Source organism: Meriones unguiculatus, chromosome 2, assembly GCF_030254825.1.
Source record: "Meriones unguiculatus strain TT.TT164.6M chromosome 2, Bangor_MerUng_6.1, whole genome shotgun sequence".
Classification (NCBI taxonomy): domain Eukaryota; kingdom Metazoa; phylum Chordata; class Mammalia; order Rodentia; family Muridae; genus Meriones; species Meriones unguiculatus.
The window spans coordinates 76,388,040-76,522,831 of NC_083350.1; the positions used below are offsets into that span (position 1 = coordinate 76,388,040).

Below are 134,792 nucleotides of genomic sequence, written 5' to 3' on the forward strand. Positions count from 1 at the left end.
TTTAAGAATTTCAGGATAATTAAAGGCTTATGGATACAACAGGAGATCAGCAGAATGGCCGGGTGGAAGTACTAAGCACATCACATTCAACAGTAAATTTTCATATAATCATGGAATAGTCTAAACAAAACTACCAGTTAGGGTGGCAGCAAAATTATGACAAAAATGGTGACTAGCCAGAAATAACTGCAGTAAGGAATATGCATGGCCAAACTGATAAAATCTAAGAAATACGTCATAAATTTTGTATAAAAGTTACCAATTGCTCACTGAGAAGATGGTATGTGCCGGGCATGGTGGCACATACTTTAAATCTCAGCACTCAGGGAGGCAGAGGTAGGCAGATCTCTGCGAGTTCAAAGCCAGCCTGGTCTAGGACAGCCAAGACTACACAGAGAAACTCTGTTTCAAAAAACCAAAAACCAAAAAGAAAATGAGAAGATGATGTATCACAAAGCTCTGTCTAAATTATGTTATGCACTTAAGTTATACATGTAAAATGTTTTGCCACTCAGGGCAGTCCATGTCCAAAGTCCCAGACATTCTTGTGGCTGAGTCAGAAGAGTCATTTTGGTCCATGACTTCCAGACCAGCATGAGCAACATAGTAAGATCCCAGCTCAAAAATAAATAGAGAAAAACAATTGCAGCTAAAATTGCAACAGAAGAGGGGTGGGGGAAGGAGGTGCTCGAAGTTGTTTTATCAATCATATTTAAGAACAAATGGTTAAAATAATCTAGAAACTTAATAAAAGGAAAAACGGGAGAGGAATAATGTTGATTAATGACTGATCAAATATATGATAAAGGCCTCAGAAGATTATCTTCACAGGGCTGATGGAGTGTACACTTAGCAGGTGTGAGCTCCTGAGTCCAATTTCTAGATAAATAGTGCTGGTCTGGCAACATTCATAGACATTTATAGCCTTTAAGCACTCTCCACAGTGTTTGTGCAATAATTGCCTAAGGACACGTTTCTCAGAACATACCCGTTTGGTTTGGGTGTGTACACCCTCAGGTCATCAGGCTTTTGTGTCAAGCACTTTTACCTTCTTATTCCACTAAACCCATTTTCTGTTCTTAAGAGGTGCACAACCATACAAGTACAGTGGGATAGTTCAAGAATATACAATTATGTGGAACAATTCATGCTCGTGTATATTAACGATAGTGTCAGAGTGGTTAAGAAAAGTATTGCTTCATGCTCTTATCTGAACTGTTGAACAATTTAAAGGGCTGGAGAGATGGATCAATGGGTAAAGGGGCTTCCTGGTGATTTGCCTGATGAGAGTCGAATCCCCAGACCTCAGGAGAGAACCAACTCCTGCAGGTTGTCCTCTGACCTCCAGACACACGCTGTAGTGCAGTGTGCCCACACTCAGCCTCCACCCCACATAAATAAATGAATATTTTGAAATTGTTTAGCAATTTGAGACCATACAATTTTTACCTTTATATCAATATATATTCTAATTAGACTTAAGATGAAAATACATACAACCAGGACATGGCAGAAGAGCAGAGGAACAAAAGAAAATAGAACTAGAAGACGGAGCGATGGCTTAGTGGTTAAGAACACGGGCTGCTGTTCCAGAGGACCTGGAAGTGACTCCCAGCACTGACATGGTAGCTAAAAACCTTCTGTAATTCCAGTAATGCCCTCTTCTGGTCTCCACAGGTACTATGTGTATGTGACACACACAAATACATGCAGGAAAAACATCCCCACACAGGAAAATTATTTTTTAAATGGAGTTAAAGCTGGCAGTGTGGCACATGACTTTAATCCTAGTCATATGGATTATATGGGGAGGCAGAGGTAGGTGAATCTCTGAATTTGAGGCCAGTCTAGTCTAGTCTACAGAATGAGTTCCAGGACAGCCAGGGCTACACAGAGAAATCTCATCTCCAAAAACCTTTAAATCAATAAATAGGAACTAAGCTGGGTGTGATGGCTCACGCCTGTAATCCCAGCACTCAGAGAGGCAGAGACAGGTGGATCGCTGGGAATTCAAGTCCAGGGCAGCCAAGGCTACACAAAGAAACCCTGAGTCAAAAAAAAAAAAAAAATCCAGACAAACAAAAAACAATAAAAAGGAACTCAATATATATCAAACCTTCAGAACATGCAAGAGCATTCTAAAAATAGAGAAATTCTAAAGAAAAATGACAAATCTGAAAGAATTTTTTAACAAAATATGTGTTAAAATTTTTCAAAAATGTAAAAACTGTAAAAATCTGCAATTAGTAAAAGAAAGATGACGATCACAAATGTATATATAAAGATACAAATGGATTTAGGAAAAATGTAAAACCAATAGATGAATAGGTACAAAGCATAAATTAATGCTGGGAAAAATAAAAATCATGGCTGGAGAGATAGCTCTGTGGCCAAGAGCACTTGCTGCTCTTGCAAAAAACCTGGCTTCAGTTCTTAGCGCCTACATGGCGGCTCACAATCATCCATTACTGCAGTTCTAAGGGATTCACCGCCCTCTTCTGACGTCACTGGACACCAGGCATGCATGTGATGTACACAGATGTCGGTCTAATACATGTAGGATAAATAAAGCTAAACATTAAAAAGCAGTCAATAGATATGGGAAAATTCAACTTCAACTGTAAATTAAAGGTCTGTAAATTAATACAAATGAACTCAAGTATAACAACAGAGCCATGCTGAGAATAAAATGTTAGTAGTGGCACTGTATACTTGTACCAACATTTTGATAAACAACTTGGCAAAATAATGCTCCCTAAAAGTGTTAAAACTATTCTGACCTGGTTATGAGAACCACTTCTAAGGAAAAAACTCTAAAGAAAAACAAAACAAAACAAAGAAACCTTCATACAGAGAGAAGTACATAATAGCACTATTTATACGCCAATAGGATGATAGTTAAATAAATGACCATAATTTTCTGTAATGGAATATTATGCAGATATTAAAAGTAGGGTAAATAGGCTTTCAAGATTATATAAGCTGAGTAAAAAACAGTATACAAGAATTATATATACTGCATGTAAAATAAACAAATGTTTGCAGAGGAGAAAGAAATCAAAAGAGATAGCCCAAGGACATCAGTGATGATTGTAACTGGGTGGTAAAGATATAGGTGATTTTTGCTCTATGATTACTTTCTGTATTTTCCCAAATATTTTTTAAAACATGTACAATTTTTAATAATGAAAAGAAAAACATGATTATTGCTTTTTAAAATTCCAGCTATGCTCTAAGGAAGGCATGAAGCAACAAAGATAAGGCCACATAGATCAAATGTATAAATTCAACAGCATATTTAGGCTGTATGCAAATAAGAAGAATCATGGTTATTAATAAAGTGTACAGAAAATAATTCTACATTTCTACATGGGCATGGTAGAATTAACGGACTCAGGACTCAGGAGGATCAGGAATTCAAGGTATCTTTAGCTACATAAAGACTTTGAGTCTAACCTGGACTACATAAGACCTGTTTCACAAAAAAAAAAAAAAAAGGTGGGTGGAGTTGTAAATAATTAATGGTTCTTTTCCAGTTGCAGAGATTTTCAGGAGATAATTGAATGATGAGAATAAAATGTCAAAAACATTTTTTCTTTTTCTAGGTACTTAGAAGGGCTTCAAGTTGAGAGTGATATGCAGTGAACGAAATGATAAAAGCAAAGTGATTACTGGGTGAGAGCTGGCCATTGCCAAAAAAGGCAACTCACCAAATAAAGGGCCTTGAAGAGAAAGATGTAAAAACCTGAAAAGCAGTGGTTCAGAAAGCAAGCTTAGCCTTAAAATTCAGTGGAGTGGTGGTTTTAGGCAAAAGGAACATATCTCGATTGGAAACTTGGAAAAATGAAAGGGCGTGGACCCAACTATGTGTGTTGCTGTCACTGCTGACCCAGGCTTCCCTTTCACTGTGCTCACAAATAGACCATCTCAAAAGGTTCACAAATAGAAAATCCCCTACTTTTGGTATACATTGGAATATTAGCCATTTGCATGCTTGGGCTTGGGGGTGTGATAACATTATGGTCCAAGACAGTAATGACATAAAGCCGGGGTAACTAGTTTACAGAAATCCCTTTGCTTCTAGTTCTCCACTCTATTTCTCGGGTCAGCGCAAGTATGTTTGCAGTTGAATGGAATAGCAGCTTCTAAGAAATACAAAACAGATGTCAGAAGAAAACATTCCAGGCTGAGTCAGGAGGAGCGTGAGGGCACTGTGTGCTCACAGCTTGCCACACACTTTTCTTGTTGTAATCTTGGTAAATTCATGCATTTCCAACTCTGCCTAGGCAGGACCAAGGCTGCGGTAGACCTGAAAATGCCAAACTACATTTATTCCCAAGCCTGAATGTTCAGTGGAAATAAAACAACACACACACATGCAAGCACACTCACACACTCACTCACTCACTCTTGGCTGATCTCGAAAGAAATAGTCTTAAGAAAAGGAACATATTCTTCCTGATTCTCTTGTCAGACCAAGAAAAACATGTAAAAATAAATTACTTTGGGTTAAATATTAATTATATAAAACCAACCTCTTGGAACAAAACTGAATCTAAATTCTTGTAACTTTCTATTTATTAAAGTTGTTCAGAATCTAGTGAAGTCGTTGTTCATTTTTTAAAAAATATGATTTCCTTTGGAAAGCTACATCAACCAGAATAGCTGTCATACTTTCCTGAAGTGTTGGCTAAGGTTTCTATAGGAACTTAGCTATGTCACATTCTTTTTGTTTTTGTTTTGTTTTTTGAGACAGAGTTTCTCTGTGTATCCTTGCTGTTCTGGACTCATTTTGTAAACCAGGGTAGCCTTGAACTCACAGAGATCTGCCTGCCTCTGCCTCCCAGAGTGCTAGGATTACAGGCATGCACCATTGTGCCTGGCTGTATATCACATTCTTAACACATTTGTGGCATGTATTTTGGAATAATATGTAATTATGAAACTGACTAACAATTTATGTTCAATTCATACTATGTACCTGGAGCTTTATGTGTTCTGGAGTTAGCATAAAATGATTGAAATTGAAGAAATATAAAAATATAGCTAAGGGGCTGGAGATGACTTGGTGGTTAAGAGCCCTTGCTGTAATTTTTTTCTTCCTTCCTTTCTTCCTTCCTTCCTTTCTGGATTTCTCTGTTTGTGTAGGCCTAGCTGTCCTGGAACTCACTCTATAGACCAGGCTGGCCTTGAACTCACCAAGATCCGCCTGCTTCTGCCTCCCAAGTGCTGGGATTAAAAGCATGCACCACCACAGCTCAGCATGCTTTCTGCCTTTATGAAGGACCGAGGCTCAATTCCTAGCACCCACATGATAGCTTACAACTGTGTATAACTCCAGTTCCAGGAAATCTGATGCCCTCTTCTAGCCTCCATGGGCAACAAGGAATATATGTGGAACACATGTATATGTAGGTACATATTCATACATATAAAATAAAAACAAGCCCTTTGAAAATATAAGTAAGATGTATTTCTATAGGAATGAAGTAAGTTAATAGTCATTTTCAAAATCTGGATGTGTTTTGTAATTTGTGTGTACATGCTCATGTGTGTGGGGATGCTTGCATGTGCAGGTGCTTGGGAAGGTCAAATTCAAGCATAATTCCTCAGGAGCCATCCATCTTCCTTCTTGAGGCATGGCCTCTCACTAGTCTGGATTTGCCACTTAGGCTAGGCTGCTGCAGCAAGCCCCACAGACCAGACAATTTCCATTTCCCCGGCACAAGGACTACAAAACACATGTCACCATGTCCAGCTTTTATGGCTTTTTTTTTTTTTTTCACGTGGGTTCTAGGGATTTAATTCAGGTCCACAGCAAGGGCTTTGCCAATTGAGTTCTCTCTCCAGACCTGCATTCCTTAATTTGTTTTAAAACATTTACAGTTCTTTTGTACAGAAGTTCTATTGGGAATAAAAGACATTATCATCCATCAGTTTGTTATTTCTTTAAATGCTCCATTGTAGATACTTTAAAAAAAAAAGGGTAATATAAAAAAATAAGTATACACTGCTTCTAGTTTTTCATCTCCATATTTACTTGTAAATAAAACTTTTTTTTTTTCTGGGACACAAGTGTTTTGTTTTCTATTTCTGCAAAATTTCTTCAAAACAGTAGACCAAAGCAAGAATTATTTCATTATTTTATGATTCTTGTGTGTGAGCAGTGCTTGAAGGATCAGCTAGTATTTTCTTTTTTTCAAGATAGGGTTTCCTTGGCTGTCCTAGACTTGCTTTGTAGAGCAGGCTGGCCTCAAATTCACAGAGATCTGCTTGCCTCTGCCTCCCCAAGTGCTGGGATCACAGGCGTGCACCACTGTGCCTAGCTATCAGCCAGTCTCTTAATCCCTGTCTCATCAAAAACTGGGGCTGGCAGGTACCTAAGTATTTGAGAGGTTACAGAAAGAAGGTTGCAAGTTCAAGCACAGTTTGAGCTGTATAAAGGCCTGAGTTGGAGGAGGGGAGCTGGGCTTCTGGAACAGGCCACGACTGAGTTATCTATTCTCAAAGTCTGATGGATTTTCAGTTACCCTCTACGTGATCTCTTCTGGTGCTTGAGCTTGGGTTTCCTTGTGCCATCGTGATTTCAGTTTAGTACACCTTCCCAAAGCACAAATCTGCCAGACACTCTCAAAACTTAGGCCTGGTGTAGTGCTTATGTTGCATCCTGCTGGTAAAAACCCCACCCTAGTTTCAGCGTTGATAGGAACTCCATCAGAGTATATCAGGAGAGAAAGGGCACTGGAACCCATGTTTGGAGGCTACCTCTTCCAACATTTTTTCCCCAATGCTTATGAGAGAAATTCTATGAACATTCAACCGGGTGTATTTTCTACCAAATAACCAAATAAGAGGAATGTGCAATTTAACTGTTTTACTATATCGAAGTCGACACCACATTCTGATTTCCCCATGATCTGTCCCAGCAATGCCTCATTCAAATCTTCAAGGACTGTACTTTCTTTACTCCAGGTTCTAGCATAGGTCTCATCTAAATTAAATGTTTTCAGATGTCTGAATCCCTAAGTCCAGAAAAATTAAAAAATATGACCAACTTAGTTTATATGTTTGCATAGAGTTACTAAGTTTATAATCTTTAATTGTTGACTAAAAACATTAAAAATATTCCAGGAGCTGGGGCTATATCAGTGGCAAGACACATGCTTAGCATATGTGAGACCTCAGCCTCAGTCTTGAGGGACAACAAACCCAAACACCAAACACAAATAGGCAAGCAAACCACAGACCGTCTATTATTATTCTTCATCTTTAAGAAAAGTTGTGTTTAATTTTTTAAAGCATAGTAAAGATTTCAGATGAAAAGATACCCTTTTTAACTAGTTCTGTTTTGTTTATGAAAACATTACATCCTTTAAAAGATTTTGTTGGCTAACCTTTATGATCTTACAAAATGCATAATACTTCATGGATTTGCATGCTCAACTTGCATGCAAGTAATGTTGTTAGCCTTTTATTACTTCACTTTTAGTTGTATAAGCACTAGATGTGATGATCATTACATTTTTATTTTTCTCACTTTGCTACAAATCATGGACACTTGAAAGGATGCCAGTGTGTCTTGGACCCAGTGTTTAGGAATGGCTAGCCAATCCAGTGTTACTAAGCACTGTTGTGATCTTCTTTACTCTGAACCTACAAAATCATTTAACAGTTCACCCTAGGAACCATAATCATACGATCCTTCTCTGACAAAAATCATTTAAATCTGTGCTGAAGCAAACAGTACATTGCACTGATGGTTCTCCATCAGATTGAACAGCGTTAGCCTAGTCAGTAGCTGCAAGTCTTCTCAACATTACTGTTGTTGGGAAATCATTTCTGCTCCATTCTGGTTCCTTTATGATTAGTGAGCAAATAAACTTGTTATGATCTGGAGCACCTGATTCCCCATCTATGGCACAGAGTTTGTTTGAAATTATTATATACATCCTTCTCTCTTTTTTGTTTATGTTTTGTTTCATTTTGAGAATGTGTAGCCTTGGCTGTCCTGGACTGGCTTTGTAGACCAGGCTGGCCTCAAACTCGCAGAGCTCCACCTGCCTCTGCCTCCAAGTGCTGGCATTACAGGTGTGCTTTCTGTGCGTATGTGTGTATACCATGTGGGGTAGTGTCAGGGGCCAGAAGAAGATATCAGATTCCCTGGAGCTGGAGTTATAGGTGGTTGTGAGTTGCCTGACATGGCAGTGGGAACAAAACTCACAACTTCCAGAAGAGCAGCAAGTGCGCTTAACTCTGAACCATCTCTTCAGTTCTTTAGTTAGTTAGTTTCCTTCTCCTCCCCCCCCCATTCTCCACACAGTTTCTCTGTGTAGCTCCGGCTGTCCCTGAACTCACTCTGTAGACCAGGCAGGCCTTGAACTCAGAGGCCTGAGGTCGGCCTTCCAAGTGCTGGGGTTAAAGGCATGTGCCACCATTGCCTGGATCCCTTTAAGGTTTTTGCTTTGCTTTTTCGAGACAGGGTTTCTTTGTGTGTGACCCTGACTGTCTTGGATCTCAGTCTGGAGGCCAGGCTAGCATCACACTCACAGAGATCCACCTGCCTCCCAAGTGCTGGGGTTAAAGGCCTGCCACCATGCCTGGCTCCCATGTTTAAGTTTTAATGCAATATATAGTTTGGAGAGTAGTGCCTCACCCCTGGTAAGCTATTTGTATGCATCTTAATATATTAAGTTGAAATAATAGAACATCATTCTCTATTGCTTTTGCTTCTTAAAGAAATGTTAATATATTCTATAACATTTATACATTGAAAAAACAATGAAGAATATTCATACATGGTATTAGCATTTTATAATTGCATTTGAGGATCTTAACATTCTTCAGAGTAATTTTTTTTTTTTTTTTTTTTCTGAGACAGCATTTCTCTGTGTAGCCCTGGCTGTCCTGGACTCAATTTGTAGACCAGGCTGGCTGTGAACTGACAGAGATCCACCTGCCTCAGCCTCTAGAGTGCTGAAATTAAAGTTGTGTGCTACCAGGCCCAGCTCTTCCCAGTGATTTAAATTATAATTCTTTTGAAAACTCCAGTCACATTTATACAATATAATTTTATTTTTTAAGATTTCTTCTTATATTTTATGTGTGTGTATGCATGTTTGTGTTAGTGTATGCCATCTATATGTGGTGACCTAGAGGACAACAGAGGGAGTTGCGAGCCTGACATGGGTGCTGGGAACCCAACTCTCATACTCTACCATAACAGCAAGCGCTTTTAAACCATTAAGTTGTTTTTCTAGTCTTCTTGTCCCTAATAGAATTTTAAAGATGGAGACTTTAATGTCATGGGTCTACTCTATTACACTTGGGTACTTTTTAATGTAAAAACAAATTTAGCTTGGTGCCATGGCATGCACCTGTAGTTTGGGCTACTTTATCAAACATCTGATGTTAAACCTGGCTTGGTACAATTATCAGAATAGTCTTGTAGGTAAAAAAAAAGTACATACACTTCACCATATACTTTTAGTAGCATTGTCAACAATTTACCTCTGTTGGTGTCTCATTGTCTTACTACCTGTACTTTTTAAATTTGTTTCCAAATGGAAAACAGCATAATGTTCAGTTCTCTGAAGAAAAAAAAAATCTCAAGAATACCTAAAAATGGTAATAAAATAAAGGACAAGCAGGGTTTAGGAAATTTATTTCAGGAAAACTGCCAGATTATTTTAAGCCCTATGCTTAAAAATAAATCTAATTCACATGACTGACTTAAAATACTGGGGCCACGAAAAGTCACTGCAAAAGAATTTAATGAAATACCTGGAATTTGTCCCTAGTTTTCATCTTGGTTATGATTTTCTGTGAAGGCTTACTTCCTATTTTGATTTTCACAGTGGGCTTTATAGTTAAACATTTCTGTACCTGATAAAAATGAAAACAAGAAATAAACATTTTCAAAGAGTGTCGTGTTTCCTAACCTGTGACTTCAGCGCTGATGCCGTGCATTGCTTTTTTAATGTGGGGTCATTGGGTTCATCTGTAGCATTTTCCAGTGTGGGGTAAAACATACCCGCAGGTTCAAGCAATTTTTCATTAGACATATGATCAAACCTAAGGGTTGATTAGAAATAAATTCAGGTCAGACTCCTGTTAAAGGCAGTGAAAAACATAATCAGAAGTCTTCCATTCTGTCACCCCACAGTCAGTGAAGAAACTGAATTAGGAAATGCCATTGTGTTCATATCCCACAGTAGTTGTGATAAAAACGACATTTTAAAGTTTTACTGAATGCCCCGAAGTTGAAGCATCTAGCAAGCGGGACAGAACTGCAAGTGGATGTGAGGAAACGAGTAGAAATAGCTTAAAACATTGATTTTTCTAGGACATTTTCCTCTTTAATTAAACTGCTTTTGACTGTTGATCCCGTCTTCCAAAGTCAACATTTTAAGGCTCCCGTGACACGCAGGGCTTGGGAAGGCTGAGTGCGTGCTGATTTTCCCACTGAATCGTAAACAGGTCCAGCGATGGGGCTCCAGCATAGCCTCCCAGAGTGCTCCGCCGGGGCTGGTGCCTTCGGAAGAAATGCACTCTCCTACCACGCACAAAGTATCTATCTCAGTGATAACAAGACCCTTTTTCTTGTCAGAATTCTCCCGACCAGAAGCTCAGAGGAAACGAATCTGGGGCGCCTGCCAGCACCGCGACCAGACGCTGGGAAAACTCGCCCAGGCGCGGACTTGCAGCGCGCCTCCGACTCCAGCCCGCCGCCCGCCCGCCAGGCCCCGCCCCCGCCTGCCAGACCCCGCCCCCGCGCGCCAGGCCCCGCCCCCACCCCCGAGGCGGTCGCGACCCGGCCAGCCCCGCCCTGACAGGCGCCAGCGTGCGCGCGCGCGAGGCCAGGCCCGTTCCCCTCCCGAAGGCCCGCGCCGCGCATGCGCACTGCCCGCCGGCGGTCTCGGTTTGTTTGAACAGGAAGGCGGACATATTAGTCCCTCTCAGCCCTCCTCGCCCCACCCCCCAGGCATTCGCCTCCGCGACTCGCCCTTTTCCCAGCCCGGACCGCGGCCCCTCCCAGAAGCTCCCGCATCAGCAGCCGTCGGACCCCGCGGCCGTCTCCCCCGGCCTCCCGCCCTCCAGCCGGTCCTCCTCCGAGGCTCCGTCGGGCCGCCGACCTCGCCCTGCCCCGCCGGACACCGCGGCAGCAGCAACGCCGGCAGCGACCGGACAAAATGGGAGAGTGAGCCCGTCCGTGGGACCAGTTCTCGGCCGAGGCTGATCGGCGCGTCGGGCCGGGCCGGGGGGACCCGGGGATGCGGGGCTAGACGGCCTCCAGCGCCTCAGCGGAGCGGGGCCGGCCCGGGGCCCAGGCGGCGGCTGGCGCAGCTCCTCGCCCGCCCTTCGCTTTCGCCTTTCCTCCTCGCCCTCCCTGGCTGCCCCGAGGGAGTCTCCACCCTGCTGCGCTCCCTCTCCCCGCCGCTGCCCTTCTCCGGACTGGGCCCCGCCATGGCGAAGGCTGCCGGGGCCCGCTAGGCTGAGGCGCCTTGCCGGAGCGAGCGGGCTGCTGGCGACGGCGCCGTCGGCTGTGGCGAGGGGCTGCCGGGTGGGATGCGACCTTGGGCGTCCGAGCGGCTGCGGGTCGCTGTCAGCCCCAGCCTGGGGTCCGGAGAGCAGGGGTCCCCTCAGTGAGGGGGAGGAGGGGGAACCGGGTGCACCTGGTGACCCCGAGGTTCCGGCTCCTCTGCCCCGCGGCTGCAAACCCACCGCGGAGGAAGTTGGTTGAACTTGCTTTCCGCTGCGGGGACGAAGGTATTGTCACAAGGAGCAGCATCATGTCGACTGGGGACAGTTTTGAGACTCGGTTTGAAAAAATCGACAACCTGCTGCGGGATCCCAAATCGGAAGTGAATTCAGATTGTTTGCTGGTGAGTGCCGCTGTGTTTTTTCTGGGTTGCCTTGGGCTCCTCTTGGTTGCAGTCTCGTTAACTGCAACGAGTCTCAGGTGTGCATAGTCATCTTGGGAAGATGCCAGATTGCTCTTTTGCAAGAATTTTGAAGCACCAGTAAACTATGAGGTTCAAGCCCTTTTTTAGCAATTTCACTGGTTCTCTGCTAGCTGCTCAGAACTTCTGGTTTTGATTCAGCTCCGTCAGTCCAGCGAACACACTTAGAAACTGCGATTGCAGGCATCGTACCAGTACGTTAAACACGTTTATATTGTATAGTTTGTTGAAAGACGATCCTAGTATTAACCTTCCCATAGTTTGACAGTGGAATTGAAAATCTACTTTCTATTTACGGAATTCCCAGGGGTTTGGAGTTTAGCCTTGGAAATGATAATGGAGAATTGATACCGAGGAAATGATTTTTAAGATAAAATTTTAGGTGACCTGAGGCTAAAGAAACTTTGTTGAACGTTCAGTGCAAACGCGTAAGATAACTAAGCCAGCACAAGGTTGATGACTTTAAAAACATTGTTAGTAAATATATTTCATTCGTGTATATCAATAACCATTTTTGCTACTTTAAAAATATTCTAAAGTACTTAGGTCCTACCTTAAAAATTGTGTAGTCGTTGATAGTAAGTACAAATATTTGTAAATAATAGGTATTCGAGTGCCGCCGGTACAGTTACTATTACTACTTTTAGTTCAAACAAAACCACATGATCTCTAAAATCATGTTTCAGTGCCTGTATGGACATGGGGCCTCAGAGAATTAACTTTGTGTATCATAGTTTGGAGATTTAAGATTTAATAGTGGCATTCACAGAGATAACATTTTAAAATCCCTTATTGGATCAGGAAATTTTGTAGATTAAAATTAGTGTACATTTCAGTTATTCTAAACATCTCTGTACAGTTACAGTGTGCAAGGTTCCTCGCCAAGGCTTTCACTTCACGATTGCTCCAAACATACTTGACTATGAAATGGGAACTCTGGGTAGTGTAAAGTGTCTTACCCACATTACAGATGCTCTTAATACTGAGAAACAAGGTTGATGCATAAGAAAGTATTTTATTGAATGATAGAAGTGAAAGGAATTATAATACTTACTTAATGTGTTCCACGGCTGCTATGTCTTTCAATATTTACATAAGTAGTTCTTAGATTTTCTTGTTGCTTTTGTTAGTGGTCCTGCCAGTTGGACCCAGCACATGCTAACTCCACCATTAAGCTGTTAATCCTATTCTGCTTTTTTTGCTCCCCCTGTTATGAAGTAGATTTTAAGGAGGGTTTAGGAGCTTTTAGTTTATTTTATTTTTATTGCTAGTTTTCATATTTGCTACAGCGTCATTTAGGAGGAATCTGATAGAGTTGAGAGTACAAGAAAATAAGTGTATGTTGCATGGACTCTTTTGAGAGCTGGATCTACTTACGAAGATATTTTAATATACATACACAGAAACAACGTGAGACATTTTATAGATTGAGAAAACAACTGATCCATTCCAAATGATTACTTATCATTTTTCAATTAATCATTTTCAATAATCGTATTACGGAAACTGAATGGGGAGAAGTGCTGTGAGTGGAGAGTGCCCAAGTGTGCTCTCTGCTGAACTGGCTGCCGGTGGAGATGACCTAAACGGAGGGTGGCGGGTGTACCCTCCGGGGCTGAGAAACAACACACAGGCTGGAAGGATGGGGTTAGAGGCGCAGGGTTTGCACGCACTTGGGGCTGTCACAGAATGAATGAGTATGAGTAACCTAGACGTGGGGACAAAGCGAGATTGGAGAATTTCCAGATTACCGTAATAGTCCACACATAGTCGGAACCGGAGCTAGGACTTGAAAATGAGGAAGGAAGAATTGATGGGACTTGATTGACAAGAGTTCAGAACCAGAGAGGCATTAGTTACATGATTCTGAAAATGTTGAGCCTGGCTTACAGTGAGAACGATGAACATAATCAGGTTTGGAAATTGCTTGAGAAGAATAGATCTACAGATGTATTTAAATTTGTTGTATTTGACAAGATAGTGAGATGAGGGTGAAGAAATGGCCTGTAGGCTACTTGAGATGTTGAATTAAACTTAAAGAATAACGGTTTGGAAATCATTTACATAGAGCACAAGTTGAAGCCGATATAACGAAAAGGAATAACCTAGAGAGAGATCTAAGGGTCAAAGATAAAGGTTGAATAAAGAGGAAGAGTTGAAGAAGCAAGCACTCAACGTCCTCAGTGTCAAGGTAGGCCGCGTATTAGGAGCGCAAGACTTTACAGGAACATTTTGAGAATGGATAGTGAATGGACAGACTTGATTACTTCCTCTCTGTTGTAATCGTATAATCTCGATCTGTTAAAATTTTCATTATTGGGGCTAGAGAGATGGATCAGCGGTTAAGAGCACTGGCTAATCTTCCAAAGGACCTGGGTTCCATTCCCAGCACTCACATGCAGCACACAACTGTCTGTAACTCCAGATCTGACACACTCACACTGACATACATGCAGACAAAAACACTAATGCATATAAAATAAAATAATTAAAAATTCCATTATTGAAAGTGACTATTGAAATCTTATCAGATCACTCTGAACTTTATTTTTTATTTTTTTAATTTTATTTATTTTATGTATATGAGTGTTGTAGCTGCATTTGCACCTGCCAGAAGAGGGAATCAGTTTACATTATAGATGGTTGTGAGCAGCCATGTGGTTGCCGGGAATTGAACTCATGACCTTATGACCTTGGGAAGAGCAGACAGTACTCTTAACCACTGAGCCATCTCTCCAGCCCCACTCTGAACTTTAAAGATAAGAATTTTCCTTGGAAACAGAAATCTACTTTTCAGTTTTATAGTGTCTAGCATGAATTTTCTTTGTACAGTATTGTATGTTTATCATTGAGCGTTCATTCATTTACTCAGTTCACTTTACTTTTCACAGTGACTTATCAGGTCACTATACTTTTTAATGAATTTGTTCTTGTTTTGTGTGGAGTTTGAAATTCTTTTAGATTGGAGGTATAATACCTCTTTCACTTTGGTTGCCTCTCCAGCTTTGTAAGTATGTGTGCCATGTGCATGTAAGTGTTGTTAGAGGCCAGAAAAATGGTGTCAGATCCCTTGGAGCTGGAGTTATGGGTGGCTGAGTCACCCATTTGAGTACTGGGAACTGAACCCATGTTCTCTGCAAGACATGGACAAGACAAGCAGCAAGAGCCCTTAGTTCCCTCCAGCCTCTGTTTCGATTGCTTTCACCCTTGCTGACTGATTGAGCCAATACTATGTTCATATTGTTTGTCACATGTAGTCCTTGTCATTCTAGTCTTTTAAAATCTCATTATTTATAGGTTGTGAGATTGTTGGTTCTAGATCCACTCTTCTTCAGTCAGGAAAGCTTTCAAACTTTTTGGTTTCACAGCAGTTTGCTAGCAAATGTCTAACTTTACCCAGAAAACACTTTTTTTTTTTTTTGTCTGAAGCAGTAATAATATTACTAGTTTACCTGGAAGAAACACTGATTAAGTGGCTGTCCCATCATTTCTTCAAGAGCATGACTTTCTTTTCAGTTTTCTTCTGTCTGGTGAAGTATAAGCTGTGGTGGAGGAAGGGAAAGGAGCCATGTTACTAGAGCATTCTAGCACTGTTGTGTCCCTTAGTACATATTTGTTACTGGTTGGTTTGTTTGTTTGTTTCAGTTACTTTTTTTCAGAATGTGAAAGGCAAATGTAAGAAGATTTAGATGCTGGTTTTCATTTTCCTTCCATGAAATTCTCTTTTCTGTATTTTTAACTAGTGCTTTCCCCATCTTTTCATTGCAGATTTATTTTTTCCCTTTGTCTTGAGTTTAGTGGATAATTTATTCCAAACTTGAAGCATCTGTTCCTTATCACTTTCCATTTTCTACAAATCATTTACATATTTATTAATTGTATGTATGTATATGTTTCTGTGTGTCTGTACTTGCCATATGGATGTCAGAAGACAATTTTTTTTTAAGATTTATTTTATTTTTTATGTAGGTGAGTGCTCTATCTGCTTATACACCTACATGCCAGAAGAAGGCATCAGATTGTTGTGTAGATGGTTGTGAGCTACCATGTGGTTGCTGGGATTTGAACTCAGAACCTTTGGAAAAGGCAGACAATGCTCTTAACCTCTGAGCCATCTCTCCAGCCCCCAGAAGACAAATTTTGTGGAGAGTTTGTTCTTTTAGTTCACCTTAATGTTATTACTGAGGAAGTAACTCAGTTGACAGGCTTGTTTTGCAAGCGTCTTTATTGACTGAGCCATCTCATTTGCCATTTATTCTTTTATTTATTTCAAATACTAAACATTTAACTGATTTTTAGGCATCTCTACTTGGACATTATATTATCACCCAAATTTCTTATATTCTGAAATAAGTTATTTGCGTTGTTAGGATCATTGCTGTCTTTGCCACTAAACTGAACATTTTGTTGTGAAGTTTTTGGCAATACTAGGCTTTGAGTAGGTTGTTACATAAGCTCCATCCCTTTACCAGTTGGATTAATCATTTTTGAAAATATGCTACTGTTGGTTGGATGAAAAAAAAACTAAGATAACTAAGTCTTTGGACCTCAGTGCCTACAGGTTCATAGCTATATGCCTACTGGTATTCAAAGCTATGTTCAAAACTGTGTGCCTGTTAGTACTCATTTCAAGTTTATGGGTGTTACTAGTATTAGTAGGACATATGACTGCTTTGGACCAAACCTTTTTCCTTAGCGTTTTTTGTTTGTTTGTTTTGTTTTTAAGAGATGGGACTTTGTCTTAGTCACTGTTCTGTAACTGTTAAGAGACAGCATGATCAAGGCAATTTTTATTTTAAAAATGCATTTAATTGGGGCTTGCTTATGATTTTAGAGGTTTAGTCCATAGGCAGCTGAGAGCTGTGTCCTGATCTGCAAGCACAGACACACACACATATACATATACATATACATATACATATACATATACATATACATATACATATACATATACACTGGGCCTGACTTGGCTTTTGAAAACTCAAAGCTCACCCCCTGTGATGCACCTCCTCCAGCAAGGCCACACTTCCTAGTAATTCTGAAATAATGTCACTTCCTTATGATTAAGCATTCAAATATATGAGCATTCTTACTCTAATCACAGGTTCTCACTATGATGATGAAGGTAGCCCCCCAAAACTCCTTGCTTTAAGCAGTGAAATTCTTGCGTCAGCTTTGCAGACATGCATAATTTAAACTGTTCTGTTCTGATTGTTTATTACTATGACGTTTAAAAAACTAGTCTCCTATTTCATTTACATATTTGTAAATGTTTCTGTAGATCTAAATGTGACTTCAAATCTAGGCCTTGTCATGTGTGAGCTGGAGTAATAATAAATAATAATACATACTTATTGTATGTAATCTTTTGAAAGCTCATTTTAGCTTCAAGAAAATGAGAAAGAAGTTATTGTACTAGTTTGTTATGAGAACTAAATAATGTAATTATCATAGTGTATGGTGGTTAGTAACCTGAAAATTGGTAACCATTATTGTCGTATTGTGTTTTGTTTTGGTTTGGTTTTGGTTTTTGAGACCGAGTTTCTTTGTGTAGCCTTGGCTATCCTTGTTTTGTAGATCAGGCTGGCTGTAAAACTCGCAGAGAGCTGCCTCCCTAAGTGCTGGAATCATAGCTATACTGGCTTGTCATATGGTAGTATTGCTGATACATTGTCTTCTTTAAGCACAGAGTAATTTACCTGACACCTAAGGCTATAATCCAGATATGTATCATTAAAACATCCAAACAAAATATATTCAAAAATGTAGACATTACGATGGATTCAATTAGAGGAGGGGGTTTTTGGAGACTGTTCACTTAGTCATGTTTTATTTTGTAGTTGTGGGCATTAACCCATTATCTTGGATGTTCATTGCAAATGCTTTCCCTCTGAGTTATATCTCCAGGCCTTTAGTCAGGATTTACAATATACTTGTTTGAATAGGAATGGCCCTGTAGGCTCATCTGTTTGAATGCTTGGCTGTTAGGGAGTAGTGCTGTTTGACAGGGATTAGGAGGTGTGGCCTTGTTGGAGTAGGTGTAGCCTTGTTGGAGTAGGTGTAGCCTTGTTGGAGGAGTGTGTGACTAGGGGTAGGCTTTGCGGTTTCAAAAACCCATTCTAAACCCAGACTTTATCTTCCTGCTGCTTTTCTATCCGTTTCCGCCTTCATTCTGTCTTGTTCCTCACCCTGAAGCTGTAAGCAAGCCCCAATTAAATGCTGTCTTTGTAAGAGTTGCTGTTGGTCATGGTGTCTCTTCACAGCAACACAATACCGACTAAGACAGTCCCTAATTTCACTAAGGTTTTGGGTTGGTGTGAAAGGCAGTTGGGAGCTAAGTAGTTAAGATTTAGTTGTTGTCGTGCTCTCTTTTTATGTCTACCCTGTACTTTCAGTAGGTCTTCTGTAAGGGGCCCTCTGGCACCACAAGAACACTATGGGCTTAAAAAGAAGTGGCTCACGGTGACAGGCAACAAATCAGGTCATTCATTAAATCTGAATCAGACGTTTTTAACTCAGAAGAAGGAATCGTATATAAATTTTGAATTATATCAGCCTTTATAATCTTACAGTTTACTTTTATGTCATGGTTATAAATTTTGGTATATGGGCAGTGAAAACTACAGATTCTGTAATGGAAATTACAGAAAAGCTTATGTATCAGGAAATACTCAAATGGGGTTCTGTTACTGAAGATCCATTAGCACCGCTTTCCTGTTCCGGTACTCACACAAAGAGAACTCTTCAGTTAGTTGAAGTCCATACCATAGCTGTTTATAGCATATATGTCTATATGTAAGAAGATGGACAGATGTCAGCGAGTTTGCTCATCACTTAAAGATACTGGCTGCTTAGCCTGACAACAAAAGTTACATCCTTGGAGCCCACACGGTGGAAGGGGAGAATTGATTTCTGTTAGTGTCTTCTGACCATGTGATATGTGTGCCTACCCACACATCCTGTCTTAGTCACTACTCTAGTGCACTGAGGAGACACCATGACCATGGCAACTCTTACAAGAGAAAGCAGTTTAGTTAGGGGCTTGCTTACAGTTTCAGAAGCGTAGTCCATCTTCATGTCAGGGAATATGATGGCAGGTGTGACGCTGGAGCTGTAGTTTGAGAGCCACATCCTGATCTGCAGGCAGGGAGAGGCAGACTGGGCCTAGCGTGGGGTTTTGAGACCTCGAAGCTTACCCACCCCAAGCTGCGCTTCTTCCAGGTGGGCCTTACCTCGTAGTGCCGCTCCCTGGAGACCGAGCGTCCAATACATGAATCCATGGGGCTGTTCTCGATCAAATGACAACATACAGATGTACAAAATAAATAAGTGTACTTTTTTAAAAGATGAACATCTAGGTAGTACTGTAATTTGCAACATGAAATGGTAATTTTTTTAAAAAAACATGCTATTGGCATGATGGTAGTAACAGAACACTCCACCTCACGTTCAAAACATTCTCATAGTCTTGTTATTTATTAACTCTTTGTAACCAATTAAATTTTTTTCTTGTCAGTTTCTTTTTTGTAGAGTGATAAAGAGTTGGATCAGATAGTTATTGATGTGCTTTGTATCTGTAAAGTCTGTAAGTCATAATTTTTAAATTATCTTTGGGGCTGGAGAGATGCGTTAGCAGTTTCAAGAGCACCTGTTGCTCTTGCAGAAGACCCAGGTTTAGTTCCTAGCATTCAAATGGTGGTTCATAAACACATGTAACTCCAGTTCCAAGTGATCTGATACCTTTCTCTGAACTCCAAAGGTACCAGACACATACGTGGCACATATACATTACATGCAGGCAAAGAAGCATACACATAAAATAAGTATAACAATTTTTTGAAAATTTATCATTGGTTTATTATTTAAGAAATAAAATTTGTAGATTTAAATGATACTGAGGTAGAAATACAACTATAGGAACTTATCTTTGGGTCATGCTATTTTTGGAAGTAGTTCCTAAACTGATGTTACTTGTTCTATTTGGCACTTGTTTTTGTATTTTGTAGCTTATTTTTATAAGGGCAGTGGTCTCAACCCTCCTAAAGTTGTGACCTGATGTTCCTCATGTTGTGGTGGCCCCCAACCATAAAATTATTTTTGTTGCTTTTTCATAACTGTAATTTTGCTACTGCTATGAACCATAATATAAAAATCTGTGTTTTCCAGTTGTTTTAGGTGATCCCTGTGAGAATGTTGTTAACCCTCCCCAAAGGGGTTGTGACCTCCATGTTGAGAACTCTAGGGTTTGTGCTTTTTGAACAAAGATGATAATCACGATGCTTGACCCATTATACTATATGTATGCGCCCTGAGTGGTGGTATAAACTTGTAATCTCAGCATTTAGGAGGTACAGGCAGGAGGATCAGGAATTCAAAGTCATCCTCAGCTACATTGTGAGTTTAAGGTTAGCCTGGGCTGCAACAGAGCTTGTCTCAAACCAAAACATACGCACACAAGCACACATATACACACATTGCACAAATAAGTAAATTATGTGTTGTTTTTCTAAAATGTAGATATTTTCTGTTTGGGATTATGAAATATAAAGTGTACTTTTCTTATAATTGCTAAACGATTAGTAGGAGGCTAGGTACTCAGATTAAAGTGTGATACTGTACAGAGGCAAGAGCTTTATGTCTACTCTTGACATCATTTAAAAGGCTGGCAAACTGGATGGGCGCGGTGGCACATACCTATAGTCCCAACACTCTGGAAGAAGAGGCGGGCAGATCTCTGTGAGTTTGAGGCCAGCCAGGTCTACAAAGGGAGTCCAGGACAGCCAGAGCTACCTACATAGAAAGACCCTGTCTCGAAAAACAAAACAAAGAAAACACAAACCCCCAAAAGGCTGGCTAAACTCCAATACTTCCTGTACTAACTTTTGGCAAGAGATTGATATTTTACTCAGATTGTTGTCTGATTTACTTTTGCAACAGTGGATCATGTTAATTCCTTTTTTTTTTTTTTGCTATCACTCATCCACTCAACAATATTTACTTGGTGTGTATTCTGTACTTGGAACTCTAAAAGGCAGTGGGGACACCATTTAGTGAGTTAAAAGCAAACATGGTTCCTGCTGTCATGGAATTCATAATTGTAGGGAAAAGATACTAAATGTGTGTCACACTAAGATAGTGTTGGGGTAAGGCTTGAAGGGGAGATAGAGTATGTATGTATGACCCATGCCCCATGCTATTATTCTAAGGTTTGGGATATAGTTAAAGACTTGTGGTAAAGCTGTCTGAGTTATATAATTTTCATATAAGAGTTGTGGAGTTTCTGAATCAGATCTCTTGAGGAGCTTTGATAATTTTATAATGAAAAGTTTTGAACATACAGAAGATAGTGTACCCACCCTTGTTGCCCAGAGTTTGCATTTCTCAGAATTTTGTGATGGTTCACTTGTTCACCATTCACCCTCACCACAGTATGTTAAATTCTGTGTATTATTATTTCATCCTTATGCTTTAATATCTCTTAAAAAAAAAACAAAACAAAGGACATTTTCTTATTACCACAATGACTTATCATATCTAACACAAACACACTCCTTGTTTCACTAATTTCCAGTTTATGTTTATTTTTCTCTGAGTATCTAAAGTAGATTTTTAATTTTTTAATCCAGTTACTATATTAAAATATGGGTCTGTGCAAACTAAACAGTCTACATTACATGCTACTGGTTTTATTTGCTTTGATTTGGTTTTTTAAAAGGTCTTTTAAATAGGGAGTCTCCTTATCTCAAATTCTCATCTGTCATCTGATGTCTTTTTGAAGAGACCAAGGCAGTGATACTGTTATCTATTTTACCATCTAGATTTTTCCACTCCTGTACTGACTGTATTTCTTGGATAAGTTGATAAATCTGAAACCTTGGTTTAACTATGTTGGACTTTTTTTCATTAAATTTTTAATTTTTATATTAATTACATTTTATTCACTTTGTATATGTTGGACTTTTCAGTAAACACTTCCATAGATGTTTTTATTTTCTTTTGTTTCACAGCAAGAAGCATGTATAATTTTTAGTATTCCTTTCACATTTAACTATTTAATTCTATTCAGAGGACTTTTTGTCATTACCTCTGACTGTACCTTGAAATACACTTTATGATACAAAGGATGAATGCTTCAACTTTTAATTGCTACTTTGCAGAGGAAGGTATTTTTGGAGCCTTAATGTGTGATAGGCTTGGCACAGACAAACTGTTACAAAGGTAAGATAATATTCAAGGAAACCCTTCAGTTTGGCGATGATGCGGTCCCCCTGGGACTACCTCCACTGTTTAGAGACTAATGGTATGAAAGAAGAGAGAAAAGCAGACAGTGCTCTGAACCACAGAGCCATCTTTCCAGTCCCAACTGTGATTGTTGCTTCATGCTGCTTTGCTGATTGTTGGTTTTGGATGGCCTGGTGAAGGAATTCCAAATGCTGTTCATTGATCAACTACCTGAGAACCATTTACCATGTGAGAAACAGCGCTGACAGAGATAGGGTAGTGGAGTTTGTACTCTTAGTAGGGGTTAGATGTGTGTATGGTTTTGCTAGACATTACACCTCCTGCGTCTCTTCTGGGAAACTGCTGGTAGGAATCAAAGTAGGAATAAATAGGAAAAGCTTTGACTCCATTTAAGATATTCTTTTAAGAAGAGAAAAATAATCACTAGGCTATGTTGGAGAGGATTAGCATAGTAAGTTGGCAGAAATGACTAGTTTCATTTTGCTTGGTAGAGCTATTTTTGTTTGTTTACAATTTGAGAATCAAATTTGATATAGAATCTAAGGAAAGTAGGTAGATTTGATTTTTAAGTTTTACTTTGTGTGGGTGTGTGTGCTCATGCATGTGATTATGTATATGGGTGCATGTTGGGAGGTTGGGGTTCAGAGAGCAATCTGGCAAGAGTCAGTTGTCTCCTACCATGTGGATTCAGGGATCAAAATCAGATAGCAATCTTGGTGGCGAGCACCTTTATCTGCTGATTCCTCTTGCTGGCCCCTGGATCTGATTTTTTGGGGGTGGGGTGGGGAGGGGAAATGAAGAATCAAATTTTATATCAAATATGAATAAAATGGTCTTTTAATTATTACATTTCTGTTCCCTTCCTGCCATAAGAAAAGGACTTGTTTTCTTTATAACATTTGCTTATTCATTGATTCATCAATTTTGTGTCTAGAATTGTTTAATGTGGAAAAGCTGTACAAGACTAGTTTACTATTTGTAAGAACAAATATTTTCACAAAGTCAACAGATTGGAAGTTCTACAATTGTTTTTTTCTTAAATGAAAACATATTTAGACTATTTAAGGCTTCTGAGCTACTACGTTTGTGATACTAATGCTCTTCAGGCAAGCTCACTCAAGCAGGTATCTGATTTTCTTGTTCACAGATGTGTCACTTGTTTTTGGAGTGATGCCTGACCCATTATAAGTTATATTACTGCCCCCTCCATGTTTCTGGATTTTGGATGAGAGAACACAGGATAGTAATTGTAACTGGCATTTGCTACTTTATGGGTTCTTCTTTCTTCCATACTTCTCCATCCCTTTTATTCTTTCCTTCCAACTCCCTGCCACTAGATAAGAGAGAGGAAAGGAAAGAGATCCCTTAATAGTCAGAAGTTGCAAAGGGGGGTGACATTATTGTTAGACTACTTCCTGCTGATTTAAGGGCATTTGAGTTTCTTGGAGCAAGTTTGTTCTTTGCTTTCAAGAGAGCTAATTTCTTGTTTGTTCTTCTGCGAGGATGACTACTTAACAAACCATAGCTACCCACCAACAAACCAACAACCACCCATGCTTCTGGGGCCCTTGCATTTATGTAGCCTCTGTAAAGTCCCCAGAATTTGTCACACAGACGCAGAAACTATATGCAGCTGGCAAAATCACACCTCTGCTAGAGCATGAGGGAAATCATAGTCAGCTGCTGCGAAGCAGCCTCATATCCCCACACCTGGGATTAAAACAAAAACATATTCTTAAAATACTTATGTGGGTTTTGTTTGTTTGTTTGTTTTGGGGGGTTATTTGTTTGGTTTGGGGTTTTTTCAAGACCGGGTTTCTCTGTGTAGCCCTGGTTGTCATGGACTCTTTGTTGAACAGACAGTAAGATTGGGCACATTTATTTAATTTTTATAATAGTCTGTAGACTAAGTGAAACATATTATTGCCACATTTGAATAAAATAACACCTCAGAAAAGGTTGAGCTATCTAACAGCATATAGCTAGTAAGTGGCGGACTTACTGATATTTAGTATGTAGTGTATCAGGAAGAATATAACAATTTAATGTGCCTCAAAGGTAAGTATTCTTGTAGGGAGTAGAAGAGAATACTTGGTACACAGAATGCAATAAATAAAGCAATTTTGAATGAAATGAAAATAAAATGTAGGTATGTATAAAAACTTCAGTGGCAAGGAGATATACAAAGATGTAGGGAAAAGATCTTAACAAATGTTTATTGAAAGGGTTGTGAAACTAAGTCCTGTGATATTTTATCTTAGAAACTGTAATCACAAATTTGACTAGACAAGGGACTGGTGAGATGGGTCATTGGGTAAAAGAAAAGTCTGATGACTGGAGTTTGATCCCCAGAATCCATGGTGGAGAGAACTGACTCCCGTATATTGTCCTCTGACCTCCAAGTATATGCCACACTACATATACATGAACACACACGCTAATGGAAAATTAAAACCATTTTTAAAAGATATGATGAGATGATGAATAAACGTGAGATCTTTGTCTGAACTTGAAGTATGTTATGAGGTTAAGATAATTGTCTACTGAGAACTGTGAGCTGCCTGTGGAAGCAGCAGGAGAGAATCTAATGGAAGAGTCTAGTAGCCGTGCCTGCACATTTTAGACAGGTAGCTGTCTTGTCTGCACAATTACCTTGAAAGCCTCATGTACCTGGAATGTGAATATGAGTGTTGTCTCCAGTGCATTAACTCAGTGCAAAGTGCACCCATTGGAAGAGTTTTGAACTCCTGTGAGGACATCATGGAACTAGAGTTCCAGTAAAGCTATTTTATAGATAGAAATGTTTCAGGGAGACACAACGTTGGGTGTGGACATAGCCAATAACCATCTTGATTTAGGTAACTTGAGGAGTCTATTATGGGTATTGGCAAACAGAATTGGAGGAGTTTGCTGAGGATCAGCTACTCAGTTTGTGTTCTGGGTTTCCACATGGTTGACATTAGGCTGCCACTGCTGTGAACTGGAAGAACAAACAAGCAAAGATTGAAAGGTGGATGTTTGCAGATAATCCATTAGGGGTAATTTTGCTGTCTTACAGAACTTGTCTTCTGTATTGTAGACATGGGAAATCTGCCATCACTAGCCTTTGACCACTCTGTGGATGAGTTTTCTGTTATATTGAGTGATGATTTTCCTTGCTGTGGTTTGTTGACATCATTTGTTTCTCTGATACAAATGATGTGTGGATCATGAATGTTATTGTTGAAGAGATATTGTGTACATTATTCATTGTGCAGATTCAAATTCAGGATGATCATGACTTCCTAGGAAGATGCCTTGTGATTAATACTAGCGTGGTCAGTCCTCCAGTTTATCTTGGGCAAGACAAATAGACCTTTAAACACTTACATATCTCTCTCTCACTCACACACAAACTGCCTACTAAAATATGAATTTGTAGTGTCTGGGAAGTTAAGTGTTGATAGACAATACGAGTAAGCTATGAAGTGTGAAGCATGGTGTTCTGAAGAGTAATGGTGAATAGTTATGGGGTAGCGATTAATGACACCATCATGCATACCATTCAATTTTAAATAATAGTAACATGTTACCAAGTTTAGGTAAAATAAGATTGGGAGTACCTTAGTTTGCTTTCTTTTGCTGTGATAAAACACTATGACCAAAAGTAGCTTGAAAAGGAAAGGGTTTATTTCAGCTAGCGTTTATAGTCTGTCATTGAGGGAAGTCAAAACAGAAAGGAACTCAAGGCAGGAACTTGCAGACAGAACTAAAGCAGAGATCATGGAGGGACTCTGCTTACTGGCTTGCTCTCTAGACTCCTTTTGGTTTTTCAAGACAGAGTTTCTCTGTGTAGCCTTAGCTTGTCCTGCATTCACTTTGTAGACCAGGCTGGCCTTGAACTCACAGAGATCTGCCTGCTTCTGCCTCCCCATGTGCTAGGATTACAGGTGTGTGCCACTGTGCCTGGCTAGACTCATTTTTAGATTCCTTCCTTCCTCCCTCCCTCTCTCTCTCCCTGTCTCTTTCTCTCCCTCCCTCCCTCTCCACTCCCTCTTTCTTTGTTTCTTTTTTTTTTTTTTTTTTTTTTCCGGTTTTGGTTTTTTTGAGACAAGAGTTTCTGAGTTTAGTCTCAGCAGTCCTGGACTCACTTTGTGGACGAGGCTTGTCTCAAACTCACAGAGATCTGCCTGCCTCTGCCTCCCAGAATGCTGGGATTACTAGATATATTTCTTATAGCTGCTCCCAGGACTACCTGCTCCAGGGTGGCACTGCCCACAGTGGACTGGGCCTTCTGACATCAATCATTAATCAAGAAGATGCCTTACAGACAGGACAGGGGAGGGGAAATGGGGGCAGTGAGAGCAATACTTATCTGTGGGTATAACGATAAATACTTAAAATAGTTAGGAATTATGGTTATTTAGTGAAGCAGAGGTTGTAGGTTCTCCTCCCAAGATCCATGACTTCACTAGCCCCAAGTAGTTGACCAGGTTTCCAGTGCCAGGCAAGGTTTTCTTGTTGCACATGCCTCAAGTCCAATTAGAGAACTGTTGATTCAAGTAGGTTTCCTAGTAAGGGGAACAGGAACTATTTCTGACATGAACTCAACGACTGGCCCACAGAGGAGGACATGGCAGCCAGTCCTGAAGATACCTGATAAGCTAGGGTCAAATGGAAGGGGAGGAGGACCTCCCCTAGCAGTGGACTTGGAAAGGGTCAGGGAGGAGATGAGGGAGGGAGGGTGGGATGGGAGGGAATGAGGAAGGGGGCTACGGCTGGGATACAAAGTAAATAACCTGTGATTAACATAAAAAAAATAAAAATTAATAAAAAGAAAACTTGATTATCACCAGCTGGTTTATAGCCGTCACATCTGGGTAGGACTATTTGTTACTTCTCTTCTTTGGAATCTTTTGTAGTGCCTTCTTATAACGGTAGTCCTCGGGGATGAGGCTTTTGTGTCAGAACAAGCCAAGATCCATTGTGTCTTGTGCCTGACTTACATGGTATCTTCAGCAGTGGGGACCTTTAGTCCCTGGGAGACAGTCAGAGGCAACAGCAGTAGTTTATGTTTGGGGAGTCTCTTAGACAACTCTGATAACAAAAGAGGGCTTCTCATCCCTGCTACTGGAGTTTTTGTTAGGTAATCTATAGCTCTTGTGAGAAGCCTTACCACTCCAGATAGGATTTTTTTTTTTTTTTAACTATGTGTGTATATATAGACTTACATGCATTATGTGTAATTTTAGGTATATAGATAATATGATTCCTTATGACTTTTTTCCTTTACTGTTTTAATGTCTTTACTGTTACTTTACCCCTTCCTCTTTTTTCTGTATTTATCTCCCCTCTCCCTAATTAAAGTTCCTTCTTTCCCATTTCCTCCTTCAAATAACCTGGGTTTTGTTTGTTTGTTTGTTTGTTTGTTTTGTTTTGTTTTTTGTTTTTTGTTTTCCTTCCCAAGACAGGGTTTCTTTATGTAGCTTTGGCTGTTCTGAAACTTGCTCAGTAGACCTGGCTGGCCTTGAACTCAAGAGTGCTTCTGCCCACCTGGCTTCAAATCACCTTTTAAAAATCTTGTAACCCCGATGTTTGGAAGGGCAGAGTAAATCTTAATTAAAATTGGTGTATTGGTTTTGTTTTTTCTTTCTCTGGGTCATACTTTTTGTGATGTCTAAGATGTCTCCACTCAGCTATAGATCTTAAAGAGTTTACCCTGTTTTTCCCTTAAAGGTTTAATTTAACATTTAAATCAGTGAGTTAATATAAATTGTGAAGTTTAAGTTGAAGTTCATTTTTCTTGTGGTTGTATCATTGATCCGGAATTCATTGAATTGTTTATCTGCAAATTTATTTGGCTATCCTTTATTGGTCTTTTCTGGTGTTTCCTGCACTCCGTCTATTTTACAGCTTTGTCCTCTATGAATAGTATAGGGTCTTGATTATTATGACTGTTTAATGAGTCTCAAACTTGGCTAAAGTGGTTTCAAAATTATATTGAAATTTTATAGTTTTTGTTTTTTTTTTCAGGACAGGGTTTCTCTGTGTAGCCCTGGATAGCCTAGAACCTGCTCTGTAGACCAGGCTGGGTTTTTCTGGCCTTTCTATATTAACTTTAAAATGTGACCATAACTCTGAAAACATTTGTTATATTTTATAGGAATTGCATCAGATCTGTATTCCTATTTTGGAAGTACTGAAGTCTGTTTCCTCTTTGATCTGTGAACACTGTATTTATCTTCTCATTTATTTATTTAAAATTTTATTCTGTTGGTGTTTTGCAGTTTTTAGAATAAACCCTGTATAAGTTTTGTTAGTTTTTAATTTTTAAAAATTATTTTTTAAATACCAAAGTACTCCCTTCTTGTAAAGCAGATGTATAATAAATGGCATTGCAGTTTCATTTTCAAATAGTCATTGTTAATGTTTAGAAATGCAGTTATTCTGAATGCAGTTATTTGGAAATGCACTAATTCTGAGCGTTCTTTGGGGTCACCTGTAAATGTGGATAGCTTAATTCTTTTTCATTCTGTATGCTGTTTATTCCCTTTATTACCATATTGAACTGGCTACAAGTTTCAAAATAGTGCTGACAGAAATGTCTTACTCTTGCTATTTGAGGGAATGAATTTGTATGAACATAGGTTTTTAAAGTATGCTTTATCCAGTTGGAAAATTCATCTTTATAGTTTTCTGAATTTCTTTTGAGTATTAGATTCTTTCAAATGCATTATCTGTATCTATTAATATAACAATGTGATTTTTTTTTCTCTATCTCTGTAAAAACTTTTTGAAACAAGTGGTGGCACATGCCTTTAATCCCAACACTTGGAAGGCAGAGACTGGTGGATGTCTCTGTGAGTTTGAGTCTAGCCTGGTATACAGAGTGAATTCCTGGACAACCAGGGCTACCCAGAAAAATACCTATTTTGAAAAACTGAAACAAACAAACAAAAAATGTTTGTTTGTTTTGTTTTGAGACAAGTCTCATGTTTTGAATTTTAAAAAATGATTTCTCCAGAGAATTCAGTGAAACCTTTAAAGAATTAACACCAATTTTTCACAACCTCTATATAGCCTTGAATTAAAAAAAAAAAAAAATTCAACTGTCTGTAACTCCAGATCACGGGATTCATCATTCTTACACAGGTATAGATGCAGGCAAATCACCAATGCACATAATAAAATATAGTAATCATTAAAAATGAACAAACAAGCTAGGTGATTGTGGCACATGTCTTTAATCCTAGCACTTGGGAGGTGGAGGCAGGTGGAGCTCTCTGAGTTTGAGCCCAGCCTGGTCTACAGAGCAGGTTCTAGGCTATCCAGGGCTACACAGAGAAACCCTGTCCTGAAAAAAAACAAAAACAATTTAATATATATATGTGTGTGTGTGTGTGTGTGTGTGTGTGCGTGCCTGAGTGTATGTTTATGTGCAGCATGTATGTGCTGAGGCCAGAAGATGGTGTTGTATTCCTTGGAACTGGTCACAAGTTGGTGTGACCAGCATATGGTTTTAAATTCAAGACCGCTGCAAGAACAGCAATTGCTCTTGATGACTGGGCCATCTCTCCAGACCTTGATCTGAATTCTCTTCAAGGGAGCTGAGGCTACTAGCCTGAGACCTCTGATCTACTGCTCCATTTCCCAAATGCCAGGATTAGGCTGTTCATAATGTTGAGTTTTAGAGGTTTACATTTTTTAAAACATATTTCTAAATTTTGTTTTTATATGTGTGTGGGTGTGCCATGTCTCAGCATGTGTGTGGAGGTTATAGGACAACTTTTGATAATTATTTTTCTCCTTCCATCATGCGGGTCATTGGGATTGAACTCAGGTTGTCAATCTGGATATTAAGTGCTTTTATGCACTGAGCCATCTGGCCAGGCCCTGTAGTTTCCTTGTTAAATACCTTGTAAGTCTTGGAACAAGCTCTACTTGGTTGGTTTATCATTCTTTTTATATGTTGTTGATCTACATTTGTTAATACTTCATAGCCATATTCACAAAAGGTACTGATTTGTAGTTTTCTACTTCATCTGGTTGATATGAGGTTATTATTGACTATCCAAAATGAGCTAAAAGTACTCTTCTTTCTGTTTTCTAGAAGAGGCTATGTAAAATTGGTGTCAATTTTGTGAAGGTTCATAGAATTCTGGAGACAGCATCAAGCCCCCAAGAGCCCTCTTTTCTTTTCTTTTCTGTAGGAGTTAATACTAATTAATATATTCATAGTTACTTGCTTAGTTTGTCTTTTTTTTTTTTTTAAGAATTGTTGACTTTATCAACATTGCCACATTTGTTTCTATTTATTATTATCATCATCATTATTATTTCTGTGTCACATTACTTGCATTTTCAAGCTCTTTTGTAATTTGATTTCTGGTACTAATACTTGATGTTTTCTGTTTTCCTCTAATGAGCTGGCTAGGTTGTTAGTTTGGTTGTTTTGTTTCTGTCAGAGAACCAGCTCTCTGTCTTAGTGAGTTTCCTCTGTGAATAATTTTACTAATATTTTTTTCTCTATGACTTCTCTGGTTTGCTTTAGTTTTTTTAAGATTTATTTATTTATTATATGTACAATGTATGTACATATATGTACAATATATGTACAATATCCCTGCACATCAGAAGAAGACACCAGATCTCATTATAGATAGTTATGAGCCACCATGGGGTTGCTGGGAATTGAACTCAGGACCTTTAGGAAGAACAGCTTGTGTTCTTAACCTCTGAGTCATCTCTCCAGCCCATGCTTTAGGTTTACTTAGCTCTTTGTTTAGTTGTTTGCTTTTTTTTGTTTTTGTTTTGGTTTGTTTTGGTTTTGTTTTTTGAGAAAGGAATTAGATTGTTGATTGAAAATCATTACTGTGGGTTTTGTTTGTTTGTTTTCGAGATAGGGTTTCTCTGTAGCCTCAGCTGTCCTGCCTGGATCTTGCTCTGTAGACCAGGCTGGCCTCAAACTCCCATCCACATCTTCCTGCCTCTGCCTCCCAAGTGCTGGGATTAAAGGCATACACCACCACCGCCTGGCTTTGTGCACTTAATTTACCTAAATTAAGGCATGTTTTCCTGTGCCTATGTCTATGTGTAGGTTTTAAAATAAAATATTAGCCATTTATTACAGCATATTAACTTTGGAAATCAATTAGGTTTTCTCCATTTTCCAGAGTACTGTGTTATCTTTGTTTTGTTTTGTGTTTTGAGACAAGCTCATTTCTCTTCCAAGTATGCCATGCTGACTTTGAACTTGCTTTGTAGATGAAGATGATCTTGAACTCTGATCCTTTCTCTCCAGGCTTGAGCCATTGTGCCAGTCTTTTTCAGTGCTGGGAGCCAAGCCTAGAGCTTCCTGCACACCAGACAATCACTCTACCAGCTGAGCTACACCCCTAGCCCTGTTTTATCTATGGCCACAATGCCTTTTTGTTAGTGATTATTGTATTCATATAAAGTTTGTCTGTAGCTATTTAGATGAAAAAATTTCTTTTTTAATTTTAGATGTACAAACACCAAAAACACACAAAAGTGTCACAGAAAAGAAAACTACCTTTTAGTCTCTGAACTTGTTTTATGCTGTCATATTTTTTAACCTCTCAGCTAGGTTTGCCTTGTGAAAATTTAAGGCCCAGTAGGTTTTTTCTTTGTTTTATTTGTTTTTAAACATGCTTTTTTGCCTCGACCAGCAGGTGATTTTCTAAGTGCTGTCATATACATGACTGCTTTTGAGTACACAGATACCCCCAAACAGTCTTACTGGGCCTAGATCGTTTATTATTGTGTTGTATCAGAAGTCTCTCATCTGTTCTTAATTTCTTGTCTCAGTTCTCAGTGGAGCTTGTAGTAGACTTCCATTTAGCAAAATTTCATGAGTAGCACCTGCTGCCTACCTGTCTGCATTCTCCATGTGTGAAACAGATGAGGCCTTTGGTCCCTTAGTTAGCTCTCATATAGATAGGAACAGACAGACATAAACAGTATACTTTTCCTTGGGTTCAAGGTATGTGGGAATGGTATTTATTCTGTTAGTTGCCGGAGCCTAAGATAGGAACAGACAGACATAAACAGTATACTTTTCCTTGGGTTCAAGGTATGTGGGAATGGTATTTATTCTGTTAGTTGCCGGAGCCTAAAGGCTGTCCTTGCCCAGGGATGGGTAGGAAAAGCAAGTAATGTAAAGCTCCTCCCCATTGTTTTTAATGTGAATTCTCATTTGCCTATAAGCCGTAGTTTTACATAATTCCTACAAAATCACTTCAACCACTGTCCAGTTAGAGTGAGTGAGTGAGTGTGTGTGTTACGGCTTGTTGATAATATTTATGGGGAGAGGGGACTTTAGAGCTCCTCAGTTTGCCAACTTAAAAGCAATCTAAAGCACAGCATATGCTGAGCTAGGGCATAGTAAAGAGTGCCTGTAGTCCAGCATTTGTAATGATGAGACAATGGGGTCAAGGCCATTTGGCCTAGGCAGTACTTTGAAAAGTGAAGCGGTCTAATAAATGTATAAATATAAAACAACGTTTTTATTTTTTTCTGAAATGTATATAGTTGACTGTCATTAAGTCATTCAAACATGTACAACTGCTTACAGTGCCTTTTAATTCCAAAGATTTGGCTTCATTCTACTTGGCCTGTGTGTTGCATTTTACTTGCTCATAAGTTCCTTGTAGGTGTTTCTTCAGTTTTCCAAGGGTTTTCTATCTTTATTCCTCTGTTTCCCATTGTATGTTTTTACCTTGTTTACCTCTTAGATACCGTTGTTTCCCAGGATTTTATTTTTCACTCCTTTTCATTCTTTATTTACTTCTGTGGGATAACTATTTGTTTTCAGGAGCTGTGTGTACCCTCCTGACTTCAAAACATGACTCAAAAGTTTAAAAAAAAAATTTCTTTTAGAAGTGAAACTCAAATTGTCGGCTGCTATATTGTTATCAATAACTTAAGCTCATTGGGGACCTTAAATTTAGTATGTCCAAAACATCTTTTCCTGTTTTTAAGCCACCCTTCTTATAGGTGGCTACAAGATACAGTATAAACATTCTTAAATACATGTAATCATTCTCAGTTCATCCTGCCCCTTGTTTTTTTTTTTTTTTTTTTTTTTTACATTTTTTTTAATGCATATTTTTTTTTTTTCAATGCAGTTTATTCAGGAACCTTGAACAATCATCTGACCCTGGGGAAAGCCAGCCCACAGCTTAAATAGCCTCTGGGTAGCCAACCCAGGCGTGCCACGTGGGCAATGCAGATAGGTCCACATACATGGAAGCAAGCCAGATCCTCAGCCTTAGCCAAATGTGGAATTGTTCGTGACAGAAAGCACTCACCATTGCATCCTGCCCCTTGTTAGTAATTCATAAAATTCTTTTGCTTCTTGTCTCCACTCAGCTTTAATGTTTAGTCCAGTCTTTTATCTAGTTGTGCCTGTAGTTTCCAATATCCTCCTAAATCCTCCTTTTCAACCTGTCTTTTAGTTCTAATTCATCATCTTATTTTATTGCCAGACTACTAAATTAAAGATGTCATATACCACTCTCTTCCTTCCTTCTAAACTCTTGTTTCCAAATGGGTATTGGAAGATAAAACATCCAAATTCCTAGTTGGTAAATCATACTTTAATGTCCCCTAACCCATTTTTTACAATTTTACCTCCTGCATGTCTTTTTTACCCTTTCTAGTCAGGAGCACTCTCTTTTAACTCCTCGCTTTTCTTCCTTGCTTTACCCTGTCTTTATCTTACTCCTGCTAGGTTTTATCTTTATGTTTCAGCTCTCATATTTCCCTTTTTTAAAGCCCTCAAAATTAGACAGTCCTTTCTGTTTATGTAGATCCTACTTAAAATAGTTGATAGGTATTTTATATTTACTTTTTGACTGCCGTCTGAAGTCTGAGAGGCAATTTTTTTTAACAGAAGACTTGATTTATAAATGATTATAATACGACCTTTTAAAAAAATGCAGAATTCATCTGGGCGGTTGGGGCACATACCTGTAATCCCAGCACTCAGGGAGGTAGAGGCAGGTGGATCTCTGTGAGTTGGAGGCCAGCATGATCTACACAGTGAGTCCAGGACAGCAGGGGCTACAGAGAGAAACCCTGTCTCAAAACAAAGACAAAAACAAAACAATCAAAAGAAAAAGAAAAGAAATAAATGAATGCAGAATTCATCATCATTTTTAATTTTTTAAATTTACTTCTACTTATGTGTATATGTACCGTGTGTGTAGCCAGAGACCAGAAGAAGGTATCAGGACCCCTGGAGTGACATACCTGATATAGGTGCTGGGAATCAAACTCGGGTCTTCTGGAAGAGAGCAAATGCTCTTAACCACTGAGCTATCTCTGCAACCAGGATTTCTTGCCCTAATTTATGACTGAATATTCACATTGCTTGTATTGTACAGCTTTTCTACTATATCAAAGTGGAAGCCTGAACCCCTCTTTTTGACTCTAGTGTCTTAATTTACCTTAACCTTAGTTGGCGTATGCTTTGATTACACTAGAATATGTTTCTGTTAATTTTATTTCTTTACTTAAAACACCTTGAGTTATGCCTGTGGGTGGTACTGAAAAATATAGATCATCCTGTCTTATTATAGAGCTAAAAATTTGATGTTAGGTCCAAACATCTCGTGAGCTAGTGAAAGTGGCCAGATTTTCAGTAATAAGTACATCACCAAGCTCAGAGAAGATGTAACAAAAGGCAGATGGAAATCCTGCATACGGGAATTTAACATCATGATCTGAATTTACTCTTAAGATTTTTATAACCACATAACTAAAATGTATAATTTGTTATTCCTAGCAATAAGGAGACAAAATACAAATATAATAAAAATGGCAATATTCAGGATTTTATATGCTTAACCTAGTCTCACTAATCTGATACAAGTTCTAGCTACTAATTCTCATTTTACTGACAAGAAAACAGGCTCAAAAAGGTTATGTGATTTATCTTAGTAGCATGTAAGTACAAGTGTGTTTTTCTTTGGAGTGTAATTATTCGATTTTCTTTTAAGCTTAAAAATATTGTGACATATCTGGAATTCATCACTTTATTAAGATGATCCAAAATAATTGTTCTCTACATCTCTTATCGTACATTAACCGCATCGACAAAAAGAGCAACTGTTTGTGATGAAGACATTTTAGGATTACCTGACCATGCCTTCTACTGTAACATATAGCAAGATATAGTCTCAGTACAAGCTTTCTCTTGGTTGCTACATCTTCACATTGCCCAGCACTTGCTTATGTATTTAAATGTCTAGTCTTGAAAAGCAAAAAACCTTCTATTCGTCTTCTCCTGTTTGTTGTCTTAGAAGGTGCTTTAAAGAGAAAAAGTGAGGCCTGTGAACACTTAATATGTTTTTATAATTAAATATGTATACACCTTGCATATTTATGTATGATTTAGTTTAAATTTTATGCTTCATTAAATGTTATGTAGCTATTACTCTGTAAAACATTTATAGTCACAAATATAAGTTTATGCTGAACACCTGGGAATGAAGATAAATTTAAAAGTAAGGGTAAGTGGAATGTAAAATTTCATGTCTTTGTAAAGAGAGAATATGAATCATAATCACATGAAGTCAGTCTGGTGATTTTCCTGCTCCACTGACAGGAAGATTTAGAAAGTATAAAAAAAAATGTGTATATAAAATTAAAAAAAAATAGAACTTTTTCCCTCCTTATTACTTATATAACCTTGTAAAGGGTGTTGAATTAACACAAGCTAAATTGAAGAGAGGATATAAATATTCAAACCAGAAAATATTCTGTTGTGCTAACTCTTCCTGTTTGTTTCTTTAGGATGGATTGGATGCTTTGGTTTATGATTTGGATTTTCCTGCCTTAAGAAAAAATAAAAATATTGACAACTTTCTAAGCAGATGTAAGTACTTTCTTTAGAGTTACTGTGCATGTAACTATGTATCAGATGATTCAAGCCTCCTTTCCCCTTCTGTTACATTCTTACTATCTTATCAATGAACTCTATGTAATATTAATACAAAGGCTGACACTAACTGCTGCCCTAAGGAGACACCTTGAGAATGAAATTGTAGAAGCTAGTTTAGGTGCTTAGAAAAAGTGTACAAAGTAATCTGTGGAAAATGGAATGAAGAAGTAAATAGCCAAAATAAATATATATTTTAAAATGCATGCATGTGCATATTCAAATTTTAATACTATATTTTTTTGATCTCTACTTTGTTTACAAAAGAATTAGTTATTACAGTTGGAAACCCAAAGGTAAAAATTGATTATCTATGACAACCCATCATAAAATGAAAGGATTTTCTCTATGACAGCTGTTTTATTTGTGCTTACAGATGCTCTTTTCTAAAAGTTTATTTTAGATTTTGAAATTACTTAAAAATATGATTAAGTTAGCCGGGCAGTGGTGGCGCATTTCTTTAATCCCAGCACTCGAGAGCAGGGGCAGGGCAGATCTCTGAGTTTGAGGCCAGCCCGGTCTATAGAGTGAGTTCCAGGACAGCCAAGGCTACACAGAGAAACCCTGTCTCGAGAAACCTAAAAAAAAAGATTAAGTTAAAATAGTTTGCAATTTAAAAGCTTAGCAATAAGAAGTAGATTATAAAGTCCTTCCCATCCCATTTATTTTTGTACCTAAGCCTTCATGTGGTCATATAAAGTAGTTGTGTTTTTTTTTCTCTGTTGTAATTTCTTTTTATTATTCTACATAGAGTTTTATTTAACTATTTTGTAATTTGTCAGATTTTTCTTCAAAATCAGTTTTAATTTTATCTTGGGAGTTTATCACCAAATTCTGATTTGGGAATCATTTTTTCCCTTGACGGTGAAAATTCAACCCAGGACTTGGCACATTCAAGTACTCTATCATTGAGCTATACCCCCATCTCTTTGAATTGGAAATTTTGAATATAAAATTGTTGCTAACTTTTTTGTATCACACTGAAAGGATTGGACAATTTTATTAATTTATGTTTGTTTATCCCTGTACTTGATAACATAGTGAAATAACAAAAGATGGACTACTGCTTATTTGTTGGTAGAGGGTAGAGTATAATTTTGATAAATAGGATGACAAATGTTGCAGGGGTGGGGGGTGGACCTGCTCTTCTTTTCTGTTTCGTTTTCTTTGTTTCAAACTACTGCCAAAGATTACCTTGAACTCACAATGGTGCTCTGCCTCACCCTCCTGAAAGCTAGCATTCTGTGTGAGCCACCATATCCAATTTAATTTTACTACTTTGCTTTTTTAATATTAAGTATATCTGTTTTACATTTTATAAATAGAAACATTAGCTAGAAGAGAAATAAGGGAAGCCAAGTCAAAGTAAAAATTGATAGTGAACTTTTAAATTTAAGTTTTAATTTGTATAGCTTATTTGGAATATAAACTAGAAAAATGCAAAAAAGAGTAATTAATATTAATACAACAGAATTTTAACAAATCATATGTACTGATAAATAAAAATCACAAATAAGAGGTTCCCGTCAGCAGTACAAAAATCAGTGTATATTATCATATTAATATATTAATAAAGGTAGGAGGCAGAGGGAGGTGGATCTCTGTGCGTTTGAGGCCAGCATGTTCTACAGAGTGATTCCAGGACAGCCAGGGCTACACACAGAAACCTTGCCTTAAAAAAAAAAAAAGAAGATAGGAAAACTGTAAAAGCTCAAATACATATACACATGCTAGAAAGTGAACATATATATTCAGCATACATGCATATATGTATGATTTTGTTTCAGCATATTAACCAGTAAGAATTTCTTTTTTTTTTAATTTTTTTATTAATTATACTTTATTCACTTTGTATCCCCCCTGTAGCGCCCTCTGCCTCCCCTCCGTTCTCCATGCATGCCCTTCCCAAAATCCACTGATAGGGGAGGTCTTCCTCCCCTTCATTTTGATCCTAGTCTGTCAGGTCTCATCAGGAGTGGCTGCATTGTCTTCCTCTGTGTCCTGGTAAGGCTGCGTCCCCCTCAGGGGGAGGTGATCAAAGAGCGTGCCAATCAGTTCATGTCAGAGACAGTCCCTGTTCCCATTACTATGGAACCCACTTGGACATTGAACTGCCATAGGCTACCAGTAAGAATTTCAATGTGAGTGAAAATCAGTAGGAAGTTTGTGGGAGATGTAAGAGAAAAAACACAAAGATGTGAAATATATTGTCTATAGTGTCTTACTTTGGCTTTCTATTGTTGTGGTAAAACATCAAGATCAAAAACAACAGGGACAGGGAAGGGTTTCTTTCAGCTCACAGTTCCCATCACAGTCCATCGTTGACAGAGCTCAGGGCAGGTACCCGGAAGCAGGGACTGAGCAGAGGCAATGAGGACTATATCTTACTGGATTTTTCCTCACTGGCTGCACAGCCTGCTTTCTTACATCACCTAGGACCAGTAACCCCAGGGTGGCAGCATAAACAGTGAAACTAGGCCTTTCTACATCAGTATCCATCAAGAAAATGTCCCACAGGCTTGCTCAAGGGCTCCTTTGATGGAGACCTTTTCTTACTTGAAGTTACCACTTTTCAAATGACTCTAGTTATGTATGTCAAGTTTACATAAAACTAGCCAGTACATACTATCTTGTGGAGTGGGCGAATGTTAGAAATTAGAGTGAAAATAGGTTAAGGATCTACATGATTGATAAACAAAATTAAAACTAGCTTGATATGAATGATTATGAGTTTAAATAAGAAATGTAGTTGTATGTTTATCTAGACATGTCAAGCTGCATTCAAAAGTGCTAACATAGAATAACTGGTGAGTTGGATTTAAATAGGGTTGTAGTTTTGCTGAACTGAGAGCAGCAGAAGAATGTAAGAGAGTGATCGTCGAAGCCTCTAAGAATTAAAACAGGTGAATGTTGAAGAAATCAGTAAACTAAAAAAAATTGTCTAGGTGACCTGAGAGCCACAGTGAGAGGTTGTGTGTGGAGATGGCAGCTGGCTTTAGCTATTCTGCTTAGGGACCAAGAATCTAAGAGAGATGGGACAGTAAGAGCTGCAGGGAGAAGTGGTGTCCTCAGATGAGAACCTGGTGTTCTTAAAGCCTAAGCTAAGGGTAATTTTTACGTTTTTAACAATTGAAAAAGTTAGAGGAGGAGGAATAATATATCATGATGTAAAGTAATATGAAATCCAGATTTCAGCTCTATAAATAACAACTTCATTGGAACACTGTCTTGCTCAGTTTTTTTCTTTGTTTCTTGTTTTGTTTTTCTAGACCAGAGTTTCTCTGTGTAGACCAGGCTGGCCTTGGACACAGAGATTCATTTCTCCTGACTCTTGAGCACTGGGATTAAAGGTGTGCGCCACCATGCCCAGCATCATTCTCAGTTTTCAATGCCTCATTTATGGCTGCTTTTTGTGCTACAGTGGTTCAGTTGGATAGTTGTAACAGAGACCATACATGGCCATTTCATTGCTAATGCAGTATAGTGTAAATCATACTGATATAATTACAAGCTGTATTTTGAATCCACATGTATCAAGTGTTTTTTTTTTTTTTGAGTCAGGGTTTCTCTGTGAAGCCTTGGCTGTCCTGGACTAGCTTTGTAGACCAGTCTAACCTCAAACTCACAGAGATCCGCCTGCCTCAGCCTCTGCCTCCCTGAGTGCTAGGACTACAGGTGTGGGTCACTGCACTTGTCTTTTATTTTTTATTTTTGTACATACCTACTATGTTTAAACAAGGATGGAAAAATGTACTTTAAATGTCCTTTTAGGCATATTGGTATATGGGTTAGTTTTATCAAGTTAAGATGTGAAAGGTTTCTATTGTGTAATTGACAGGGTAGCTTTGCTAAGGAATATAGTGTGTGCCACTGGGTGGTGGTGGTACAGGCCTGTGATCCCAGCACTCAGGAGGCAGAGGCAGGCAGATCTCTGTGGATTTGAGGCCAGCCTAGTCTACAAAGTGAGTTCCAGGGCAGCCAGGGCTACACAGAAAGACCCTGTCTTGAAAAACAAAAAAGAATATAATGTGCAGTGATGTTATCAGACTGAATACTAATACTCCCAACTCAGGACAGCAGTAGTGATAAAGAACCAGAGCATGTAAAGTGGAATAGTCTCATCACAGTAGGATTCTTCACAAAAACGGAAAGGAAACAAGGCTTTGTTTCTTTTTTTTTTTTTTTTTTTTTTAACTAAACAGAGAAAGTTATTCAGATTAATGGCAGCCAAACAAATGTGAACAGACACTTGCTTTGGGGTAGAGTGCTTGCTTAGCTTAGCATGTGCAAGGACCTGGGTGCAGTCCTGGCCTGCCACCAAAAGACAGAATTTTGACAAGAACAATTAACTGCTCAAAAAATTAAGGAAAAGAAACAGGTTTTGTTTGTTTTGTTTTGTTTTGTTTTTTAAGTCTATTGGAGAGAGGATCCCTCTTCTTCTCCCTTGATTGTCTGAATCTCTTGAGTAGTCCAGGTTTTCCCGAAACTCAGTCCTTTTGCCTCTGCCTTTCAAGTGCCAGGATTGTAGGCTTGTATTACCATGATAAGTTTTGGCTTCAGTTTATTTTAGGTACCAATGCACCCCAGCAGTTATCTTGACCATGTAGACTAGAAATCTTGATCTTATTTCCTTTATAACATACATTACAAAGTGAAATGAACATAAATGCTTACTTATTTCTCTTTCTAGAGCAGTGATTCTCAAGCTGTGGGTCACAGCCTCTTTGGGAGTGGAACTACCTTTCAAAGAGGTTCCCTAATGCCATGGGAAAACAAATATTTACATGATGATTTCTAACAATAGCAAAATTTCAGTTATGAAGTAGCAATGAAAATAATTTTATGGTTGGGGTCACCCACAACATGAGGAACATGCATGAGGGTCACAGCATTAGGAAGTTGAGAACCACTGTTTTAGAACATGGTCTACATGATCCTATTTCTTAACATCTTTAAGAATAATATCTATTCGTGGGGCTTTTACCTCTAGGTTCATTTAACCTTTCCCCCTCTCTTCCAGTAGACTCCTAGTATTTGGCTGAGTCTCAATATCTTTTTCAAGCTGTTTCTGGGTGGAGCCTCTCAGGACAGCTCTGGTAGCTCCTGTCTGCAAGCGTATCAGAGTGTCCTTATAGTGATAGGGGTTGGCTCTCTTCCATGAGGTGGGTCTTAGGGTTGGGCCCGGCATTGGTTGGACATTCCATCAATCTCTGCTCTATCTGTTCTTTTGTCTCTGCAGCTCTTGTAGGTAGGTTAAGTTTGGGATTGAGGTTTTTGTGGGTGGGTTGGTGATCTCTGTCCACTAGGAGTCTTGTCTAGATAAAAGGTGTCCTCTTCAGTCTCTGTGGCCCCTGCTATGGAGTCCCCTCATAGCCTCCCAGAGGTTTATTCCAGTTTCGGTCTGCAGCTTGTCATAGAGGGTACTCCCGCCCACCAGTTCTCTTTTCTCTGCAGGCGTTCTGTGCGCCGCTTCCCTGCTCTCCCTAGGTCTGAGCTCCACCCTTATTTCTCTCAGAGCTCCCTCTTCTACCTTGTTCCCACTCTTCAACCACTACCTCTGTCTGTTCTCTTTTCCCTTTTGAATGAAATTTATGCGTCCTTCCTTGGGTCCTTCTTCCTACTTATCTTCTTGGGGTCTGTGCATATTGTAGTATGTCTATCCTGTACTATATGACTAAAATCCACTTATAAATGAGTACATACCTAGTATGCCACCAGAGTCAATCAACCAGGGCCCAGAGGGTCCTGTGGAGTCTGAAGAACCAACCAATGACAATTCATCGATGGGCATCTTAGGCTTCATGTGGGCCCATTAGTTAGGGGAGTCCTGGATATCTCTGACATGGACTATGTTTCCTGCTTTTTGATCACTGCCCTAGCAGGCCACAAGGGAGGAAGATGAACTCAGTCCTCATGTGAATAGATGAGCTGAGGTATCTGGGTAAGGGGACTCCCCTATTCTGAGGAATATGAGGGAGGGAGGTTGGGACTGGAAGGAGAGGAGGGAGGGGCCTATGATCAAGATATAAAATTAATTAATGAAAAAAATGAAAAAAGAATAATAACTACTTAGTGACTCTGAGTGAATACTTGTCTTACATATGGTATCCATAATTCTTATCCTCAATCTGATTTCTTTGTAACTTGCTACATTATGAGAAACTATACACCCCCCGCCTCCATTTTTCTTAGTACTATTATGAAATGATAGTAGGGAGAAAAATCACTGTGTTCATCTAATCCTTATTTTTTTCCTGCTTATACATGCTCTAATTTTTGTATTTTGATGTTAATTGGAATTGTTATGTCTGATCTTATACTGGTAATGAGAAATAATAGTCATGTTTTATTTGGTATGTTCTGTGTTAGCATAATGTAAGTATAGAGCCCCTGAAAATTATTTATATGTAAAGGGGAGTATAAATGACTAATAGTGTGAGAGGGATTAACTTATCTTGGATTGTTACCAAGCAACTATGTTAGGAAACACAGAATTGATATTAGGAACCGACAAGTGTAGTGGGGCATGCCTTTAATCCTAGCACTTGGGAAACCGAGACAAGAGGATTGGGTTTCTTGAATTCCAGGCCAGTGTGTTCTACATAGTGAGTTCTAAGAGAGCTAGGGCTACATTGTGGAAACCCTATGTCAACCTGCCTCTGCCCAAAAAAATAATAAAAATAGGAAGGTGTTGTGCCATGTAAAACGAATGGGAATCATGCTGGTTGTTTCTTGATTGTTAGGGAAATTACAATGAAGATGCAGCCTAAGTTTCCCATTGATAGAGTTTACAGATGCAGTAACATCCAGTCATCTAAGTTAGGCTTGGGGAAATCTTCTAGTGTGTGCACTGTGGTCTACTTGAAAGGAGTGGAGTCATAAATAGCATTTCTCTGTCAGGGAGTGCCTTGCTGAGGTTTAAATCCCAAGATAAGGTGCATAAATAGTCCCAGCTGAAAAACTAAAGTCTGCTGGTTGAACTTCACTGTTGTCTGTGCTTAATTCTGTATTGATTCCTTGGTGAATCCATCTAGGGAAGCTAGAGCCATTGAAAACTGAGCTTACTCAAAGCTGTTGGCCAGCAGTCCTTTACACCTGGTAGCGCGCTACGACAAGTTAACATTAAGGAACCAGGAGGACCTACTGATTTCAAATATTTTGGCTTCAGCTTCTTCAAGACTTTGCAAGCGTCTGGTTCAGAACTATGTAACTAGAGCCTTAGATAGTTTTTCATGTCCCTGGCCATTCTAACACACACTCCCAGTTTAGGTTTTTTTTTTTTTTTTTCCATGTAGAATGTTAAAATGTTCTTAAAATTATCCCACTCCAGTTTTGACTTTACTGATTTTATTGTTAACGTTTTTCAGAGTAGCTGAAGTATAGATTTGATTATGCTTATTTACCTCAGTGTTCTGTTTTGTTTTTTACACAACTTCCAACCCATGCTAGTGGTTTTTATTTGCCTTGATTTTTATACATTGAGCTGCCTAAACCTGTAATGCCGGGGGGAGAGGAGCTTCCTGTTATTAAGTGATAGTTTTTTGTTTTTTTTTTTTTTTTTGCTTGATTGATCGCTAACTACTCTCCTCCTCCTCCTCCTTCTCCTTCTTTCTTTCTTTAATTTTTGGCTGGCTGTGTAGATCAAATGGCCTTGAACTCAGAGACCTGCTTCTGCCTCTGCCTCCGGAGTGCTATTAAAGGTGTGTGTCACTGTGCCTAGCAAATAATAGTTTTCTAACTACTGACTTAAAGGCTACGTTCAGGCTCCCTAACCGGGCTGAGACACTCCAGCCTCTGCTGCCACTTTACCACAAACATACTAGTCTAGCAGCAGAGCCCTTGTGTGGACACCTCCACTGTTCTATCATTAAATGTTGTTTTCATGATCTCCCATGGCTAACAACTAATTTTCATTTTAAATGTGTTTCTGGTGTTTTCCTAAAAAGTTCTAGTCCTCTTTTTCCAAGGCACACTTTAATTGGTTATCCTCTTAGTACTCGAAAACCATGCTTATCTCTTTTATTTTAAACTGTTTTGAATTTGATTTTTAACCGTGGCTATCCTGGAACTTCTTTGTAGAGAAGGCTGGCCTTGAGCTTGGAGAGTCTCCTGCTTCTGTCTCCCTACTGCTGGATTTAGAGATGTGCAATAGCACCCACCAGGCCTTTAAATGAGGTTTTTTGTTGTTTCATTTACTAGAACTTAACTACTTAAAAGGAGTAACAGTATTACCTTTCCTTATCTCTAGTGATTACTTTAGAACCTGATGTAAACACAAATATTTGTTTAATAAATTAGTTGAATATCAATCTTAACTTTGTAGTAGGTTTTGCAGTGCTGTACCTAGGAAATTATTACATATATTTATCCTTGTAAAGAAATTTATTAACATTGCATATGTCTGTTGGTAATAACTTAAACAAATACTTAAGTTTGAACATACATCTCAACAGGAAGGCAACTTTTATTAGGAACTGGAACTTTAATGGTCCTTTTTTTCTTTTTTCTTCTGTTTAAGATTTAGTTTTATTATTGGCTTTTGCTCAAGGTGGTGCCCTCAGCTGGGTGTGATGGCACATGCATGTAATCCTACTATTTGGAAACACAGGCAGGAGATCTCTAAATTCAAAGCCAGCTTGGCTTACATGGTGAATTTCACGCCAAGGATATATAGTGAGACCCTGTCTGGGGAAAAAAAATGATACCTTCCATGGCCAACACAGCCCCTGGCAATGTCCCAGAAGCATCTGTTGCTCTCCAGGTGCTGGAGCAGCAGAACACCAGGTGCCCACCCTTGTGGGGTGCATGGGGACATGCAGTAGGAAACAGAGTTCAAGCTTTTAGTGTCTGTGCCTTTGATGTCGGCTGAAAAGTGGCCCCCAGCTAAGGCGGGGCAGGCCCCCCTCCCACAAGACAGTCTTAGACTCACTGCAGGAAGTGAATCATGCAACTGCAGTCTTTTTTAATGTGTGTGGACAACACTGAAATGTGAAGCTTTTCCATGCAATCTCATACCAGTGTTGACCCATATGGATTAAAATAGTCCTGTTTTAAACTATGACCAAATTAGGATAGATAGCTAGACTATCTGTTCAGTCGGGATTTGTAAATGATTGTCATCTGTAGCATGACAGGTTTATATAAATAATTACAGTGATTTCCTACTGCATGTTTTTAAAGGTTAAGATTAATACCAAAAGTACAAAGATTGCCAGCTAGAAATTTTATTTTAATTCCTTAGTATATGTGTCTTTGATATTGAATTTGTATTTTTTCTTTTTCCTTTCCTTTCCTTTTTCCTTTCCTTTTTTTCTTTTCTTTCCTCTTTCCCTCTCCTTTCCTTTCCTTTCTCTTTCTTGTTTCTCTTTCTTCTCTCTTTTTTCTTTCTTTCTTCCTTCCTTCCTTCTTTCTTCTTTCTCTTTCTTTCCCCTCCCTCCCTCCCTTTTTTTCCCCCCAGGACAGGGTTTTTTTGGCTCTGGCTGTCCTGGAACTATCTGTAGACCAGGCTGGCCTCAAACATGCCAGAATTTTTATCTTTTTAAAAGGACCATAAGAAGTGATTTTTATAAACAATTTTACTTCATTGATATACAAAACATTTACCTATATTTTCTAAATAAAATCTGATATTTACTTTAAATACCAGAAATAAATTAACTATTATTATTAATGCTTGGGAATGTGGTTGTTGGTAAAATATATTTGCCTAGCATAGACAGAGCCCTGGTTTGACCCCCCAGAACCACAGAAACCTTCAATGTTTGAGATACATTTTTTAAAAAATAAAATAAATTGCTGTGGAATAAAGTTTTATAAATATGGCAACATACATGATGAGATAGCAGTTTTTGTGTTTAAAACTTAATGTCATTAGATTTTTATAAAATCACTTGGTATGATAGTGAACTATTACAGAATTTATTTGAAACAATCTTAGCATATTATGTATTTTTCTATTTTATAATTTATAACTTCATATGTATCAATGAGCTGGGGCTTAACCCCAGGGCTTCATGAGGTGAGCATTTCACCGCTGACCTACATCCCAACCCTAATTTGTAATGAAGTGTTTTCTTTTTTATTTATTGTGTTTTTTGATAGTTTGATTGTAAAATAAGTAGTGTTCATTATAATGCTTTAGTGACTTAATTATATTTTTATGCAGATAAAGACACAATAAATAAAATTAGAGATTTACGGATGAAGGCTGAAGATTATGAAGTAGTGAAGGTGATCGGCAGAGGTGCATTTGGAGAAGTTCAGTTGGTAGGTTACCTTACTCATGCTTTTTTAAGTGAAAAACAAAACACCCGCCTGTTTGACATAATATTTGGGAATATAATTGTGCTCATAAAACCATTTCTTCAAATGTTTTTGGCATTTTTGCTTAAGATATGAAAACCTTGGGTTAGATCCCAAATGAGTAGGGAAGTGTTTTCCCCAAGCATTTCAATAAACATGTTTCACAGGGGGAAAAAAAAAATCTTTGCTCCTAATATTATGCTATGTAACGTGCTGTGGAATAAAGTTTTATAAGCAGGGCAACATACATGATGGGGCAGACTATGGGAAATGTAGTGACTAGAAGGTGTGTTTTTTGTTTTTTTGTTTGTTTGTTTGTTTGTTTTTGTAACATTACTTCTGGTAAAGTCTTTATGCTACCTAATTGTGATAAGTAAGCAAAAGAGAAGAAACAAACATAGCTGTGTTATTAAGTATTAAAGTCTTGTAAATTGTTCAATGAGACATTGAGACTTAAAATTTAACCATTTTGTTTTCAATCTTAAAGGTAAGGCATAAATCCACCAGGAAAGTATATGCTATGAAGCTTCTCAGCAAATTTGAAATGATTAAGAGATCTGATTCTGCCTTTTTCTGGGAAGAAAGGGACATCATGGCTTTTGCCAACAGTCCTTGGGTTGTTCAGGTATGGTTTTCATACTGTCTTCTTCCTCCTTCTCCTCCTCCTTCCTCTTCTTCGTTCTTTGTTTTATTTGTTTGTTGGCTTTTATTTTTCGAGACAGGGTTTCTCTATATAGCCTTAGCTGTCCTGGACTCGATTTGTAGACCAGGCTGGCCTCGGATGCATACCGTCCGCTTGCCTCTGCCTCCCTGAGTGCTGGGATTAAAGGTGTGTGCCACCATGCTCAACTGATCCTGTTTTCTTAATGCTGTACTAGGTTGTAAAAAACATATCTGAGAAAATTTAGTAAAGTCATAAAATTTATTTTGTTGAATTATGTTTAGAAAAGTCTGAAGAAAATAATTGTCTTTTGTAAGATTTAAGCTGCTTTAAGGAAAGTATTTCTACCTTAACTTCAGTAATATTTTTGTGGGTGTAAACATGAGTCCTCTTAGCTTTTTCTAACTGCCAAGTCATGCACATGCATCTCTCTTATTGAAATAAAAGAATGGAAAATCAGAAGATTGAGTTTCACTAAGCCAGTAAATAATCCTGTGTTGGCCTGAAGTTTTTAGTAGCAGGGAACATACACCCTAAAGTCAACATGGTGTAGCGTAGCGTCATGGCCACATTACTCTGGAGGCAGAGGCTTGAGGGTCTGGAGTTCCAGGCAAGATCCTGTCTCCAAAGAAAATATTGACTGCTGTTGGTCAAATTATTTAAAGTTCATGGGCCATAATTTCTTTGCTTATAAATATGAAACTGTCTTTAAGTTTTGTTTGTTTGCTTTTTAAATCCAGACAGGATCTTCTGCTCGACCTCACACTTGCTATGTAGCTAACCATAGCTTTGAACTCTGATCCTCCTGCTTCTACTTCCTGAGTGCTGAGATAATAGGCACGTGCCACACCTGGCTAATTGATTATTTTAATTGTGAACTAAAGTGACAGGTTCAAGCCCCACTAAATTATTCTGAGTGTTCTACTTATGCTGCAACAAGGGCGTCTCCATTTCTTTTTGTCTTTAATTTTGAAGTCTTTAAGCTAGACCATTTCCAGTTCCTAACATATTTTATTATTTACTTACAGTTTATGTTAAAGATTATTCTAAATAAGCATCCTAATAATTGGAATAAAAAAATTTAGAAAATGTTTATTTATATATAGTGACATTTTTTTAAAACTACTTTTTTTGTGCATGTGTGCTCCCGGGTGTATATAAGTGTACCACATGCTTGCAGGAGTCCATGAGGCCAGAAGAGGACATCGGATCTCCTGGAACTAGAGTTATAGATGGTTGTGAGCTACCATGTGGGTGTTTGAAACCAAATCCAGGTCCTCTGCAAGAGCAGCAAGTGCTTATAACCACTGAATCATCTCTCTAGCCCCCACATTTTAAACTTGAGGTCTTTATTTTTATGGAGCCTATTTATATCAGGGTTACTTAGCTTCAGTATTTTTGTGCTAAGTAATGCTTTTGTCCTTTTTGTTTCTTTTGAGGTAAGGTTTCACTAATGTAACATTAGTGGCCAACCTCACACTAGTCATTAAAGGCCTGTGCCGCCATTCACCATACCTGATGAAATTCACCATACCTGACCCTAGATAATTCTTTATTATGAAGAACTGCTGTACTAGTTACTTTTCTGTTTCTGTGATAAAACACCATGACTAAGGCATCTCCTAGAAGGAAGGGCTTACTTGGGCTTATGGTTCCAGAGGGATGAGTCCATATTGTCATGGTGGGGAGGTGTGGCAGCAGGTGGACATGGTGGCTGAAGGAGAAAGGTGAGAACTTACATCTGGAACTGCAAACACAAAGCAGATTTAAACAAACTGGAAATGATAGGGGCCATTAGATTTTCAAAGATTTCCAGTGACATACTTCTGACAAAGCCACACATCCTAAGCCAGTTCAAATGGCCATCAGCTGAGAACCAACTATTCAGAATACATGAGCTTTTAGTGACATTCTCATTCAAATCACCACAATTATCCTATGTGTTATTTTAATTACTGCTGTGTTTGTGATGTTTGACAACATTCCTGTTGTCTATCTGTAATATACTACTGGCAATTCTTTCTCCTTCCACATATTAATTGCAACAACTAAAAATGCATTTAGACATTGTTGACTGTTTCTTGAATGATGTAAGTGTGGGACAAGAGAGCAGGGAGACAGCATTGCCTTTGGTTGATGAAAATGGATGTTTAGTATTCTGTCAGATTAAATATGTCATAATTCAATTTAAAATTTAGATGTCTTAGAATTTTATTTTACTTATTACATTGTATGTAAATAGGATAAACTATCACAAGAATAACAGTGTTTCTTTAATTATGACACTCAAATGAGAAATTTTACATTTAGTCTGGGTCAATCATGCAATGATACTTCTTTTCTTATCCTTACTCCTAAGTTGAATTTTTAAAGTTAATGATATGTTAGCATTTGTTGTATGTGTATGCATAGGTGTGTGTGCGTTTGTTGAAGCGGGGTGAAAATCTTCAGTACCATTTGTCTACTTCCTTTGAAACAGGATTTCTCATTGGTGTGGAGTACAGCACTTAATATTGGCTGACCAGCAAGTCCCAACTATCTTGTCTCCATCTTTCCAACACTGATAGTACTAGTGAATGCCAGCACACCCAGCACTTTCACAAGGGTTCTAGGGACCAGACTTAGGTTCCTGTATTTGTAAAGGCAAGTACTTTACCAACTGAGCTATTTGTCTCTGTTTAGTTTTTAAATTAATATAAGTGGGACTGCAGAGACTGCTCAGTGGGTAAAAGCATTTGTTCTTGTGAGCATGAAGACCTAAGTTCAAATCCCCAGTACCCATGTACTGGCACCATTGGACCCAGGTTTAATTTCAAGCATCCACATGGTAGCTCACAAACATCTGTAATGTTAGTTCCAAGGGATCTGTTGCTCTTTTCTGGCCTCCATAGACACTAGGCATGCACTTTGTGCACAAGCTAATTGCAGGCAAGATCCATACACATACAGTAAAATTTAAGGGGGAGAAAAAGCTTGAATATAGCTGCATGTGCCTATAATCCCAGCACTGGGGGACAGAAACGGGCAGATCCTAACAACGTATTGACTGTCCAGGCTAGGTGAACAGCAAGTTTCCAGTTCAATGGAAAACCATCTCAGTGTCCTAAGACAGAGTGATAGAAAATGACACCCAGAGTCATGCTCTGACCTCACCATCAGCACACACACATACAGAGAGAGAGAGAGAACATAAACAGGCAAATAAGTGAAAATCATTTAAGATAAGCCTATAACTAAACATGTAAAAAAAACATGAAGGTGTTAAGACATCTTATGGCTTATAAGGCTTGTGTACATCTGGTGTTGTTTTCCCTGGGGTTTGCTTTTAGTTTTGTTCTAAACTTGTGTTTACTTAAAATATTGCTTTATTTGACCATCAGAGCCAATCATCGAGGGTCCAGAGGGTCCTGTGGAGTCTGAAGCACTAACCAAGGACAATGCATGGTCTGGACCTAGGTCCTCTACTTATAATTAGCCAATGGGCAGCTTAGGCTTCATGTGGGCCCGCTAGTTAGGGGAGTGGTAGGTATCTCTGACATGGACTATGTGGCCTGCTTTTTGATGATTTCCCCCTGATGGGACTGCCCTAGCAGGCCACAGGGGAAGAAGATGAACTGAACTCAGTCCTCATATGACTAGATGAACTGGGGTGTCTGGGTAGAGGGTCCTCCCTATTCTAAGAATAGGGGAGGGAGATGTGGGAGGAAGAGGGCAACTGAAAGGAGAAGGGGGGTGAGTGAGATGTAGTTTGTCAGACTTCCAAGCTCTGATGTTCATTGTAAAGTCAGCAGTAAATTTCTTATATGCATGTTAAAAACCAGAAGTACAGTACTTCTTTGCCTAAGAAATATGTGTGTTCCCTTTTGAAACTATTAGGAAAAAAAAAAAAACTTCAGTATAAAAAATTAGAGGTAGTATAGAGGGCTATGAAGAGAAAATGATTCTAGTTGCCTCTTTGCGATATTCAGTTTATAGCTCTTTGGTGTGTATAAGTGTTCTTGTGGTCCTATGCTTGCTCTGAGAATTAGCTTGTACTTACAGCTAATCCTACAAGTCAACCATTTACTTCCCTGCATCTTACATTAGTATATTTGTCAGGTTTTATAGGAAAAGAAAATATTGCAAAAGTTGTTCTAATGTTTTGTTTTTTTAATTTGTAGCTTTTTTATGCATTCCAAGATGACCGGTATCTTTACATGGTGATGGAGTACATGCCTGGTGGAGACCTTGTAAACCTGATGAGCAACTATGATGTGCCTGAAAAATGGGCAAGATTCTATACTGCAGAAGTAGTTCTCGCATTGGATGCAATCCATTCCATGGGTTTTATTCATAGGTAAAGATAGCAATGCTTTCAGTTACTTGTTTTTTGAAAGGAGTAGTGAAAGGGAATTTAAACATTACTTGATTAATATTTCCTTCTCCCAACCTACCTGATTTTCTCCCCTGTCGCACAGATAGCATTGTAGAATTCTAATGCATTTAGTTTATTCTTGTTGTAAATATATTCCATTTGTTGGTTTGTTTGAGACAGGGTTTCTCTGTGTAGCCTTGGTTGTCCTGGACTCACTTTGTAGACAAGACTGGCCTTGAACTCACAAAGATCTACCTACCTCAGCCTCCTAGAGTGCCATGATTACAGTCATGTGTTACCATGCCTGGCTTGTAAATATATTCTTTAATAATCTTAGTCTAATTTTATAGCTTTTATATTACATATTAAAAAGTAAAAATTATAAAGAGATTTCCAAAAGTTACATGATAAGCATTTTTATTACATATACATTATATTATACATAATAGATGTGTTATGTTTCATACCTTTTTATTATGTATTTTGATCATATTCACCACCCATTACCCATTCATGTCCTCCTCCTCCTACTACTGATCTTCCTGTATCCAACCAATCTCCCTTGTACTATATTATCTTTTTACACCCCTGTGGCTTTAACTGAGGTTGCTTGCAGGTTAAGGGATTATTTTCAGGAACATAAGCACTTACCAGTGGCAACACCACTGAAGAAAGTGTCTTTCTTTCCCCAGGCAGACATTAACTACTGGTAGCTCCTGAGAGGGTTGAGGCTGGGATTTAATTGTTTTAAATACAATTTATTGAAGTAGTGAATAATTAAGAATATGTTCATTGTAATTAATTTGTTCTGAAAACACCTCTTGGGTCTTACTTGCAGCTGCTGTTCTGCATATCTGGGATCCCAAATGAAAATGAATTAGCTTCTATGAGTTCATTCATATACTCTCTTATTATAATGGTTTGTCTGACTTTTATGTCTAGATAATAATGTATTTTTGTGCTTTGTCTCTGAAGTTACTGATTTTATTACCATTAAGCCGTAGCTGGGTGGTAGTGGTGCATGCCTTTAACCCTAGCACTTGGGAGACAGAGGAAGAGTTTGAAACAAGCCTGGTCTATAGAATGAGTTCAGGACAGCCAGGACTACACAGAGAAACCCAGTCTTAAAAAAACAAAATAAATAAATAAAAATGAAACTGTGCCCTAAAAAAAGGAGTATGTAAAGGAATGTTCTGATGCACTTGTAGGGAAGGAGCTCTGCAGATTGAGTGTGGCCTCATGTAGGTTAGGGTGCTTGATGTGAAGTAACTGCTTCCTAGCCTTCATCAGTGTCTGATTTGTTTGAGCAATACTCTGTTGTTTGTTTTCTCTTCCTCAGAGATGTGAAGCCTGATAACATGTTGCTGGATAAGTCTGGACATTTGAAGTTAGCAGATTTTGGTACTTGTATGAAGATGAATAAGGTTAATTTTAAAATTCTAATTTTGTTTTCTAATTCAAGATAGTATTTCTCTAGAAAATGCTGTAAAGAATTCACTCACCAGCCAGGTGGCAGTAGCACACACCTTTAATCCCAGCACTTGGGAGTGCGCTGCAGGGCCCAGCTCATTCACTATTTGTATAACAACAACAGCAACAAAATACGCACAGCTGAAAGAGAAAATATGCTGCCTTTTTTCTTTGGCCATAAAGATTTATTAGTTTAATTTTATAACAGAGTAGTTAGAAGTAGTTATTTGTAGTTACTTTGAAAGATGTTGATTAAAAGCAAACATTACATGAGAACTATTGTGTCAACATTTACTCTGTTGCATTAATAAAGTAGGTAAAAGTAAATCATTTTGGAAGGAACATTAAAATGTGGATCTAATAGTTGCTTTGTGTTAACACCATCAAGCCCTTTGCCTTGCATACAGCTCCATTTCATATCTGTACAGTTAGCTTTTGCTTCTTTTCATCACAGTTCCTAGTATAGTTAAATTGGTCAGATATTTTGGTTAAAAAATAATGAAATAAGTATTTATATGCTGTAAAATGCTGTTACGTAATCCTCTCAGTCTATTCACCTTGATTTGATCTCTGCAATTAATATGTAGTCATTATGTTGGCAGTTAGAGTAAGAAATGGTAGAATCCAGCGAGTGCTACAAAATAAAACAAAACCATGAGTTTGTGTACTTACTGATATTTATATATTATGTTATATGTGTATCTGATTTAGATACTTTGGTTGCTTTTCAAGTTTATAGTTTAAAATTATTTTTTGTTAGCGTACAGGAGTGAGTTTCACTGTGCTTTTCCATTCGCTACTCTTTGTTCTTACTCGCCTGCAACACCCTGTGCCCCCTTTTCTCCCTCTTCCCTGAATAGCCCCCCTTTTGTTCTCATGTCACATGTATTTCATTATCGCTCTTTTTCCCTTTGCCATCTTCTCAGGGTCTCTTTTCTGCCTTGATGTTGCACACAGTTGTGTGTGTGTGTGTGTGTGTGTGTATACACACACATAGAAACTTAAACCTAGATTCAGCATGTGAAAGAAAATATGCGTTTGTCTTTGTCAATCTGACTTTGCTTCACATGACCTAGATCATTCATTTCCCTGAAAAGGCTGTGATTTCATTTTTTTAATATAGCTGGATAAGGTCTCATTTTTTATGTACTGCATTGTTTCTGTTTGTCTAATGATGGATATCTAGACTATTTCTTAGTAATTGTGAATATACAATTTTTATATGATATTAAATAACCCAGTTCTTCTTTGGGTTATATTAAGAAAACCATTGAAAATTATTTAATTCTAATTCAGGCTTGCTGCTCCTTTTAGGAAGGTATGGTACGATGTGATACAGCAGTTGGAACACCTGATTATATTTCACCTGAAGTATTAAAATCCCAAGGCGGGGATGGCTATTATGGACGAGAGTGTGACTGGTGGTCGGTTGGGGTATTTTTATATGAAATGCTTGTAGGTGAGTAAAGGAGGGCTTTTTTAGTTGGGATGTATGTATGTGTGTATGTTTAAGATTATTTTATGTGTATGGCTATTTTGTCTGCATGTTTGTGTACCATGTGCATGCCTAGCGTTTGCACAGTCCAGAAGAAAGTGGGGAGTAGAACTTCAGTTCTATAGAAGAGCAACAAGTGTTCTTAACTGCTGAGGCATCTCTCCAATTCCTGTTTTGTTTTGTTTAAGCATCTCCTATTTTTATCCCCAAATCACCACTTGGCTTTCTCTCATATATTACTTATTATATTAAACAGTATTAATTTATAGGAAATAAACAAGATTTCTAACCTGCTTTGTCTGTTTTAAAAGCTGTTTATAAGCTAACTTTGATATGTTAACTTTTCTGTATTAATTGTATGCATTTAGTTTAACAAATATTTATTGGCCTTTTTTTTTAAACAGGTAACTGATTATTTTTTAATATGATTTTAAATGTCTTTAAATATGATGTAAATGTATTTCTGTTGATAATTTTCCTGTCAATTTTTTTCAGGTGATACGCCCTTTTATGCAGATTCTTTGGTTGGGACTTATAGTAAAATTATGAACCATAAAAATTCACTTACTTTTCCTGATGATAATGACATATCAAAAGAGGCAAAAAATCTCATTTGTGCCTTCCTTACTGACAGGTAAATAATTTTGACACTGAGTTTCCTTTTGTTATTATTGTTTGCTTGTGCCCTTGTCTCCTCTTAAATCCAGGTTGTCAGGCATGCACAGACATCTCATCAGCTTATATACACTTCTTTAAATTGTAAGGCATTCTCATTTTGCTTTTCAGTTTTTAAAGTTCATACTTGACCTCTTGTGTGTGAACTTTAGAATATAAAAGCTGGTGTCTTTTTGAAGATTATTTATTATAATGAAGCCTGTTACAAGGTTAGGGCATTCTGAGATCTCTTCTGGCTGTCAGCGTAGTGCACATAAGCAGGCAGCTGATGGCCAGATAGTCTTTTTCTTTTGTTGTATTTTAACGTGATCAGTTATCAGACTGATAATTATTCAATCTTATATTCTTTTCTTTCTTTCTTCCCACACAGCCCTGGCCGTCTAGGAGATCACTTTGTAAACCAGACGGGCCTTGAACTCAGAAACCTGCTGCCTCTGCCTCCCAAGTGCTCAGGAGTGCCTTTCTTCTAGACATAGTTATGGCTGTTGTGTTTTCCAGTTGCAACAAGTGCTTATAAACTGTATTGTTTTTGAAACAAAAGAGAAGGACATTCAATGCATTTTTGTAGTTCACTGTGATACTTATGTTTGTGCTGCTTGGAATAGAATCGAGGTCTTAAGGGACTGGGAAAGTGGGATTTTTAGTTCAGTGTTGTACTTGCACAAGAACCTGGATTTTATTCTATTTATTGCACCACCCCACCCCAAAAAAAGCTGTTTATTGGACTGGAGAGATGGCCCAGTGGTTAAGGGCACTGACTGCGCTTTTAGAGGTCCTGAGTTCAATTCCTAGCAACCACATGGCAGCTCACAACCATCTATAATACTCTCTTCCGGCATGCAGGTGTATATGCAGATAGAGCACTCGTAGACATAACATTTTTTAAAAAATTAAAAATAAACTTTTTATTTATACAGTATTCTGCTTTCACATGTGCCTGCATGCCAGAAGAGGGCACCAGATCTCATTATAGACTGTTGTGAGCTACCATGTGGTTGCTGGGAATTGAACTCAGGATCTTTAGAAGAACAGCCAGTGCTCTTAACCTTTAAGCCATCTCTCCAGCTCAAATGACTTTTTAAAATTACATTCAATGTTGATTGTATATTGCTAACGTAAGTGGTAACAGAAGCCTAGTACTTAAATATATTTCAATTTGCGGTTTACGTTAATTAAAATTAATTTATCTTCAGTCTGTACTTTAGAGCCTGAAAGGCACAACCTTTAGATTTTTACATTTTAATGTAGGGAGCTGTCTTGTGCTGTGTGTTTGCTGCTAGCCTTATAGAAATCAGCAAGTTACATGGCCTCTGCCTCAGTAACCTCATAGTTTTCTTAGAAACTAGACAAATATTATGCAGTGGTAATTACAGTGAGGTAAGTACTGTGTGCCAGAGAAAGAGCCAGCGGAAATGGCTAACAAAGTGTTTTTGACTTTTGAAACACTTGGACTTGATGGCATTCCAGTTAAGCTCTGCTGGGGACATGTGGTGCTGAGCTCTTCTTTTCACTTCAGTTGGAGGCAGGTTTCAGTTCACAGTGTTTCCAAAAGGGCTAGTGATAGTTGCAGATTTTGGTTTTGTTCATTTTAAGTTGAGTCACTGTTTTGCTGCAGACTATGCCCAGGGCATTGTACACTCAGGATTAAGTGTTATGTTACTGCTCTATAGTCTCAGCCATACTCTAGCTGGCCTTGGGCTTGCAAGGCCTCTACACATACTATTAAGATAGAGTAATTCTCCCCATGCCCTACTTTGTCATTATCAGGTTTTAATTTATTAAAGATGCTGAAGATTTTTTTAAAATAAAGAAATTAAAATTTTGAATGTATTTCTGGAATCTTTGGTAGAATTTGAAATGAATTAAAGTTGTTTATACAAAAGTTTATAACTTTACTGCAAACTTCTAGAAACAGTCAAGAAAAGTCATTCAGTTTAACTTACGTAACTGTTCATCTGGATTTTCATTAAGAATAGAAAATAGGAACAAGTCTGTGCTTTTATATATTTTTCTTTTTTTATATTTTTATTAATTACAGTTTATTCACTTTGTATCCCCCCTGTATATATTTTTCTTTTTAAAACCTTTTTCTTATCCGGGCATGGTGGCACACACCTTTAATCTCAGCACACTGGGAAGCAGAGACAGGCCAATCTCTGTGAGTTCAACATCAGCCTGGTCTACAAAGTGAGTCCAGGACAGCCAAAGCCACACAGAGAAGCCCTGTCACAAAAACAAACAAAAGATTGTTAATGTCAACCTGCTCTTCATTTTCTGAAAATTTTGCTGATAACAGATTTTTTTTAAGGTGACAGATCTCAGGTTTGGAGTTCTGTCACAAAGAAACCTATGGTAAGTTATAATAAGATTTTAAATGATTAATTACTTTTCTCTTTCTCTCTCTATTTAGAGAAGTGAGATTGGGCAGAAATGGTGTAGAGGAAATCAAACGTCATCTCTTCTTCAAAAATGATCAATGGGCTTGGGAAACACTCCGAGATAGTAAGTTATTTTTTCCCAATCATGAGTGTTTGGAAGTAGTTGTGGTAAGTTGAAAGTATCTGGTCCAGTCGATGGAAATAAGTTCACAGTGCTGGGTAGAAATTGTCTAAACCTAGTTAAAAAGAATTTGATACTGCTGAAGAACTGTGTGGCGCTGCCCTCTTATGTCTCTTGCACATAGCTTACAGCTAGAAATGGAGTTGGTCATAGTTGGTACTTGAGCATTTTTGAGTTGTTCTTTTAGGCTTAGTCATTTCTATATGAAAGAAAGCAGTAAGTAGGAACAAATGGAATAAAAATGTTTTCTCTTCTGTAACAACAAGTTTTATAAACTCAAGTTGTCAGGTAGCTGTGTTACAGCTAAGTCCAGAGTATAACTCAGATTTGTTTATGTAGACATTGGAACTTGTGGTATACTTGATTTCATTAGAGCTTTGCAAATTGCAGTTGTGAAATATATAGTATGCTAGAATTTATTTAATCATTGTAGAACATTTCCTTATTTTTTATAAAACAAAGTTAAAATTATAAGCTGATCTGAAGAAAACATTACATAACACAGTTGTACTAAAATTGTATTTATATATTATAATACATTTTTCCACCTAATTATATAATAACACCAAAGATGACCCAGATTTGGAAGACTAAGCATTCATTGTTTTCCATACTGAGATTTCAGAGGGTTTTCCCCCTTTTATTTATCAGAAGAAGGCTAATGTTGCTGTGCCACCAGCCGTGAGCAGTGATGGAATGAGCTCTCCTGAGTAGTGTTAGGAATAGTAGGACTCTGCAGTTCATTGAGGCAGTACGTAGTAGTTCTTACTTGATGGTGGTATTTTTAAATTAATTTTGAATAAGAGGATGGTGTAGATTTACTAATTTTAGTGGTGGATTCTAGTTATCCGAGGTTACTAAAAGAAACAGTTGTATTACTTAAAATATAGCACATATTGTCCTACACTATAAAATCACCCAAGAGGAAGGAAAAATAAATTACTCCAGAGGTCAATACAGATTGTACGAGAGCAAGAAGTATCATTGTGTACTTACAGGCCTATTAGAGAAGCTATGGCAGCAATGTGACCTTAGGAAAACTCTTTAACATCCAGGGAAAAAATCTGCTCTACTGATAACTGTGAGGCCTTTATTGTCCTTAGGCCGCAAAGTAGATTTTTGCTAGAGAGCAATGAGCAGGAAATGAGGCAGAGTTATATTGAAAAGCTTTGTTCCTTTATTCATATATGCTTTTAGTAAAGTTTAGGAAGGCTAAAAAATAAAAATTTAAAAATCTATATATGGAGATTGAAGAAAAGTATCTTTTGAATTGTGTTGAGTTATTTTTTAGAGTCAGAAAATGTACCACAGATAGCAGTACAATAGCCACATAATAAACCACTCTAAAAAATAGGATGGTTATATTTCTTTTTTGGCTTGAAAAGTTGATAGTAAGTAGAAGAGGAAAAATATTTGAATCCCTGTTTCAGGCCAAGCATGATTTTATTCCAGGCATTGGAAGAACAAAAGTATCAAACCAAGTTTTCCCTTGTACAGCTCATAGTTAAATGGAAATTGGGGTCCAGATTTCCCTGTCACTTTGTTAAAACCCTAGATATCCTTAATAAAACTTTTTACCTTTTTACCTTTATATCTTTAAGTCAAATGACTGTCTATACTTAAAAGATGATTGCTGTCTTTTGTTATTTTATTAGTATTGTCAGTTATATTTAAAGAGCTGCATTACTGTCTGTTTTGTAGAGGGTTTTTGTTGCTGTTGTTTGTGTGGTAACCCTGAGGATCAAGCCTAGGATTGCGTTTTCCATGCACGCACTCTCCTGTTGAGCTGCGTGCCTACCCTTACAGTTTTTATAGTCTTAGATTTCGCATACTTAGGAACATTGCTCTAGTTTTTTTGTTTGTTTGGTTTGGTTTTTTTCCCCTGAACTTAATCTGCTTTGTGATTATTGAAAAGCTAAAAGCTGTAGCATTTTCTATGGCATTTTTTTCTCCTTCCCTCTTCTCACCCTTCTTTGCAGCCCACTCCTAAAATACCAAGAATGCTTTCTTCGGAACTGAACTTACTGACCTAAGTTACAGTGATTATAAATTTTTTTAAGATTTCCTTATTTCTATCATCTGGATGTTTGCTTATGTGTGTGTATGTGCAACGTGTTTATACCTGGTGCCTTAAGAGACAAATTCCCTGGAATTTCAGTTATTAGTTGTGCACTGCCATGTGGGTGCTGGTAGTCAAACAGGCTCCCAAAAAGCAGCTAGTGCTCTTAATGGCTGAGCAGCTCTACAATTCCAGTTGTTATTACTTTTAATATTTTTGAATTTCCATTTTTCTCTGGTAAAATTGCTTTCCTTTACAACTAATTTAGTTTTACTCCTTGAATGTTTTAAAGTCGTCCTGACAACTAGTCTCCTGGCCAGCCTGTTTTTCTTGGGTGTGCAGTACATTCTCCAAGTCTCCTGAATAACATCTTTTATTTAAAAGCATAAAATATTTAGATTATAAAATTACTTTTATGTTTGCTTGAAATAGAGTTGAAGAAATGACAGGGCTGTGATATTAAGATAGGAGACTAAAGAAATGGAAACACTCTCTCCCCTGAAAAACCTTACCATACTGCAAGCACGCTGTGAGCCAGTGAAATGCAGAGATTCAGATCTAAATCTGTATGATGTTTTAGCCCTTGACCATTGTAATACTGTGTGCCACTATAAGCTATTTCACAGTATTCAGGGACTTGGACAGGAATAGCATTTCTCTCCCCATTCATGATAGCCGCAGGTACATACAGACATTGTCAAATGTTCTATCAGTGGGCGAAAAATTCAGATTGAAAACTAGTGTTTTAAGAAGTATTTGCCAGGCATGGTGGTGCAGTTTTATTTCTAAGCACTCAGGAGGCAGAGGCAGGCAGATCTCTTGAGACCAGCCAAGGTGGCCTAAAAAAACAAAACAGTGAGACTCCATCTGCAAAGAAAGGGAATTCCCAAAGGAGTGAGGGAAGAAAAGAAAGAAAGACTGATTTTGCTGAGACCATAATTTACTTGCCAAAGAACAGCGACCTTTTATTTACTCCTCATTTTATAAACCAGTTGCTGTTACTGGAAGGATGGCATTATTTAGTCAGGCAGTTCTTTTGACCATACAAGTAGAAAGGGTTCCTTTTCCCTTTGTTGCTACTGTTTGTTGGGTTAATGTTACAGCTAAGATTGGACCTGATTGAAATTTTTTTGCCTGGATCCCAGTAATTCAAACGAAAAATAGCTCCTTTATATAAGAAAGTCCATGAAACAAGCTCAGTTGGGTTTTTTATATTCATCTTTTTTCTCTAAAGGAAAGTAAGATAATTAATTATATCTAAGGTAGTGACCCAGTATTTTTTTTTTTTGACTGCTCTGTCTTTACACCAAAGACTTTGCTATTTAATTGGGTTTTTTGTTGTTGTTGTTGTTGTTTTGTTTTGTTTTTCCAGACAGGATAGCTCTATGTAGCCCTGGCTGTCCTGGAATTCTGTAGACCAGGCTGGCCTCAAACTCATAGAACTCCACCTGCCTCTTCTTCCCTAGTGCATGCGCCATCGCTGTGGCTTTACAATTAGTTTTTAATATGCCTTTTTGTGTCATATTTAAGCTCCAGAAGATATTAGTAACATTAATTTCATATGGTATTTTCTCTTGTATTATGAATATTTAAACATTGTCACTAAGTTTTTATATTTTTAGATAGAAAGAAGCCGTTTAACCATCATGTATGATTCCCTTCCTTGTCTTTATTAAAAAATAACTTTGATTTTTAGTTTTCTATATAGCAGATTAACAACTTAAATTGAAACTTTTTTTTTTTAAGAATATGCTTTTTTAAGTTGTAGGTTCTGGAAATTAATGTATGCATTCCCAAATGCTTTTGAATATTTTAAACTATGTTATATTTTGTAGCAAATCTTAATTTTGCTTGTAGCATTCAACTTAACCTTGAAGCATAATTTAGTAACTGCAAGTATATAATCATTTTGCAATTTTGGAATTCTAGGAAATCTTAGAATTGTAAAATTTAATGCATTTTATATTGTGATTCACAGGCTACTTAGAAGCAAGAAACCATCAATTTTTATATGGAATTCTGTTGGCTTTCTTTAGATGAGGTCTGTCTTGTTGCCCAGTCTAACTAGCCTTGGACTGCTGGGCTTTAGCTGCTGTAGATTTTTGCCATTTACTTGTGTGCTAAATTTGAATTTCTGTCTTTTAGCTGTAGCACCAGTGGTACCTGATTTAAGTAGTGACATCGATACTAGTAATTTTGATGACTTAGAAGAAGACAAAGGAGATGAAGAAACATTTCCTATTCCTAAAGCTTTTGTTGGCAATCAGCTACCTTTTGTAGGATTTACATATTACAGCAATCGTAGGTAAGTACACCAAGCAGTGTTTTAGGGGTAAGTGACAATTCTTTTATAGTCACCATATTAAATACTGTTTTAAAGTAATTTGATGGTATACATCTTTTTATTGTACCAATATTTATTTCTAGTATTTCATATTTGGTTTTTTTCCTCAATCTCATGTTTAGAATATAGTTTTTCAGGAAAATCTGTGTTGAGTTATATAGCATATCTTCAAGTGTAAACAACAGATAAAATAATTCTGTTAGCCCTTATATTTCAATTACTATTTTGATTTAAAGAATTATAGCTCAGGGAGGGTGGGGTTGGGAGGGGATGAGGGAAGAGGCTACAGTGGGAATACAAAATGAATAAACTGTAATTTACAAAAAAAAACCAAATGTTTTAATACGTAAAGGAAAAAAAAAAAGAAAACTTCATTGAAACAGAAAGCACGCTCATGACTAACTAGGCCCAAGAGGGAGAGGGAGAAAATAGGCCTGGGAGAAAGGACAGTGACCATTTACTCCTGTGGTGCGGAAGATGTTCCAGAATCATTGAAAACAATTTTTATACAACTCTGTAACTGAATGAAAGAATGCTGGGTTATAAACTTCAAATGGCCAAGGCCTATGGCTGCACTAAATATATTTCAATAAAGCAGTTATAACTAGTTTTTTTTTTTCTTTTTAAGGAATTATGACTTAAAAATTTTGGAACAACATAATACATTTACCTAGCATTTCATCACTGTATTAATGCTACTGAAAGCAATATTTTTAGTTCTTGAAAAATTGATTTCCCCCCCCCAGGAAAAATATTTAATGAGAATTCCCATGAACTGTAACATACAATAGTACCTATAGTATAACATTTATTTTTAAGTTTCTCAAAAATAAAATATATTCTTAAGTATTGTAGTCTTATTGTCTAATGTAGGTATTTCTTTTTATTATTTTATTTTATATGCCTGATTGTATGTATGTGCAGACCATGCATGCAGAAATGTAGTGTTTTCTAAAAAGTAATTGCTTATAACATGAAAAGGTGAAGCTGTAGCTGTTCTTCATAAAGAATCAACTGTTGGGTATGGTGGAACACATCTGTAATTGACACATGGAGGGCTGAGACAAAAGTGTCCATAAGCCGAAAGGCCAGTCTAGGATCAATACATTTCCTCATTGAACATGCACTATATTTTATTCTGTACCATAGTGTTGACTATACAAAGAGCAAGACCCTGTCTTAAAAAGATAAAAACAATCAATAAAATATTCATTAACTTACTGTAATCTAAAAACTCTGTTTGAATATACTTGTATGAGATACAAAACTTGTGAAATGTTCACCCTGAAATCCAAGAGCTCTTTATTTCTAAAGTTTAACTCTATAGCGTGATTATTAAAATACCTTGAGTATTCAGCTGCATTCCTAATAAACTGATAAAAAGCTATCAGATGTCCATATTTTATGTAAAAGCAACAATATATGTAACACAAAGAAACCTTGAAACAAAAAGACAAAGTTGGGGGAAGATATGGACAAATGATATCTTTGTATTCCTGTGCTTCATTAAGAGAACATTTTTTTTTTAAAGATTTATTTATTTATTTATTATGTAGAAAGTATTCTCCTGCATGTATGCTTGCTCACCAGAAGAGGACACTAGATCTCATTTTAGATGGTTTTGGGCCACCATGTAGTTGCTGCAAATCGAATTTAGGACCTTTGGAAGAACAGCCAGTGCTCTTAAACTCTGAGCCATCTCTCCACGCTTAAGAGAACCTTTTACTACTAATTTTGTATAATGCAAGTTATATTGCATAGTAAATCTGCAAGATCCTAAGATAACTGATCTACCTAGTTCAGATTCCCTGGCAGGTTTTGGTGTACTATGGAGCTTCCTGGTTTTATGCACTTTTATTTGTACCATTTTACAGCAAAGCTAAAATATAAGATAGAAGTCAGTGGGAGAGCCTTTAGTGTGTTGCTAATGCTTTAAGAACATCCGGAATCCTTATCTTTCCCTTGATGTTAAGAGTGAAGAATTTAAAAAATAAAAATAAAAAACAAATACTGAAAGTTCAAAACTTTGGTGTTAAAAGCAAAATTAGAAGAAACTCACTGAAATTGTACTTTGAATTTTAACAGCAAATATTGGACTACTTCATGTAATAAATAATACCATTTCGTTTCTTAATGTTGATATATCATTAATATGTTTCATTTATGTATATTTAAAATTTTGCTAGTTTTGTTTTTAATTTATCTTATACAGTATAAATATTAATATATTTTCCGGTAGAAATACTGAATTGTAATCACAACATTACTTAAGAACTATTTAGTTTACATATCATGTGTTTCTTAAAAAATTAAACTTGTACTTAATTTCTTAAAAATTAAGTAGTGTAACAGTGAACATAAAAAGACATATGATACTATTAGTTGCTGTATGTTAAAGAGCTGTTTTCTTTTTAAATTCCTTACTTTGCCCTGTAGATACTTACCTTCAGCAAATCCCAGTGAGAACAGAACCAGCTCCAATGTGGATAAAAGCTTGGTAGGTATTTCTTATTGTCAGCTTGGTTTTTATTTTTAAATTCGTAAATAATGTATTTGTGTACATGCTATTGAGTAGGCATATACATTGTTTGTAAATGTGCAGTTAGTAAGTTTAGATTTTTGACACTTCAATTGTCTGTTCTTCAATATGATTTATCTGAATATTAAATGGAAAAACATGTAGGCATAGTTAATAAATTATGAATTGCTATTGATTGACACTTATCCTTTAAATCATCATTCCAAGCTGTAAATGATATTAAACGATAACTACTCATTTCATCAACTTTTCTGCAGGGCCTGGTAACCACTATTCTACTTTCTCTCACAATGAATTTATTCAGCCATCCTCCTTTAACTGGAATTAGATACATTTTTAGGTGATAGTCTTGTTTCATCCATATCATAATATATATATTAGACTTTCTTTTTAAGGCTGAATAATATTTAGTGGATATGTTTACCATATTACGTATATAACCTACATTGAATGAAAGAGTTAAATGAAGGGACTGTTCTGCTGCAAACATCAAACAGAACAATTAAAGGGTGAGAAAGCACAGTTGGACTAACAGCAGTGGGAAGCTGTTGCTCCTGTGCTGCTGGGAGCAAGAAGAATTTATGTTGCTGTAGCTTTTACAACGCCTGGCATCATAGAGGAGGAACACGGAATGTAGAACAAGAGCTGTTCAAAGTAACTTCATATCTCCACCTTTCTTGTTTTTGTTTGTTTTTTATTTTCCTTTGTGGTCTGAGACTAACCATAGCACAACAGATCCAGTAATGTAATCTGTAGGTTTTATGGCAAAAGTAGAAGGTAGATCTTTAAGATTGAAAGAGAGTTGGAAAAATAGAGAATAACCAGTATTGCCAGCATAACATAATTTGTTCGTCCTTTTGGAATTTGTAATATATATATGATAAATAAGCACATTATTAAGGAACTTTGTATGTTCTAGTTGGTATGTTTCTGTTGTGCATGTGGCTGAAAAACAAGCCTGCCTTTCTTCCTTTTAGGAATAATTACCTTGTTAGCCTTTAGAGCATTCTTAAAATACTTAGTGTACACAGGATGCTTTTCTTTTTCCTTTATCTTTTTTTTTTTTTTTTTGGTTTTCAAAATTGGGTTTTTCTGTGTTAGTCCTGGCTGTCCTGACCTTGAATTTACAGATTCACCTGCCTCTACCTCCTGAGTGCTGGCACTAAAGGTGTGAGCTACCACCATTTGTCTCACAGGATGCTTTTTATTTGCTTTTGTTTGGGGATTTGGGTGCTTTGAGATACTGGGGATCAAAGACAGTGTCTTATATAAACTTGACTACTGAGCTATATCCTCATCTTTATTATATGCTTTTAATTAAGAAGCAAAGGAATAGCAGGTGTTTGAAAAACTGTTTTTACGTTTTTTTCAAGATTTTAAATTTTATGCATATGTGTATATACCTGGGTAGATGTTGATATCATGTGAGTGTTAAGTACCTGTGGAAGACAGAAAGAGAGCATCAGATCACCTGGAACTGGAGCTATGGATGCTTGTGAGCTGCCCGATGTGGGTGCTGGGAACTGAACTCTGGTCATCTTTCAGAGTAGTTAAGTGCTCAATAGCCACTGAGCCCATTCTGTGTAGCTCTTACAGACCTCAAACTCATGACTAGTCTAAGATGAACATGAACTTGATCTTTCTGCCCCTCAATCCCAAGTGTTGGTATTACAGGTATTGGTCACTTATATCTAGTTTATGTGGTACTGGGTAATAGAAGGGTTTTATGCATCCTAGATCAGTAGTCTTATCAACTGAGCCATTTTTCCCAATACCATTTATTTATTTTTTTACTTGGTTTGGCTTCTAACCAGCTATGATGACCTTGAACTTCTGATATTTCTGAATCAGCCTCCAAAGTACCAGCAGCTATTCTTGAAAAGCAGATACAATTCTTTTTCTTTTGATAGTCCTCTTGAATGTGAGAAAAAGTGAGAAAGGGGAAGAAGGAACTATTGAAGTACTTTTTTTGCTCTGGTCATTTTTTTTTTTTTAATATGTGTGTGTGTGTGTGTGTGTGTGTGTGTGTGTGTGTGTGTGTGTTGACAGAGGCCAGATTCAGATTGAGTATCTTCATTGTGTTTTCCACCTTATTCTTTGATTCAAGGTCTCGCTCTAATCCTGGAGCTTAGATACTGGATAAGCTGGCTGACCAGCAAACCCCAGACATCATCCTTTCCCAGACAAGCATCCCTGTCTAGCACTGAGATTACAATCATGGGCCACCATGCCCAGCTCCTTATGTGGATGCTTGTTGGCAAGCACTGCCTGATGAACTAATTCCTAGCCCTCAAATGATATTTTAGTATGTCAGTATTACATCAAAAATTATAAATTTTTAAGTCCTCAATTTATTGTGTATAAAAGGATCATGGTCCTACTTATTTCTTAAAGTTTGACATGAGTTAATTCCTCTGTGCTGTACTTGATTTCTTTCCATTACCAATATAATATTTTCTTCTCTTGTGGACTCCTCTTTATTGGTAAAATGCCTTCTTTCCACCCGTTTCTCCTTAAGGCTAATTTTGTTATGTGTTAGATTTATCATAAAGTATTTATTTTCTTGGTAAAATTAGAAGTGCCTCCTTCTTTTCTTTAGAACATTCTATATGCAATTTTATTATCACTACATTGTAATATTTTGTGCCTGTGTCTTTGGATTATTGTGCATTATTAACTGGTATGTAAAGCACAAAAATATACATATGGGGCTAATATACAATGTTTGATGCACATATGAATTATGCACAGCTGTATTGAGAAAATATCCATTATTATTATTATTCAGAAAGATAAAGGATTAAACTAAATAATCATATTCTAAATAGCCATAAATTGTTAACAAAAGGTGTTATTGTTAATTTCTCTGAACATTAACAGAATGAAGTTTTTTTTTTTTTAATTAAAGCAGGAAAATTTACAGAAAACAATCTACAAGCTTGAAGAACAACTGCATAATGAAATGCAATTAAAAGATGAAATGGAGCAGAAGTGCAGGTGAGACTGTCCTTCAACGATGCTCTCATATTAGAAGCTTTGCACATATTTTAGGATGTATGCTCTGTAAACACCTGGAGGTATATGGAAGATGGGGTATGAAAGTTGCAACTTATGTACATTCATAAAACGTGTCTTGGCTAGAATTGAAAATAATATTAATGGCTTGGAATGTAGATTTACAGTAGAGTAGGTACTTAGCATATTTATGGCCCTGGCCCAGGATTTGATCCCCAGCACTGCAAAAAGAAGAGGAAGGAAGCATTTGTTTTAACATTAGTTACAGATACATTTTCTTCAGACCATTTAAGCTCTATTTGCTATAATAACTTTTAAAAAGTGTGTGTTTAGTTTTAATTCATTTAGTTACCTTAGTCATATGTATCCCTCCATTACGTTTTAACTAGCTAATTGAAAAACCTTTCTGAAATTCAAAATAATCTTCTGAGCTGAAATGACTAATTTTCATACTTCGACTGAAATTTTACAGAGCATAATTTCTGTTTTTCCTGATTGAATCAAATTCTATTGATAAAGTGTTTATGGATAGAGCAACAGTTTTCAACTTGTGGATCGCAACTCCTTAAAGGGTCAAATGACCCTTTCACAGGGGTTGCCTAAGACCATTTTGCATATTGTTTATTTACATTATAATTCATAACAGTAGCAAAATTACAGTTATGAGGTAGTAATGAAAATAATTTTATGATTGGGGTCACCACAACATGAGGAACTGTATTAAAGGGTCATGGCATTGGAAAGGTTGAAAACGACTGAAAGGATAATCAAGGTATTTTAAAATAACCTAGCATAATGTTGGTGCTTTTTTAACTACAAATAATGACTTTATAGTTACAATTATAGTGACTATTATTGAATAAGTGAAATACAATTGTAATAGATTCAGTATTTAATAAACAGAATTGGAAAAACTTGAAAGCAGTAGAGACATAGGAAATAATTTAAGATTTTGCCTGCCTACCTTTCCTGGTACATTATATAGCTAAGTGTGTAATTACAAAATTTTTTAAAACTCATGCAATGAACAAACAACTGAGGCCAAGATTTGGAAGGACTTTCAAAGAATAAAGTTTAGAAATAAGGAAAAGAGTAGATAAAAATGTATAAATACTGAGAAGTTTCTACATTAAAAAAAAAATTAGGGGCTGAAAAGATGGCTGAACAGTTAAAAGAGTGCTTACTACTCTTGTCAGCAGCCATGCAGAATGGCTCACAAAGAGCTGTAACTGCAGCTCCAGGGCATCCAACACCTCCTGAACGCCATGGACATCTGTGCTCAAGTATTTACATAAATTGCACACAGGCATGCATGTACACATATTTTACAATAAAATATTTAAAAACTTTAAACAAAATTAAAAACAGTGGTGTTGGTGATAACAGGGCTTTGAGGAAGAAATCAGAATGGCCAAAGCAGGTGATCATATGAAAATTTGTAACCTGAAGAAATGGAAATGAGAGATTGAATCTCAGCCAGAGGCTGAGGCAAGAGAACTAAGAGTTTTTAGCCCATACACTCAAATAATTTTAATTACATTCATTCAACAAAGATTGTAGTTTGTGCCAAATAATGTGCATACCAATAGTATAGTACTAAATAACAGAAAGTATAGCCCTATTCATACGGAGACTGTAAACATCAGGTAAAGTGTGATTATAAATTAGTGTGGCATTTGGTAAGTCAGGGAGAATAGAATGATACAGGAATGTATTAGAAGTATGACATGCTTGCTTGGCGGCCTATTCCTGTCATCCCAGCACTGAAGAGGTGGAACAGGAAAATCACAAGTTCAAGGCTAGCCTGGGCTGCATATGTAAGCTACATGCCTGCTCCCTCAAAAAAAATAAAATAAAATAATTAGTATTATTTCAACAGATACTTATATCACTTTATTAGATGTTTTAAAAGACTAGAGCCAAAAGCTGAGTGAGAAGACTGAAATCAAAAGAGTAGAAGAAAATGCTGCAAGTCCAGGAATTATACTATGTGGAGGCTTTGTAAGGGAGATTGATTAGCCGGTGTTTAAGAAGAGGAATGAGCCTGGGAACGGGGAAGGTAGGGAGAGTCAAAATATTAAAGGACTTTGCTTTTGATGTGCTAAGGGATTTAGAATTTACCTAAATATGGTGGGAATATACCGAAAGTTATTAAAGAAGTGAAAAATGGTTCTCCACCATCCACCAGCTTATAGGCCAGGTGGGCATGGCAGCTACCTGTAATCCCAGTTCTCTATGGGCAGTGCAGAGACAGATCTTCTGGGCCAGCTGGCCAGCCAGAGTGGGTGAAATTGACAAGGTCTGGGTTCCCAGTCTGTCTTTAAAAAGTGGAGCATAATCAGGGATGTCAATTTCTGAACTTCACATATACCCACGCTTCATACCTGCACACATATACCCATAAACATGCACATCTACAGATTAATAATTAATTGGCAACACTCCACATTTAAAAGGCTAAAAAGGGGAAGGGGGATGAGTCAGGGATAATTCCCTGTTGGTATAAATTACTTGGTCATTCTAGGAAAAAAGCAAGTTAGTGTTGAAGCTAGCTGTATAGAACAGGTTAATTTTGGATGTTAACAGGTTAATTTTGAGACATTTGAATTGGCACATTACATATACAGTGTGTATAAAAAAGTAGTTTCCAATGCTGCCACCCTTTAATACACTTCCTTATGTTGTAACCCCTCAACCATAAAATTACTTTGTTGCTACTTTATAACTGCAATTTAGCTACTGTTATGAATCATAATGTAAATATCAGTATGCAAGATATCTGTTAAGTAACCACCCTAAGGGGTTATGACCTACAGGTTGAGAACCACTATGTTGGAACCATTATGCTTAGAGCAAAACAAAACAAACAAACAAAAAAAAAACCCACAAATGGTGATGAAGATAATACATTGAGTAGATCTCAGAATTTTGCCTACGTTTCTCAGTGCATTTACTTATTTACTGAATGCTACTTTTCCTGTCATTCACTTAGTCTTTTATGACAGGTTGAGTGACTGGCTTTTACTTGATAGCAATTACTGTATTAGGAGTTGATGAATATTAGTTTTTGGGGATTGAGGGTGCTCTGACTAAGACAAAGTTTTTCTGTGTAGCCCTGGCGATCCTGGGGCTTGCTTTGTAGACCACGCTGGCCTCAAGCTCAGATCTGCCTGAGTCTGTCTCCTGAGTGTTGGGATTAAAGGCCTCTGCCACCACCCCCTGGCAGTTGAGGAATTCTCAACCTCTCCCAAGAATCTAAGTGTACAGTTTGAGGTCTTTATACTTGGAGGAGGAGAACAGTTTCCTTTTTAAAAATTTATTAGTATTTGTGTTTGAGTGCAAAGGCATGGGATGTAGCACCTCTCTGTGTGGAGGGTGTTAGACTGGGACCCAGCTGAGATCATGATGCATGTAAGCAGGCACTGTTAAATTGCTGAGCATCTTGCTGGCCCCAGAGTTTTCTTTCCCCCCCACCCCGAGCAACACTCTGCAGATAATAGACTGTAGCTGTGATTTTTTTTTTTTTTGCAATAGAAATCAAGGTGTTTTCCAGTATTGCTATTGCTGCATAATCTCTCATCTCATTCATATTCATCATTACTTTGAAATTATTGCTTTTTAAATTTTTACTTTTTAAATTATTACTTTTTAAATTTTTATATCTGTATTTCAGTATAATTGGCATCTTTTAATTTTACATAACTTGTATGCCTTTAAAAAATGTATATTTATTGCCCCATAGAAACACATGTCTTCACCAGACAGCTAAGACATCATATACATACATACTAATGTTTAAGAAAATCACATGAACCCTGGTGGTGGTGGTGCACACCTTTAATCCCAGCACTCAAGAAGCAGAGGCAGGTGGCTCTTGGAGTTCAAGGCCAACCTAGTCTATAAAGCAAGCTCAGGACAGCCAGGGCTACACAGAGAAACCCTGTCTCAAAAAAGAAAAAAAAATCAAGTGAAAAAGTAAAGGATGTAGGTGTTAACACTGGATGATTAAAGTAAATAGATTTATAATCTGTATTGCTTTTGTTTTCACAGAACTTCAAACATAAAACTAGACAAGATAATGAAAGAACTGGATGAAGAGGTATTTTTTTTTTTTTCAGTTTATTAAACATAAGTAGTTTTCCTTGTCATTTTCCCCCTTTTACATTGGTGCATTTCTAGAGGATATTTCATTTGAGATCAGAAAAGATAACCAGAAAATTTTACCTTAGACTCCAGGTTCAAGTGTACATATTATAATTTTAGTTTCCTTTGCACAACTTTATTCTATGACCATGTTGAAATTTTAGTACATAAATTTCAATTTTGTGGTTCGTGATAGTTGAAAGACAAAAGAGAAACAAAAGGTCAAAAATAGAAGTTGCAACTATATCAGAAAGGCAGACTAATAAGAACTATTTCAAAATGATTGCTATAGACATAATACCACATGACTATCAAGGCTTAGAATTGGGTTTAGAAATATTCATGTTTTCTGTGATTTCCTACCAGCCTGCTTTCATTAGCAGAGAAACAGTATTTCCTGATATTTGTGTGCAAATATATAATACATTTTTATTCTTAATTAACTTTCTACTGTGTGTGATGACTCCCTTAAGAATAGATAATCTCTGTAGTTTTCTTCTAATGTATAATTTGCTTTGTCTTTCTAGAGTTAATCTTTGATAAATTTTTTGTTGTTCTGTTTTTCTTCCCTGAGGTAATCTTATCTGTTAGTAATATTTTTCCCTTTAATCTGTGGCTTACGATAGAAATGTAGTCATCTAAAGATTTTGAGAACATTTTACCATTAACCAGAGGTCAGTATCGATGTAGTCTTAGTTGGCACTGTATATTTTATTTTGAGTCTTTAGAGAATCAATTCTAAATTCAGATAAACTATGAGTTTAAGTTATTCATCCTTCAGAATTCAAGATCAAGAGGAAGTTCTTAATTATGAAATTAGCATAGTCCTACTTTTTAAAGAGAGGCAAAGTAAAAGTACTATTCCCTCTTTTTGCCACTAAGTACAGCTAAAGGTCCTATACATTAACTGTAGGATCCTGAGAATTATGAAGAAAGCAGACCAGCTGTGGGACGCTTAATTTCTAAGAAACACCACAGGAATGTGGTGTGAGGCTGAGGCAGTAGCTCTTTTATAAGAATGCTTGTGTAACATGACTTCATTCCTCAGGACCTTCTAAAGTAGGGGTGCTGCCACATGCCTATAATCCTAATACCTGGGAAATGGAGGCTGGAAGAACAAAAGTTCACAGTCATCTTTAGATATATAAGAAATTCAGGGCTAGCCTGGAATACATCACACTGTGTCTCAGAAAATAAAATTAATAGTAGAAACACTGTGGGTCCCTCCTCCCCTGGCCTTGAAATAACAATAGTAGACTTTATAGAACACAACTACATCATTAATAGCATCTGTTCAACTGTGGTAGAATATACATTTTTTTTCAAGTGCTTAAGGACCCACATACCAAAATAGATTGTATCCTTAGCCATAAAATAAAATTAAAAGAATCAGATTGATAGTGTACTGACCAAAATGTAATCAAGCCAGAATGACTCACAATTAGATAGCAGGAAAACCGAACAAATGAAAGTCAAATGACAAAAAGTGTCAATCTTAGGGGAATGAAAAATACATTGGAATGTTGATTGTATCTTCAAGCTTTTATGTTAAAGAAAAAAAGTTAAAACTTTTCATCATTGAAAATATTAAATAATGAAGATTTATTAGATTTATTAGGCACAGTCAACACAAATGCCTGAAGGAAAGATTTTAGCATAATTGTTCATATTAGGAAAAGAAAAGTTGCTAATGACTAATCTTAACAAAAGTTCTGAGAAGGGTAAAAGCAGAGGTCACTGCAACTGAAAACAACAATGAAGAAAATGGATGGAGCAAAAGAACTTGTTTGAAAAGGATTACAAAAGTACCAAATCTCTGGCAAGGCTGACAAAGGGAAAAGGAACCAGCATCAGGAATGAAAGAGACCGTGAGGGCATGATGTGAACAACTCTAAACACCCAACATGCCACAACTCACACAGTGTGAAATAGATAATTTCAGTAGCTGTGTATAATTGTAAGGAAGGTGAACCCTTATTTTTTTAAAATTCTCTCTACCCCCACAAAATAGTGAATCTCGATGACAAGATAACTTCATTAGGGAATCCCGCCAAATTTAATGAAAACACCAAATAATTTACAACACCTCCAAAATAAGAACTCTTCCTAATTCATTTTGTTAGACCTTACACCAAGTCATAGACTATAGAAAAACTAGACATCATTGTTACAACTATAGAGTCTTTAGCAAAACACTAACATAGATCTCAGCAGCACATAAAAGATACTTTATCTGACTATAGTTTGTTTCAGGAATTCAAGGTTAATATTTTAGAAATCAATTAGCTTAATTCACCATATTAATAGTCTAAAGAAAAACCAAATAATCATTTTAGTTGATACAGAAAAAGCATTAGAAAAAAAGGCAGTATCCATTCACGGTAAACATTCTCAGGAAACTCAAGTTGATAAACAGCATATACATAACCTATAGTTCACTTCATAGCTAACTGTAAAAGCAAGTACTTCCCCTAAGGTCTGTTATAGCAAAACCACATCAGCTTTCATCATTATTCAGATAGTACTAGAAGTTATAGTCAGAACAGTAAATCGCATAATCACAAAGAGATCAGAAAGTAAGAGTTAAGCCTGTCCAGATGTTTTATGCAGGAAACATGATGGTGTGCTTAGAAAAATCATAACTATAGTGATCAAAACTACATGATATTAACTGAAGACTATAGATTAGGAAAACAGAAATGAAGAACAGAAATAAACCCACACAATTGTGGCCAGCTGACCTTTGACAAAATTGCAAAAGCATTTCGGCAGATGAACAAATGGTGCTGGAGCAATTGTGAGCCAAGATCTGAACCTTAATGTGTCATCCCTTGTGGCTGTTAACTTAATAGTAGATTGAAACATAAATATGAAAGTGTGAAGTTTTTAGGAGCTTGGCTTGGTGACTCCTGCTTATAATCCTACCACAACCTCCTGAGTGCTGAGATGACACGTGTGCCACCATGCCCAGCTTCAAGTTGTATTTAAAGTTAAAAGAGGTGACTCAGTAGACAGATGCTCTTGCATGTAGACCTGATAGCCTACATACACCCACATCCTATACAGTGGCAAGAAGAAATGGATACCCATGAACTGTGCTCTAACCTTCATACACACAGTGAGTTTTAAAGTAACTACTATGGAGATCTATATCACCTCTAGGAATCTGATAATATCTACATAAAATATAGTATTTACTTACAGATAGGAAAATGTACAAAATCACATAGTAGAATTTCCTCATGTCAAGTCTGAAATGTAAAAAGAAAGCAACAAAAACCTGGCAATACTGGTAATATACCGCTGATGGTGGTTTAGACACAGAAGGGGTATCTTTGTCTAGGTCAGGTAGGTGTGTCTTACTTTGTATGACATGTTTTATCTGTTACTGCAAAGCTGTCATAATAATATACTGCCTGGTTTTAAGAAAAAAAAATGGGTCTTAAGGTTTCATCTAAAACATTTTTCAGGAGGAAAGTACTCCCGGAACTATGTGTCAGCTATTGTTTGCAGTTGTAACTGTCATCATTATATAATTTTAGGGAAATCAAAGAAGAAATCTAGAATCTGCACTGTCTCAAATTGAGAAAGAAAAGATGTTACTACAACATAGAATTAATGAGTACCAAAGAAAAGTTGAACAGGAAAATGAGAAGAGAAGAAATGTAGAAAATGAAGGTAAATTGTTCTTTTGAAAAATACTGGACTATGTAAGTAGACACAACCACTGAGCTGTAACTGCAGCCCCCAAAATGTTTGTCTAATGCTGAACTGTCTTTAACATGAGGTTGTCTTAAATGTAGCTCACATAATAGATTGATGACACTACAATAATACACAGTCAGCACATTACTTCATGAGTTAAATAGCCCAAATCTTCCGCTACACTTAACACTTACTAAAGCCTTTCAGTGGTATTTAGCCAAGCGAATGATGTCACAATTCTGTGCATACCAGAATCACCTGAGAAGAATTGAAGAACACTAACCAGGGCTGGGGAGATGACTGCAGTTAAGAGCACTGGCTGTTCCTAGAGGACTGAGGTTCAGTTCTCGGCACCCAGATAGTCAGACACCCACTTGTAATTCCCGTTCCAGGGCATGTAACGCCCTTTTCTGTTCTCACATACCCTGTACCTACATGGTGCAGATACGTATGCAGGCAGAGCTCCCATACACAAAGAAACTTTAACAAACAACACTCATAAACTCCAGAAATTTCTATTTAAATTATGGTGTAGCTATGTGGCCTGGTATCAGTATTGCTATAAACTCTTTAGACAGTTCTAACAAGCATCCTCATTTGAGAACTGTTAAGGTAGAGTTGCTACAGCCCCTCTCTCACCTCCCAGTAGTAGCTCAGGCTGGCCTCAAATTCACAGAGATCCAACTGCCTCTGTCATCCCAAGTGCTGGGATTAAAGGCGTGTACCACCCTGTGTAGAATTTTATATTTTGATGCCAGTGTTGCAATTGTATTATATACAGAAGTTTTTTATACCATTTGAAAATGATGGTTTTACTTATAGTTTATTTTATAAATATAAGTATACAGTATCATGTATACACAAGGCTCTTCATATAGGATTGATAAAAGTATAAACAATGTATTCAGTGATATGGCAGATACTGAAATATCTGTGTCATAAAAATAGACAGTTCAAGAAAAGAATAAGGCATCTCTATCATTAAATATGTATATTTCTGTAGATATGCCTGTGAAAACCTGTATATGATATGTTCGGTTTCGTTTTAGGCTGTTGATTCATAAATTGTCTTAAGGAAGAACTGATAGTAGTTGTAGGAAAAGTCAATTAAGGGAGAAAAACAAGGAAAGAATCCTCGTCATTCTACCACGTATTATCTTGATTTTTGTGCCATTTTAAAAATACTGAATTATTCAAGTTATTTTAGTGTTCAAAAAGCAAAAACCAAAACAAAACAAAAACAGCTTTATAAATGTAGTGCTGCACCCCTGTACCCTGGCACTTAGGGGGTTAAGGCAGGGGAGTCAGGTGAGCACTTGTGTTTGAGGAGAGCCTGTAGGACACAGGGATCACATCTCAGAGTAGCTTTGTGCTATTAAGTTTAAACCAATAGATTGGTCCCATGAAGGCAATAAAAAAGAATTTGGACTACTACAGTATCTGAAACAAAACTATTTTACTTTGTGTTACAAAACTGTTCTCTACTTTTTGATCAATTTAGAATAAAAGAACTTGTAAGATAGAATTTGTTTTGGGAGTGGGAATGAACCTAATTTCACAGATTGTTGTGGTCTAAAAGTAAATTTTATTTTTAAAAAGGATGTTGTTCTCTAACAAAAATATGTAATTTCTACATTCTTGGCTTCCTAGTTTCTACACTAAAGGACCAGTTGGAAGACTTACGGAAAGCAAGTCAGAGCTCACAGCTTGCTAATGAGAAGCTGACTCAGTTACAGAAGCAGGTCAGTTCTGCAGCAGGATTCTTTTAAAATTACAGTTAATTAAAAGAAACATGATTGTATGTGATCAAACCTCTTTCTTTCTTTTTCAATAGTTAGAAGAAGCCAATGACTTACTTAGGACAGAATCAGACACAGCTGTAAGATTAAGGAAGAGTCACACAGAGATGAGCAAGTCAATTAGTCAGCTAGAGTCCCTGAACAGAGAATTACAGGAGAGAAACAGAATTTTAGAGAATTCCAAGTCACAAGCAGACAAGGATTACTACCAGCTGCAAGCTGTATTGGAAGCAGAGCGAAGAGACAGAGGGCATGATTCTGAGATGATTGGAGACCTTCAAGGTAATACTTTTTCTCACGTAAAGTATGTCACAAAACTTATCATAGCAAGTTTTTACTTTATTTTTTTATTATTGTTATGATATGTGTAATGCATGATAAAGGTGTGTGTTGCTATGGGGCATATATGGGTGGTCAGAGAAAAACTTGGTAGAATTAACTTATTCTATCTACTTTGCTTCTAGGGATTGAGCTCAGGTTGTTAGGCTTGCATGGTAAGCCCTTTACCTACAAAGCCATCTTGCCAGCCCCATTTTAAACTTTTAAAGTGTATATTTCAGTGTCATTAAATACATTCAACATTATACTGCATCTTTTCACAACTCTCCATACCATTTTAGTTATCCCAAACAAAACGGTAGCTGTCATTCTTTCCTTCTCACAGTGGTCTCTAACCATCATCTACTTTCTGTGCCTGGGGACTTGACTACTCCACGTTCCTCGTGCAAATGGAATTACAAGAGAAATTCCTGAGTTGTAGAGTGGGACCCCTTCCAAAAAAATAGACCAGGGTACTAGGAAAGGTTGGGATTAGAGTTACTGGCGTTCTTTGTAGAACTAAGAAGCAGATTAAACATAACTAACAGTGAATAAAAGCAACAGTTTAAAAAGGCAAATACCATTTGATTTGTTTTCCAAAAATGACTGCCTTTACTTCCCACATATTTTCCTGGGTTTTGTTGCTGTTTGGTAACAGCATCCACACTACCTACACAAAAGATATGTGTGAGAATTGCCAGGCCTCTCAGAAAAGACTGGAGGATCGAGGGGAGTTAACTTAGTTAAAACATACTCTATGGAAGGGAACATATTTTGGTTCTCATGGGACTTGATTAACTATAATTCTGTGTAGAGAGGTCAGGTCATATTTTGTGACTCTGGAAACAGAAATTAGGGGTTCCCATTGGCTCATAGCTGGGGAGAGTTGTGCCTCTCAGGCACAGGCTTAAAATAGGTCTAGATATAATTAAGAAAGGAGCCTTTTTGCAGTTACTAGGGAAGCCTCACACTTGTTTAAGTCAAGTTCTTCTCACTGTTTGGACTGCAGGTTAGCCATGTAATTTCATTGCTCAAATTCCATAAATCCTTCCAGTTCTTAAAATTATTATGTTTGTTATCTTTTGCTTATGTCTAAGCTTTGAACAACTTGCTTCCAAGGCTGACACCAACATGCTGTTTATTAATTGTTTTTTGTTTTTTGTTTTTACAGAATCTTTTAGATATTGGTAAGAGTTAAGAAAAAGTTACAGTATCATTACATGCTTGTCCTTTTTCATTGCTTATTTTGTTTATTACTTACAAATGTCTCATTTTTGAGGCTCTTGTTTGGTCTGAAACCATCTTAGTATGTGGCCCTGGCTGGCCTGAGAGCTCACAGAGATCTGCTTGCCCTACCTCTTGAGCGTTGAAATGTCCCATTCTGAATTTGCTGATTTCTCCCACCTGTATAATTTAATATGTTATTTTACCCTCATAAGCACTTTAAATTGGGATTTAGATCTAAAAGCTTGATCTGTCTAGTGACTCCACGTGTCTCACATAGGACTTGAACAAGAAAACTTAGTATATGACATCTGGCTGTTTTTATTGGTAGTGGTTGCCCAGTTCTTCATTTTCTTAGGCATTTGCACAATGGTTCCCATCTATCTTTATGCTTCCAGCATTTATTGTATTCAGAAGGTTGTACAACTGTCTCCTAGGTCTCCAGGATTTCCTCATCAGCTTTTTAAACACCTTTCACCCATTAAATTGTCTTTCCCTGTTCCCCTTTCCTCTAGCCACTGGAAGCCACAATTTTTTTTTAAATCTCTGAATTTACATGATCTGTGTATTTTTTTGTAGGCATCGTGTAATATGTATCTTTTACATGAGGCTTCTTGTGTGTTTAATGTTTGTAGAATGCGTTAGTAACTCGTTAAAGGCTAAGTCTGTTGTATGTTTGTACTACGGTTTTCATATCCATTCTGCTATTGGTAGAGTTTTAGAATGTTTTCTCCTTTTTGTTATTGTAAATAACAATGTTGTGAATATTAATTTAAAACTGTTTGCTCTCTGTATTCTTTTTTGTTTTGTTTTATTTTGTTGTTGTTTTTTTTTTTAATCAGGGTTTCTCTGTGTAGCCCTGGCTGTCCTGGAACTCACTCTGTAGACTAGGCTGGCCTCAAACTCAGAGATCTGCTTGCCTCTGCCTCCTGAGTGCTGGGATACCATCTGTAGTCTTTGGAGTGACTATTTATGTGTGAAATTGCTGGTCCATGTAGTAATTCTATCCTTAACTTTTGTGAAAGTGCTAAACTGGTTTCTACAGTGGCTGAGCCATTTCATTTGCCCTTACTAAGAAATTGGGATTTGTCCATGTTGTTGTTAACACTAGGTAACTGCCTGAATAGGAATGAAATCACATATTACTGTAGTCCTGATTTTTTTTTCCTAATGAGTAGTGATATTATTGAACATCTGATAGACCCAGTTGTTTAGCACCATTTGTTTAAGAGGCTGCTCTTCCAGTGTGTGTGCATGCATGCCTGTGTGTACGTGTGTGTACAAAAGAGTGTGTATACATGCTCACATGTAGAGGCCAATGTATTTCTCAAGACCCATTCCTTCTTCTTTAAGTGCTTTTGACATTTTTGTTAAACATTGATAGTCCATGGCTAAGATGCATTTTAATACTTACCTAGCATTCATGTTTGAAAGCCTTAGGTCTAATCTTTAGGACTGGGGGAAAAGTTGAATAAATGAAAAAGACAGGAAAAAATATCTTTAATAAATGAATGGATTTGGCTGCGGAGATGGCACAGTGGGTAAAGTTCAAGTATGAGAACCTGAGTTGAGATCTCTAGCACCCATGTAAAACCAAGTGGGGAAGTACGTATCTTCAACCTTAGTCCTGGGGGGAGCAGAGGCAAGCAGATCTCCAGGGTCTCACTGGCCAGCCAGTGTAGCTGCAGTAGAAGAAATGAGCTTTAAGTGCAGTACAAAAAACAAAAACGAACAAACAAACAAAAAGGCAAAGAGGTAATTGAGGAAGACACTTGGTATCAACTTAAGACCCCTACACTCAGATGTGTACTTGACACACACAAGCACGCACACACAGAGTCCCAGTATATGGCTTTATTTCTGTATGTTCAAGTCTATTTTGTTGGTAATGTAATTTTGCCTATGTCAGCACCACGTTTCAACCATTGTAGTTTTATGGAAGGTTTTGAAATTGGGAAGTTTGGCTCTTACTCTCTCCATTGCTCTCCCTGTCTGTCTGTCTTTCTCTCTTTCTTTCTCTCTGTCATGGATGCCTTTCCCCTTTTCCACAATAAAAATCTCCTTTATACCAAAAAAAGGGGGGGGCAGAAGAAGAAGAAATTGGGGAGTTTGATTTGTCCAATGTTACTGTTCTTTCACAATATTATTTTAGCTATTCTTTGAAATTCCTAATTAATTAGTTTTTCCATTTCTGAAGAACATACTTTTGATATTTTAATAGTGCTCGAATGTTTTTGTTGATTTAGATAGTTAATGTCATCTTATAAGTCTTCCAGTCTATGAACGCAGCTTATTTCCATTTATTTATCATTGTTTCGAGGTTTTGTTGTATTTTGTGTTTCATTCGGTTTTGAGGCAAGGTCTGATAATGGTGTCCAAAGTACCCTTGAACTTCTGGGCCCAAACATTCTTGCCTCCATTTACTGATCAGCTGAAATTACAGTGATCCTCCTCTGCACCTGGTGTAACAATGTTTTCAGTGAATGAGCCTTGTTCTTCCTTGGTTAACTTTTTCGAGCTCAGCAGTTCTCAATCTATGGTTCATAACCCCTTTGGGATTCAATGACCCTCTCATAGAGTTGCTAAAGATCATGGGAAAACATGTATGTTTATGCTATGATTCATAACAGTAGCAAAATTACAGTCAATGAAGATAATTTTATGGTTGGGGGTCATCACAACATGAGAAGCTCCATTAAACGGTCACAGCAGTAGGAAGGTTGAAGGGAACCACTGAGCTAGAGAAATGGTTCAACAGTTAAGAGCACTTGCTGCTTTTACAAAGGACCTGGATTAAGTTACCAGCACCTGTCTGGCATCTTACAACTATCTATAACCCCAGTTCCAATGGACCTGTTGCCCTCTTCTGGTCTCCATGTGCACTGCACACAAGTGGGGTACAATGTATATCAGGCAAAACTCACATACACAAAATAAAAATTCAAAACTGAAAATTAACAAGCACCAAGTCCCATGAAATTCCTCCATCACCCACTTCCTCACTCCCAGATAATCACGAGTCTGGTTTATAGTACCATAAATTAGTTTTGCTTTAACATTTTTCTCACTTCATAGCACGAATTACATCTTTACAAGAGGAGGTGAAGCATCTCAAACATAATCTTGAAAGAGTGGAAGAAGAAAGAAAAGAGGCTCAAGACATGCTTAATCATTCAGAGAAGGTAAGTGATTTGCTGTCCTAATAATGGGGTAATATTAAGGTTATCGAAGGTTACAAGGTATTTTAGAGTATTCATTTGTAATGTCTTTATTTTATTGTGTGATTGGTTTTTTGGTGGATGAGAATGTATGTATGCCATATTTAGCATCTTGTTACCATATTATTTTTGTTTGTACTCTAAAAAGCTTTGGATGTTTTAATAGATAATTACATTACTTTGGTTTGGGAATAACTTTTAACAAGAAAATTGTTTGTAGTTTCTTTGTACATAGTTAAGAGGAAGGTATTAATCCTTGCTCTGTTAAATCATATGAAGAGAGAAAATAAAGGACTGGGCCCTAACACACTATGTATGCTTAGACTATGTTGTTAGTAAAAAAAGAAAAGAAAAGAAAAATAACAATTGGCTTTTGCATCCTTTCCCTTTATCCATCTTATCTCCCTCCCTCCTTCCTGTAGGGTTGTGCATAGTGGCACATGTTTAGAGTCAGGACAACTTATTAGGGGCAGGGAGACTGTCATCAGGCTTAGTGGCAAGTGTCTTTGCCCAACGGGGTCATCCTGCTTGGACCCTGCATTTATTTAGAATTTTATCAACAATTTTACTGCTAAGTACCTACTAAGGAAAGGCTCAAGCCATTACTTTACAGATCTAGTTCTCAATTTCTATGTTTCCCTCAGAAAAAAAAAATATTTTAAAAGCCACTGCTTTGGCATATTCTATCCCACAGTTGTTTTTGTTAGCCAAGCTGATACAAATGTGTACATAAGAGGAAAGAAAGAATAGTAAACTTTCAAAAGGTTGGAATCCATTCTTACTGTTCTCACCTAAACATTTCACTACCTTGTCCCAAGATGCTTCATTTTTTTTAAAAAAGAAGTAAATGTGATTTTTACATATTAATATAGATGAATTTCTTTGATTAAAAAATTTTTAAGCAAAAATTGAATAACAAAGTGAAAGATTGTTGCATTCATTTGTGTAAACCATCTGAATATAACCAGCAGCACAGGGAGTTCTGCATCAGCTGTCATGAATGTTTCAGATGGGAAGGGGTCATTAGGAAAGTGTTTATCTCCTGTGGAATATTGAAGAATGTAAGATTTAATTGCATACCTCTTGCACAGTTTATTATATTCCATGGCTCTCATTCCAATTTTTTTAGGAAAAGAATAATTTAGAGATAGATTTGAACTACAAGCTCAAGTCTTTACAGCAGAGGTTAGAACAAGAAGTAAATGAACACAAAGTAACCAAAGCGCGGTTAACTGATAAGCATCAGTCTATTGAAGAGGCAAAGTCTGTTGCCATGTATGGTAAGTGTCCCTTGATATGAATATTTCCTGTGATTAGTTTTAAATAATACTTTCAGAAATTCAGTTTTGATCAAAACTTCACTTCTTTGGTAGAGAGTATAAGTAACATTGTTTTCTAAGAATAGAATATCTTTTATTATATCTTCTCTTTTATCACAATTTTACTTCTGTAGTGTTTTTACTTTACTACTATGTCTTTACTATAAAAGTTAGTAAAAGCCAGGCGTGGTGGTACATGCCTGTAATCCCTGCACTCAGGAAGGCAGAGACAGGTGGATCGCTGTGAGTTCGAGGACAACTTTGTTTACAAAGTGAGTCCAGGACAGCCAAGGCCACACAAGGAAACCCTGTCTCAAAAAAAAAAAAAAGTTAGTGAAAACATACGAGGTATGATGGCCCAAACCAGTAATTTCAGCACTGGAGAAGCTAAGCATTTGTGAGACTAGGGCTTGGGTCTAAAACAAAACAAAGTTTGGGGATTCTTTTCTCTCAGTGTTTAAATCTCTCCCTTGATTTTTTTTCATGATCCATTCTGGACCTTATTGTTAACCGTTTTTTGTTGTTGTTGTTGTTATTGTTTTGTCTTATTTTATTCCTTTATATTTACTTTGCTTTATGACTTTTAGTCACAATCCTAGTTTAGACCAACCAGTTACTCATTTTATTATTACTTCAAATGTATTTAAGATCAATGTTAGTCCATTGCATTGTCTCCAACTACAACTGTAATTCATGCTCTTAAAAGATTACTCTTATTATCTGGAGAGTGTTTTGAAAAAAGGAACAGTGGAAGTAGGTTGATCTGGTGGTAGCAAAGAGCAAAGAAGCAGAAGCACAAAGGGCAAAAATGTGATGAAAGGTCAAAAGAAAAGGAAGCAAGAAAGACTAAGGTGTTTAATTTAAACAGCCGAATCAGTGGTTATATCCTGTACAGAGACTGATGTAAGTGCAATAGAAACAACTTGGGGATAGTAGAAAAAGGTAACCATTTCAATATCTTAAGAGGCTAGGGATGTGGTTCAGTGGCAGAACTCTAACATGCGTAACCAGCTTGAGGTTTTGAATTCAAAGCTGAAAATAACAGCTCTGATAATTTTATTAGATATTTAGATATATATAATTGTTATGTGCGACTGGAACTCAAGGATAGGTATCTGGAGTAAGATAAGTGAAATGATTTCTGTTAGATTGGAGTGAGGGGAATTGGGACGTAATGATTATGTTAGTACAGCTGTATTTATAAGGTTAAGGGAAAGTTGAACTTCATTGTAATTGTCAGCTTGAGGGCAGGATCCAAGAATAGCAAAAAGACTTAATTATGCAACTACCTACTGTCCTGACTATGGAAAAGCTTAAAATTCTCAGAACTTGACTGACCATATCCTAGAATAAGACACGGTGGCAAAGGGTAGAATCTTCTGATAATAATTGAAAGAGGTGTTCTGTGACCATGGAATTTTATCACTGTTGCACAGAGTTCCTAGCCTAAGAGCCTCCTTATAAAATTTTCAGACCAGGGCTGGAGAGATGGCTTAGAGGTTAAGAGCACTGATTGCTCTTCCAGAGTCCTGAGTTCAATTCCCAGCAACCAGATGATAGCACCCAACCATCTATAATGAGATTTGGTGGCACTTTTCTGGAGTGCAGGTATACCTGCAGACACCACATTATATACATAATAAATAAATAAATCTTAAAAAAATTTTTTTCCAGACCAGTGCAAAATAGAGATTAATACCTGCAGTCATGTTTTTCTATTCTTTACCTTCATTTCAATCATTATTCTACTCTTTCCAACCATACCCTTCCACTTCTAATCTAAACCTTATTGAAATGTCTCCTCTCCTTTGGGCAAGGGCTACATTGTGACAGTTTTATTATTATTATTATTATTATTATTATTATTATTATTATATTTACAACTTTTTCTTTAAAGATTCTTACTATATAAATTACTCAAATGCTCTTAGAACTTTTATAATTAATACCTATTATAGTTCCAGAATAAAATTTAAAGACCAGTTTCCAGACCATTTAAAGTAAAAATAATAAGGTGCTTTTTAAATGTATGTTTGTAACTTTTTCTGTTGCAGAAATGGAAAAAAAGCTGAAGGAAGAAAGAGAAGCTCGAGAGAAGGCTGAAAATAGAGTTGTTGAGACTGAGAAACAGTGCTCCATGCTAGATGTTGATCTGAAGCAGTCTCAGCAGAAGCTAGAACATTTGACTGAAACTAAAGAAAGGATGGAAGATGAAGTGAGACACAGTACTAATATTATCCGTCTTTTAAGAGAAACTATTATAACTGCAGTACACAAGATTTGAGAAGTATCTGTTCATTGCTTACACTGTCATTCCAGGACTTAAAATATTCATTTTAAATAGCTATTAAACATTCACTCCCTAGGATGTGTTCCTTGATATTTCACAGCAGTCCATGAAACTGCATCAAAATGTCTTAGTTTCTCCTAGAAGAAATTATTTCCTTTAAAAAACAGACCATCAAAAAGTATCTGTGTTATCTAGAAAAGCATTAAAAAAAATTAACTGCTGCTTAGAGTGGCTTACTTTGATAGAAAACATAGAGCACATATTTATAATACTGTTGAATTGATAAAAGGCTTTTTGTTGGTACTGTCTAGTTTAGAAATTATTTGTAACTAGTTTCCAAGACTTGACTTCATGGAGGCAACATTGTCATTACAGATTTGTATACTTGGTAAGAACAGTTAAGTCATGAGCAAAAGGAAGTAAAATCAGACAAGAAAAGATACAGAGAACTGTCACTTGGAGTTGACACTTGAGCTCTGAAGTAACTGGTGTTCTTTTAAAACCTATAGAGATGCTGTAGGTGAAAATAGCCTTTTAGAAAAATTAATGTAGTATTGACTTATAGAATTGACTTAAAAGAGATTAGAAATAAACTAGCAGGCAGGATAACTATATATTAAAAATTTGGAAGCTGGAGCCTGCAGGTGGCTCAGTTGTTAAGGACATTAACTGCTCTTCAGGAGAACCTGGATTTAATTCCCAGCATCCTCTTCTGGCCTCTTCAGGCACATACGTGATACACAGATATAACATTCCATACACATGAAATAAAATTTACAAGTGTTTTTTTAACCTGCCTGTAATCCCAGCACTTAGGGAAGTAGAGGCAGGAGGATGGATCTCTGTGAGTTAAAAGCTAGCCTATTATACAAAGCAAGTCCAGGATAGCCAGTCCTTAGACAGGGAAACCCTGTCTCAAGAAAAAAAATTTTTTTTTAAATTAAAAACAAAAAACAGTGGCCTTTTGTCTCAACATTAGGGTTATTAAGGTGAATAAGATACATATGATCTGTATACTTGGGGGGAGCAAACAGCTTAGAAAGACTGATCATAATTACAGACACAGCAACGTATGTGTATGTGGTTCTATGAAAGGTAAGGAAAGCCTTGTTAAAGGTGTGACATTTGGAAGCTGAAGAATAAACACAGTTTAAGATTATTCATTATGTCTGAACATGTTGTATTGTCAAACCATCCAAGGAAGGGACAGAAAGAAGAAATGTATGTACAAGACAGAGGTGAAAGAGTTTGGCCATTTGGTGATCTCTGTGATAATCATCTTGCAGACAGAGATAAGGATTATACACATTGCAAACTGCTGCAGAGATTTTTAGTTCATTGGCCCTATACCAATAAGTACTATTTTTCTAAGTTTTAAGATTGTATAAAATAGAATATGTAAACATTTGTGGGTGAACAGCTAAGTTGAACCCATTTGGAATGTCCCCTCAAATATGACTCTTATCATTATTTTCAAAATTCTCCAGGCTAGTTAAAACTGAGGGTTTTTTTTTTTTTTTTGGTACAGATTACATATCTAAAATTTATGTTATTTTTACTTAGTAATAAGTAATAATAGTAACAAGGAAGAATTAGAATAGTTCAAGGAATAATAATGTTCTTGAGATTTGATTAGTATCCTTTAAGATATCTAATAAATTACTAAAGTGATTAAGATGTCACTCATTTTTCTCACTCATAGGTTAAGAATCTCACCCTGCAGCTGGAACAGGAATCAAATAAACGGCTCTTGTTACAGAATGAATTGAAGACTCAAGCATTTGAAGCAGACAATTTAAAAGGTTTAGAAAAACAGATGAAACAAGAAATAAATACTTTATTAGAAGCAAAGAGATTGTTAGAATTTGAGTTAGCACAGCTTACAAAGTAAGTCTAGAAAATTTTTTTGTGTTTTCATTTGCCTTATAGATGCTTGATATTTTGTGTTCAAATGATCTAAAAATGTGTGAAAAAGACCAAAATAATAATAATAATAATAATAATAATAATAATAATAATGTGATAAAAGAAGTTACTTGCAAAGAAGATTTGCAAGGAAGTTCAAGCTTTGGAAGGACATGCTAAAACTACATTAAATTAAGTTAAAATTACAGGTATTCAAAGGAAGAAACATAGATTAGTATGGTTGCTGGCTTTACAGTCAGTCTCTTCATGGTGGAAATACCAGCTTTCTCATAATTTTCATATCTGTAAGCATTATCAGAGCTCTCCATACCTGATAGGAGTATTCCAGATCATTTTATTTTAGAGAGTACAATTAGACATAATCTTGTGGTGGGGTGGGGCGTTTTTGTTTTCTTTGGTTCATCCCAGAGTTAGTCTTTTTTATTTTTCTATTACTCCTGAGATGTCAGGTGCCTCCTTAATGGAGATCAAGACAAAACCAGAGTGTCAAAGCCAGGTATAGTATGAATGATTGGTACTCCTTAAACAAAGTTGTGATTTTATTTCCTCCAGATGTATGTTATCATACCTTGAGGCCCTTTTTGTTTTGGTTTGTTTTTGTTTGTTTGTTTGTTTCCCTTAGACAGGGTTTCTCTTTGTAACCCTTGCTGTCTTTGTAGACCAGGCTGGCCTTGAACTCCAAGATTCACCTGCCTCTACCTCCTGAATGCTGGGTTTAAAGATGTGTGCCATTACCTCCCAGCATTGTAATAAGCTGTCGGTTTTTATTATGTTGGATTTATATTGGCAGGTTTGTTTTGTTTTGTTTTGTTTTGTTTCTCATTTAGAAGCTGCATTTTTACCAGATGATACACATTTTCCCCCAAACACTCAGCTCTCAATTGGCATTTATTATTTACTTCCTATCAGCTACATGGCTTATTACTACACTACAAAGCAATTGCTGTCTAATATTAAAGCCTAGCAGCCTGGGATAAAATTACTAATCCTTGAAATAGATGATCCATGATCATGATTCATGATCTCATGATCTTCATGTTCTATTGTGTTCTTCTGTGTTTGAGTCTTTTCCTCTCTCGAGTGTGTCCTTTTTCCTGTGAGATTTGTTAATGTATGTGATGTGTACATAGTTTGTCTTTCTCCTTACCAGTTTGTTCTTCCTTTCCTTTTATATTCCCCATGTAATTACTTTTTATACCTCTTCATGTGCCAAAGAATGTTTTACACTTTATTTTTTACTCAAATAATGTCTGACCTCTGCTTTTGTTTATTACACAAGACATTTAAAATGTATTCCTGTGACTTTTTTTTTTTGCCTGTAAAGTGTATTTCTGCAAATATTTACAAGAAAACAAACAAACAAACCACAGCAGTCTCTGTTTCAGTTTTATGGTTTGGAGAGACCCACAGCTAATTTGTTTCTGAAGAAGGCTTTCATTAGGAAGGGGCCCATGCTTTGCAAGGCATTTTATAAAGGCGCAAGATGAAGCCAGACAGTGTGGCTCACCAGATGAGCTAGAAAAGTAACATGATTCTGAAATATGTTTTTCTTGCAGTAATTTTGTTGAATCTCTTGTATTTTAGCAGTTTAAATGCAATCTATCAAATTGGAAATTTTACTGATTTTCTTTTATCTAAAGGCAGTACAGAGGAAACGAAGGGCAGATGCGGGAGTTACAAGATCAACTTGAAGCTGAGCAGTACTTCTCTGTAAGTGAAAATTATTTTTAATAATGAAACTTTATTATTTTGTTTTTGTGTTTTGAGATAGGGTTTCTCTGTGTATCCTGGGCTGTCCTGTGCTTGCTTTGTGGACCAGGCTGGCCTTAAACTCATAGAACTCCGTCTGCCTCTACCTCCCCAAGTTGCTGGAGTTACAGGTGTGGGCCACTGCAATTTTCAACAGTGAATTACCATCAAATTAAAGCTGTAAATAACACTTTGTAGACTGGGCATGGTGATGCAGGGCTTTAATCTCACCACTCCCGAGGCAGAGGCAGGTGGATTCAGGTTAGCCAGGGCTACAAAGTAAGACTTCGTCCTAAACAAAGACTTTGTTGCTAGGCATGGAAATACATGTCTGTTGCCCAAAGCACTTGGAGGCTAAGGTGGGGTGTAGATGGAGTTTCTCAAGTTCTGGTCCAGCATGGACTTAAACATTTATCAGATGGTGCCCTCAACTACCATCTATCTTGCAAGCCTTATTTCTTGTAATTAAGTGTATAGATTTAACTTGGTTTTTTGTTTGTGGGTTTTTCTTTTTGGTTTTTCAAGGTAGGGTGTTTCTATGTAGACCTGTATGCACTGAAAATTGTTCTGTAGACCAGGCTGTCTTTGAGCTCAGATCCACCTGCCTCTGCCCCTCAAATGCTGGGCATGCACCACCACCCAGTTTGTTTGTTTTAATGATTTTTTTTAAATGTGCATTGGTATTTTGCCTGCCTGTATGTCTGTAGAAGGGTGCTGAATTCCTTATATCTAGAGCTACTGACAGTTATGAGCTGCCATGTGGATACTGGGAACTGAACCTGGGTCTTCTGGAAGAGCAGATAGTGCTCTTAACCACTGAACCTTCTCTATACCCCCAGTTTAACTTGTTTTAACTCTTAAGTTAATAAAACTTTTCTAACTTTTAAGATAAACTGCTGAATGGTTTATAACTCACTGTATTTATCACTTGTTTTTACAGACACTTTATAAAACCCAGGTAAAGGAACTTAAAGAAGAAATTGAAGAAAAAAACAGAGAAAATTTAAGGAAAATACAGGAGCTGCAAAGTGAAAAGTATGTCTATTTTGCTTTGAAACAGAACAGGAACCTGTGCTTCAAAAAGATATTCATAAAGTTGAAAGATAGGGAGTAGGGCTAATTTATTCTGGTAATTGATAATCAAATCAGACTAGTCTACTTTAAGGCTCCAGTTTGAGAGCATCAGCTGTCTCTTCTGGCCCCTGTGAGCTCCAGGCAGCACAACACTCTGACATACATGTAGGCAAAATACACATATACATAAAATAAAAATAAATAATATTTAAAACAACAAAAAGAAGAGGAGAAAGTAGTGGTGGTCATGATTAGGGATAATTCACAACCCAAATTTACTGAGAACCTACAAAAATCATGGAAGTAATACAGATGACCAAGATGGCTTGTCTAAGAGAGGATCTTTGGGACAAACAGACAGACAAAGTAATCTAGTCCTAGTGTAAATATCAGTTCCAAAAAGTTGTGTTTTGATATAGAATCGCTTGTATTCAATGCTGCCCTTGTTTAGTCCTGCTGCCTCTACCTTCCAAGTGCTAGAATTCTAGAAATAACCACCATACTCTGGGAATTCTAAAAAGCTTCAAAGTGTGTTTTTTTTTTTTTATTACATTTCCAAATAGGTTACAGTAGTTTGAATCTGTATGTTTTCCTAAAGTCACTGAATTGCTCACAGATAATTTGTATTTACCCCTCTTAGTTTATAGACGTGATCAAATTAAGCTCCAGGAAGTGTAAGAAACTTGCCCAGAGATTCTACCCAGTAGAAATAAGGATGAAAGTGTTTTGAATCTGACCTCTTGGTCCACCAGTTGCTTTTCAGCTTTGCCTTCCTGGCTTATATTCCAGAGCCACAGTAAAGTCTTTTTTCTAAAAGTGAATGGCTTAAGAAGTTAAAGTCTAGGTCTCCTGCACATATGTGGCCAATGGGCCGCTTGGTCGCCTGGCCAGTGGAGGAGTAGGGGAGCTCTTTCTAACATGAACTATATCACCTGCTTTTGGATCACTTCCCCCTGGCAGGGCTGCCTTCCCTGGCCTTGGGATGAGGATATGCTCAGTCCTGATGTCACTTAATGTGCTGGGAAGGGTTGAGACGGGGGGGGGAGGGTTCCCTTTCTCTCTGGGGAAAGGAGGAGGGGAACAGGTACAGGAGCCCTTGGGATATAAAATAAATAACTGAAATAAAATTTTAAAAATTAAAAAATAACCTGGGGTGGGGGAATAAAAGAAATTTATTTACTAAATCCGGACTTGGTAGCGCACACCTGTAATCCCAGCATGTTGGAGGCATAGGCAGATGGATCTCTGTTCAGGGTCAGCCTGGTCTACAAAGTGAGTCTAGAACAGCCAAGGCTACACAGAGAAACTGTGTCTTGAAAACAACAACAACAACAAGTTAAAGTCATTAATAAAAATTTTATAGTGGATTTAAAGTTTACTTTAGGAAGTAAAATCCTTGGTTCTGTCATTTAAAAAAAAATTATGTGGATTTTTGGAGGCCTGGGGAGAGTTTTTTGGGGTTGTTGTTTTCAGAGACAGTCTCACTTGTAGTCTAGGCTGGTCTTCAATTCTCAGTCCCTCTGCCTCAAGAGCTCAGTTGTTAGAATTACAGGTGTAGGCTGCTATGTCTAAGATAGTTGTTGTCATTTATGTGATCATATAAGGAGAAGGAACTGAATTTTTTTTAATATTTTTATTTATTTTAACTTTTATTTATTTTATGTGCATTAGTGTGAAGGTGTCAGACCCCTTAGGATTACAGACAGTTGTGAGCTGCCATGTGGGTGCTGGGAATTGAACCCGGGTCCTTTGGAAGAGCAGGCAGCACTCTTAACCACTGAGCCATCTCTCCAGCCCCGGAACTGAATTTTTTTAATTCATGTCACTTAAAACTGTGTTGCAGAGAAACTCTTTCTACTCAGTTGGATCTTGCAGAAACAAAAGCTGAGTCTGAGCAGTTAGCTCGAGGAATTCTGGAAGAACAGTATTTTGAGTTGACTCAAGAAAGCAAGAAAGCTGCTTCAAGAAATAGACAAGAGATTACAGATAAAGATCATACTGTTAGTCGGGTAAGTGATAGGTGACTATCTGGCTGAAACTGACGTAAATCAAACTGGGTCATATTTTAAAGTATTGGGGTGTTTGTATGTGTGTGCATATTTACTTTTGCCTCTTACATATAATTACAAAAGTCTTAATACACTGGGCTCTTTTTCCTTCTGTAGATCTACGTTATATTTTATGTGAAGAAATGATTATCTTTTTTTCTGTTTACATGTTGTTTATTGAGGAGGGTTTTGTGATTTGTTTTTTAAATTTTTTTTTTTTTCTGGAAAAAAAAAGATCTGACCCTTAGAGGCCTATCATCAGGGTCAGGCATCCCGCCTTATCAATGCTCTGCTAACTTCTCTGGAAAAACCTTGAATAAGCAGGGCTGGTTGCTGTTGTGAGCAAGGGGAGTCCATGGGAGCATACCTCAGAGAGGTGTATGGGCTTCTGGCTGGAAAGGCACTGTGGAGGAGGCTTTCAGCCCTGGTGGGGTTTGCTGTTTGAACCTGAGGTTGGCTGTTTGAACCTGAGGCTGGCTCCATGGAGCCCATACGAGACAGTGATGCTCCATCTTCGACCCTCCATGCCACCTTCAACTCAGCCACCCAGAAGGACCCAGAAATCTCCAGCTGGGACTGTCCTTCCTGTAAATACCATAGTAAATGCTATCACTTCTGATAGTACAGCCCTGGTTTCATGTAGGGAAATTGGGGCTCTGAGGCAATACAGAGTAGATGATACCATTATCAGTCACTACCTTGGCTTCTGGCTCCTGAGAAAGCAGAGAATAGACTCTCGTCTCATATTTCCAGCCTTATTATGACACTTGGGTACAGACCCAGCAGCCAGCAGGCAAAGGGCCCAAGATGGGGCAGAAGCCACTAGCCCATCTTCTCCAGGGCCCCTGGTGGGGAGATATAGATAAAGCACTCACCACGAATGAGGTCCAATATCCCCCATGGCATTTTCAGGCCTCAACTACAGTTCCTGTCATAGTTCTGGAATGGACAGCTGGTGCCTCTGTGGGGTGAAAACATTCCAGAAAGCCTGTCTCTGCCTCACCTGTCTTTCTGGAAATGAACCTCCAGATTAGAGTGACAGAGAGCAATTTGACTGAGCCTCTTAAGGGCTGTGCTTATGCTGACCTCAAAAGTGGTCTCATCACTCCACCTTCTTTCCCAGGCCAACCCCCATAGCCCCTGCCAGCAATACCCTTTAGAGCCAGACTGCTGATCGCCCAGGTACTCCACTCAGGCTGCTGGGTGGCTCTCTGTATAAGAAAGAATGCAGAGGCAGGGTAGAAATGACCATGTATTCCCTGTTACATAGCGGGGCTGTAGCAGTCACTAGTGTATCCAGTGGGTCAACAGACCAGCAGAGCCTCATCATCACTAGCCTCCAGTGTTGGGGAGCATGTTGGGAGCCCTTCCTGTTCTGGAGAATGGGGATCTTGGGTGCTGCTGCAAGTGAGAGTTTAGGGATAGGAGTCTTGGACCAAGCAGGGCTCTGAAAGCATGTCACAGGTGGCTGCCACCTTCACAGGAATACTGATCCAGAGGGCATGCTCAACAGCCCTGTTCATCGCCATTTGCACAGTGCCACCAGCCATCACAGAATTGTGGCTCTGAGAAGCAGCCCTGCTCACCTGTGCTGCCATTGTCATCCTCGCTGCTGCTCCCACACAGCTGTCCCATGGGAGGCAGTAGCCCTTCACCTGTTATGTGGCAGTAAAGCCATGACCAGCACTGTGGGCATGAGCATGATAGGCCGCAGTGGACAGCCCTGTGCTGCCTCAAGGCTCCCAGACTGGTGCTTGCTGCAGTAGAAAAGTGTTTGCAGCAGATGGTCCTCGCACTCACCGAGGCCTTAATACACTGGACACAATCATCATAACACAGCCATAGCTCCAGCTGCAGCAGCACACACTGAACGTCCTGCATGGCCACCAGCCAGATGCAGTGAAGGTCCAAAGGCCCATGGGCAGCGACAAACAGGTCTGGGGAAGTGAAGGAACCATAGAAGCTGCCCAGCTGCCGGCCAACATGCTAGGTTGGGGCAGCCAGCCTCATCAGAGCCATCACCACCGCCTGTGTGCCGTTGCAGCACCTCTCTACAGGCACTACTGCACAGGAAGGGTGCCCCTGAGGCAGGTGCTGAACAGTTAGCCTCACCCGAGTCATCTCCACAGTCATCCACCATGTTGCACTGCCAAGGACCAGGCAGAGACTTGCCATTGTCACAGTGAAACACATCTGCCTGGCAGGATGCCTGGCCCAGCTCCCTGGAAGCAAAGAGGTGGCAGGATTAGCTCCTTCCAGCCAAAATGCTTATCTTAGACTCACTTTTTATTCTCATACTATGTTGAAAGTGGTTGTATGTACTAGATTTCTTTTGAAATTCAGAGAAATCATTCTGGGATAGGAAACTCCTTGTTGATGGTCGACTAATCCATTGTGATAAAAACCAATCCTACAAATTCCCTATCTTTTTCAGTTCAGACTGTATTTTATATAGTAATATGGGATAAGTGGGAGTTTCAGAAGCTCTCCTTTGTAAGATAACAAGTACTCTGATGTAAGCAATCTGGGTTCAAATCCTGCCTCTGCCTCTGAGAAGCTACGTGATCTTGGCAAGTCTGAGGTCTAAAGGATTAATATAATCTGTCAAGATCACATAACTTCTCAGAGGCAAAGGACCTTAGTTTGAATCTCTTAACACCCACATAAAAACGCTGACATTGCTGCCCATGTCTACAATCTCAGCCTTGGGAGTGGAGATAAGCAAATCCTGAGAAACTCCTTCCATTCAATTGTTATGATTAAAGAAAACATTTGAACTTATATATTCACTTTTTTATTTTTGAGGGGAGGGTGGTTTTGGTTTTTCAAAACATGGTTTCTCTGGAATTCACTATGTAGATCAGCCTGACCTTAAACTCGGATATCTGACAGGCCCTGCCTCCTGCATGCTGGGAATTAAAGGTGCCTGCATGACTCATTCACATATTTTAAACTGGGAAACTAGGCATTTTCTATAGCTAAGCAATGTTTGACCTGCTTTATAATCTTTGTGGCTTTATTTAGCTTGAAGAAGCAAACAGTGTGCTAACCAAAGATATTGAAATACTAAGAAAAGAAAATGAAGAGCTAAATGAAAGGATGAGGACATCAGAAGAAGGTATGTAGAGTTTCCTTAAGAAATAACAATGTGGGCCTGGAGAGAAAGAAGCCTCAGTAATCATGAGCACTTGCTGCACTTGAAAAAGATACAGGTTCAATTCCCAACACCCACATGGTGGCTCACAGTCATCTGTAACTCAAGCTCCAGGAGATCCGACACTTTTTGGTTTTGTTTCTGTTTGTTTTGATTTTTGAGACAGGGTTTCTCTGTCCTGGAACTCACTCTATAGACCAGGCTGGCTTTGAACTCACAGAGATCCTCCTGCCTCTTCCTCCCAAGTGCCAGGGTTATAGGCACACACCACCACTGCCTGGCTCTCTGTTTAGTTTTGTTTTTGAGATGGTTTCTCTCTGTAGCCTTGGCTGTCCTGGACTCGCTTTGTAGACCAGGTTGGCCTCGAACTCACAAAGATCCGCCTGTCTCTGCCTCCCGAGTGCTGAGATTACAGGCATGCACCACTACCTGGTTCCAACACTTTCTTATGACTTCTGAAGGCACCAGGCACGCGCATGGTATACATTTGCAGGCATAACACTAGTACAGATAAAATTTTTAAAAATTTTAAACAAGTTTGTGATAATTAGCTTTAGTATTTTTTTAATTGATAATATGAGGGCTAGAGAGATGGCTCATCCATTAAGAGAGCTTCCTTCTCTTCCCTAAGGCCCAAGTTTGGTTCCCAGCACCCACACTGAACAACTTAAAACTCCCTGAAACTCCAACTCCAGAGAATCTGATGCCCTCTTCTGGCTTCTCTGTTTGTGTCCAAGTACTCCATACTAGAGTGTGGCAGTGCAACAATGTAGCCATTCATGATGGTGCACACCTTTAATTCCTACACTCAGAAGGCAGAAGCAGACTCTGAGTTCCAGGTTAGCCAGGTTCATAACCTGTCAAAAAGAAAGAAAATGCAAAGCTAATTCTGAAATCAATCTTTAGTTATATTTAACATTGGATTTTTAAATGCTTGTTTTCATATATTGACTAACTTATATAGCCTTAAAAATTATATTAATGATCTGGATAAATTCATGCAATCCCATGGGAGGTGGAGGCAAGAGAATTGGGAGCTCAAAGGCAACCTGGGCTTACATGTATTTAAAAAAAATTAGTAAAGTCAACTAGTTACTTTAATAAACTTACTGAAAGATACTATGTATTACTGTGTATAGTAATTTCAATAATTGAAGACATTGTTAGTTTGGAATGCAGATAAAATTATGTAATACTGTATAATAATGGTTTACACGATTTATTGGCAGAATATAAATTGAAGAAGGAGGAAGAAATAAATAATCTTAAGGCTGCCTTTGAAAAGAACATCAGTACTGAAAGGACCCTAAAAACACAGGTACATGTGCCTTCAGCCCTTCCCGTTGGTTTGCATTTGAGTATCGTGTAATCGAAAACTGATGATTGTTCTTGATGATTTTACTAAACAAAGCTCATAGGGTTTAGCTTTTCATTAGAACAGAGTGAAGACTTACATGAGATGTAGAAATGCAGTTAAGAAAATTCAACTTGCATAGTAATTTCACTAGTGTGATCATAATGTAGATCACACCTTAATCACTACTGTCTCACAAGTGTGTAAGGATACTGCTCTGTGGTAGGGCAGTTGATTCGTGTACATTTCCAGCACTCCAAGAAAGAGTGATGTGGATTGTATTGAAAGCCTATTTTGACAGAAAACATGAAGATAATAGCTCAAAAGCCAGAGTGATAGTTTGAAAATAAGTAAGAAACTGTAGGGTGGTGGCTCACCATTTTGTTTTGCATTTGATTCTGCCTCTAGGTCAGTTTTTGTTCGTTTGTATGATTTTGTCATTAAAAATAAAACTTGATGTCTTGACATGAAACCCTATCTCAGAAGGTTGGGAGAAGGGGAGGCAAAAAACTTGCATGTTTTTTCATTTACTAAGTTAACCAGTAGTTCAGAAACTTAAATGCTTCAGTTATATTTTTACAGTAATGGTTTTTCTCATTTTAATATAGTTTAATTAAATAATGAGGACAGACAGTAATTTTATCTTTAAGTTCGTGTTAGGTTTATTACTTAATAATCTAAATATATATTAAAATTACTCAGGGGTGGGTGCCTCGATCTTAAGGGGATCTTTACTGTTAAACTCATTTCTTTCTCATCTGTGTGACCTAATCAGATACTTGGTCCTTGCTTTCCTACTTGTCCAAAGGAAAGAGATTTCTTCGGCCTTTTTACCTGTGCTTAAAATACTATCGCTACTTTCCCTCCTTCATATGTTTTACTTGCTTCTCCATCTCCTAATTACCTTAAGAAACATGTGGCAGTGGTACCCACCTTTAAGCTAGCATTCATGAGGTAGAGGCAAGTGGTGCTCTGCCTTTGAGGAAGTATGGTCTTTGCAATTTCAGGCCAGCTAGCTACATAATGAGACAAAAGGAAGAGGGGAAAGGGGGAGAGAGGAAAGAAAAGAAGAAAGGAAAGGAAGAGAAGAAAGGAAAGAATGGAAGGAAACATGGTACCTATACAGGCATTCCAGCAAGCTTTTTCTAACTTCTCTAGGGGTCTTCATAGGATACTGTCTCCCTAGCATCTTTGCATGTATATCTATACCAAGAAAAAAAATATCCTGCATAACTTTGAAAACCAATACATTTTAATAGACATTAAAGTTGAATGGCTACAGTGTATAGAACCTTACAAATACTATTTTAATTATTTGAACAGGCTGTTAACAAGTTGGCAGAAATAATGAATCGCAAAGATTTTAAAATTGATAGGAAGAAAGCTAATACTCAAGATTTGAGAAAAAAAGAAAAGGAAAATCGAAAGCTGCAACTGGAACTTAACCAAGAAAGAGAGAAATTTAACCAAATGGTGGTGAAACACCAGAAGGAGCTCAACGACATGCAAGCGGTAAGGTCTGTGTGCGGGAGCACGTAGAGGTGGCCTCCTCCACTGCCAGTCTGCTTGTCAGCTGTGCTGCTTAACATGGACTTACTTCTGAAAAAGTTTGTATTGTCATTTATAGTGTTTACATTTGATCACATATGCTCTAATACAAGCATTTCTCTCCAAACATTTCAAAGATGCTCTCTTACCTCTTGTCATGGCTTAAATTATTTTTACTAATTAGTGGCTGCTGACTAGAGGTCCTGGTTTGTGAGAGACATTTAAGGGTTTTTATTTTTAGATTGATTGCAGCTGATTTTGAAATATGGCTATTATATTAATTATACTTGGGTTACAGGGTTTTTAAATATAAGTAGCTTATTTTTCTATTCGGTATTTACTTTTCTAAAATAAAAATACCAATAATATTTTATACTTTTTCACATGTCAGTAACGGATGGAATTGTGAACATAAAGTAGTCTCGAGACTTCTTTATTACATCCAGCCTTTGATTCTGTCATTTATGATTTTATCCTCAGTTTTCTGTGCTTTTAAAGTTAATTTGTGCAGAGCCAGGAAATAGTTTACTAACATTTGAAAAATTTCTTAACAAAGTTAAGGTTAGGGTCTGAAGAGATGTCTCTGTGGTTAAGAATACTTGTTGCTCTGCAGAAGACTTGAGTTTGATTCCCAGCATCCATATGGTGGTTCAGTCATTTGTAACACCAGTTCCCAGGATCCAGCAGGCATACACACATGGTAACATACATATACATAAAGTAAAACATTCATATACATAAAGTAAAAATATGTCTTACACAAAAGTAAGGGGGAAAGGAGTTTACCTTTAGCGTTGACCTGAGAAGGAGCCTACGTTCTATAGAACATCATCATCTGTGGTAGTTGCCAGGTGGAGTAGTTCTGGGCCGCTCTGGCCAAACATGTTTCCAAAAGAAAACCAACCATGGTGCTAAGCACCCGCAGTGTGCAGCATGTTTCACGCTCAACGGACTTACTCGTTACATTTCAATGCATGTTGAAATTATTTGAGTCTGATTATTTTTTTTTCTCAAAAATAGCAATTAGTAGAAGAATGTACACATCGAAATGAACTTCAAATGCAATTGGCTAGCAAAGAGAGTGATATCGAGCAGTTGCGTGCAAAACTTTTGGACCTTTCGGATTCAACTAGTGTCACTAGTTTTCCTAGTGCTGATGAGACTGATGGAAACCTTCCAGGTAAGAATAATTCTGTTCTGTCATCCAGGTTTGCGCAAATGTTGTGGAAATGTTTTTCATTTTCCATTTCGTCATTTTGTCCATGACTATTTAAGAAGAATTGTTTTTAATAGCCAAGACATGTGATTGTTGTTTACTTGAGTGCAGTTTGTAAAATAAAAGCAATCATAAGCAGGTTATTCAGATGTGCCTGAGAAAAACCCTGAAGATGTTTTACATATTTTTGTTTAAAGTGTTTGTTTTCTTTTAGAGGATCAGAGCATACACATGATGGCTCAAAGGCATTTGTAACTCCAGTCCCAAGGGAGCCAAAACTCTTTTTCTTATGTGGTGCACAGATAACATGCAGGCAAAACACTCATAGATATTACATAAATAAAAAAATTTTGAACAGCAATTTGGAGTTCTCAGGTCACACTCTATCTCTGAGGGAAGTCAGAGAAGGACCTCAAGCAGGAACCTGGAGGCAGGAACAGTTTATTGGTTTGCTTTCTCTTTTTTTTGTGTATGTGTTTTATTTTTTGTTTTTCAAAACAGGGTTTCTTTGTGTAACCTTGGCTATCCTGGACTTGCTTTGTGGACCAGGCTGGCCTTTAACTCACAGAGATCTGTCTGCCTGAGTGCTGGGATTACAGGCGTATGCCACTGCACCAGCCTTCAGCCTGCTTTCTTACCAATCTAGGACTGCTTGCCTACAGGTGGTACATACAGTGAACTTGGCTGTCTTACATCAGTTATTAAGAAAAGTTCGCTACAGACTTAGCTGTAGACAATCTGATAAAAGCATTTTCTCATCTGGGGTTCCTCTTCCCAGATGACTTGAGTTTATAGTAAGTTAAGGGGTGGGGGACAGCCAGTACAGTGATTTAGTTGTTGAACTGAAATTGAAAACTTATTTTTTGTTAACCGCAGGATACTTCTGGAGTAAATGTATCTATTTAATGTCAATCAAAAATCTTGACCATGTTTATCCCATCATTTCTGTTAGCTTTATCTTACTGGTTTTGTCTGTTCTTGGTTCTGCCAGGTAAGCACCTGGCACACTGTGAATAAGGAGATTATTTTAGGGTTACAGTTTTTCTTATGCCCAAATAACAAAATAACTTCAGTGTAATAGTGGCCCTTTTCAGGCTAGAGAGATGGCTTAGTGCTCAAGAGCACTGTCTGCTCTTTCAAAGGACCTGGGTTCAACTCCCAGCACCCACATGGCAGTTTACAGGAGGATCCAACACCCTCACACAAACATACATGCAGGCAAAACACCAATGCACGTACAATAAAAATAAATGATTTTTTAAAAATGTCTTATTTTTCTTTTTTTTTTCCCCTGTGGAAAGGTGGGCTAAATATTTATTTTGAAAATTTAAAACATGCTAACAAGCATTAGAAAAGGTATTACTATAATTAATTACATGAAGTTTTGAAAGAATTAATTTTCAATTTTTATTTAAGCACTTTTAAATTTTTTTATTTTTATTAATTACAGTTTATTCACTTTGTAATTCTCTCTGTAGCTCCCTCCCTCCACCCCTCCCAATCCCACTCTCTTTCCCTCTTCTCCACCCATGCCCCTCCCCCAGTCCAACCATGTTTGTAGCAGCTTTATTTGTAATAGCCAGAAGCTGGAAACAGCCCAGATGCCCCTCAGTTAATTTTCTTTCTATTACCTTCTCTTGGAATTATTGACTTAGTTATCTGAAGAGAATATAGGGGATAAAGCATTGGGAACGCACTTGGTGTCACCCTCATTATCCCTTATCTATATCATTTCCTTTTTCATTCACTTGGATCTCACACTCTGTAACTTAAGCCTGAGAGGAGTGAATTACTGTTGAGTTTCCAAGTATGTGAATATGTGAGGTTTTCTGACCTTCCCCAGTCAATGAGATGGAGGCCATGCTTCTCTGTATTAGAATTAATTGATTAGTATTAATTGATTGCATTTGCTTTGTGTGTCACTTTTAAATATAGCTAAAATATTGCACAGTGGTTCTCTACCTCTATTAAATTGTATGTAATATGTTAAAATAAACTTATGGCTTTGAAGGATGAGGGGCCCTAGGAGTCAGTGCCACCACAAGAAGATTTATATAGTAAACTAACCTGGGCCTATGGGGCTCACAGAGACTGGACCATCAACCAAGAAGCATGCATGGGCTGGACCCAGGCCCTCTACACATATGTAGCAGATGTGTAGCTTGAGCTTGTTATTCATGTGGGTTCCCTAACAATTAGAGCAGGGCAGCTGGACAGAGTCACACACACCATTAATCCCAGCACTTGGGAGGCAGAGGTAGGTGGATCTCTGTGAGTTCGAGGCCAACTTAGACTACAAAGTCTAGGATAGACAGGGCTATTATTCAGAAAAACCTTGCCTGCCTGCCCTCCCCCCAAAAAAAAAAAAAAAATTAGAGCAGGAGTTGTCTCTGACTCTGCTGCCTGCCTGCCTTTGGACCCCTTTCATATAGCTGGGCTACCTTGTCTGGCCTCAGTGGGAGAGGATGCACCTAGTCCTATTGCGACCTGATGTGCCAGGGTAGGTTGTTTGCCCGTGGGGCCTCCCTTTTTTGAGGATAAAGGGAGGGAAAATGGGGGAGGAGGTGTGAGTGTAGGACTGTAGTCAGGCTGTAAAGTGGATAAGAAAAAGATAACTTTAAAAAATGTCTTTGAGGGCTGGAGAGATGGCTCAGAGGTTAAGAGCACTGGCTGTTCTTCCAAAGGTCCTGAGTTCAATTCCCAGCAACCACATGGTGGCTCACAACCACCTATAGTGAGATCTGGTGCCCTCTTCTGTCATGCAGGTGTACATACAGGCAGAACATTGTATACATAATAAATTAATCTTTTTCAAAAAATGGGTTTAATCTGTTACTTGCATGAAAGAGTCATTTGTTGCTGTTACAATACTGCAGACTTGTTTTTTCCAAGTTAAAGTTACTTTATTATTTTATTATTTTTACTTTATTTATTTTATTATTATTACTTTATTTTATACTTTATATTGTATAAAATCCATGTTGTTTTACCTGCCTGTGGCAGTGTCAATGAGAATCTGCTTACAAGTTCTGAGTGTCTTCCCTTTCTGAAAGACCTAACTTGTGTGTGGTGTGAAAGATGGGTTTCCAGCACTGCACTTGGGCATTTAGTCTTGGCTTTCGGAGACCCTGCATTTAGAGCTAGTAGGTACACTAACTAGGAGAGGCAGGGGGCCAGTGTCGGCGCTGTGCTGTGAGCCTCCAGGCTGAGCCGCCTCTTCAGTGTGGGGGTGGGGGTGTGTGTTAAAATCTGTAATCACTAGGCCCAATTCGGTTCTCAACTCAAATACAGAATTAGATAGCAGGAGTTTTTGTTTTGTCAGGGAGGGCGTCGGTTTTCGTTGGTTGGTTGGTTGGTTGGTTGGTTGGTTGGTTGGTTTTGGATTGATTTTTTATTTTTATTCTATTTGATATATTTGTTTGTTCGTTGTTATTTTTTTTTTTTTTTTTTTTTGCTTTTCTGAGACAGGCTTCTCTAAGTAGCCCTGGCTGTCCTGGAACTTGCTCTGTAAACCAGGCTGGCCTTGAACTCAGATTTGCCTGCCTCCACCTCCCCCCTAATGCTGGATTTAAAGGTGTGTACCATCACACCTGGCTTTGTTTTTTGTTTTTCACTTAGAGAAATTACTGAAGTGGGTAGGATTGGATGTTTTAGAGTACACTGTTTTGTGTAAGTGTAGGTTCAAGGGCTTTTATTTTAGTGAGGAATTACTAGTATTAGACACCCTAAACCATGCTTTCAAATAAGAGTTTCCATTTTTGCCATATTAGTAGGAAAAATAATGTGTGCTTCCACACATTATTTAATACGAAACTGCTGATTTGGTTGTTAAGAGTTACTTGGCTAATTTAGAAAAAAAGGCAGAATAGCAAAGTAGTAAAAAAATACATTATCAATTATACATTTTCTGTGTATCAGATGCCAAGTTCTTAGTTGTCCCTGCTCTCTCAAAACTTACAAGGAGAACTATTTTTAATTAATTAATTTATTATATATAGTGTTCTGCATGCATGTATGCCTGCATGCCAAAAGAGGGCATCAGATCTCATTATGATGGTTATGAGCCACCATGTGGTTGCTGGGAATTGCTGGAAATTGAACTCAGGACCTCTTGAAGTGCCCTTAACCTCTGAGCTGTCTCTCCAGATCCCACAAGGAGAACTATTTAAGAGAAAGGTAATTATTGAAAGGTAAATAGTAGCAGTTAAGAAAAGGCTAGGTGAAATAGAGGAAACTTGAATTTAACTTATCACAGTTTCATTTAGTAAACTATATATATATTTAGTTTTTGTTGACTAAAGCAACAAAAACTTGGAGACTTTTAAGCAGTTGGTGGAAGTAGCAACCAGAATAATATTAAAGCCAGTAACTTAGTACTGTAAGACTTGTTTGAGAATAGACCACTATTGTATTTTAGAAACATAAGCTCAGAACTTAAGACATACAGGCTTTGAGTCCTGGGGCTTTTAGTATTATTTCTCATTTTCTAAGAAAAAATGTGTATCAATAGTCAATATAATGATAATAAACAATGCGTGGAAGGCCTTGGTATCATATTTTTTTACGTAGAAGGTGACAATAGAATGACATGTAAGAATATATCATGGGCTAGAGAGATAGTGTTTAAGAGCCCTGTCTGTTCTTCCTGAGGCCTGAGTTCAATTCCCAGCAACCACATTGTGGCTCACAACCTTCTGTAATGGGATCTGATTTTCTCTTCTGGTTTCTATGAAGACAGAGCATTCATATGTATAGAATAAATAAAATTTTTTTAAGAATGTGATATTCTATAATTTATACAAACCTTAAATACAAGGTATTACTTACAAAGCATTTTGTCAATCAGATGCTCAGTAATAATACCTGTTATTATTATTGTAAGATTGAGCTTTCAGGGGGCTAGAGAGAGAACTCAAGAAGTTAAGAGCTCCCCTTCCAGAGGTCCAGAGTTCAATTCCCAGCAACCACATGGTGGCTCACAATCACTGTAATGGAATCTTTCTGGTGTGCATGAAAACAGAGCACTCATATACATAATAAAATAAATAAATCTATACAAAAAAAGACAGCTTTCAGCCATAATAATCACACTATAGTAGTAGCAGTGTGCTTTAAATTTGTTACCTTTCCATTCTTTTATGTCTTAAATATAAGATTAATATGAGAAGAACTTGAATTTTCTTATCTTTAACCTAACATAACCATCTCGAAAGGAATCATTATTCCTCAGACACTTCTAATAAACTTTAGATCTATTTAACCAACAATACCTCAACACTCAGGAGCCTAAACAAGGCTAGCCTGGGCTACATAATAAGTTCAAGTAAGCTACATAGTGAGGCTGTTGCAAAAAGTTAGAAGCTGGTGATGTGACTCTGGTAGAACACTGACCTAGCGTGCCCAGTGCCCCGAGTTTGATACATGGCACACAGAAAGAATAAACTTTATGTAATATTAGCAACAATTGCCAATAAAAGGCTTTGGTTATAAATAGCAGTTTATGGTATAAGTACTAGCAGTTAACCTACTTATTTTTGTGGGGTTTTTTTCTTTGTTTATTGAGTTAAATAAGCATAAAAGACTTCATACTTAGTTAGTTTGAGAAGGTTTAGAATTAGACTCTCCTTATAGAATTAAGTTGTTTCCTAACCAAATTTGAACAATTTTAATGAAACTGTTGAGTGTGTTACTCAAATACTTATTAGGATATATTACTGAGAAAACAAATAAAATGCTTGTTTTTTTATTCTTTGTATCTAGTTGGTTCTGCCTGCATTCCTTATTTATTTATCTTCTACTCTTGTCTTCTGTGAGTAATAGGACACCTCAGTAATTTTGCCTGCTCTTGTGTAAATCATGGCTCTGAATTGTTCAACTTGCTGCATTTTTTTTCTTTTCTTTGCTGCATATTTTTATATGAATGTTATGTAATATTGAAAATAATTGTATATCATATCCCATTTAAGCTATCATCCACTCCAGTCTTGCCTGGCTCTTAAAGACATTGTTATTCCATACCTTTTCAGTGGAGTACTAAATGTTAATTTTATGAAGAAAGTGGCTTTGGATTTTTTTTTTTTTTTTCTGCAGCCTTTGTTTGGCCATTGAAAGTTAATTTGTGTGATTGAAGCATGAAAGAGCAAATTACAGCATTTATCCATTTCACTGTTTTCTGTTGCCTGTTGCTGCATGCTGCCAGACAACTTGTAGTTTTTTTCTTTGGTTTTAAAATTTAAGATTGACTACTAATACCTATTTTTTTTTTTTTCTCCTAGAGTCAAGAATTGAAGGTTGGCTTTCTGTACCAAATAGAGGAAATATCAAAAGATATGGCTGGAAGAAACAGGTACCATATACCTGTTCTTCTCCTTGATAATTTTGTTACATGTTTAACTATAAAGCATAGAACTTGTATTAATTGCTCTCTTACTAAGATTGAATTTAAAGTATACAGTATAATGTAAACACAAATGGAAAATATTATGCTCATCAATTTAAATCAAGTTAATGTTGCTCTTTTAATTCTTCACTTTTTGTCGTTTCAGTATGTTGTGGTAAGCAGTAAAAAAATCTTGTTCTATAATGATGAACAAGATAAAGAGCAATCCAGTCCATCTATGGTGTTGGACATAGAGTAAGTTGCCTTTGATTGAATTTTTTTTTTCATCATTTGACTGTTTACTTATGAGTTATTTTTAGAACTGCTTCACATTTTTTGTTATTTAAACAGTGTTTCCAGTTCTAAATAAGATGGCCCACTGGGTAAAAATTCATTTGCTATACAAGCCTAAGTAACTGCCCGAGTTCCGGTCCCCAGAACTCATGTAAAAGGTGGCTGTAGGAGGGCAAACATAATCCCAGCATGCCACTATAGAGTTGGGAGGTGGGGCTGGAGAGATGACTCAGTGGTTAAGAGCACCGTGTGCTCTTCCAAAGGACCCGGGTTCAATTCCCAGCACCCACATGGCAGCTCACAGCTGTTTGTAACTCCAATTCTAAGGGATTTGAAATCCTCCCAATGCACATAAAACAAAAATTAAATTAAAAAAAAAGAGAGAGAGAGAGTTTGAAGGCAAATTGGAGAGTCTCCAGAAGCTTGAAGCCAGCTCGCTTGGCTTACACCATGACAAAGCCACCCTGTCTCAAAGAAGTTGGAAAAATGAGGACCAGCACTCAAAAGTGGTCCTCTGACTTCCATATATGCACCATGGCATGTTTGCACACACATTTACACAAACAAGTACACATTTACAAAGTAAAATAATCTAACCTAAGCAAAAAAGAAAAAAAAAAAAATTTGTATGCAAGATTTATATACTTTGAAAAGGAAAGTTTTATTAGTGATTTTGAGTTCCCTGAGCATCTCCTAGGGTAATATAGGAGAGTTGTACAGCTCAAAGGTTGAGTACCTGATGCTCTTGCAGAAGGCCCAGGCTTGTTTCTCAGCACCCACAACTATAGCTGCAGTTCCAGGGGCTCGAACAGCCTCTTCTGGCCTCCACACTTAACAGACACACATGATGCACACTTACACATGCAGACAAAACACTTATGCACAGGAAAAGAAATCCTTTTTTAGAGTTTAAAATTTTATATGCATTGGCACTTTGCCCACATATGTGTCTGTGTGAAGGTGTCGGATCCACTGGAACTGGAGTTAAGGCAGGTGTAGGCTGCCGCATGGTTGCTGGGAATTGCACCCAGGTCCTCTGGAAGAGCAGCCAGACCTCTTAATCTCTGAGCCATCTCTCCAGCCCCAAATCTTTAGTATAGCATTATTTGATCATCATACTGATAACGTTAGTGGTTTATGTTAAGTACTATAAGCAAACAGCTGTTCTTTTTTAATAATATATTAAAAACTTAATAAGCATGGGCTTTTTTCTTTGTGTTCATTCACATACATTGTCTATATTATAGAGGTGTATATGTGATATATGTAAAGATAACTAGGTTCTATATTTAAGAAGCTTAGAGACAACTAGTTGAAAATTTTTAAGTGTGTAACAAATTCAAAATGAGGTTTGGTGAGTGCTGGAAAGAAGGGCCTTCAATGTTGGTCAGTGAGTAAAGGTCCTTGCTGCTGAGCCGGGTGACCGAAGTTTGATCTCTGGAATGCACAAGGTGGAAGACAAGGATGAACTTGAGAAAGTTGTTCCCTGGCTTCCACACACACTCTGTGGCACATGCACCTACACACAAATGTAAGGGGCTTTATGTTAGATATTGCGGGAACTGGGACTAGTTAGAATACAAAGAAAACTGAGCAAGCTCTGATGATATTTCATACTGTTTAAAGCATTAGTTATGAATGATGAGCTTGAGTAGAATAATAAAAATAAGAGTGAGTCTAGTTTTATAAAACAAATGGCCATGAATATACAATTTTGCATTTCTGCGAGCAATATATGAGTGATTGTGGGGATCAGGAACTGGGGAAGAGGGTGGTGAGTGGTGATGGAGCCCACACAGAATTCCAGGAATCGGGCTCCAGAGACCAGACTCAAGGTACAGATCTAACTTTATTGTCCAGTGTAAAGGCCTTTAAACTATGGAAAGGCCAATCAGATCATCCCATGCTAACTTCAAGCACCTAACAATCAGTCAGGTTGGTGTGACTATAAGGAAATGTGGGAAATGTGGGGAGGCAAGGTCACCTTAGAAGACTTCCTTCCATAAAGAAAGGGAAGCAGTCACCATTGAGATCCATTTTGAGACTTCACTAGTGTGCTAGGAGTCACTAGTGGAGCAACACTGTGTGCGTGTTTCGGGCTTTCGGGGAGCCGTGGGAGTCGCTGACACTTCACTCACCATCCCTGTGGGCCTCCAAAAGGCTCACCTTAACATTCCCCACAGCTTCTCTACATTTCTTCAGCATTTGCTGTTGTTAGTTTTACTTTTAAAGTTTTATTTTTTTAATTATGTATATATGAGGGTGTGTGCACATGAGTGTAGGTGTCTTTGAAGCCTCTTGATTTGAAGTTAGTGGCTCCCACATGGATGCTGGGAGCCAAACTCTGGTCCTCTAGAAGAGCAGAATACACTCTTAACCACTGAGCCATCTCTCCAGCTCCTGTTGTTTCTTTTAGAGTTCTGAAAAGTATACTGTGACATCATGTTTTACAAACACACACGCATGCAGGTATTCCAAATGATTATTGATGCTGAGCATCTTCTTATTTGCTTCTTTGCCACTTATATATTCTCTACGGTGAAATGTGTGCCTTTTGTTACCAATGACATTTTTATAATGGGTTTATATTATTTATTTCTCTCTTAGTAAATTGTTTCATGTTCGACCCGTAACCCAGGGAGATGTATACAGAGCTGAAACTGAAGAAATTCCTAAAATATTTCAGGTACAAATTTACATTATGATTCTAAAGGCTCTTTTACCTAAGCAGTAAGTGTTTTGTGAAGCAAATACCAGTGTTTGTATGCATTTAGAACTTGTATTTACAGATTAAGATTTTTTTCCAATCTTTTTCTACCACTCCTGAATTTAGATACTGTATGCAAATGAAGGTGAATGTAGAAAAGATATAGAAATGGAACCGGTTCAACAAGGTGAAAAAACTAACTTCCAGAATCACAAAGGCCATGAATTCATTCCTACACTCTATCACTTCCCTGCCAACTGTGAGGCGTGTGCCAAACCCCTGTGGCATGTCTTTAAGCCACCCCCTGCCCTAGAGTGTCGAAGATGCCATGTTAAGTGCCACAGGGATCACCTAGACAAGAAAGAGGACTTGATTTCCCCATGCAAAGGTAAGTGTGAGGTGACTCTGTGCTGTGGTTTCTGCAGGTGGGTTCCAGGGCGTAGTGTGTTGGCACCTGCGGGACTATGCCACAGTCTTTTCACAGAGCTAGTGATTCAGCCTTTAGCAGGTTTTGAAAGCAGATGTCCCCTTTCAAAAGGTATGCCACTGAAAAACTTGTAAGTTGGGAGAAGAGCTTTGGGTGAGTCCTACTGCTCCCCTTTGAGTTTTCACCTTTCTTTATTTTCCCATGTACCTCATTAGTGTGCTTGTCATAGCCAGCACTTCACAGTGAGACAGAGGAAATGTGCATAGACGGTCTGTTTTAAGTAGGGGGTGTAGTTCCTATGGATGCATTTGTTTGTTTCATTTTTCATATTTCGAATTTTACTTTTTTTCTTTGTTTATGACTATTGGTTTTGATCGTTTTGGTTTTTAGAAAAAAAATTTAGTCTTAGTCAAATTAAGACAAAGATGTTGTCCAAGTATAACAAACTATAGTATCTTAGGAATTAAGAACTTGAAAATATATGAATTTAATATTGTATTATGATTTCAATTGTTAAAGTTTTATGCGTTTCTCTTCTTGACCTTTTTAATGCAGTAAGTTATGATGTAACATCAGCAAGAGATATGCTGCTGTTAGCGTGTTCTCAAGATGAACAAAAAAAATGGGTAACTCATCTAGTAAAGAAGATTCCTAAGAACCCACCATCTGGCTTTGTCCGTGCCTCTCCTCGAACACTGTCAACAAGATCCACTGCAAATCAGTCTTTCCGGAAGGTAGTCAAAAATACATCTGGAAAAACTAGGTAAAGACTAAATAAAATATTAATCTGTTTAGTAATATAAGAATTATTGGAAACTGTCTATGAAAATTAGAAACCTAGTCAGACATGATGGGCATACTTTTAGGCCAGCACTCAGAAACAGGTGCAGGTATGTCTATGTGACCTTGCTGACAGCCTGGTCTATAGAGCAAGTTCCAGAACAACCAAAGCTAAATACAGAGACTCTGTGTCAACAAAACCATTCTACCAATGATAATAATTAAAAGCCTTGTGGTAGCTTTGGCAGCATACATTCTAAAATCAGAAACTGAAATGTTTTTACTACAGAGAACATCACTTATAGGTAGGTCTTAATATATGACTTTCAGGATTTTATAAATTAGCTTAATTGATTGCTCTTAGGAATTAGTACATAAAACACTTTCATACCCAGTTTCTGTCATAAGTCAGGATATATGTGACATAGTTTAGCCCTTGTTATTTTAACCCACTAGACTTATATTTTTAAATGCAAATGAGTCATTGAAAAATGCTTCTCACCTTTTACACTGTGTTGGAATTGGGTTCTTTTGAAAAATCAACATTATTTGTTAGTTTTGATGAATATTGTGTTACAGATAAACTCAGTTAAATCCCTCTTTTTTTAAGTCTTTGATGGGATGTGTTTTTTTTGTTTTTTTTTTTTTCAAAATTTTTTGAATCCTATGACAGTTACAGGACCTGATTAAACCCAATCCCTACCCCATTTGGTTTTTTGAGACAGGGTTTCTCTTTGTAGCCCTGATTGTCCTGCAGCTCACTCTGTAGACCAGGCTGTCCTCATATTCACAGAGAACCCCTTCCTTGCCTCTGCCTCAGAGTGCTGGTGTTAAAGGCTGGACCACCATGCTCTGCTTGAAGCTATCTTTAATTCACTTATTTTCTTCACTCTCTTCTCTCTGTAACCAAATCTTATTTTTTGAAATGATACATACCCTTTTCTTCTGTATTCTCAAGCCTCCATACTATTCAAATATATCATAGCATTCAACTGAACCCTGTAGAATACTATTTCACCCGACTAGGTATAGAGTATAAACTAGGACTAAAACAATTTAAAGTAAGTGTTTGAGTAAGACAGTGTTTTAGAAATACAAAAGGAAATCATATTATAGTATTTTTTCCTCTTCTGTTTTCTCTGAACTTCATGTTATTTCTTATTCTTTGTGTTAGTGTGTGTGTGTGTGTGTGTGTGTGTGTGTGTGTATAGCCTTTCCCTAATTTTTTAGGAGTCAGGGTGGTACTGGTGGAGTTTGAACTCAGGGCTTCATACATGCTAGCCAAATAGTTTTACCACTGAGTCACACTCTTAGCCTTTCTTCCAGTTGTTGTTCTTGAATTGTTTGAATCAAGCATCTTTCTTAAATTACAGGATTTTTTTTTCCTTCAACAGTTAACCATGTGGACCTACTGCTGTGTTGGAATCATGTGGGATGCTACCTGATAAACCAGGCTGTTAAACCATGCTAAGCAGACAGGCTGTTTCTTTGACACAAATACCACAGGCTTTTCAGGGTTAAGATTGCTGTTATCTGTCCTTGCTTTGGCACAAAAAGCACACTGAGGATTGTTTTGTTTTTGTTTCTTGCGGGTTTGCCTCCAGGTAGATTAGATTAATTATTACTGTGTAATGCAAGTACAATTGGGGAAAGCTTAGCTAGATATATTTTTTAAGGTGCTGCCTTTTTGAATTTATATGAAAATGCCTGTCAGTCATGATAGAACAGTTTTCCTCCTGTGAACAAGAGGAAGGAACTTTCACTTTCAGTGGAATGGCCATCACTATCAAGATCAGCTTGTGGAAGGAGTAAAGAAAATATCTCAAAATGAGACAAGTTTTTTTTTTTAAATAACTAAGTTTTTGTGCTCTTGCAAGACTATACAGAACTATTTTAAGAACACAGTGGTGTCACTTGAAGTTCAGTGCCCTCACTGTAGAATTAAAAGCCTTACTGTTGATTGCCCACAGTGGGTTTTATGGAGAAATTAACTATCGTACATTATGCTTTACAAAATACTGTATGTGTTTCAGCAAGTTTGTAGATTGGGGACTGAGAGAAGACAGAAGAATTACATTTAATCTATGCATTTTTGCCAAGCCATATTGAGTTATTTTACTACTAGAGACATTAAGAACTAACTGTACAAGAGAAGCAAGGTTAAAAGCATTTTGTGGGGTACATCATTTCTGTAATTATATAATGTATTTCTTTGTGGTTTTAAGTGAAAAGACGTTAAGTTAACAAACATATAAAAATGTATGCACTGTTTGAAATGTAAATTATTCATAGAACACTTTCAGTGGGAGTTTTGCATTGCCCTATTAGTGCCTTAATTTGAGAGAATTTTTTACTGCCATAAGTACAGACTTTTCAGAAAACAGATTTTACAAAAAATTATGTGTGTCAGTGGGTTTTTTTCATTGGTAATTGGTTTAATTTAAAATATATAAAGGTTTGTTGAACTTTTGTAAATTGAGTACAATCTTTGCACCAAACTACCTGCTACAATAATGAAAGACTATAAAACTATCTGCAAAAAACTATACAAAGTTGCACCAATAGTAAAGAATTATGAAATATATCTGTGATGTTTTCCAGTTAACATAGGAATTACCATATAAATACTGTTCAACTCTCCTCTGGAAACAAGAGTTGATTTGTATGGACAGTGTGATTTATTGTTTATTTTTTTAACCAAATACCTCCTCAGTAATTTATAATGGCTTTGCAGTAATGTGTATCAAATAAGCACTGGAAAAGCGATCTTCTCTAGGGTGATATGCATGTTTCAAGTGGTATTGAAAGCCGCACTGATGGATATGTAATAATAAACATATCTGTTATTAATATGCTAATGACTCTGTGCTCATTTAATGAGAAATAAAATAATTTATGGATGGATGCTTTTAATATTGACTACTATGGTATTTTCTCATGGTTGGAATGAATAGATGGCATACTAAAAATGATTCCATGATTGTATACAAATGTTTGCTAAATTTTGTGAATAGATTAAAATTATTTTTTAAAAGATAAAACTTGGCTTGGGCTCTAAAACAAGAAGTGCTGTTGTTCAAGTGAAAAGATGGCCATGTTTGTTGGAAAACAGTTCCCCAGGGATCTTTTGCAGTTCTGCTTATCTTGTGATAACTTATGTTTCGACCGTCACAAATACCATACAAATAACCAGAAACGGTTATTTGTAACGGCCTTAGAAGATAGAATGCTTTCTTTCAGAGGTCCTGTCAGAGGTCTCTCTGCATGGTTATAGTCAGGCAGCTTTGCTTAAGCTTATTATAAAAAAATTCATATTTCAGGACTGAAGAGATGGGTCAGTAGTTAAGACCACATTTGCCTTTCCTACAGGACACAGTTCAGTTCTCAGCACCCAGTGTCAGGCAGCTCATGACTTCCTGTAACTGCAGCTCCGAAGGATCTGGTGCCCTCTTCTGATTTCTTTGAGCACCAATACATAGATACCATATGCATATACATGTAATTAAAAACAAAAAGACTGGTTCTTTATGGTTGTAATTCCTCTGCTGTATTACTTAAAACCATCAGAGTTGAGCACCCACGTTACCCACCCTGGGAGCTGGTGGAACATGAGGCTCATCCTGCTACCTATGCACTGTGATGGACACTTAACTAACTTAGGACTTCCAAGTAGGGTATAGGGTGCTGATCCTTTACTGCCTGACAGTTTGTGAACTATTCTTAGAACAATCCCCATTAAGTAGTATGTCCAGGTTGAGTAGCAGCCAGCCCAGTTAATACTTAAATACAAGGATTTTTTAAATGAAGTGTTAATGGGAGCATCATGTTGCTCAGAACTGAATGTCTTGAGGAGGACTCCTAAGGCTACCTTACAGAAGAACTCCCTCCATGTTCCCAGCATATTTTAGCACTGTGATGGCCAGAGCATGCTGGGACAAGAACCTGTGCTTGACAGTGCTTTCAGGTGTCCTCTATCTGCAGACCAGTCTGGCGCTTCAAACTTTCTGCCACTTAGGGATTTCATATTGCACATGTGAATCATTGTCCATCCAGACATTGCCCTCCCCAGAACAAGGTTGTCTGAGAAATGTATTAACTTGTAGATTTCTCTCCACTTTGTTACTGGAATGCCACGGACCGGCTCAGTCGGGCTCCCGTCGTCCGCGGGAGAACAAGGAAGACACGGATTCGGCGATGAATTGACAGACAGAGACACCTTGATGGTTTTGACTCTGCTGCGACTTTACTGAAATCAAGCTAGTATTTTTATAATGATTTCACAAAAGGCACCTTAAAGTTGGCATACTTCCCAGAACATTCAGACTTTTACCAAGAATACAAAGTTTACATTTTAACTCAAAATGTAGTCAAACATAAAGCAATGCCACAAGAAATCTTGGCCTAAAAACTTTTTGATCAGAGCAAACAAAAAGAAACCTCAAATGTAGTTTCATTATTGCTAACCAGTGAAGAGGAAAGTCAGGAGCTAAGTCAGATGCCCGCCAAAATCTTTCTCTGTATCAAAATCTAACTACACCTTTGTTAACCATCCTCCCATATGTCTTGCTTAAGATTTACAATCTTCCCTAGGAACAAGGCACTGAAGGGAGGGGAAACTCCGCCAGCTGCACCTCTCATGCTATTTTTTCTTAAGAAGGAGCCTATTATTTTTTCACTATCCTTAATGCCTATTAATACTAGATCTAATTCATTACTTTTCTTAAACTTACTCCTTTTACATTTTATTTTTATTAAAGCTTTTAATAATCTACTAGTAATAAATTTCTTTATAAAATTAGTTGTGCTGTTTCAGGAGTCACAGAGAAAGATCAAAGAATTCAATATTCCATTCCCAAGATGGCGCCCGAAAAGCGCAGAAATCTCAGAATACGTCTCTTTTCCAAGTGGGATGAGTCTGCCAGGGACCTTCCAGGGAACGAATTTCCGAAGAAAGTGTGTCTCCCGCCCTGCAGTATGTGCTACTATGGCGACACTGGCGTGGGTGTGGCACTGGAAGACATACTAATGGGAGTTTACCAGTCCACCAGAGAGAGATGGGGTGGGAGGGTAGCAGCCAGAGATTGGTGTTGGGTGTCTTTCCCAATTGCTCCCTACATTGTTGATGCAGCATGGTACCTCACTGGCCTGGGGCTCACCAATTTGGGTAGACTAGCTTGCCGTCAAGTCTCAGGCAAGTGCTGTTGTGCATAGCCACTTTACATGGGAATTGAATTCAGGTTCCCATGCTTCCATGTCAAGCATTTTACCGACTGAGCCATTTCCCTAGCCCTGTTTCTGACCTAAATGATTTCTTTTGGGATAGTGCTTTCCAAGACTTGTATAATGTGCATTAAGTTACTTATTTCAGTTCTCTGATCATTTTAATGTAAACAGAGCACCCTCACTCCCAGAAACTTGTCTCACCCTTGGGAGCTCCTCTGTGGTGGACAGTTCTGTCTTCTCCTCTGGACCCAATCAGGTGATATCTCAAATGCTGGCCACACTGCTGAGCATTTCTCTTGAGTTCCTTTGGGAATGTTGACCCCATCCTATGCAGTCCTCTGTAATACCTGGCATGCTGTTTGGGTTTTCTGATAGTTCTCCTGCAGACCCTTGATACTTGATGAGTTTCTCAAATGTATCTCAAGTCTTTCTCTTAGGATACTTTAATTGAACTGGTGGTACATCCTTGAATGTATTCCATATATTCTTCGGCACTGAAAGGAAATGAGCGATCAATCTATGAAAAATATTAAAGAAACATATGCATATTCTAAGTGTAAGAAGCCAACTTAAAAATGCAGCATAGTGTTAAGATTACAAGAGGAAAGAAGAATGGACACTTGGAGCACTGACCATTTTCACAGCAGTAAAATGATTTTTTAAAAAGTTCCATGTTATGATTTTAAAAAAGAAATATGGGGCTGGAGAGATGGCTCAGAGGTTAAGAGCACTGGCTGCCCTTCCAAAGGTCCTGAGTTCTATTCCCAGCAGCCACATGGTGGCTCATAACCATCTATAGGGAGATCTGGTGCCCTCTTCTGTTGAGCAGGCATACATGCAGATAGAGTGCTGTATAAATAATGAATAAATAAGTCTTTAAAAAAAGACTATAGTTACAGTGTCAAAATATGTGTATTTAAAAAAAATCTTTTTTAAAGTATGACATACAGTGTCCCAACTTAAGCCCTGAGTGTTAATGCTCTGTTACCTCATTCACCAGCGCACCACTGTTGGGGAATGCTGATGGTGTGGGAGCCGGGGAATTCTTACACCTAACAGAACTTTTTAGGGACTGCAAAACTGCAATTTAAAAATACTTTCAAAGGGCTCGAGAGCTGGAGCAGTGGGTAAGAGTGCTTACTTCTCTGTGAAGGACCAGAGTTAGTTCCCAGCACCATGCCAGGAGACGTAAAACTGCCTGTAAGCCCAGCTCCAGAGATTCTAAGTTCTCTTTTGGCCTCTGGAGTCACCAAAAATACATATGGCACACACTTCACAAAGGTGCACACATGCACATGAATGAAAACAAAAATCTTTGGCAGGGCATGGTGGTGCACACCTTTAATCCTAGCACTCTGGAGACAACTTGGTCTACTTAAGAATTCTAGGCTAGCCACCACAACATAGTAAAACCCTGTCTCAAGTATATAAATATCTTTAAAATTTAAAAATAATGATGACTGAATACCTCCTAAATACATTCACACATATACACATAAAGACACCATGAATTTATGTATGGACTAAAAATTAACTGTAGACCAGAAATGGAGCAACACATCAAAATGGTAAGTGGAGCTATTCTACAAACCCCACAGGGTTATAGAGAAGAGGCACTATTAGCATGTGGCCTTGTTGGAGGAAGCGTATCACTGGGGGATGGATTTTGAGGTTTTAGATGCTCAAGGCAGGCCCAGTGTCACTCTTTCTGCTTCCTGGCGGTAGATAGGGGTGTAGAACTCCTCAGCTACCTCTCCAGCATCACGCCTGCCTTTGTGCCACGATGCTTCCTGACATGCATATAACGGACTAAAGCTCTCTGTAAACAAGCCCTAATTGAATGTTCTTTATATTGGTTTTATTTGGGAATTTTGTTTTTTTTTTTTTGGGGGGGGGGGGTTGTTTTGGGTTTTTGAGACAGGGTTTCTCTGTGTAGCCATGCACATAAAAAAAAAATCTTGGAAGGGCATGGTGGTGCACACCATTCTAGCACTGTTCCAGGCTCTCCTGGGACTCAATCCTTAGATCAGACTGGCCTTGAACTCACAAAGATCTGCTTGCCTCTGCCTCCTGAGTGCTGGGATTAGAGGCATGTGCCACCGCTGCCTGGCTAAGAGTTGCCATTGTCATGTGGTCTCTTCACAATAGAAACCCTAAAGCAGAAATTGGTACCAGGGACTAGGTTATTGCTTTGATAAGCCTGACTGTGGCTTTTGTTTGGAGCAATGTGGACTTTGGACTCAATTGAATGCTTTAATCCAGGCTAAATGGACCATGGAAAAAAGTGGTGCTGAGCAGCATTTGAATTGTAGGATCCTGGCTCAAGCGTTTTTTTTTGTTTGTTTGTTTGTTTGTTTGTTTGTTTGTTTTTTAAGAGGAGAATAGTATGTGGCCTAGAGACCATTCTTGTGATATCTTGGCGATTAATGTCATGCTTTCTGCCCTTGTCCAAAAAAACATGCCTGAGGCTAAATTGAAGAGTTATGGATTGGTAGCCTTGGTGAAGGAGGTTTCCGACAACCTGTAATAACTGTGTTACTTGGTCATTAGTGGCCACACTTAATGAAAAGGAGCAAGTTGAGCAAGGAAAAATACAAAAATACAAAATGTACAGCTTGAGAAAAGGAGCACCTAGAAAACATTAAAAGAAAAACCTGATCTTAAATGGAATAAAGGAATAGTGACCTCAGGGAACCATCCCACCAGGCTAAGCTTCCAATCTGTAAAAGGTATATAACAAAAGCTTGATGGCAAACATGTTTAGCACTTAGGAAGCAGAGGCAGGTGGGTTTCTGAGTTCAAGGCCAGCCTGGTGTTTGGAGGTAGAACAAGGAGGCCATGTTCCAGGTCTCAGCAAGGAGCAGAACTTGACAGCTTTGACCACATGGTTCTGGCTTTAGAGTTAGGATTCAAGAAAAGATTATGGTAATTTCCCTCCATAACTAAGGAAAGCTGCTTATGTCAGGGGTGGTCTGTACAGAGGCCTAGAGAGGCCATCATGTGAAGCTGTGAAGGTGATTCCTGGATTGCAGAGACCCCAAGATGTTGGAGATGTTAGAGTCGTTGGACCTGCCTAAGAAAGCTACTAACAGGGAGTGGGCCAGCCAAAGAGAGGAAAAAAATGTGTTGCAGTCAACAAAGCTGAAAGAAGATGGAGATCTGAAGAGCTCTTTGAAATAGGACATGGAGATGTAGAGTTGGTGTTTGCCCAGGAGTTTTTGGTCTCTCTCTGATCAGGTATTTCCTCACTAAGCCGCCTTTCCTCCCTTTTGGAATGGTAATGTATATTCTGTGCCATCATATGTTGGAAGTAGGTGATCTGCTTTTTGGTTTTGATTTTGTAGAGGATTACAGTTAAGAGATTGCCATTAGTCTCAGAAGAGACTTTGAACATTTAAATAAGGTTGAGACTGCCAGACTCTGTGGATTTTGAAGTTGAACTGAGCACTGTAAAAATGGCCTATGGGGACCAGGGAGTGGAATGTGGTGGTTTGAATGAAAATGTCTCCCAGAAGCTCATAGGGAGGGACACTCTAGAGCAATGTGGCCTTGTTGGAGTAGGTGAGGCCTTGTTAAGAGAAGTGTGTTACTGGGAATGGGTTTTGAGGCTTCAAATGCTCAAGCCAGGCCCAGTATCACTCTCTCCTGCTGCCTGACGATCTGGATGTAGCTCGCTTGGCTCATCCAGCACCATGTCTGCTCAGGATACACTCTCTTTCCTAGTGGGCAGGAGTGTCTTGGCATTTTTATTTTTATGGTTAAAATGCTGCCCTGGGACTTATGTTTTCCAGAAGCCATGAACCACTGGTCACAATAATTTGCACTCAATATGGATGGCACATTATCCATTCCCTTAAAATTCATATTCAGGTATTAAAAGACTGGCTAAATCTACAGTTTTCTAGGGTGGAATGATCTGGTCCATGCCCTTCTGATAGCTCTCCTAGCCACTCCACTCTCCCACCCACCACAAAAAAGCAAACATCCTGAGCAAAAGAAAAGATTTCTGCCTTTTCTTTACTAAAAAGCTTAAAGAATTGGATATAAAAGATTATAGTTAGATATACTTTAAAATTAGTGATTTTAAAGAAAATAGGCAAATAAAGGGCACAATGGTTCAGATCCTTTGGATTTTAAATAATACCATTTTAGATGGCTTAAATGTGGAAAAAAATATAAATATTGCTGTTAATAACCATTATATTGGAAACATTCACTGACTTTTTACAAAGATTGACCTCAGTTGTGCATGGAAGTATATCAGATTCACTAGCTTGAAAGCCACTAATAGAATCTTTAGCTTTTGAAAATGCTAACACTGAATGCAAAGAGGTAATAAGACCATTAAGAGCAAGATCAGCATAGATAGAAGAGTGGATTAGAAATATGATTGACCTCAGATCTCACTCACCTAATATGACTTTAATAGAAGACACTATCACAAAAGACTTTTAAGACAATTCAGAATCCCAGACTTTTTAATTGTGATAAGCAAGGTCATTTAAGAAGGTATGATAGGCAAGGCGTTCCTAAAAACAATGGTTTTTTTGTTTGGTTTGGTTTTTTTCTAGATTTAATCTAAGAAGAAGGCCCCAGCCTTCTGGAATATGTAGTGTGGCAAAGGCTGACACTGGACTAATGAAGGTAGATCAGCAAGGGACAAACAAAGGAACCTTTGTCAAGAAATGTCCCAAGAAGTTCCAACACCAAATTCAAATTGGCTATCTCAAGTCAACAGCAGAAAAACTCATTCACAGAATAGTTAAACAGCGCTATTCTACATATAAACCTTAACAACCCAGATAGCAAAGCCAAAACGGCTTTAACATCAGAAAACTCAGGAAAGACCAAAAAGCAAGTAATTTGACAAACTGTTATAAAAGATAAGAAACCAAAGTTAAAATTACAAGTAGATAAGAATAAAATTAAAGGCTTAATAAATATGGGAGCTAATACTGCAAGAGCTTCACAAGACTGGAATTCAGCTTGGCCACTTCAAAAGGTATGTATACAAGATGTAGGACATGGGACATTATCTCAAGTAAAACAAAATAAATGCATAGAACATAAGGGTAAAATAAAATTAAGATCTGAATGTAAATAACCATTATATATATATATATATTAAAACAGGACAGGTAATATAATTTGCTGATGCCTCTACATGGGAACAGCTCTGAGATTGACTGGGACATTTAAATGTCTCCAGCCAGACTTCAGCTATGCATAGCCAATAAAATCTTGTTGGCTACAAAATCCTCTACACTTATCATGCCATTTTTTTTTAAATGACAGATACAATTGGTATGCGATCCAGAATGCCTTAAGAAAGATGTCTTTCTTTTGCTCGTGCAAAGAACAGAATACCCTCCTTAACTGATTCTATGCACTCTGCACATCCCATACCTTATAATTATAAGACTATATCTTACTTGTGAGATATTATATGTTTTCAGAACAAAAGAACCAGATACTGGTTGGATCAGACCTGACAGGATTCACCCTGGAGGATGCTGAAATGCTAACACAAGATATTCTAGCATCCTACATTGTCCTGCCTCAGACTGCTTCAGTTGCTATTCATCAGAGCTTGCTTCCAGGACAGCTTCAAAGACAGCTGCCGATCCCAATTGGTCCAGCCTTTCAGACTGTTCCAAACAGGGCTTCACGTAAGCCTAGACTTTCTCAACATTTAGAAACTGGACCACAAATGTTATTGCTAATGTAATTAACCTTTTTTCCCCCTATTTCCTTTGGGCCCCCAAAAAAGCATCCTATGCCCCACATGAGCAGGGAGGAGTCTTAAGAAGACATCCCATCCCCTTAGGTTGGTGTGGGTAGGTTTTGGTTATTCTGTTGAGCTATGGATGTTGTTGTTTAGGGGAGTTAGTTACATGTTGTGAAATTGTCTTGATCAGGGCAAAAACAAGGTTTAGTAACTTAGACTCAGGATTTCTCTTTCCTTTTCTCGTCTTTCCTTCTTAGGGAAGGGGATTGAGAAGAAGAGAGGAATATAGGGATAATACAGAAATAATAGGATATAAAGATAGATCATTGACTCTAACTCTTCAACTTATAGATATTGGCATTCTCAAATAAGGTTAATTTTACTTACATTAATATGAACTATTGTATATTGGTACAGAATTAAAATTTTTGTTGGTAAAAATCTTGGTATATTGATACAAATTTAAGGTTAACTTTAACACATATATGTGTCTCATCTCATATAAGGAATTGGACTTATATAATTCATTTACAAATTTAAGGTTTACTTCCAATTCTTTAAAAACTGCTATTAGGTAGCTGGAGAGATAGCTCAGGGGTAAAGAACACTGGCTGTTCTTCCAAAGGTTCTAAGAGTTCAATTCCCAGAAACCACATGGTGGCTCACAACCATCTATAATCAGATCTGGTGTCTGGTGCCTTCTTCTGGCCTGGTGGCACACATACAGGCAGAATACTGTATAAATAATAAATAATTTTAAAAAACTGTTTAGGATAAGTAAGAAATGCATATTAGCAGTCAATCAAACTCATAGTCATGTTAGATACTAGTTTAATCAATTACAAAAATGTTTCCTAGATTGACAGATAAAAAAAATAGCTAGAAACAAACAATTCAGGTTAAATAGATAGATAGGTGTTGTTCAAAAACCTCAGATCTATAGAATATGGCATTTAAAATGTTATTAATTGAAAGATTCTTTGACAATGAGACAAGTCAGCTTCTGATAATAACTTCAGCCTACCTCAAAGAACATGATGGGCATCAAAGAATCTCCATTAGGAGATAATTCAAATGTGGCAAACTAGCCACCAGGCAAAAGGTAATACTCCTACTCAACTACGGACAGAATGCTGTCCAATATGGGCAAAACTTGATGCAGGAAGTTGACTGCCTAGCTCTGTCAAGACAGAGTAAGCAAATCCTTCATAGTTGCTGCTTCACAAATGTGTCTGTCAGTTATCCTGGGCCGGAAGGCTAAGTATTGATGCTCCAACAGTATGGAGGGATTTTGGGGACTGTCCAGGCAGAAAGGTGTCTCTGTCATCTCTATAGCTCTGGAAGCTGCTTGCCTGCACTTCCTGCTTACTCAGGTAATAATTTTACTCCTTTTCAATTCTCTAATGGGGTTGAAGACTAGATAGTTATAGTCTTACAATTAAGCTTAGTTGCTTAGGAGTTAAGACATCTTTAGGTCTAGATAGCTATTTTTAGGTTAATACAAGATATGATGGAGATTGATTTAGGTTCAGAATTTTAGACTCACCAAAATGGGAGAGATGATATTTTCTTCAAGGTTACCAAATACAAATAAGCAAAACATTATGAATGTAACTTTTATATATGGTTTTCCTAATTGTTTTGTGGTCGTTCTTGCTGTATGTAGTTTACTGTATATATGTATAATAATATAGATGTATATGTAAAGGGGGCCTTTTTTTAGACTAAAGGGGGAATTGTGGAGGAATGTCTTGTATGGATGCAACAGCTGTCGATAAAGATCTGATTGGCCAATTAGCTAGGCAGAAGGACAGGAAGTGGAAGGGGGTTTAAAGGCTGCCCTGAGGCTTAGGTTTTTTTTTTTTTTTTTTTTTTTCACCAGGAGACATGAACCGCTGGTCACAACAGAAGAGCGAATTACTTAAGGTTCTCTAAAGAAACAGAATTGATAGAATGGATTTATATGTATAAAGATGGGATTTCTTGGAGCACTGTATAGGCTGTGGTCTGGCTAGTCCAACAATGGCTATCATCTGACTGAAAGTCCAAGAATCCAAGAATTGTTCAGTCCATAGGCTGGATGCCTCAGCTGGTGTTCAGTATGCCCCAGAATTTCAAACTCTGATACCAGTGAAAAAATGAACTTGCAGTGAAAATGAGGGCAAGCAGGCAAAAAGCAAAAGCTCCCTGCTTCTATGTTCTAGAGGAGCATGTAGAGTCCCACCAAAAAATGTGTCCTGGACTGAAGGTGGGTCTTCCCACTTCAAACTATCCACTCGAGAAAAACCCGTCACAGGTGTACTCAAATGCTTGGGCTTTAGTTAATTCCAGTTGTGGTCAAGTTGACAACCAAGAGTGGCCATTAGAGAGTAGCAGAACCCCATGACCATTAACTGAGTTGAATGTTTAGTGACATTGTTTAGTGACTTTATCTGTACTCTACAAATGTCAACAAGTAACAGAAGCCCCATAGCACCAGGCTGGTGGAAAAGAGCTAAAAGAGACTAGAATCCGGGTGTGATGACACATGCCCATAACCTCAGAACTTTTGAGGCAGAGTCAGGAATTGTATGTGAGTTCTAGGATAGTCTGGACTGCCAAGCAAGACCTTATCTCTAAAGAGACAAAAAAAAAAAAAAAGACAAGAACAAACCACTCAAACTCAGAAGACAGGAGGGCTTAAACCAGAGGAGAGTCTTACTCAACACTCCTGAAATGAACTGAGACCCATCACTGATGGAATGACCTCACTATGATTGATGTGCGTGAATGAGCAGGAAGGCTGGATGCTAGCAACTGGGCGCCAATATCAGACGACATTTTCAATAAAAAGAAAACCCTTAAATCTCTGTGTGTCTCTGTCTGTCTCTCTCTCTGTGGTAGTGTTTACCTATGTCTGGAGGCCAGATGTCCAGTATGTTCCTCTCTCCCTTTCCACCTTATGTTTTGAGGCAGAGTCTGTCACTGAACCTGGAGCTCACTGCTGCAGCTAGACTGGCTGGCCAGCCTCCAGCTCTAGAATTACAGACATGCACTGCTGTGCCCATCTTCTGCGTGGGTGCTGGGAATGTGAGCTCAGGCCCTCATGTAAGCAGTTTACCCAGGGAGCGGTCTCCCCAGCCCCACCCCTTAGACTGTCTTTCTAGGTGAAGGTGTTCTAGTGTGATATATAATTGTATGGAAAGAAAGTTATTCAAAGAAAAATAGTGAGGTGTGATGAATGTAAGAAATCATTGTACAAGCGTAGAGGAACAATTGTAATAAAATCTATTTCCCTGAGTTCTGAGGGAGCCTAACAATAGAGGGATAAGAGAGCCTCGCCTGAGTCTCTCATACAGGCTTAGCTTATCATGGGTAAATGCCCAACAGTGATTTGGTACCACTGCTACAGTACTGTGTGACCCGCACATTATCATTTGAGTGTTTTTATTTAAAAAAAACAGATGAAAAATCTAAACGGGTTGGGCTGATTTCTTTTACAAGGAGCACAGATGAAAACAGTAACGCCATACAAAAGCTAATGGGCATTTAACATTATGAGAGAACATACTTAACTTTTGGAAAAGGCTATGGGGAGAATCTGTGTTCTACTCTCAGCTGCACAAGAAAAAAGGGCGGGAGAGAAAGAAGGAAGAAGCAGGAGGAAAAGAAAGGATAGATGGGACGCAGGCTGACAGGAAGTGGCTTTTATTTTCCTGCTCCAAATCCTGGCTTAATAAAGATGTATTTGAGGGGAAAAAGAGGTCCTGAACATCCAGGTGTTCACAAGAATAATTCAAAGTATCATATTTTTTTTCTTGGCATGCACAAAGCCCATATTTGAGCTTACTACCACTAATAGCAAAACAGTAATGAAAACAAAAAATGAATATAAAGGAATCTTGTTACTTGAGATAAATTATGAAACAAAATATCAAATATTATACAAAGTAAAACAAAATTATCAAAAGAAACCAAAGAGCAAACTTGGAAATGTAAAATATAATCCTTAGTAATACTAAACAGAAGATGGTTAAATAAGTTGACTAGACAAAAGTGTTGATTTGGAAGACTATTAAGAATTCAAACAAAAAATAATTCAAACATAATTGGGTGGTGGTAGCATATACCTTTAATCTCAGCTCCCAGGGCACTCAGTAGGCAGAGGCAGGCAGATCTCTGAGATCCAGAACAACCTGTACTACACAGAGAAACCCTGTCTCAAAACCAAAAAACAAGTTTTTAAAACATAATCTATTACTAAAATAAATAAAATGAGAAGACAGAACAGAAAAGCTAAATGTAACTATGAAATGTAAATACAGAATAAGCAATATTCAAAACAGGGTTAGTTTTTTGTTTTTATTTGTTATTTATGTATTAATTTTTGCAACAAGGTTTCTCTGTGTAGCCCTGGCTGTCCTGGACTCACTTTGTAGACCAGGCTGGCCTTGAACTCACAGCCTGCCTCTACCTTCCTGAGTGCTGTGCCACTACGCCTGGCTTTCAAAAACATGTCTTATCTCAAAACTTTCTGACTAGTATTGAGAAGGTTGTTAGATGAACTCCTAGACCTATTGTAATGAAACTGAAAAGTTTACATTTCAGTAACAAAAGTTTACCAGCAAGAAAAGATTTACCTGTAAATTAAAAGCAATTGCACTGAACCAACAATTTCTTACCAGAAATAAAAGGGAATGAAATATCTCTAAAGCGCTGAAAGAAAATTACTCTGGACCTATTCATCTCAATGAAACCAAATGATCTCCAAGGCTAAGAATAGAGAAGCCAGGCAGTGGTGGCACCGGAAGTTCCAGGACACCCAGGACTATGCAAAGAAACCCTGTCTCAAAAAAACAAAACAGGAGAATGAAGATAGTGGTAGAGTGTTTGCCTAGCACATAGGAGGCCGGCACTGTAAAACTAAGCAACACTCTCAGACATTTTAAGTTCACCACCCTCCTCAGAACCTTAATTGAACAGAGCTAGTAACGTCACATAGGAGTTAGTCTGGGGGTGGCGGTACACCTCTTTGCTCCCAGGCAGTGGCAGGTAAAGGCTCTGTCGGTCTACATAGTGAGTTCTAGGACAACCAACAAAGTGAGAACCTGTTTGTTTTTTTAATAGTTTTTTTGTTTTGTTTGTTTTTCAAGACAGGGTTTCTCTGTGTCGCCATGGCTGTCCTGGAACTTGCTTTGTAGACCAGGCTGACCTCGAATTCACAGAGATCTACCTACCTCTGCCTCTGGAGTACTATTAATCCCAGCATGCACCACCAGCGCCCAGCAAGTCACTTCGTTCTTACGTAGGAGAGCGCATGACCTCCATACCTACACCGAAAACACTATCGGTGAAGCTAATATGGCAAAATAATTCATTCATCCAAGAAGACTTTTAGGCATACTCACTGCCAGTAGATCATTCTTTTAAGTTTTTATTACTTATATGTATGTGCCTGCGTAAACGTATGTGCGCATGTGCATTGGGGTTTCCTCAGAGGCCAGAAGAGCGTGTCAGATCCCCTGCAGCTGGAGTTGTGAGCCGGCTGAAGTGGATGCGGGAAACTGAGTTTGAAAGCTCTGGAGGGGCGGCGAGCATCCCTAACGGCTACGTCTCCTCTCAGCCTCCAGGTCATTCTTGCTCCCTAGCTCTCTGACCTTCCGTGACCTTGATCCATTTCTTACTGATTCTGTAATATATTCAGTTTCTGTTGTTGGAAATATTTTACCATATAAAAGTAATGATGTTTTGGGAAAACCTGGTTCTAGCATATGAAGAATTATATGCAAAATATTCTTATGAGCCCTGAGAAAAAGGCAGGTACAGTTTAGGGGGCTTACTAGCAGACCTGTCTTGGCTGGCAGCAGAACAGCTGGATAACCATATTTTGAGTGAGCGGAAGGGGAGGAAAAGTCATGAAAACAGTGCCTTCCTCTGGAATATATTTGTGTGATGCTCAAGTCAATATCAGAGTCTAGCACAGTCCTGGCCCTGAAGTCTCAGGTCTCGCCACAGAGCTTCACAAACCGCTCTGAAAGTTCTCTTTGTTTATAGGATTGTTGGAAACTGGGTGGGAAAACTGGCAGGTTTGCTCAGGGACAGTCAGGTGGTTATGATTAAAAATGGCTGTAGTTCTTACAGATAGTGTGGCTGAAAGAAGGTGGAAGGAGCAAGAGGACAGAAAATGTAGACATTCTTACCTAAGCAGCAGTATAGCATAGTGGGATAAGAAACTGTGAGGTAATAGAAAAAGTTGAGGTTTACATATGTGTGCTGGGTAGTTACGTCAGCTTGACACAAGCTAACGTCATCTGAGAGGAGGGAAGCTCAATTAAGAAAACGTGTATGCCAGGGGAGGATAGTGGCATTGGTGTATATTTTTAATCCCAGCACTCAGGAGGCAGAGGCAGGTGGATTTCTGAGCTCCAGCACAGCCAGGCAGTTAGGGTTACACAGAGAAACCCTGTCTCAAAAAACTAAAAAAGAATAAATAAACTAAAAAGAAAAGAAAACAGAGAGAGAGCTTTTAATTTCCAGGCATTGATATGAGGGTATATGCCTAGGCTTGTTGCATATTGTTATGGGGTATTTGGTTGAAGTCCCTGGAAGGCCTGCTCGTTTCTGAAAGGAAATGGAGAAGTAGTGATCTGGGGGAGAGGGGAGAGGACTGAGAGGAGTGTAGAAAGGGTGTTGGTATAATGTTCTTGTGGAATATATACAATTTACCCTTGTTATTCAAATGCTGATTTCTCTACCCCACTATCTGGTTTCAATCCTGACATTGCATTGTGATGCTTAGTCTAAGATTCACCTGTCCCAAGTCTGTGTAAACACGCCACCATTTGTTCCTTGCATTGCCAATAAAACAACCAGCCAATGCTGAGCAATGGAGAGAATAGGGTGGGACATCCTGAGGGGAGGAGAGGGAAGTGAGGGGGAGGAGGACGAGTAGGGAGCAGGGATTGTCAAGAGAGGTCTTCCAATCATGAGGAGAGATGAACCGGATCTGACTAAAGCAGATATGACTGACTAAAAGCAAGTATAATGGGTGAAATATGAATGGTATGAAACTATGCGGGTTTGAAGGTTAAGGATGGAGTAACTATTGTCCAGCATTGTGCTCTAGGTTAATTAAATAAATCCTAGTCTCTGTGTGGTGATTTGGGTATACAGCTGGTTTAGGAATAATAGCTGTTTAAGTAACAGTTAAATCGATAATAAACATTAATAACCCACAACAATGCAATTAGTATGTATTTTATGAGAAGAATAAAGAAAAAAAATGTGTACATCAGTGGTACTGCAGGGAAGCCTACAGAGCATTTTCTTAATTAGTAATTGTTGGGGGAGGGCCCAGCCCTTTGTGGGCAGGGCTATACTTGGACTAGTGCCCTGGGTTCTATAAGAAAGTAGGCTGAGTCAGGCACGTGGTGTGCACCTGTAATTGCAGCACTCAGAGAAGCAGAGACAGGTGGATCTCTGTAAATTCAAGGCCAGCCTGGTCTATAAAGCAAGTCCAGGATAGCCAGGGCTACACAGAGAAACCTGTTATTGATTATTAATATTTATTATTGATTTATCTTTTAGTTAAACAGTGATTATTCCTAAACCAGCTCTATACCCAAATCACCACACAGAGGCTAGGATTTATTTAATTAACCTAGAGCACAATGCTAGGCAGCAATTACTCCATCTTAAACCTCCAAGCCCACATAGCTTCCTCCCATTCAGATTTCCCACATTATGCTTGCTTTTAGTCATATCGTAGGTCCGGTTCATCTCTCCTGGTGTTTCCAGGTCCTCTCCTCTGAGATCTCTCCAGTCCAAAACCTCCTTCCACATGCTGTTTTCTCGTGCTTTCTCCTCCCCTCTGAACCAGGATGTTCCATCCTATTCTCTCCACTGCTCAGTATTAGCTGGTTGTTTTATTGGCAATGCAAGGAACAAATGGTGGCATGTTCACACAAACTTGAGACAGGTGAATCTTAGAATAAACATCACAATGCAATGTCCAGATTGAAACCAGATAGTGGGGTAGAGAAATCAGCATTTGAATGAACAAGGGTAAATTGTGTACATTGCACAAGAACATTATACCAACAAAACCCTGTCTCGAAATACAAACAAACAAACAAACAAAAAACAAAAACAAAAACAAAAAAAGTAGTCTGAACAAGCCATGGAAAGCAAGCCAGTAAGCAGCACCCTCCATGGCCTCTATACCAGCTCCCGCCTCCAGGTTCCTGTCCTGTTTGAGTTCCTGCCCTGACTTCCTTTGATGATGGACAGTGATATAGAAGTAAAAGCCAAATAAATCCTTTCCTCCCAAAGTTGCTTTGGTCATGGTGTTTTATTACAGGAATAGAAACCCTAACTAGGACAGTATGTTAATAATTTTGATTTGAGGAGTAAAAGAACTAATAATTTTAATGAATTTTTTTAAAAGGAGGATTCTTTCAAATACAGAAATCAAATACAGAAATCCTGGAAGGCTGTTTGAATTTGTGAGGCCCGGGGAATAGTGGCCAATTCCTAGAAATACTTTCTACCTTTGTTCTCCAAAGAGAGAGAAAGTGTGAAGTTGGGAGGGTAGGAAATGGTAGTATCTGGGAGGAATTTGGGAAGGGGGAACCGTGATCAGAATATATTGTCTGAACAAAAAATGTATTTTCAATAAGAAAATAGACAGAAGGTGGAAGAAACGTAGTACATACAACGTAATAGTTTCTCATTTTATGGTGTAAGCTCTAAATATTCCATTAAACTTGAAAAAGTAAGTAATAAGATTATATTGTTTAGAATTATAGAGTGACCTGAGATCTGAAATCAGACAGGGTCAACAGCTGCCTGGGAGATGTGAAACCGAGGCCAGGAAGAGGAGTCTTGTCTTTCTTTACAGGTTATCTTTTAAATAAGGAGCATGTGGAAATGTCAGCATTACTTTTCTTTTGTGATGAACAGCGACCTTAAGAAGGGAACCCTGTTAACCTGAGACGGAACATTTCCCCCTAGTACCTAGGCTCTCCATAATCAGCGTATCCCATATTGCCCATCCTGCCTTATCTAGTTCCACAGCCCACACAGGCACCCTCTGCTGTAGCTAGCAATCCTCCCTCCTGATCTTCATATGCACTAGTACATGTTTCAATAGTTTGTTTTCCAAGATGGGTTCTCACTATAGCCCAGGTTAGCCTACAACTCACAATCCTCTTGTTTCTGTTTCTTGAATGCTAAGGTTATAAGTGTAAACTACCATTCCTGGCCATATATTTTAATAATATGTACTGTTTTGCTTCATTTTGAGACAGTCTGACTATGTAGTCCTAGAACTCACTATATAGGCCAGCCTGGCCTCACATTCTCAGAGGTTCACCTGCCTCAGCCTCCTGTGATGGGACTAAAGGCACAGGCCTCGTATTGTTTCCTTATTCTCTCATAAACTGTGAGTTCCTGGAATGTAGGGTTCATGAGTATATAATTAAGCAGTAATTGTCAAATGAATGGATTTGATTGCTTTAGGGTTTTTGCTTTTTTCTGTAGTTATCTAGCGTTCTGATGCCTCAAATGTCTTCAACATCCTTCAGTTTCTTTCTTCTCTTGGGAGTTCCATTACCATGCCTAGTAATGGTGGTCTGATCTGAACTAGGACTGGGGAACACACAGATGAACAAATTAAGTGCAGTCCTTATGCAGACATGAAACATATACAGATAACAATATATTTTTATTTACATGTTTGTGTGTGTGTGTGTGTGTGTGTGCACGCAGATGTGTGCATGCCATGGTTCTCATATGGAGGTCACAGGAGAATTCTCGGGAATCAGTTCTCTCCTGTCACCTGGTGAGATATGGGAACTGAACTCAGGTTCTCAGAACTGCATGTAGTCACTTCTACCCACTGAATCATCTAGCTGGCTGTAGCCATTGAAAATCGTGAAGAGGGAAGAATGACTCATAGTCTAAAGGTAAATATAAAATACAACTGCTATATATTTACACACACACACACACACACAAATAGGATACTACAAATCATTAACTGCTAATAAATTGTCAATATTAAAAGTAATTAAGTGCCAACTGTGCAAAGAGCAGTGGTTTGTTTGTTTATTTTGGATTTTTGAGACAAGGTTTCTCTGGGTAGCCTTGGCTATCCTGTAGACCAGGCTGGCCTCAAACTTAGAGAGATCTTCCTGCCTCTGCCTGCTGAGTGCTGTGTGCACTGCCACCTGGCAAGAGCAGTTGTTTAAAGAGGCAGAAAAGAGGCAGGAGAGTGTTCAGCAGCTAAGACCATTGGCTGCTTTTCTAGAAAGTGTCAATTCAAGTCCTAGCACACACATAGCAACTTACAACCATGCTAACTCTGGTTCTGGAGAATCCAATGCCCTCTTCTGGCCTCTGTGGGTACCAGATACACACGTGCTACACAGACATACATGAAGGCAAAAACATCCACACACATAATAAATTTTTAAAATAATAAAAAGGCATTGGAGACTATTAAAAAATCATAACCAACCAAAAATCCGAGCTGTGGAGTCCAGTTCCAATGGGTACATCTACAAGAAAATCCAACACCTTAGGCTCAGGGACCATTTTGGAAAGGTGAGTGGAAAGGTTCTCAGTGCCAGAGGATCAAGGAGTTTGCTGTAAGATTGTGTCTCCTAGAAATGTCAGACACTATATCCATAAAGTTTTATCTACACAACTGCCCTAACATGAGCCAAATAAGGATCACACCAATAGACATGCCAAAGTAGGTGGGGGAAAACTCACAAGGCCTCAACATTCAACAGAGAACTTACAGGCTACTAAGGAATGCTGAGAGAGGTAGACTTGCTCTTCTTCAGGAAGATCCCACCAAGTGGTTAGCAAAGACCAAAGAGGAATCCTTAAAACATGCGTACAAGTAACGTTATACAGACTAAGCATGGAACAACAATTAGGAAAAAAAAAAGCCATTAATTTGAAAGAGAGCCGGGAGGAATACATGGACCTATAATATAATTGTATTATAATCTCAAAAAAGGAGAAAACTTTAACATACAAAATAAATGAGTAAACAGGCAGAGAAAAATTCTCAGCTTGTAAGATTTAAACATATATCAAGGAGATAAATGGAGAGAAATTGGGATGTGGGGACATTTCAAGGCGGGAGAGAAGAGCAAAACTGGAAGATGGAATTAGCACGATGGGTCATCAGAGCTGGAGAGATGGCACAGCAGTTAAGGGCACTGAGAGTTCTTCCAGAAGACCTGGGTTCAAATCCTAGCACCCATCTGACAGCTCACAACTGTGTGTGACTTCAAGATCTGACACTCTCACCTATATACATACATGCAGGCAAAATACCAATTCACATTTAAAAAAGATAAAAAAGATGGGTCATCAGGTAAAAGTATTTGATGCATAAGCCTGACAACCTGAGTTCTATCCCTGGAAACCACATACAGGCAGAGGGAGAGAACTGAGTCTACAATGTTGTCTGTTGATTCCCACATGCACATTGTGGCATGTACACACACACACACACACACACACACACACATCACTACCACAAATAACAGTAATCTTTTCACTGGAAGGCAGGAAAGGGCAGTAAAGCCATTCTTTAGCATCCAAGGGGCATGGGTTCTTGGAATTACTGCAGATACAGATGCTCATGTCTCTTACACAACATAATGTAATATTTGCTTATAGCCTATTCATATTCTCTTACATATGGAATCATATGATTACTGGAATAATTATTATTTATGATGCCTATTGTGATGAAAATGGTTGCTACACTATTTTGTCTAGCATTCAGTTGTAAAAAACTGTTTTGTTTTGGTTTTGAGACACAGTTTTATGGAGCCCAAGCTGGCTGTAAATTTGCTGTGTTGCTAAAGCTAGCTGTTGCAGGAAAGCCAGAGCTGTTACACAGAGAAACCCCGTCTTGAAAAAACAAACAAAAACCATATATACAGATATATATACATATATATATATATATATATATATATATATATTTCCATTGGCTACAATAACAAAACTTTAGTAATTGAACTTAAATTGAAAGGTAGATGTTAAACATTCAAGCGCATTTACTATTTGTCCCAAACTATCTATTTGGTAATTATTTTAACATCATACATACTCAGCCATTTTAACATTACAACCCTGAGGGAATTCCAGTATCAGTATAATCATTATCAGTGCTCAACGGAGAAAACTGAAGCACCGGAGTTTTGTCACTCCCAGGACATCATAAGCTTGGAGACAATGTACAAAACAATATGAACAGAAGAGATATTGTGGTTTTCCATTAAAGTCCACTGTCCTTCTTGAATGTTAATGGGTTTGAGCTTGTATACCTGTGCTCTGTTATAATTCCAGCTCCCATGACCATGTAATTAATTCCATTAATGAAGTATGACTGGGAGCAGTCTGTGTACATTCTCTCTTACTTTTAGGAAACCACTGAGGCTGGCTAGAGGACTCAGGAGTTAGGAGTACTTGTGGCTTTTTTGAAATAAGTGGGTTTGGGTTCAAGTACCTACATGGATGCCTGTAACTGTCCATAATCCAATGCCTTCCTCTGGCTTCCTTGGGTAACACAAACACACACACGCACACACAGAATGTATACAGCGTACATACATGCACGCAGGCAAAGGCTCTCATATATATGAAAATAAACCTTTTTAAAAATTGCTATCTTATACTTTCTTTTCTTGCTTCTTCCTTTGGGCTAACGTCTGTATATGCATGCAACATATTAAACCAAAGAGGAAAAAGGCGAAAGCTTTTAAACCCTCACATTTAATTTTTTCTTTCTTCTGTGCATGCTGTGTGCGCACGTATGTGTGTTGGTTCTTGTGCCTGCTTGAAGGTTAGAGAACAACTTGTGGGAATCAGCTCCTTCCCACCAGTGGGCTCCAGAGAGCAAACTCAGTGCCTCAGGCATAGCAGCAGATGCCTTTGCCCACCCAGCCATATGAGAGGCCCCATCCACACTCAGTCACAGAAGAAAACTCTTGCGAAATAGGTGGCAGATGAACTTTATGGATTCTCAGTCAACTTGCTCTTCCCTGACTCTTCCACAACTTTTTATCTTCTTCAAACAGGTGAATTTTGAGGTCTGTCTTTCTATTTTTTTTTTTTTTTTTTTTTACAGAATAATGCATTTACTGGGTATTATTTGCATCTCTATTGATTTCCAATTATGCTTAGCATATACTTAGGAAATATTTGCTGAACATATTTTAAAGCAAAGCACTTCTAGATCTCATATATTTCCTAAATTATTCAAGGCTAGGTTTTATTCTCTAAGAATTATGCAGCAGAGAGGAAAACATTGGAATAAAAATAATTGATGCTGGGGCTGGAGAGCTGACTCAGTGGTTAACGGCACTGACTGCTCTTCCAGAGGACCAGCACCCACATGTCAGCTCACAACTGTCTGTAATTCCAAGAAATAATAAAATAATAAAATTGTTCTTTAAAAAAACAGATCTTACAAGAAAGGACACTAGATACTGTTTTACTTCAAATATTTGGTTTTGGAAGTATTAAATAATTAAATAGTGCT

General features: G+C 37.9%; 1 protein-coding gene across 3 annotated transcripts; it reads left to right on the plus strand.

Annotated features, from left to right (window-relative positions):
- Positions 1 to 10,981: 10,981 nt before the first annotated feature.
- Rock1 (Rho associated coiled-coil containing protein kinase 1) lies at positions 10,982 to 113,202 on the plus strand. Of its 3 annotated transcripts, none has more exons than XM_021661565.2 (33): positions 10,982 to 11,882; positions 36,000 to 36,081; positions 46,310 to 46,410; positions 46,934 to 47,071; positions 51,268 to 51,443; positions 52,801 to 52,885; positions 54,246 to 54,390; positions 54,922 to 55,060; positions 57,512 to 57,603; positions 61,865 to 62,024; positions 64,500 to 64,560; positions 67,511 to 67,599; positions 71,668 to 71,716; positions 75,303 to 75,438; positions 77,116 to 77,207; positions 77,300 to 77,546; positions 81,882 to 81,988; positions 83,154 to 83,304; positions 85,398 to 85,558; positions 87,336 to 87,520; positions 89,200 to 89,269; positions 90,249 to 90,343; positions 92,226 to 92,391; positions 95,455 to 95,548; positions 96,814 to 96,902; positions 98,262 to 98,450; positions 99,507 to 99,666; positions 105,978 to 106,048; positions 106,248 to 106,336; positions 108,983 to 109,061; positions 109,209 to 109,470; positions 110,065 to 110,272; positions 111,684 to 113,202. In XM_021661565.2, exons 1-33 carry the CDS (start codon positions 11,790 to 11,792, stop codon positions 111,685 to 111,687), a joined length of 4,065 nt encoding a protein of 1,354 aa, XP_021517240.2. In that variant the 5' UTR covers positions 10,982 to 11,789; the 3' UTR covers positions 111,688 to 113,202. The 3 variants fall into 3 exon arrangements, 2 of the variants coding, with proteins under 2 accessions (XP_021517240.2, XP_060233665.1); XM_060377682.1 differs by having other exon boundaries at positions 11,563 to 11,882; positions 67,514 to 67,599; XR_009589896.1 differs by lacking the exons at positions 108,983 to 109,061; positions 109,209 to 109,470; positions 110,065 to 110,272; positions 111,684 to 113,202 and adding an exon at positions 105,463 to 105,511 and having other exon boundaries at positions 11,492 to 11,882; positions 106,248 to 106,301.
- The last annotated feature ends 21,590 nt before the right edge of the window (positions 113,203 to 134,792 follow it).

Bases quoted from the DNA above. Each gene is read 5' to 3' on its own strand.
- Rock1 (XM_021661565.2), top strand. From the start codon at position 11,790: ATGTCGACTGGGGACAGTTTTGAGACTCGGTTTGAAAAAATCGACAAC. The intron at 46,411-46,933 runs GTAGGTTACCTT...TCAATCTTAAAG, and splicing joins CATTTGGAGAAGTTCAGTTG to GTAAGGCATAAATCCACCAG. The intron at 77,547-81,881 runs GTAATACTTTTT...CTCACTTCATAG, and splicing joins GATGATTGGAGACCTTCAAG to CACGAATTACATCTTTACAA.